At 53.9% G+C, this 110,590-nt stretch overlaps 3 protein-coding genes across 3 annotated transcripts; 1 reads left to right on the top strand and 2 right to left on the bottom strand.

Moving 5' to 3' along the window:
* Positions 1–991: 991 nt before the first annotated feature.
* Positions 992–53,519, top strand: KCNQ4 (potassium voltage-gated channel subfamily Q member 4). The gene is given in 15 exon segments (XM_046023439.1): positions 992–1,027; positions 1,029–1,306; positions 30,245–30,335; positions 31,033–31,159; positions 31,388–31,563; positions 32,102–32,227; positions 32,635–32,745; positions 32,917–33,012; positions 35,964–36,052; positions 37,746–37,907; positions 44,672–44,892; positions 45,883–45,982; positions 48,435–48,566; positions 50,681–50,810; positions 51,387–53,519. Coding segments are annotated over 15 exon segments (2,088 nt in total). The 3' UTR covers positions 51,600–53,519.
* Positions 53,520–71,404: 17,885 nt separating this feature from the next.
* Positions 71,405–72,791, bottom strand: CITED4 (Cbp/p300 interacting transactivator with Glu/Asp rich carboxy-terminal domain 4). Its single transcript, XM_045988183.1, has one exon. The coding sequence runs from the start codon at positions 72,511–72,513 to the stop codon at positions 71,950–71,952; it is 564 nt and encodes a 187-aa protein (XP_045844139.1). The 5' UTR covers positions 72,514–72,791; the 3' UTR covers positions 71,405–71,949.
* A 17,542-nt stretch (positions 72,792–90,333) lies between these two features.
* On the bottom strand, positions 90,334–91,088 carry LOC123953174 (translation initiation factor IF-2-like). Its single transcript, XM_046023190.1, has 2 exons — positions 91,015–91,088; positions 90,334–90,851 (listed from the first exon to the last, which is right to left on the bottom strand). Exons 1-2 carry the CDS (start codon positions 91,058–91,060, stop codon positions 90,376–90,378), a joined length of 522 nt encoding a protein of 173 aa, XP_045879146.1. The 5' UTR covers positions 91,061–91,088; the 3' UTR covers positions 90,334–90,375.
* Positions 91,089–110,590: the final 19,502 nt, after the last annotated feature.

Here is a 110,590-nt window from a genome sequence, read left to right as displayed (position 1 = left end):
TCGGCAGCGCCTGGACAGCAGGCCGTTCCCGTGGGCGCTGCTCACCGAGCCACACGCGGCCCCGGCACACTTGACACATGCCTCCCGGCGCACTAAGGGCACGCCCCGACGACGAGGAGCACACCTCCTCGCTTCCACCTCCACCACCTAGCGGGGCCTGCACCGTGCACACTCATCTTCACACCTATCCACACAACGCCCACGCCACGCACCTGCATGGACTCTATCCCGTCCCCGCGCGCACCCACAGCCACCCGCGCGGCACACACGGAGCACGCACTTCTGGAGCCACTCACACCTGAACTCCACGGGACGCCGAGTCCCATCCACGATCGCGACCACAGCTGTCCACCCCACGCCCCGACTTTCCGCAGCCCCCCCAACCCCCGCGAGGCGTCCCAGCCCAGCCGGGCCTCCGGGTCCCGGCAGCCCCGCGCAGCAGTGTACGCCACTAGCACGCGGCCAGCCCCCGGGGGCCGCCGCCACGCGGTCAGGTCCCGGCACCGACTCGTCGGCCCGCGTGGCCGGTGCGCCCAGCCCCGCCGGCTGCTCCGCGCGCCCCCCTCCGCCTTGCCGCGCCCGCCCGCTAGCTCCCTCCCGATTTGGGAAGGCGGCCGCGGGGCGGGCGGGGGCGGCGGGGGAGGGGCGGGGCGGGGGAGGATGACATGTGAGCGGCGCGCCTGAGGCAGGTGGAAAGGCGAGCGGCATGGAGCGCGTAATAAGAGAGTTGGAGTCGGAAAGAGCCGCCCCAGTCGCCGGGGAAGCGGGCGGTCAGTGCGGGCTCCGGCGGCCCCCAGGCTCCGCGCGCCCGCCCCCGGCCCTCGCGCCGCCCCGGCCCGGCCCCTAGCCCCCCGCCGCCCGCGCCCGCCCCGGGCCGCCCCCGCCGGGCCCGGGTCCGAGCCATGAGCCGCTGAGCGCCCCGCGCGCGCCCGCCCGCCCCGGACCGCAGCCGGGCCCCGGCGCCCCCCCACCCCCACGCCCGGCGCCGCCCATGGCCGAGGCCCCCCCGCGCCGCCTCGGCCTGGCCCCCCCCGCCCGGGGACGCCCCCCGCGCCGAGCTGGTGGCGCTCACGGCGGTGCAGAGCGAGCGGGGCGAGGCGGGCGGGGGCGGCTCCCCGCGCCGCCTCGGCCTTCTGGGCAGCCCCCTACCGCCGGGCGCGCCCCTCCCTGGGCCGGGCTCGGGCTCGGGCTCCGCCTGCGGCCAGCGCTCCTCCGCCGCGCACAAGCGCTACCGCCGCTTGCAGAACTGGGTCTACAACGTGCTGGAGCGACCCCGCGGCTGGGCCTTCGTCTACCACGTCTTCATGTGAGTTTGCGACCCCGCGCCCCTTGCCGCGTCCCCGCGCTCCCGCCCAGCCCGGCCCCTGCCGGAGCCTGGGCTCCCCGGGGCCGGCGCGGGCCGCCCTGGCTCCGCCCCCTGCCCCCCATTCCCACGGCCGACCCTCCTCTCGCTCACTCCCAGGCCTGAGCCCGATTTCTGATTCTCCCCCAGCCTGACCTTAACCATGATCCCCAGGTCCTGACCCCTGCTTGACCTCGCTTCTCACCTCCCCACCTCAACTATTTTCATTCTGATCTCCAACCCTGCTCCTCCGTCCCAGTCCCAGGTACTCCCACATCCTGTGTCTTGTCCCCCATCCTCTCTGCATTCCGGAGCCACTACGGTGGGGTCCCCTTTCCTCTTCCCTGCCTCTGCCTCCTTGTGCCCCAGACACAAAGGGGACCCAGTGGCCCCCACACAATTTCTGTTACTATCTCCCCAACTTTGTTGCCACAGTGGGCTCCCACCTGGGCTCCCCTTGGAGATGGCCCTCTACAGGGATGGCCTCCACCCCAGTCCCGGTTGGCCCCCCACTGTAGGGGTTTGGGGGTCCCTGTGAGCCACCTGAGCTCTGACACTCGTGTGTGCTGTGTGACGGTCTTCACCCAGCCTCCCCTCCACCTTCCACCAGCAACAGCAGCAGCAGCAGCAGCAGCAGGCTACGCTGGCTACCCCGATGCCTGGGCCCGATAGCCTGCCGGGCTCACTGGCTGCTGCACCAGGCCTGGCTCTGGGCACCCTGGGGAAAAAGAAAGAGGAGAGCAGTCAGTTTGGAAACACTGACGCTGCGGGCCCCCTCCTCCCCCTTGCCAGGCTCCTACAACTTTCAAAAACACTGACCCCTCTTGGATGTAAAGAGTGAATTTTGGCAGCCTAGAGCTTAGTCTTGGGGGATGGCCTGGCCCAGCCGGGAACATGAGAGGCCCCGCGGATATCAGTTGAAGGGCCGGGCCTGGCCCTGGGACGCCTGGAGGTGCCCGAGAAAGCCCTCCGGTCCCTGGAAAATGTACCGATATCAATCCCTTCTTGCTGCCTTCAGAGAGGGCCCTTTAGTCTATGGGGTCTCCTCGGTGGCCCCCTAGCCTGTCCACCTGACTGTCAGGCAGTTTTTCTGCCTTGTCTGGCTGTCTTTCTGCTGGAATTTCCACCTGTGTGCAAGTCAGCCTGTCTGTTCATCTCCCCCCCTCACTGTCCAGTGGTCCTTCTGCCTGTCTGTTTCCATCCCTCTGTGGGACAGGCATCCTTCTGTGTGCCCGTCTGTCCAGTTGTCCGTGTGCCTGTCCATCTGTCTTGGTCTCTGTCTTTTGGTCTGTCTTCCTGCCTGCCTCTGCCCCATCCTAACTGGGCGCGCAGAAATTCAGAGGTGAAGGGGAGCCCCCTGGCCGTAGGGAGGGCAGAGGAGAACTCTCTCAGCCAGTGTGCTCCTGGGGATGGCAGCCTTGACTCAGGCGGAGACTCCAGCTGGGCTAGGCCAGGGGCAGAGGTGAGTTTGTAAGGACACGAGGTGAGACTTAGGGTCAGGGTCAACTGTTAAGGGTAGCCCAACCCCCAGTGCCCATTGGAAACATCTGGGATGAATGTCTTTCACTGCAGAGAGGATTGTGGGAGTGATGACAGTACAAGGGAGTTTACAGTCAGGTGAGAGCAGCAGAGGACTGCTAAGGAAGGGTGGTCCAGTTGCCCACATTGGCCTGGGGCGCCCAAGGAGGCTGAGACACTCCACGGAGAGGGGCTGTGCCTTCGTGGGCTCCTCTTGGGAGATGACCCTTCCAAGGCAAGGCTGAGCCCGGGGAAACCAGTAGGCCTCTGAGGTGGGGGTCTTTCGTCCTGAGGCCTGGTCTCTTAGCCCCCCGGGGGTCACCAGAGGTGAAGGACCCTCCTGATGGCCTCCGGCCAGTCGCTGCCTTCGCCTCTTCTGGAAGGGCCTCTCCTTCCTCTCCAGGAGCTAAATCTGCTGGCACCTTTGCCCCACATCCTGCCCTTTCCGGATGCCAGGAATGCCCTGGCCAGGGGCGTGCTTGTTCTGACCACTTGTGCCCGGGAGCCCAGGGACGAGGCATCTCGGGAGCTCTGGGGGAGGAAATGCGGTGTGAAAACATTCACAGGGCTAGGGAATCTCAGGGAGCTAGTCTTCTGTCTTAGAGATCAAATGGAGCGAGGGGTTGGGAGCCCCACCTCTTGGGGGCTGTGTGATCTTGGATGGATCACTGGGCCTCTCTGAGCTTTTAGATGTCTCCGCCGTCAGAGTGGGTGGAAACCCCAACCTTGTGGGCCTCACCCTCCGATGAGGTAATAGGTGGGGAAAAGCCTGGTTTGCAGCAAGGGCCTGAGTGTGAAAGATGGGGGTTATTCCTGGGGCTGGTGGAGGGGGCCAGACCGGAGGCTTCTGTTGCTCCTGAGGTGCTCCAGATGTGGGGTTTCTCAGTCACTCACTCTGGGGTCTTGGCTGTTCTTGCCAGGAAGTGCTTCCTGCTGTTGGACTCCTAGCCCTCCCGCTGCACTCTTGGCCAGATCCTTTCCCACCTCCACAACGGGCGCCCAGAGGCGGCTCAAGTGCAGGGGTCTTAATGCACCCAGTTCGCTTGCCCCCCCTTCCCGGAGACTCAGGCCCTAGCAGGAGGGGCCTGGCAGAAAAGCCTGGAAAAGAAGGGCTCAGGAAGGAGGGCACTGGGGTGAGCTGGGTCCATTCACCCCAGGGGGATGCCACCCTCACACCTGCCAGGGAGGTCCCCACGAAGCCCGCATGTTTTCTGGTACTGAAGACTGTCCGGAGGACGAGCTCGGATTCCGGCCCTTCTGCCCGTGCAGCTGTGGTCTCTGGGATGTGGGAACCGTGGACTCCCGTCTTCTGCTTATTGAAGTCCAGAAAGAGGGGTTGCGGGCTCCCTCTCCCATCTCTCTCACCTCTCTGTAGGCCCCTGGTCCTGTCCCTAAACCCCAGCCCCTCCTCGGTGTCCCAGTCTTTGATTAAGGCCTCAACCCTCTGAATTTGGAGAAACGTCCAATCACTACACGTCCTGCTTTTTGAGCCTTTGGTGGGCGGTTGGTGTGGTGGCGGGGGGGGGGGGGGGGGGGGGGGGAGGCCCACCTCCTCTCTGCACCCTTTCAGAGCTCCCCCCGCCCCGCCCCTGAGCCTCACTCTTGAAGTTAGAGGGCTGGAGGGGGCTGATACAGGGCAAGGTCATTACCCCCCACTTTCCCCACGCCACTGTGAGACTCTGGCTGCTCCCAGCCCCCAGCTGCCCAGTGCTTTCTCTATGTGAAGGTTTACACTCTGTAAACATCCTCCTCAGCCTTGTCCCTGGGGTCAGAAGCTGTGGGAATGGGGAGAGGAGGAGGTGGCGGCAGCTCCTGGGGCCCTCAGACTCCTAGCCCCGGAGTCTTCCAAGCTCCCACTCTGGAGAACCCACTGAGAACGATAACTGCCTGGGCTGGAAATCAGCCCAGCAAAGGGGGCCCAGGGCCCTTAGGTGGGTCCACATTTTGATAGCCCATTTTGCTTATAAGAAAACTAAGGCTCTAAGGACCCACGTCACACAGTGAATCCAAAGCAGATGCGGAACCAGACCCCAAGACTCCTGACTCCCTATCCAGGCCGTGCCCCCTGCTCCCTGCAGTCTCCTGGTGGGGTTGGGGGGGGCGGTGGTGGCTCCAGCAGTTGGAACGGAAATTTCTCATCACTCGTTGAGCGGCGGTGATCACTGGGCCGTCTGTAAACCACCTCCACCAGGCAGGTGCTGCTATCCTCCTCATTTGACAGGTGGGGCGACGAGGCTCAGGAGAGGTCTCTGTGGAGGCTCCTGAGAGCGAGGTCTGACTCAGAGCTCCTTCTCCAGCATCTTGGCTTCAGCCATCGCCCCAGCCCCAGGCCCCGCAGGAGGGCCGCTCCTGTGCCATTTGTTTCTCTGCCCCAGCACGTAGCACCCAGCCCTCAACACCCAGCACCCAGCACCCAGCACCCAGGCAGCAGCGGGTGGGCAGGGAGAAAAGTTTGTGAGATTGGACAGCAACTGCCCAGGCTCGGGTCAAGGCATCATACTCGTGCTGTACTCAGCTTTGCACACACACACACACACACACACACACACATCCCCGCTGCACACTCGACTGTCTTGTGCACACACTCACTACAGCTTTGACACATGTGGCCATGGGCATCCCAAACGCATCTGCAGCACACATCCAAGGAAAGGAAATCTAGCACAGAGCTGCCCCTGCCTCTTCACTGACTTCACAGAGACGCTCCCGGGCCTGCTGCCCCAGCCCAGACCCCTAGCACAGAAGAGAGCCGACCCCCTTCCCTGAGTTTCTTGCCTCCACCTGTCCACACCAGCAGGGCTGCCCTTATAGGCCTTGGTTTACCTGTGCATCCACCTGGGAGGGCAGCCCCAGGGCCACGTGGGAGCAGGTTAGCTGGCCTCCTAAAGTTCGGCTGGCCTTTACTTTCCCTGAAGCACCCCCCCGCCCCAGGACCTTTCTGCCCAAGCCCGCAGTGTGCTGCTGAGTGCACTGAGGCACGGAAAAGAGTGTCACACCCGGCAGATCGGTAGTACAACTGTGTCGGGAACCCAGGCCTCTGCCTCCCAGATCAGGACTTTAGATCTGTTCCTCGCCCCAGCTGATGGTGAAGGCTAACGCCCTAAGAACTTGGCCTTATGATGTTTCCCCATCCAAGTCTTGGAGTGCGACCCAGATTTTTGGTGCTGCTTTTTCAGTTCTCATTCTTTTGTTTGGTCCTTATGAGGAGGGGGCAATTGGAGAGACCAGACTGCCAGCTTTCTATCCCTTCTTCTGTCCCTCTCCCTGCCCCTTAGGCCCCTTGATGCCCTCCTGCCCAAGTTAGACTTCTCATTGCTACCCCACCCCGACTCCATAGTCTGTTCATTCCTTCCATTGAAGAAGCCCTGCCGAAAGTCTGACTTTAGTCCCTACTGCTGCGGAAACCTCTGTTCTCCCAGTGTTGGAGCCAGGAGTGTTTCGAGAGGTGATTATTCTTGGGCTGATGGCAGCACTTTGAGTGGGTGATTAATTTAAGGTTCTCTGAGCCAGTCAAGGGAGCTGAAATCTCCCGGGGAGCAGGAGAAAGGAAAGCTCTGCAGAGCGGCCAAGGCCCTGCCCCTGCCACCCCCGCCCCCCAAGGGGGCCACGCAGGGAGCAGCTCATGGCCCTTCCTCCGCAGCACTGCACCCATGGGGGTTATTGCGCAAGGCTGACCCCCAGCAGGGAATTCAGGGGGCCCCTCTCTAGCACCCCAAGTGTGGGAGTTGTGGGGCTGGGGCGGGGAAAGAGTGGGGCCCTGTCCTCTCTCCAGAGGCTGCCCCCCGAGTGGGTCAAGAGTGTGAGCTCTGAGTCCGCCAGATTTGGGTTCACTTCTTGTTCCACCCAAAGCAGTGATGTGTCCTTGGGCAAGTTACCTGACCTCTCTGAGCTTCGGCTTTGTCATCTAAAAGCCAGGAGAGTCGGGGCCGAATGGGTTAAAGTGTGGGCGCCATGCCGGGCGCAGGTGGTGGCAGGCACCGGCCAGACACCCAGTTGTTCTGTCGCGGTTCCTTTCACTGTTCTCCTGCCTGGGGAGGGTCCAACGGTGTGCTGGCCTAGCACAGAGCCCAGGGTGACTGCACGGGGCTGGGGGTTGGTGCGTGCTCTCTGCGGGCTCCGGCCTTGCAGCCCCTCCTCTAACCTCCACAGGCATGACGGAAGGCAGGTCCTTTGCGATCCTCGGTTCACATGGGGGGGCGAGATGGGGCTGGAGAGGGGACGCCACCCGCTTGTGCGAGGCTGCAGAGCTAGTGAGTGGTGGTGCCAGGACTCTGACCTGGGTCCCTAGATGGCTCTGTACCAGGCCTGGGGGGCTCAGGGCGACAGACCAGTCCTGCACCCTGCCTGGGACTCCACTGTGTGGGCCTCATGGTCACACCTGCAGCCAGCCTGACCCCAGGGAGATGGAAGTAGAGCCATGGTGCTCAGGGGGACAGCAAGGGATCCCTGGGAGAGGGGGGCGATACCCCCCTCTCTCCTGAACATATCATTTTGGGGAATGGGGACAGGGAATCCCAAAGGAGATTTAGAGATCTCAATACTTGCTGGGAAAGTACACACCCCGCTCCACCCCAGTCCACAAGCCTGACTCCCCCCACCCCCAAGATGGGGCTAAACAGGAACGTGGACAGTTCACAGCTGCTGCGCACAGAGCGACTCAGGCTGACCAGGAGGAGCTGCTGTACAGACCTTAAGTTTTGCAGGAGTGGGGGGCCGCGAGGGTCTCCAGCACATTTTCCCTGGGCCCTTCCAAGGACTGGGAGCACTTAGAAGGGCACTTGGGAGGCTGCCTGCCCCCAGAGGGGGCTCTGACGGGCTAGGGAGAGGGTGCTAGTCAGACATGGGGGGGGCATAAAGTGCCCCCAGAACTCCAGGCTTTCTGGGCAACTCTGTCCCTAGGGCAGGATCTGTGTGCCCCGGGGGCTTGGCACCTGGGGGGGGAGGTGAGGAAGGAATGGGAGGGGCAGCCCCAGGCAGCAGACTAATTGGGCTGGGAATCTGTGGGCAGCGGGCCTGAGGGAGGGAGGCAGAGAGAGCAGGGAGCTCAGCAATTCCCTCCCTCTTCCTTTCTTCTTGGAGACTGGGGAACAGTGAGTGGAGTAGGGTCTCTGGCCTGGCGTCCCTTCTCAATCTCTTGAGGAGGGGGGCACTTTCTCCTGAGACTCCTCGGACATGTAGGCCAGGCAGGTGGGAGAGGGGGAAAGCTTGCTGGAGGTAAATGGAGCGTGATTCCCCATGAAGCATGAAGGATGGAGGTCAGACAGCAGGAAGGACTGCCCACTAACCAGGAGGTAGAATGAAATTCCCTTCTGTCCCCTTCCCAAAACTTGCGGACCCACGTCTAGCTGTGCAGGACAAGACTAACTCTGCTCATTATCCTGCCAAGCAAGGGGCACCCCTCCTTCACAGGGTGAGGATGCAGAGGAGACAGGAGCTGCTCCCTGGGAGCTGAGCTCTGGGGGGTGGCGGGGGGTCAGGTACCCTTTGGCTTTGGGGGGGTGGTCACAGGCTGCCTCTATGCCTCTCCTTCCCTGCCACTCCTCCCTGGGAGCCTCAGGCCTCCCCAGGTCACCGTCTTTGGGTTTATTTTTTGCTGGGCTTGGCTGTCCCCTGGGAGGGGAGGGGGCAGGGAGCAAAGAAGGGGAGAAGGAACAGCTTTGTCAGCACAATCCCGGCGTCTCTGCTCCTGCCCTCCTTGGCCCAGCTGCCACCCTCTTCCTGAGGGACCAGTCCCTGGGCGTAATGGGGACCCAGACCGCTGTGGGACTTCCTCTCCTGGGGTAGAAATAGGCCTTTCTGCCCTCACCCTTTCTCATTTCATCCTGCTGCCAAACATCAGAGCCAGAAAGGCCTCGGAGCTCAAGCAGAGCCGTGGCTTCTTTGCACACATGGGGAAACTGAGGCCAGGAGAAAGGACCAGATGGCCCAAGGACACAGTGCACACAGGTCCGACCCTCAGTAGATGGGGGTTGTGCTGGAGTTGCCCAGGACTGAGCAATGCCCCCCTCAGCATTGCACCCCTGGGTTCACTCACTTGTCTGACTTTCCAACTTCCACGGATTGCGGGCAGTCTGGTGGGGGAGACAGAGGAGGGGGAAAGTATGACCCAGGGCCCAGCGGGGGGTGGGAGATGCAGCCTGGGGGTGCGCTGAAGGCCGCCCCAGGGTCTTGGACCTCTCCCTGCTGCCCTTTATTGTCCTTGCTTTGAAAAATAAGCCAGCCCTGTTTTATAGAGGGGAATGCAGGCCCAAGTCAGCATAACCAGCAAGCTGTAGAGGTGGGATTCAAACCCGGGACAGGGTCCCTGGGATGCTGCCTCTGCAGGTCTAAGCCCGTCGGGTCCTCACTTGACTCTCCTCAGTCGGCCTCTCTGGCTCTTCTCTCTCTTTCTGCCCAACGAATGTTGGAGTTCCTTGGGGCTCTGTTGTGTGTCCTCCTCACTATACAGAGTTCTTGTGTGTGTGTGTGTGTGGCCTCAGGCACTCCTGTGACAGTGGGGGTCCCCTCTGGGATGACAGCCTGCCCCTTGCAGTTTCATCCCTGAGCATCCCGGGAACACCTTGCCCCCTTATCCCATGGGCACCTCAAACTCAGCCTCTCGCTTCCCCACTGCCCCTGACTGTGACTCCCCTACCACTCACTGCCCAAGTCAGGAACTCCCTCCCTCAGGCATCTTTTTTTTTTTTTTAAGGATTTTATATATTTATTTTAGAGAGAGAGAGGTAGCGAGCACAAGTGGGGAGGAGAGAAGTAGGCCCCCTGCTGAGCAGGGACCCCCCCCCCCCCACGATACTGGACTCAATCCCAGGACCCCGGGATCATGACCTGAACCGAAGGCAGACACTTAACCGACTGAGCCACCCGGCACCCTTCAAGCATTCTTTACTCACCTAAGAAGCAACTTGTAGTGTCCCTAAAGTGTGCTGTTTAACGATCTCTGTGCTTTTCCTTTGGCCCGAAACTCCCTCCCCCGCCCATCCATCAGCTAGTGAGCACCTATCCATCTTTCACTTCTCAGCTGGAGCACCCCCTCTTCTTGGAATCACTCCCCACCCACCTCCACCCCAGGCTCAACGGGGGCGGCGGGGGCGGGGGGCCTTCCCCAGAGCCCAGCTCACCCAGCCCTATGCGTTCTTCTGCACTGGGTGGTGAGGTCTGGGAGGTGGGGGTTGAGCACAGTGCTTGGCATGTGGTTGGTAACTTGTAAATGTTTTCTGAGCCAGGGAATGAAGGTGGCATTGGGGCCGGTTATAAGGAAGAGCACAGCTTTGCCAACTAGAGGGAAACTAGAGAAAGGACCCCAGGTTCTCTGTTGTGCAAGCACTGAGCTGCGAGCGCTTGTGATTTTTATCCTGAGTGCCCTCCACTTGGAGGCAAGAGCAATAACACAGACCCTGAGGTGGAACTCTCTTCCTCTGTCTCCACTGTTCTGGATTATCAAGCTATGGAGGTGGGGCTTTGCCCTCCGGGTAATGAGGAGCCATAGGCAGTGACGGGAGAGGGAGGCGCCCCTGGCTGGGAGCCACGGCTTGCCTGATTTCTTCCCAGGAGCTAGCATTTTGCAAACACTATTATGTTCCCATTTTGCAGATAGGAAAGTGAGGCTCAGAGAGAAGAAATTACGTGCACCCGATCACACCGTTTGTCCATGGTGGAGGCAGGATTCGAACCCATGTCTGTGTGACTCCCAAGCCCAAGTTCCAAGTGGCTCTCAGTTATGTCAGCAGACGCATGCGGTTCTCAGTGGCCTAAGGCAAAATCGAGGGAAATAAGGACAACGTGGTGACTTTTTCATAAAGCTAAATTTATTCCATTTAAAGGACTTTTAGTCTGAGATTATGTCCTTTCTTTTATGAAATGATGGGGCTGGGAATTTTTTTTTCCAAATGTCCTTACTTGGCAAAATAAAAAGTTGCCAACCAGTCCCCGAGTGTTTTTTGGAAATTTTACCGGTGTGTGAAATCCCTGAGTCTGGGCGCCTTCCGGCCTCCTCCCTCCTGAGCTGGAGGGCCAGAAGGACCGGGTGGGGATGGAAGGATTGGGGGGGGGGATGGAGGAGCGCTCAGTCTCATTATCTACGCCTCCTGGGCCTGGGGCGACTCCCTGCCCTGTCAGCTGAGGACCAGCCCAGGGCTCTAGCCAAGAATGGCCCCTGGGGGTGGGTGGGGACAGGATCAGTCCGAATCAGGGCTCACCCGTCAGTTAAAGGAGCACAGGAGCAGGAGTCAGCTGCTGGGGTTCAGCTCCCCCCTCTGCTTCCTAAAGGCTGGATGACCCCAGCCAGGTGGCTCAGTGTCTCTGAGGCACCAGCTTCCTTCCCCACAGAACAACACTTCTGCTCAAGGGCTTCACAAACCACAATCACCATGAGGAATGGAGGGCTTTTTGTGCTTTCCAGGGTCTTCTGTCCCTCTCTTCTGGGGTCCTGGGCCCCTCAGTGCACTCCTGTCTGTACTGGTTGGCGCCCTGAGGGGGGGACCCTGCAGAGCAGAGGGTTGGTGTCTAGGCCACGGAAGAGCACACGGACCAGAGGGAGGTTCCTCAGGAGCCGGGGGCCAAGTGCTGAGTTTGTCATACGCTAGTAACATCCATAGCGTGATCTCTATCTGGGATTGTGCCAGATGTTTTCCGTATACTACTTCATTTAATCCTCCTGAGAGCCCCGGGAGGGGCTACTGTTATTACCCTGCCGCCCAGAAGAGGACGCTGACGTGGGAATGTTAAGCGTGTGCCTTGTTGCACAGCCAGTAGATGCTGAGTGCCCAGGAGGGTGCTGGGTAAGGCTGAGTGTGCAAGGACTCTGGTGTGAGCAGGTCTTCGGGGCTATAGTCAGTGTGGGGGGTGCTGGAGGGGAACATTTGTGTGTGGGGAGCTAGGGGTGGGGACACTTTTATGTGGGGATGTGGGTTGGGTTGGGAAGGCCATCTTCCTGCTGTGTGGCCTCCAGCAGTCCCCACCGCTCCCCCACTGTGCCTCAGTCTCCCTCTCCTGCTGGAGCTCTCAATAATAAGAGGGATACTAATAGCAAGTGTCTAATGAGCGCAGACCTGAGGCCAGCCACTGCTCTGAGAACTCACTGTGGCTCCTTACACTTTTTCCTCTCAACACTTTCATGAGCTGGGGACTACTGTTATGTCCATTTCCCTGCTAAGGATGCTGAGGCACAGAGAGATTGAGAAAATTGCCTGGGTGTAGGTAGAAGGGTCAGGACTCAAAGCCCTGATGTCCAGTTCTGGGGGCTTTGTCCTTGCCTACCATATTATGCCTAACTGGCCCTCATGGGCCTGCGGCCCATTTTAAGGACGAGGGCCTTAAAATTCATGGTTCTGCCCTCCACCCCAGTTTAGCACTGGGAACTTGCTCTCTCATTTGGGAAGCCCTCACTGGCAGTCCCTTGGGGCTAGCCACTATCCCAGATGTTGGGGACAGAGCAGTGAATCAGACCTTCCCTCGGGCGCTAGGGAGATGGGCCAGGGGCTGCTGCTGTCTGGACAGATACAGAGTCTTGTAGGAGCCCAGCACAGAGGGGCTAAACCCAGCCCCAAAGTGGGTGTCATGAGGAAGTCTTCCCAGAGGAAGAGGTTTAAGTTGAGACCTGCAACAAGAGTAGGAGGAGGAGTCAACCAGGCGGGAAGGAACATGGAACAGCATTCAAGACAGAGGGACTAGCATGGGCAAAGTCCAGAGGTGAGGCTGAACATAGCATGTTGCAAAGACCTCCAAGAAGTCAGGAGCATGGGAGCTTGGAAGGGGCAGGAGGTATGCAGAGAAGAGGCTGGGCTGTGAGCCGAGGATGCCAGGCTGAGGAGCAGTGACTTCTTGGAGGAGACTGAGTCCAGGAAGGAACTGAAGACAGGAATGCCCTGGACAGACTGGCATTTTAGAAACAACTGTCTGGATCTTAAAGGAGGTTGGTAAGGGGGAAACTCTGGCAGGGAGCCATGAGGATGCCATTGGCTTGGCTTCCTTTCCCCCTCTGCTTTCCCCCTTGTGGTGCAGCCCCCGGAGTGGCTCCTTTGGAGCGGCCCACTAACCCTGCCCAGGCCTGGCTGGACCTGGCCTGAAGCCCTAGGACTTTGCCTATAGGGAAAGTTGAGCTGCTTATGCAAAGCCTGGCCTGGAGGAAGGTGTGTGTGGCTGAGCTGAGGGGGCCCTTGGAAGTGGAGGGGATGGGTGCAGTCCCCGAGGCTGTGGGCAAGGAGGTCTGGGGATGTGGGCTTAGGCTCTGTGGGGGTCCCCAGAACAATGGGCTTAGAATAGGCTCTGTGAGAGCACCAACGGTTTGGCCCAGCTAGTGGTGCAGTGTCCTAGAGAAAGGGGCTGAGCCCACGTGGGGCTGGGCCTGCCCTACCTCCTTGCCCCCTCCCTCAGCTCAATAGACTGGAAATCACTGGGCTCACCCTCTCCCCTCATGCTACTGATGGAGAAACTGAGGCCCAGAACAGGGCATGGACTAAATTTAGGTCAGTGGCAGAGCCCAGATTGGAGCCCAGCTTAGCTCAAGAGTTTCAGTTGTCCCCAAGACCAACATATAACTGAAAACCTTTCCTCAGAGCTGACCTGGGCTCACGTCCCCTCTGGGTGGTCTTGGGCAGGTCCCATCACATCCGTGAGTCTGAGCCTCTGGATCCAAAATGCTACCTTGTCCTGGGGAGGATGCCGGCTCTCCCACTGGATGGTCCACAAAGCCCTTAGAGCCGTGCCGGCCCACTGTGGGGCTTAATTAATGTTGGCTCACTGCGTCCCACTGAGTTCTCAACAACCCTGGAGGAAGATATCCTTATGCTATTTTACATTGAGGCTCAGAAGGGAGAAGTGACTTGCCCAAGGTCATTCAGCTGGGAAGTGGCTGACATGGGCCTAGAGCTCAGGTGTCCACGCACCTGTCTAAGACCGCTGATAGAGCCCTGATTTGGAGCCTCTGCTCTCAGTGAACATCAGCTTAGTGTCTCAAGCAAGACGCATGAGTCAGTTGGGCAGAGTGTGTGTGTGTGTGTGTGTGTGTGTGTGTGTGTGTGTGTGTGTGTCATGGGGAGGTAGGCTGGGCTGGCCCACAGGGGGAACTCAGCTCATATCAACCCTTTTGCCCCCATGCTTAAGCAGACTGCGACTGCTGCCCCCCACGGAGAAGGGGACCCCCTTGCCCTCCTGCACTGAGGGTTTTTTCCTGGGGAAGGGAGCTGGCTGTGGCGTGACCAACAGAGCACCTGCCCACCCCGCCCACGCTGGGGTCTGGCCATCTAACACCCTGCACATGACAGGCATGGGATGGGCGCTGGGCTGGGAAGAGGCATTTGCACTCCTAATCCGGGGGCTGCAGCCCCCCTCTGTCTTGGCCAGGGCCGTGGGAGAGGTTTGTCTCTGCACCCCCCTGCCCAGCAGCCCCAGCTCAAATCCCTGGCCCATACCCAGCTCTTCTGCTTGGGGCCTTCCTCTGCCATACTCAAGCTCCTCACCCTCCCACGATCTGAGCAGAGTTGAGACTTATGGGGGCAAATGCTGGGACCTTTGTGTCCGATGGAGTCACCACATTGTGTGGCATTTGGGACTGAAGGGTGGGGACAATGTCAGGGGGCGTTAGGGCCCATGTTGGCAAAATTAGGGGGAGGACCTCAAGGAGGTGCAGAGCCGGAGTGTTTGGGGCTAATCCTGGGCCACCCCTTCCTGGAGAAATTTGGCTACAAGTCAGGGAGGCAAATGTGTGGGCTCTGCCCCCCCCCCCTCGCTGGGCAGTAAACACAGCCGTAGCCCAGGAGACGGCCCAAACATCCCGGCCCCCCACAGTTATTTATACCAGGACTCCCTCTCCTTCTCAGGCCTGGTCCGGGCTCTCAGTCCATGCCTGAGCTGGGCAGCTTGAATAGAGGGTCCAGACGGTGGTCCAGGCAGAGGGCTTCAGCAGCCGGCCCGCTCCAGCCCCACCGAGGACTGGGTACTCTTCACCTTGCAATAGCCTGTCCTTTGCAGGCACTGGGTCTGGCAGATCGGAAAAGCGCTCATGGGGGCCAAGGCCTGGGCAGGAGGCAGGAGCCTTGGGTTTGCTCTAACCTGCTACATGACTGTGGTCACTGGCTCCCCATAGCCTTAGCTACCTCTGTGTTCAGTAGGAGGCAAGGGGCTGGATTAGTGTTTGGCAAACTATGTGATACAGTAGGTCTGGTTCCTTAGATGAGATGTGATGCAGGAGCATGATTTAGAAAGCATATCAAAGTGACGTCGCTCTGGGTAGATTCAAGGGAAGAGGAGGGGCCCAGAACTCTGCCTGCTCAGCCTCTACGGCTCTGCGTACTACCAGCTCAGAACCTTACACAGCCCTGCTCATTCTAGAACACATTCCGGGTAACCCTGCAGTTCCCGGCTCCCAGACCCCTGTGCCTGCCTGCAGGGTTTGTACAGGCCTCTTTCCTGGCTCATCATCCCAAGGGCCAAGGTATATGAGCTCTTCTAGAGCCAAGGGCAGCTGTTTGCAGCCAATGGAGATGGAGCCTGAAAGAGCAGGCGAGGGCAGCCACAGGCGTGTGCCCCACACCCCTCCTGGTGTGGGATGAGCCCAGTGCGGGAAGAGAAGAGGGCACACGGTGCGCTGGGGACTGGAGGCCTGCAACCCCTCCCTGCCAGATTCCTGCATGGAACTCCAAAGAGTCCAAGATCTTAAATCCAAACCTGGTCTTCCAGATTGTTATGAAGGTGCATGTATCAGGAAGGGTGGAATGTATTTTATCCAACAGATTGTTAGCTTGAGTTACGCTTTTCAATATTTAGACTAACAGTCTGTGGGTCCCCATTTGGACCTTTTCCCCAGCCCTGTCAGTGTTTGGGGTTGGCTTGCATTGGTCCTACTGCACCTACTCACCTCTGCAGCCACCCCAAGATGCCCTTATCCAGAGCCCTTGGCTTCACAGGACAGTGGGAAAGTCCTGACTCGATGATGCTTAAGGCCCCAGTGATCTGGGTCTTCTTACTCCCTCCCAGATACTGTCTGAGCCTTTAATTGGCCATCCTGGGGGATGTGGGGGAGTCACAGCTGCCCTTGCCCTTGGTGCATGGATCCAAATGAGGTGGGGGGGGGTGGGCAGGGAAAGAGGTAGGAACAGTCTCAGCACAAGGGAGTCCAGGGGTTCCCAGAAGGTCTAGGAATCCCAAGGGGCTGGGGGAGCATGTCTTCCCAAAGCAGAGCAGGGATTTTTGGGGAGGGAGGGTGTCCATCCCGAGGTGGGGAGAGAGCACAGAAATCACCAGGGTAGAAATGTACAGGGTATGGAGGGGTGGAGAGTGGCTGATGCTTGTGTGTTTATGACCTCAAGCTCTGGGTTGAAGAGCTTGGATTTTAGATGGTACACAGTAAGGAGCCATTGTAGGATTGTAAATGGGAAGGGAACTCGTAGACAGCCAGAGGTAAGTGGACTAGAGTTGGGGTGGGGATGGAGCTTGAATCGTGGCAGTCAGTGAAGAAGTGGCTGGAGGGGGGGGGAAGGGTTAGTCCTTGGACAGGAGTGGGAAGGGGAGGCTAGGAAGACACAGCTGATCTCCACTCTGCTTTCTGGAAAACTCTTCCTCTATCTTCTCCTCCTGCTTTCTGTCTCCTCCCCCCATGCTATTGCCCTGTGTCTCCACATTGGGGAGAAGGGCACCTCACCCCAAACCCACCTCCCTAAGGAAGACCACCTCACACTGGTGGCAAGTGGGAGGCCACAGCTGTGTAAGAGGGGACCTGCTCATTCATTCATTCATTCATTCATTCACTTATTCACTCAACAAATATTTATTGATGACCTACAATGCACCAAGCCCTGTTCTAGGCATGAGAGAGATAGTGGTGAACAGGATAGATAAAGTCACAGCATTCATGGCGCTGACATTACCCGGGGCCTGGGGGGACCAGGAACTGTAGTTTTCCCTGGTATCCACCCTCTGACCCACTGGTCCATGCTCCTGCATGCCTGGGACAGGGGATTTTCTCTACTACCCACTCATTTGTTCCAGCTGCCTTAGGATCAGCACCCGGGGTCCTTGGACACTGAGGAGGGGGTGTCCAATGCCCAGGGCCCTGACCCCAAGGAACATTCATCTCTGTAAGACCAATCCAGGCCTGAGGGTCGGGTCTGAGCTCAGGTCCTGGTTCTTTTCACTCACAAATGACTTGAAGCCCTGTATGAGGACCTTCCTGGCCTCAATTTCTTTATCTGTTAGGGGGGGCTTTGGGGGAGGCCCTGAGGAAATGAGTCAATTCCAGTATTCCCCATTGGTGGACAGGGAGGTGAAAGGATGCCAAGGACTCAGGATCATCATCATTATCTACTGTGTTCGCTGTGGGCCAGCCACATGCATCTTCTCATTTCATTTCATTTCAGCTCTGCATCATCCCTCCCCATTTTCTAGATGAGGAAACTGAGTCTCTGTAAGGTGAAGTGACTTGCTTGAGGCCACAGGCAGACCTAGCTGACTCTGGGAGCCCTTAAGGACGGTGCTGTGCTGCCTGGCACCTGCCCTCCTGGGCACTCAGCCTCAACAGCAGTAACCCAGCCCTGGTGCCCCCCACCCCCACCCCGCTCCGCCAGCGCCCTCAGAGGCTAGCACCACCCGTAGCCTGGGCACTGGGTCCTGAGACACTGGACCAGGACAGTAGGAGGGGCTGGATCGGGCCAGGACCCGACTTAGGGGCCTTTGCACCTCTGTGTCCCGGGGCGCTCAGTGCCCACACCCCGCTTCGGTGGGTGGGCGACCCCCGGGCAGTCGGGGTGTTGCGCCCCCCTCTCCGCCCCCGGTCCTCGGGGACGCAGCGGCACCTTCACACTTTCCGCTTGGCCCGCTGCTCGCCTTTCAGGCCGCCGCGTTTTCAATTGTTAATTTGGAAACGGAAAAAGAAGCCGGCGGGGCGGGGGAGGCCGCAGGGACGTAACCCAAGCCGCGGCGCCGCCCCCGCCCCTCGTGCGTAGGGTGCAGGGTGTCGACGAAGCTCCGCCCCTCCCGGGGACGACCAAGATCCCCGACCATCTCGGGGTCCGCCCCCAGCCTGCCCCGCCCCTTCCAGTAAGCCCCACCCCGCGCCCAGGGGGCGGGGCCCTCCCTGCGGACCCCGGAGCGCCGAACGGCTGTGCGTCGGCAGCAGAGGAAGGGGCCCCTGTAGGGGAAGCGGTTAGAGGGCCGTACGGAGGGAGGAGTCCCCCCTGGAGCCCTCCTCCCAAGAGCCCTCCTCCCAGGAGCCCCTCCCTCTCCCGAGGAGTCCCGCCTGGAGGCAACCTCCTCTGTGTCCCTAAGTGAACCCAAGGCTTTCCGCAACCCCTCAGCGCGGGGTTCATCTGGGCCAGACCCCTGCCTCCAGATTGCTGCAGCAGGGATCCCTGGCCCCATCAGACAGACGAAGAAACTGAGTTCCAGAGTGGGACAGCTCACTTGCTCAAGGTCCCACAAGACAAGGCCGAATTCTTGAGTCTGGCAGAGGTCAGGGTCAGAGCTGAATTCATGGCCTATTCCTTTGGCTCTGATACTTGCAGGATTCCGTCTTCCTAGGCTAGAAGAGGAGGGGGCGTCAGGAGAGCAGTATGTCCCCTTCCCTGATCTCCGGCGCCCTTTCTGTGGTTAATGAGCTATTGGAAGTTTTGCTTTGGTCTACCCCATTCCTCCTTGCTATTATTATTCAATTACAGTGGAGTTTTGGAGATTGACTTTCCATGCAAACGAGCACCATGCAAATGAGATGTAAAAGAGCCTCTCCTCAGACTCTAGAAGCTCCTCAGGACTGACAGTTTCAGGAGTGACTAGGACCTCACTTCCCACGGGGGAAGGTGGAATCACCAGTCCTAGATGGATGAGTGGAAAATAGGGTCCTCAGAGACCCTCCCTCACTCCCTTCCACAGGAGTAAAGCCGGATTCAGCGACAGCTTCCCACCTCCACAGCTGAGTGGTGGCAGAGTCGGATGGAGAGCCCATCGACCTCAGTTCCTAGCTCTGCCCAGGCCCCTGTGCCTCACTTTCTGCAGCCTCCAAAGGGCAGAGAGCCCCCAAGCAGGATCCTGGCTCTTAGAGCACTCTAAATCAGCCGGAACTAGGAGCTGGGCAGCCTGTTCTACAGGCAGAACTGAAGAAATGTCTGCATCCTCTCACTGGCTCCCAGCCTAAGTAAGACCCTCCTAATCACTCTTTCACATTGGCTGTGGAATAGGCTCAGAGAAGTTGTGCTCCTGGCCCAAGGTCACCCAGTAAACCTTTTCCAACTGTCAGGGCCCACTGGAGTCAGTCTTGCAGGATTCAGTCTGGCTGGACCTGGATTTGGGGTTCCCATGGGGAGCGAGGCTCTCAGGCAGCTGTGACCAACTGCCCCAGGTGTGGCCCATGAATTTGCATACTGCTTTGCTTACTGGTAGCAGAGGCATTGAAACACCTCACCCCACTATACCCCTTAAAGCTCCCACTGGGTGGGATTCTCAGTGGCTGAGTCTGCAGCACTCCTAGGCTGGGCTCAATCTTGGGGCCTGTGCTCCCCAGGGGGTCCGGCCTTCCTTGAATCTCCTGTTCCACCCTGTCAGCTCTTGGTGCCCTCTCTGTTCCTGGAGTGCTGACAACCAAGCAAGTCTTGGGGACTAAGCTCTTTCCCCTGGTTTGGATTCTTCCCTCCCTCCCTCCCCTCCCCCCTTTGGGAAGGTTCTGCTGATTCAGAGGACAGAAGGCTCCTCAGGGGTGACCCTGACCCCTACCAGGCTCAAGTAGCTGGAGGCCTGGGAAATCCTTGAACTCAGTGCCACCGTGTCACACACAGCAGGATGGACAGGGGCAAGGCCCCAGCCCAAGGCGTAGAGGAGGGAGTTTCTGAGGTGGGGGTGAGGGGCAGGTGCCTGAGTCCTCCCATTGGAAGAGGAGAAATCAAAAGAATATTACTTTAGGAATCAGGAAATCTCAGTGCTAGACCCAGCTCCGCCTCTGACCTAGGGTATGATCACAGGTGGTTCACGCCCTGCTCTGGGACTCAGTTTCCCCTGTAAAAATGAGAGGATTGATTCACTTTATGGGATCTTTCTACGTGAAAATAGAGTTAGTTTCTGTTCACCTGCCATGTCCGTCCCCTTAGCACAAGTCACCAGCATCTTTTTCTTGGACCATACAGCCATGTATGATGGCAAATGCCATCGACCCCCTCCCCATTCCCGCTCCGCACCACTGACTGTTCTCTACTCAACAGTCCTTGCTGTTGCAAATGCAAGTCAGATCGCATTACTCCCTGCTCAGAACTCCCCATCTCACTTGGAGCAAAAGCCAACATCCTCACAGGAGCCAGGAGATGATCTGTTTCCCACCTCAGCTACCTCTCCGCCCTTGCCGCCCACCACTCTCCCCCTTTCTGGGGACACTCTTTTCGTGATGCTCTGGAATGTACCAGGCACCCTCTGGCTCAGGTTTTTGCACTTGTTTTTCTCTCTGCTCAGAACCCTGTTTTCTCAGATACCCACATGGCTCACTCGCTCATTTCCTTGAGATCTCTGCCGAAAAGTCACCTTCTCAATGCTGCTCTCCCCAGCCCCCCTCTATAAAATTGTCCTGAACTCCCATACCCATGTTCCTTCCTTCCTTTCCCTCGCTTAATTTTTTTCCATCATCATCTCACATTTTTTTTTTAATTTAAGTAAGCTCTACACCCCAATGGGGCTCAAACTCACCACCCCAAGGTCAAGAGTCACACCCTCCACCGACTGAGCCAGCCAGACGCCCCAAGTAAACTTTGTGCCCAAGGTGGGGCACAAATTCACATTTTGAACCTCTCCTTGTGTATTCCCCATCTCCTCCTCGAGGGTGCCTACCCCGCTGATCAGCCAGTGTGTGAGTGAATGTTGTGGTACTGGCCTGGGGCTTGTCCTGATTCACTCGCACCCCACCTGCTGCAGGGAGGGCGGAGAGGCCCAGCTGGGGCTGTGGGCAGTGGGGGTGCGGGGGTGGGGTAGGGTAGGCTGGAGTGGGGGCGGGAAAGCCTGTGGTCCCTCTCAGGGAGCTTTAGCCCAGCACCCATTCTCAGCTGGACACAGGGCATTCAAGGTGAAAAGGACAAGACCTCACCCAGCTCTTGGTCTGTGGGAGGAGACCGGTCCTCCAACGGCTTTTCCCCAGTTGAAGGAAATGCCATGATTATGGAGGGGGCCTGGAGAGGAGGATGGGGAATGAAGGGAGCCTGGGGTGGGCTCACCCCCTGACTCAGCCACGCTGGAAGAGGGGCAGACAGGACATGGGCAAAGCGGCTGGCTTTGTGGGGGACTAGAGCTGTGACGACGGAGCATCCAGCGCCAGGTTGGGCTCTGCACGGTGGGGAGTGAGGTGTTGGTGTGGAAAGGGCCGTCCTTGCAACCGTGCTTAAGAGCTTGGGCCCGAGCCTGCAAGTCGGTGGATTTCACACTTTTTAAAAAAGCAGCAAGGCTCTTCGTTCAAATGGAATCCTATGCCAAGCCCAGAATGTAGAACTGAGTCACCCGAATCCACATGGAGCGGCGCAGGTGGAACTGGGGGAAGGTTCCCATTGGCTCTCTTGGTTAAGTGTTCAGAATCCAGGCTGCCTGTGTTCCACTCCTTACTTCGCTTTCATTGCGCCGGCCTCCTGCTTGGGGAGCCCACGCTCCCTGTTTATTTGAGGAGTCAGCGCTGGCCTGGCCAGCCACACGCAGATGGATGGCCCCTGCTCCTTCCTGGTTCCCACCCTTGACATGTTGCTCAGCCCACTTTCCTGGTGCACAGGTAGTCTGGCTGGCATGGCAGGGGGAAGCAGCGAGAAGGAGTAGGAGGGTCTGGAGCTGGTCCAGGTAGGAGAGGACTAGCCTGTGACTCATGAAACACCTGGTCCAGAAGACACTGCCTTCTATGTCCTAGCGAGACCGAGACCATTCACACTAGCTCAAGACCAGCGGGCCAGTGGAGGCATAGGACCCCCTCCTGCCAGGAGAGAGAAGAGTTTCATGGCCTTGTGGTGGGAGGCACATCTGGGCTTCATGGAACAGAGGAGGGGAGATGAGATTCTCCTCATCAAGTGGCCTCATGTCCATTTCTTTTTGCACCCTTGCCAACTTTCCTCCGTGGTCCTTCCTTCTGTGCCTGAGAAAGACAACCTGTGCCTGCCTGGCTGGGCCCGACCTAGAGGGGAACCTTTCTTGGGTCAGCATCCAGCTCCTGATGAGTCAGTGGTGGCCAGGAGAGCGGCACGGAGCCACGCCATGCAACATAGAGCTGGCCCTTCCGGGCTGCAGAGGCTGTCAGAGCTGTCCCTGGGGCTGCCCACGCCCTTGCACACCCTGTGTGCTGCCAAGGGGCCTGGCCGAAGAGACACTGGTGGCACTGAAATCCAGCCGGTGCTTAGGGCTCAGTCAGCCCAGAACAAGGGGTGCCTGCTTCTGGTGGGTCCGTCCACAGGGGTCAACTTATAATTTTTCAGGCTAAAGGGAACGCCTTTTTCTAATTGGTTCTCCAAGCGGGGGCATTTTTTTCATATTTTCTACTGTGTGCTGGCCACTGCTGTCCCTCCAGGGACATCCTCAAAGAATCTGGAACTGAGCTGAGGTCTCAGCCCTCTCCCCTTCACCCTACTCTGGGGAGCAGTAAGACTGGAGGGACTTTAGCCTTCCCTGAGTGTGCCCCACCTTCATGTTGTGGATGGGGAAACTGAGGCTCCACTGAGACCTCATCCCTCACCCTGAGCCCCCAGCACAGGCCTCTGGCCCAGAAGAGCAGCAGCCGCAGCAGCAGCCCTGGTGTGGGGCCCTGGGTCACGTGCTTTTGCTCCCTTTGCCATATTTAGAATCGCTGGATCAGGGGAAACTTCTTGTCCCAGCCCCTGAGGATTCTTGGAAAGAGCCTCACTCTGAGGCCTGGCCGACTTCCCCTCTCCTCTATCCCCCTGCAAGAGAAAGTAAGAGCTTGCTCTCCCCAGAGCAGCCTGGGGCTCTCCAGGCCACACGACACCCCCCAGTTGGGGGAGCCCCTCAGGTCTAGCTAGGTCTCTTTTTCAGTATCAGTTCTGGTTTGGGGCTTAAGAAACGCCTCTTCTGCTGGAAGGTGGTGGGGTTATGGGCTCTGTCCTGCAGGAACCTTGGCTGAATGGGGACAGACTGGCCCTTGCTGTCCCCAGGGGTTGAGACAGAAACTTGCTTTTGGGGTCCTGGTCTGGGTGGGTTCACCTACTCCCAGGGCCAGTTGTAGAAATGAGGGAGCCAGTTGGTGACCAAGCAGGGGACAGACACTGGCAGGGCTGTCTGGGAGGAGGGACGCTGGTGAGAAGGAAGGAGCACACTCCCCCGCCCCCCCCAGGAAGGCAGAGGCATGGCCTGGTTCTGGTTCTGGTTCTTGGTTGGGGGCGAGATTATCCCCTCCTCTTACATGGCTGCTTTCCTCCCTCAGGACCATCAAGCCTTAAAAACAAAACCAAAAAAAAGGACGGGTGGCACCTGGGGGTCTCAGTCCTTAAGCGTTTGCCTTCAGCTCTGGTCATGGTCCCAGGGTCCTGGGCTCAAGGCCCCCGTAGTGGGGCTGCCTTGCTCAGCAGGAAGCCCGCTTCTCCCTCTCCCACTCCCCCTGCTTGTGTTCCCTCTCTTGCTGTCTCTTTCTCTGTCAAATAAATGAATATAATCTTAACAAAATAAAAACAAAACCAAAAATGTCCCAAACCAAACCAAATAAAAAATGCAGGGGCAGAGTACCTGTGATGTTCTGGATCTTTCCTCCTATCCTTATGGTAGGGAATAAAGGTCCTTTGTTCCCCCAGGGACCCCTCCCCAGGGCCTGGTCCATTCCCTCCACACTGGCTATTCAAACCTCCCCACCTCTGCTCCCCGCCTCCTCCTCGGAGAAGGAGGCCTGACTTCTTCTGCCTGACTTCAGCTACAGAGGATGTCGCAGCCCCCAGGAGGTGCTCTGGCTTCCCGGTCCCCCAACCTCCTGCCCACCTAGCCCCTCCTCCTGGCCACCTGTCCCAAGCTGGCAGGGTCCTTTCTGCTTAGCACAGCCCGCCCTGCTCTGGATCCCCGCCTCCCCGCTGCCCTGGGGACATCATTCCATTGCTCACTCACGCCCTCTCTCTCCCCCATCTTCCACTGCTCCCTCTCTCCTGGCTTCTTTCACTCTGATTCTTGCCTCTTAAAATAAAAAAACCAAAGCCCAGTCCCTGTGCCCGCATCCTTCTCCAGCCACTGTCTGCCTCTCCCCCAACCCCCCGCAGACTTTAGCTCTCTGCATGCCCGCTGTTCCCTCTTTCTCATGCCCCTCCTCCTCTCCAACCCCCATGGGCCTGTGCCGCACCCTTCCTGCTCCCCGCCTCCCCCGCCACCCGCTGCCCTTGCCAAGGCGCCCAGTGACCAATTTGTCACCAAATCCAGTGGACATTTTTCAGGCCTTATCTTGTTTGACCTCTGGGCAGCACTTGACAGTGTCATTCTCGCCCTCCTTGAAACCCTCTTGCTTCACATCTCTGCCACCTCTTTGTCCTGGTTTCCCTCCCGCCTTGTTGGCAGCTCCTTCCTCCTCTAGGTGGATCATGTCTCCTCCCTCCACGCCTCTGGGGTCCCAATGGGTCCTCCTTGAAACGTGCCTCATGCTCTCTGAACCTTCTCAGCCACTACCGAGGTCTCTACAACCCATGTGCCCCAAGTCCGCATTTCTGGCTCTGGTCTCTCTCTTCACGCCCTTGAGTGTGTGTGCCCAGGCTCGAGGCCCGAATGGAGCTCCTCACCCTACATGCCCTGCCCCCCCAGCAGGGTCTCCCGTCTCTGCTCACTCACCACACCTTCATCTGCCTGGTGCCCACAGCAGAACTAGGAGGGTCATTCTCCTTCCTTGTCTCCATTCCCAGATCATCACCAAATCCTACATCCTGAAACTCCATCCGTCCACTTCTCCTTGGTGTTGTCAGCCTTGTCTCTCATCTGAGTTACTGTGGAACTTTCTATCTGCTTCCCCCTGATCAGTCTCACCCCCTCCAATCCCTGCTCCACACTACCCCAGTGGTAATTCTGAAACACTTGTCACACCATGTCATTCCTCTCATGACACTCTTCAATGGCTGAGTGTAGATGGCAAAGAGCGTTTCTTAAGGGAATGTAGCTGAGAGGTTGGGAGGTAACCCCTTTGCTGCTGTGCGACCCCCGACTCACAGCCTCACCTCTTCAGCCTCCAAGCATCTCTCTCTTTCTCTGGGGACATCCCCAGAGAATCTGGAACCGAGCTCCTGGCAGACCCTCTCCCTTCCACCCCTTCGTTGTGGCCATAAGTCCGAGGTCCCTCACCTCGTGTGCTAATGTCCCCCTCAGTTGCAAACTGAGGGCCAGAGAGTAGTATGACTTCGGGGGTCCAGGTGGACTTGGGTTTAGGTCCCCGCCTTATGACTTTGGACAATCTAGTATACTCTTCTTCTTTTTCCCCCCCCCCCATTTAAATAACAGCTTTATTGAGCTCTAGTCCACATACCATAAAGCCCCCCTTACCACTCAGTGTTTTTTAGTATATTCTCAGAGTGATGGGGTCATCACAGCCTGCCTTTCTGAGCCTGTGTTTTCTCAGTGATAAGCCCTTGGGTGATTATGGTACTGCTCTCACAGGGTGGTTGTGAGAACTAATTAAAAAAAAAAAAAAAGCATGGAGAGGGCTCAGCACAGTGTCTGGTCAATAGGAAGCCCTCAGCCAGCAGGAGCAGTTTGGGGGTCACACGGTGTATTGGGGGGGAAGCTGATGTTGGCGTGAGACCCACAGTCCCCAGCAGCGCCATCCTCGCTCCCCCCTGCACTGGGGCTATCCCTGGAGTGATTTCAGGAAGGTATGGGGGTGGGGTGAGGTCTGGAAGACAATGATGGCAGTTGTTGAAAAAGCCAGGAGCTGGCTAATCCCTGAATCAGCCCCAAGCACGCCTAGCTGAGCCAGTGATTCTCAAAGTGTGGTTCCCGGAGGAGCAGCGTCAGTATCACCAGGGAACTCTGTAGACGTCCAGATTCTCAGCTCCCTCCTCATACTTACATTCTAGGAACGAGGCCCAGAAGTCAGTATCTTGACAAGTGCTCTGGGGGATTCTCACACCAGCTGTAGTTTGAGAACCACCGATCTAAGCAAATTGTCTACCTGTTCAGTCCCTCATCCCCTTGCGGCCTTCCTGGGGGTGGTCACGGCGTGAGGGTGGAGGTGCAGAAGGGTCGTAAGGAGTCTCGAGCTAAGCCCAGCCGTGGAGAGTCAGGCAGGCAGCACCGGTGTGTTCAGCTCTGCCTCCTGGGTCGGGCAAGGGAGAGCCTGGGCCCCCAACGGCAGCCAGACGTGATGGGCAGAGATGCTCCAGAAAGCGCATGTCAGTCTGACCTCTCTGTTGGGGCAATGACAGAGAGCCCAGGCCAGCCAGCTCCCGTGTCCTACCTGTACTGGCAGAGACAGAGACATTGGGTCCCCAGAGGGGGCAGGAGACAATCCTTCGTCCTTGTTTGTTGCATGAATAATGCCGTATGCTGATTCTGACAGATCACACTGATTCACTGTGTGATTTGGAGCAAGTCTGTCTCTCCCTGGGCCCCCTTTCTTCATCTGGAAGATGGGGATAACGATTCAGGTACCTGGGACACGATATGTTCTTTATCATGTTCAGTGTGTCTGTTCCACTGCATCGAGTAAGCCTCTGGGGTGGAGAAACTCCCATTCAGTGTAGGAACGCGGGGACGTGAAGCTCAGGGAATTTTGAAACAGCATCTACCGCATGGAGCTGGTCAAGGTCAGAGACCTGCCTTCGCTTCCCTTCTCAGAGGGATGCCGGGGGGTCCAATAGGTCAGGAAGGGAGGAGCTCAGAGCTTTGGGAGCCTGCTCAGTGGACACAAACTGGGGGCTTTGGTGACATGGTGTTTTAATGTTTGTTTCATGTGAAATTTCTATTTGTTTACATAGTCTATAAAAAAATAAGTAAAGCAGAGCAAGGGAAGAGAGAGTGGTGATGGGGCCACTGTTTTGGAGAGGGGGTGGTTGGGGAAAGCTCTCCAAGGAAGTGATGTTTGAACAGAGACCTGGTGGAGTGAGGGAGCAGTAAACAGGCCGAGGAAGCAGCAAAGCCAGTGCAAAGCCTGGAGGTGGACATGAGTTTGGTGTCCCAGGAAGGCCATGGAGCTCAGGATGGTTGGAGCATAGTGATGGAGGGGAGGGTCGCAGGTCTGCGAAGGGGGGTGAGGACCAGAGCTCACAGGGCCTTCCTGCACATGCGGAGTGTAAGTTTTGCTCTCCAAATAGAATGGGAAGTCAAGGGAGAGTTTTGAGGAGAGTGATGATCCCCTCCTCAATCACCCCAGCTGCTATGAAGAGAGTGGGTCGTGGATGGGCCAGAGTGGAGGTGGGAGGCCAGGCAGAAGCGAGGTGGTGGCGGCTCAGTCAGGGTGGTGAGCTGTGGTCCGTCCAGGGATTTATCCCGAAGGTAGAGCCAACAGGAATTGCTAAAGGACAAGAGCAGAGAGTGAGCAAAAGGAAGAATCCAAGGCTTTCTTAGATATTCGGCCTGAGCCCCTGGCTGGCAGGTGGTGTCATTCGTGGAGATGGGGAGATGGGAGCGGGACGAGATTCGAGGGCAGGTCGAGTTTGGTTTTGAACGTGTTCGGTTTGAGAGGCCACCAGACAGCTGAGAAAGAGACGCTGAGTGGACAGTTGGACGTGTGAGCTGGACTCCCCAGGGAGAGGCTGCCACAACTCGGACACCTGCAAAGGCTATTGTGGTAAAGAGGCGGGGACAGGATTAAAGGTGGCTCTGCCTCTGTATGTTTAAGGAAATGCATTTTGAAATTCCTGTTAGTTTGCTATCACCCCTGTTTATTTATTTTTAAAGATTTTATTTCTGTATTTGAGAAAAGAGTGCGTGCGGGAGGGGAGGGGCAGAGGGAGAGAATCTCAAGCAGACTCCACGTCCAGCTCGGAGCTCCCGTGGGGCTCCATCCCAGGACCCTGAGTGCATGACCCGAGGAACTCAACCGACTGAGCCACTCAGGCGCCCCATCCCAGTTTATCCTAAGAAAAAATACGAGGAAGTGCAGATAAGCAAAAAAGCAAAAAGACCAAAAAAAAAAACAAAACCAAAACCAAATCACTCTTAATTTTGCCACCAGAGACAAGTCCTGCTGACCTTGGTATGAATATTAAAAAATATCTATATTTAGGGGGCGCCTGGGTTGCTCAGTTAGTTAAGTGTCTGCCTTCGGCTGAGATCATGATCCTAGGATCCTGGGATCGAGTTCCACATCGGGCTCGCTGCTCAGTGGGGAGTCTGAGTCTGCTTCTCTCTGCCTCTGTGCTCGCTCGCTCTTTCTCAAATAAATAAAATCTTTGTAAAAATCTGCATTTTAAAAATTAGGATCCCATTGTCCTTCAGATTTGAAAATCTGCTTTTTTCATTTAACCCATTATGATGTGTCCATTTTATAGATGTGTAACTGTTGAGAAAAATAAATTTCTGGAAGCCCCAGCAGGAAGCCCTTAGTGTAGCTCACTAACCTGAGGACGTGGTCAGCTGAGCAGTGGGACGGAAGGATTTCTGTTCAGGGCTGGGGTGAAGGCCCATCAAGATTTGGCAGTAGCCCTTCCCAGGGTAGGGGGCTGGATGAAGATGATCTCAGCGGGGGGGCCCTCAGTCTCTGAGCCCTGGGGTCAGTGGCAGTCCCCCTCCCTGGGGGATGTGGCTGCTGCATTTTTCTGTGGTTAATTATTGAACGTGAGGAGCTGGAGCTCTCCCCCTGCTCTCCCTGTACCTTCTGTCTTTGCTGACTCAGCTCTTGCCTGGAACTGGCCAAGGAGGCCTCCTCCTTGCTCATTCATTCAAAAACCTTTACCGGCATCGGCTACCTACCTCCTCTTCCCAAGGGCATGTGCTGGCTTGCAGCGCTAAGTCTACCCTCCGAGCAGGCTGGAAGCCCCTGTGCAAGGAGGGGTGGAAGTCCTTCCCATGTCTGTACTCCCATCAGCTCCCACTGGACAGATATGCAGGCGGGCTCAGAGGAGGTAGGTGACTGTACAGGCTGGACCAGGATTCGAACCCAAGCCTCTCTGACCCTGAGCCTGTGCCCCTGCCACCGTGAAACAGGAGCACAAAGAAAGCCACGCAGACAGTGACTTGGGCCACATACATGCAGGAAAGCCCTGGAAAGGGGCGTTCTGCAGAGGGAACAGGGGTGCGGAGGGCCTGCCCACAGGCTCCCCACAACAGAGGGTGAGCACAGTCTCCACAAGCCCCGAAGGGGATGTTTCAGGCAGGATGCCGTGTCAGCAGTCCCAGGTGGAGCGACTCTGGGAACATCTGGGGAAGGCTGTGGGTCAGTTCACAAGGGATGTGTTTCCAGAGCAACTCATTCCCTCCGGAGTCTCTTCCAAAGGGCACGTGCGGTCGGACACTTCCGTCTCTCACAGAGGAGCACTTCCGCGAGTACGACTCAGTTTCTTTCTCTGCTTCTGCAGCCGGTGCCCCTCAGCCTGGCCTGCCTTGCGTATTCGTACTCTGTCCGAGGCTGCCAGCCTCTCTCCTCATGCCCTTTCCCCCTCTTCCCAGCCCCCTGGATGTGGGGAACCCGTGCTCTAATCTCACCTCTGTCCTGGACATACTGAGAGACCTTGGGTGAGTCCCATTCCCTGTCTGGGCCTCAGTTTCCTTGTGTGTGCAGCTGGGCTTGAAGGAAGTGCTGGCTGAGCTGGGTTATGAAGTTCTCCCCATTTCTAAACATGTCCTTCTAGACTTCCCTCTGCCCTCAGGGGAGTCGCAGGCCATGAGGCCTGATTCCCCTCATCATACCCCGTCCCCCTCTGCTTCCTTCCCCTCTTCCCTGTCCTCCCTAGTCCCCTTTCCTTTCAGAGTCGTCTCCTTCTTTAATTCCTTAAGAGCCCACGAAGGCAGAAGCAGTTGTCCCCTTTCTGCCAATGAAGTGATGTTCCAGCCACCTTGGCATTCATGGGAAGCAGGAACCCCTCCCTCGCCCGCTGACCTTCCCTGGCCCCTCAGCTGACCTCTGGGCTACTTTTCTTCAGACGGTCTTCAAATTGAGCCAGGGCCTGGGGCAATCCCTTGTGAGTGGCTGAGCCCACGAGCCTCCTGACCATGGGACCCTGAGCCGGTCTTTTTCCACCATCAGCCCAGACAGACCGGCCACCCACTGCGGAGCGGCCCCTTCTCTGAGCGGCAGCCAGCAGTGAGGGCAACTGAGAGGGTGGTCGGTGTCTGTGAACTCCGTAGCCCAGAGCGTGGGGGCTTCTCCCGCTGGCGTCTGGCACAGACCCACAACTCCTGGGAGCTCTGATTCTGATTCTGCTTTCCAGCTAATTCTTCCCAAATCATACTTTTCACCTCCCGTGATGCCGCAGCCCCTTCTCCCACCCTTGGCTGTCCTGTCCGTGCAGCAGGCTAACCCTCTCCCTGCTGCTGTTGCAGATTTTTGCTGGTCTTCAGCTGCCTGGTGCTGTCCGTGCTGTCCACTATTCAGGAGCACCAGGAACTTGCCAACGAATGTCTCCTCATCTTGGTGAGTGCCAGAGGCCAGGTTGGAGTGAGGCTGTGTAAGGCAGCCCCTTGGGGCTCAGGGTGGGGGGAGAGAGAGGCTTCTCATACTGTGGCTCAGAGAGTGGCTTGTCTGTGGCGCTGTGCTGTCTTCCCTGAGCTGGTGGCTGCCCCTTTCTGGACTTCATGTCCTGCTTTCCAACCAATGTTGAGGGACCTACTGCCGCTAAGCCAGGGCTGCAGTTGGGCCCTGAGCAGAGGTGAATAAGCCTCACTCTTCCTCAGGACCCAAACTGCTAACTCAACCCTTGGTGTGATCCCCCCCCCCCCCCCCCCCCCCCCCCCCCCCCCCCCCCGGCAAACAGAAGCACCTTGGACGTGGACAGCTGACACAGGGTCACCCCTTATGTCACCCAGTCAGGGTTACTGAGTTACAGAGTCTGGGATAGCTGGGAGGGGGAGGGCGGAGCGAAGAGCAGAAAACCCCACACAGCTGGTGCACAGGAAGTGCAAGACAGGCTTGGGCTGAAAGCCTGAGGAAGAGGCCACGTGCTTTCTGGAATTCTCCTCAGGTCCAGCCTGGTGTAGGAACGTCCAGGAGGGGTGGTCTGAGGAAATCCTGGTCCTCCTCACCCAAGGGCTCTGGGTTGGGCCAGTACTGTGGGACCTGGGCCCTTGCTCCTAGGGAGAGGGGACCGGAACTCAGGTCCCTGGTCCCACAGGAATTCGTGATGATCGTGGTGTTTGGCCTGGAGTACATCATCCGCGTCTGGTCCGCGGGATGCTGCTGCCGCTACCGAGGATGGCAGGGCCGCTTCCGCTTTGCCAGAAAACCCTTCTGTGTCATCGGTGACAAGACCTGCTCCCCCATCCCCACGTGCCTGACCTCTGAACCCAAACCCTAGGGTTGACACCCTGACCCAGACCCTGGCTGCTGGCAGATTCCACGGACCCTCCTAACCACCGCCAACATCCCCCACCCCGGCCCCAGAACCCCCCACCCCCACTTGGGAGCCTGACCCCAGGGTGGCTTGGCTCCCCAGCAGGGCTGTGACCTCCCCTCTCCCGCCCCTGCAGACTTCATCGTGTTCGTGGCCTCGGTGGCCGTCATCGCTGCGGGCACGCAGGGCAACATCTTCGCCACGTCCGCGCTGCGGAGCATGCGCTTCCTGCAGATCCTGCGCATGGTCCGCATGGACCGCCGCGGCGGCACCTGGAAGCTGCTGGGCTCCGTGGTCTACGCGCACAGCAAGGTGTGCAGCGGAGGAGGGGCAGGGCAGGGGAGGCTGGGGACCTGGCAGGGATCCCCTGTCATAGGGTGCATCTCTGAGGCCGCGCCTGGGCTGGGTCCGGGATCAGGGCTTGAGGTACCCACTTGGAAGATTCTGGGTTCGTGGTCTAGGCGCAGAGCAGAGAGGGGAGCTAGGGCAGGGTGTGTGGGGGGGGGGGGTTGGAGCGCTAGGGGGCTGCTGGGTCTGGGGCTTAGGTCTGAATGTGGAATCTGGAAGGTCAAGGGGGTGTACCCTGAGTCTTGGAGAGGGCTTCGCCCCCTTCCGGAAGCCGGGAAGGCTGAGGAGGTTCTCCTAGAAGGGAGGAGCTGGGAAAGGAAAGCGGGCAGAGCCGCTGTCCGAGAGGTGGGTAACCTTTGTCCCCCATTCCAGAACACCTCTCTCAGGTCATTGTGGGAACCTCCCACCTGCCCACCTCTGCCCGGTGGCCACAGTGTGACTCACTTTCCCAGGCCCCTCCCCCTCAGCCCTCCTAACGTTCGCACCCTTGCTGCCCTCGCAGGAGCTGATCACCGCCTGGTACATCGGGTTCCTGGTGCTCATCTTCGCCTCCTTCCTGGTCTATCTGGCCGAGAAGGACGCCAACTCCGACTTCTCCTCCTATGCCGACTCGCTCTGGTGGGGGACGGTGCGTGTGGGTCTGTACAAGGGCTGCCCTTCTTCCTGAGACGCTCCCCTGTGTGACCACTGTCACTGACTCAGGGTTGAGCGAGCCTCTCAGCTAGGGCCGGGGCCCCCTGTGACCAGCCCCTGTGTTAGCCTCCAGCCTGCCCCAGCAGATCTGCCTGTGGTCCATCTAGTTCCCTATACCAAGCCCCTGCAACCTTAACCCTGACCAGCACAGGGCAGGGAAGGGAACTAGATGGACCACAAGCGGAGAAGGGAACAGTTCATCTAGGTCCCTAACCAGCCCCTGCGGATGACCATAAGGCATTGCCTCATGATCAGGCTCCTCCCTGCCTGTGCCCCAACAAGCTCTTGTGGGTGGCTCCCGAGACCAGCCCTGAGGAGTCTGTAAACTCTTCGTGTCCCCAGATCACACTGACGACCATTGGCTATGGTGACAAGACACCGCACACATGGCTGGGCAGGGTCCTGGCTGCTGGCTTCGCCTTACTAGGCATCTCCTTCTTTGCCTTGCCTGCTGTGAGTCCCCCTGCACTTAGGATCTCCCAGCCTGGGGGAGAGGGACCTGGGGGCAGAGCCTGCTGCATGGATGGGGAGGGGAGAGCATGGATGGAGAGGGGCTGGGATGGAGACCTTCTCCTTGTGTTGTCCCCCTCTGCCCCCTGCTCCCAACCACGCCTCTTCCCCTAGGGCATCCTGGGCTCTGGCTTTGCCCTGAAGGTGCAGGAGCAACACCGTCAGAAGCACTTTGAGAAGAGGAGGATGCCTGCAGCCAACCTCATCCAGGTACGAGACTCCCAGGAAGCCCCTGGAATGAACTGGTGTGTCATCTCCTCTCTGCTGACCCAGGTGTCCCAGTTTCGCAATTGTGACTCCACTTTGAAGCTCCTAGAGCAGATGTGACTTCTCCGGGGTCACACGCCAAGTCAGGGCTGGAGCTGGGATGCTAAATGGGACTGTCAGATGCTTCTCTTGTGCCACATGCCCAGTTCAGGCCTCATCAGAACTGCTCCCCCTGTCCTGCTCCAGCCCCAGCTCTACGTGGCCAGCAGTGGAGTGGGGCTCGGGGCCTCTTGTCCTGCCAGCCAAAGGCTGTGCAGTCATCAGTAAGCCTGCACTGCTCCCAACACTAGTGCATTCCCCAAACACTCACACAAATGAAGGTGGTAACTATAAACTGAGACAAACACCTTGAAAGAAAGAATGGTTCCCTGAAGAGCATTTAATGGGGTCCTGGTCTGATCTGACCTTGTGAGGGAACTCTGGGATGATGACCCTGGGAAACTGATGCTTCAGTTGAGAGCTGGAAGACTGGTAGGAGTCAACTAGGTGAAGAGGTAAAGGTGGGTAGGGGAGCATTCAAAGAAAGGGAATAGTATGTGCAAAGGCCCTGTGGTAGAAGGGAGCATGGTATGTTTGGTGAACTGGAAGGCAGCTAGTGAGACTGGAACAGAAAGCTCAAGGAGTATATAGTGGAAGGGGCTGGGTAAGTGGGCAAGGCCCAGACCCGAGAGCCGCACAGAGGAGTTTAACACTTTCCTAAGAGCAATGAGGAAACACTGATAGGTATGAAGTAGGTGGAATGGATGACATGATCAGATTTGTGTTTTGAAAAGAGCTGAATGGATTGGAGAGTGCTCCCAGTGTGTGTGGGAGATGTTATGAGGCTCTGGACACCGTCTGGGCAAGGTGGGGTGCTGGACTGGCATCGGCAACAGTTGAGATGGGAAGAAGTGGGCAGATTCTGTATTTTTAGGAGGTGAAATCCGTGGCATCAGGAGTGAGGGAGAGGGTGAGGGAGGTGCATGGCGGGTGACTTCCTAGGTTTCTGGCTTGCCCAACTGGATGATTGATGGCCCTCCCCACTGGAGGGAGACCAGATCTGGGGCAGGAGGAATGTGAGTTCAGCAGGAGCACAGAGAGCGTGCTTGGCCTCAGGCCCCCGAGCGCAGTGGTGAAGAGGCAGCTGCACATACGGGTCTGCAGCTAAGAGGAGGGGACTGTGTGGGAGCCATTGCACCTGGACAGCCATGAAGCCCAGGGCATGGATGAGCTCACCCAGTATGGAGAGCAAAGACGGAGGAGGGAAGATGGTCCAGGACTGAGCTTTTAGGAACCTCAGCATTCAGTGACCGGGCACGCAGAGCTGAGCCAGTCAAGGAGACAGAGGAGCGACCAGAAAGAAAACAGAAGAAAACCAGAACCAGAAGAAAGAAAGAAAGAAAGAAAGAAAGAAAACCAGAAAACCAGGCATGTGTGGTCTCAGTTTCCCCCACGGCACTGAGACCTTTTGATAGGGCATGGGGTGGGAGGGAGGCAAGGGCTCCAATTTTGGGGGCCTCTGTGACTCAGCCCTGGCTTCTCTCTAGTCACGGTGTGTGTGAGAGCAGCCCCTAGGGGAAGTAGTTCAGGGAACACTGGCATATCCCACCTTGGCCTGCTCCCAGCATGCCACCCTCGCACTCCCCGATCCACGTCTAACTCAGCCCCCCTCCCCTTATCTCTCCTCCCCAGGCTGGAATCCCCTCCCCATCCCTGCTATCTCCAGCCACTAGCCCAGCCTTTCCTTCTCAGTGCCCCTTGGGGCACAATGGCCGTCGTCCCCTGGGAGCTGGCCTTCCAAGGGGGCATTGTAGGGCCAGGCGGCTGGCACTGTCCATGCCAAGAGACAGCTGGTATTGTGGTGCCCATAATTAATGAGACAGCTCTGGCAGCTGCTCCCCAGCTCAAGCCAGGGGACTAGGCAAGCAGGAAGTAAAAATATTCCTGTGCTAGGAGGGTGCCTGGCCAGTGAGGTCAGCAGTGGGTCGTCCCTTAAGGACAAGAGGAACCCAAAGAAGGGGGGCCTCCAGGGCTCAGTTAGGCTTTGTCTGTGCCTCCCTGCCCTCCCTAATCACTGCACTCAGAGTCCCTCCTTGGTTCGTCTTCTTACCTGGAGGGAGAGGGACAGTCCTTCCTCTGGTCCACCCTTCATCCTCCTGCTGCAGAGGAGATGCTGCAAGATGCTGGATTTCCCTGAATGCTGAGGGGTTGGTGGCTGATGCTCTTCCCTGCCCTCTTCAACTCTGTGGGCAGTGACAGGCATCTGGGAGAGATGAGGTGGGTTTATTCATAGCGGGAAGAATTCACTCAGTGAAGTATTTATTCCCCATACCTTTGCAGAGCACCTACCACGCACCAAAGGGCACAGTGGTGACCAAGACACAGCTTGAGTCTAGGGGCAGAGAAGGACACTGCTCAAACACACAACGAGTAGCTACTTCCTAGCTGTGGCAACCGCAGGTGACAGGGGTGTTGAACAGGGGAGCCCGGTATACGGTGCTTTCTGTGGGCCAGGCACCGTGCTTGGCACTTAACAGACCTTTCCCCTTTGCACCATCACATCAGGCTGGTAGGTAAGTGGTACCGTACCCAGTTCACAGATGAGGCCAGAGGGGCTCTGCAGCTTTATTGCATGTGCCCCTGCTAATAAAGGACAAAGCTGGGACCGGAAGCCAATGCCTGCCCGATGACAGAGCCCGGCTCTTACCTTAGACCCCTGGCTCTGACGCTGACCCGCTTGCTACCTTGGGGAAGTCCTTTCTCTCGGGGCCTCCATTTCTGTCTGGCCCTGACCGTGGCGATGGAATTGGAGCTGGCCTCTGGCTCCGGGTCTCCTTCTGCTGACCCAAGGACTGGTTCCTCTGAGGGCAGAGAGCCTTTGCTGATGCCTTGTCCCCCCTTCCCTCATGCGACAGGCTGCGTGGCGTTTGTACTCCACCGACACGAGCCGGGCCTACCTGACGGCCACCTGGTACTACTATGACAGTATCCTTCCATCCTTCAGGTAGGCCCTGCTGCAGGGGGACATGGGTGGGGGGCAGTCCCCTGGAGGACAAGCAGCTGGGACTTGGCCCTGGAGGGTGGGAGAGGGGGGACGGCTCTGCAAATCTTGTGTGACGCACAGCTCAGAGCGTCTTCTCCCCCTGTCCACTCTGTCCCGGGAAGGTGGTGGATGCTGGACACAGGGTGTGGGGTGGAGCCCTGCCCGCCCCCACCCCCAGCTGCACCCCGGGCTCTGGAGCGCTGGCAGTCTGCATGCAAGCCCGCGGTGCCACCCTGTAGGGTGGCTGCCAGCTCGTCTCCCCTCTTTCTGAGCTGAGGGTCGAGTTAGACCCTGCTGGCCTGGCATTCCGTGGCTCAGGAGAGAACACACGGTACGGGAAAGAATGTACACGCCAGAGTTGGGGGCAAGGGCCCAGCCCAGCACCCTGGCGTGTGAATAGGCCCCGACTTTTCTGGGCCCTAGGGCCCAGAAGCGGGTTCATCCCTCCAGCCCAGGTCTGGGTGAGGGTGCTCCTGGGGGAGGCTGCATGTGGAAGTTAACTAATAACCATCACCAAGGTCTGTGTGGTCAGGTGCCTGGCCAGGCCGTTGGGCAGGGATGAAGACTGCAGAGCATGGCTTGGTCCCACGGGCAGGAAGGGAATCAAGTGGGCAGGAAGGGAATCAAGTCCGAGGCTGGGCTAGGCTGGGCCCTGCTGCTGTGCTCAGAGCTTCCGTGGGGGACTTTTCCCTCGTTACATCTCCAAGAGCAGTGATCCCGCTCTCCCCTCCACCTGGCTCCCCATCCCTGCTCCCTCCCAGTTCCAGGGGCTTCCTGGGGAGGAGCAGGAAAGAAGGGCCTGGGAGGGGGGGCTTCCCCCATCTCCACTTGGCAGAAGCAAGCTCCCACCTCAGAAATAGGTGTGGTGGTTGGTTTGGAAGGATCCTCCCTTTCGGGTGGGGTGGGGGTAGCTCTAAGGACTCAAGGCCAGGCGTTGGGGACTGGGACAGGGGCTGGTGCACGTGAGGGGGAGAGAAGATTGGGGGTCATATTGGGTCCTCTGATAAGAGGGACAGAGCTTGGTTTAGAGATTCTAGGCCCATGGGCCTTCAGCTCCTTGGACCTCAGCTTCCTTGTGCATACAATGGGAAGGCAGAGGGGAGATAGCTCCTTCGTTATGGAAACAGGAAGTGGCCTGGAAAGTAAGAAGCTGAGCCCCAAGTCTAGTCTCCCAAGAACCCAGTGGCAGGATGGATGCTAGAAGAGTGGGAAGCTGGCCTAGCTACCCTATCAAATCTCTCTCCTGCGCCTTGGTTTCCCCCTAAAATCCAGTCGGGTCTGGAGGAGGAGGATTTTAGGGTGGCTGCTGGCCTCCAGGGAGGGACAGCTCCATGTCTAGGCACTCCGCTTGATGAGCAGAGAGTAGGTTAGATTCAAGCTCCCACTTGCCGCCTTCTGAGGATGCCCTCAACTTGTGCCCAACCTGCACAACTGTACTCGGCAGCCCTGAGGATTTCCCAGGAACTGAGTGCAGAAAGAGAGGGAGGAAAGTTAGTCTCTTCCAACCCCCACCCTGCTGGTTCTGGCTTCAGGTGTCTGCTGAGCACCTCTAGAGGCAGAGCCTGGCAGGATCTGAGCACCAGAGCTCCGTGCCCACCAGGTGAGCAGGTGGTGCCAGGGCCCTGCCTGCCGCTGATGGCGCCCTCTCCTGCAGAGAGCTGGCCCTCTTGTTTGAGCACGTGCAACGGGCCCGCAATGGGGGCCTACGGCCCCTGGAGGTGCGGCGGGCGCCGGTACCTGATGGAGCGCCCTCCCGTTACCCGCCCGTTGCCACCTGCCACCGGCCAGGCAGCGCCTCCTTCTGCCCTGGGGAAAGGTAGGGGCCCCCTGGGGCCACCACCTCCTCTTGCTTCTCCTTCTCCTCTTCCATTCTTTGTCTCACCCTCTCTCAGACCTGTGTGCAGCCACCATGTGGGTGTCTGGGCCTGTTCTGGGGACTCCCAGGCCTTGTCATGGGGCCTGGGCAGTTGTCATCGGATGGCCTGACAGGTACAGACTGAGAGCCTTCCTGGAGAGGCCAGGCTGGACTCACCTGCTTGCCACCTGGGGCGCTAAGGGTCTGAGTGGGGGAGATATCCACACCGTCCCTTCCCGGCACCTCCTCCATTCATTCCATTTGTCCTCTTTCTTTCTCTGTTTCCACATCCCCTCACTCTTCCATCCCTGCACCCCCATCCCTCCCGGGCAGCTGGAGAGAGGAGGAGGCCGCTGGCCACAGGTGCTTACGGCTCAGGTAATCGTGGGCACCATTCTGGGGCGTGAGGGCCGGGAACCCCCTCCCCCAGCATGTTCCTCTAGAAGGGGCTCGCCACTGAACTTGCCTCCTGGGAATGAGACGCCAGCTGGAGAGAGAGCTCTGTGACTAAGAACCGCTGTAGGACCTACATAAACTCAGCCAATGACTAATGCTCTTGTCTTGTATAACCCTTGTCCACAGCTTGGCTAATCCCAGAGGGTCCTCTTGGGATTCTCCCACAATGCCTTTCTTCCTTACTGAGGGACATTTTGCTGCTCCTAACAGTCTTTTTCCCCTTGACCTGTCTTTCCTGGAGCTCTTGCATCTTGAAAGAAGAAGAAAGAACAATGCTTACCCCCACATAAATGTTCAAAGTAGTGGAATTTCAGGCATTTTTGGAGAAGGGATGCTCACTGACTCACAGTATGGGAAGAGGGCTGTTTCTATAAAGGTATAGCTTTGAGGTCAAGGATTCAGTTCCCCCTCATTCCTCCCTTGACTCCTCTCCATCTCTTTGTTTTGTCTCATCTTCACACATCATCCCTGAGCAGCCAGGTAGACATCTGGGCCTTAAGCCTCAGGTGCGATTCTGAGCCCTGGGCCCAGAACAGGGGAGGGGAGAAGAGGCCAGCCACGCTGCAATGGGAAGGAGGCAGTGTGGTGAAAGCTGGCCTCTGACACCTGAGGCTGGGTGTCCTTGAGAAAGTCACTGAGTCCCTCTGGGCCTCTGGGTCCTAGGCAGAACATCAGCAGTATTTAGGCTGGTCAGGGTCTCTGGGTTCTCCAGGCTGCAAAGGCCTGGGGAATGGGGTAGAGGGGGGTGCACTAGTGAGGGGTTGATGCAGAGGATGCTGGGAACAGCATTTCTTGTGCTTGGTGAGGGCATCTCCGGCCAGGAGCTAAATAGAAGCAGGGAGACAGGGCGTCCCTCCAGGTGAGGGGCTGGAGGAGGGGAAGCATGGATGGCCAGGCCAGGCTGGGAACTTCCTGGAAAAGAGTCCACGGTATGGCCCCGGGGTTGGATTCTCTGTCCTGCCTGCAGGCCCTTCAGTGTTACATCCCCCTCCCCGCCATCCTCCCACCCCAGCAACAGCTTTTATTTGAGCAACCTTGCCCAGGGCCTGGGCCCATGCTCTCTGGAGATTCTGGTCTGCTCTGGTCTCACCTGGCTTGGATAGGAAGGCACTGAAAAACGAGACGAACCTGGAGCCCAGCACGTTTCCCACCCATAACTGCTCCAGGGTGGTGGGTCCCCAAAGCCTAGGACCAGATGACTGCCAAGGGCTTGGCATTCACTAACCCCCACCCTTGTGTCCGTCTGCCCTGCAGTGTCTGTGTGGCTGGGGCTCATGGTGATGGTGGTGGAGTGTCCCTTCTTCTCAGGCACCCCAGGAGTTGGAGCTGTGACTTCTGGGACACTAGTTACCAGGCTCAGGCCAAATGGCCATATCCTTACTCTCGGCTATCTGGGTCCTATGGGGTGGGGGCTCCGAACAGGACTCCCCACACCAACCCACACCCACGTACACATACACACTTTCCCTGGTTGGCCACACCCTTAGTGGTACGCGTGGATGGACCCAGGCTGAGCGCGCTCCCGGGACTACCAGCAGCAGGACTTCCTGGGGGATGGCATTGTCAAGGCCAGCACTGCCCCTCTTTGGGGTTATTCCATGAGGCGCTAAGATGATGTTTCTCAAGGCTTGGTCCACTGACTTCGTGCATCAGCATCTGCGGGGTGTTCGTTCAAAAATGCAGATCCCTGGACCTCTCCCCAAGCCCACAGAATGAGACTCTCTGGAGGAGAGGCACAGAACTCTGCATCTTTAACGTGCTGCCCTGAAGATCCTAATGCAAATCTTGAGAAGTTCTGCCTTCTGGGGATGTGGGCTGGAGGATGATTTGGGCAGGGGTTCTTCTCTCCCAGCGGCCACAGGAAGCCAGCCCCATCCCGGCAGCTCCCCCATGCTCTGCCCGCCTGCCCCCTTCCCGCTAACCTCTGTTTGTGTCTTGTTCTCAACTTCCAGCCAGATGTTTAGTAATAAACGGAGTTTCTTTCGGATCCACGCCAGCTGGAGACCGAGGTACCCCCTCGCCTGCTCCTCCTGTCCCCGCTCCTCCTTGCCCCACCCAGTTCGGGGGCTGGAGAGGGGGACAGGATAGGCCAAGGACAAGGTGCATGTGCCTGCCGCCTGCCGTCTGCCTTGGGGCCCTGACGAGCCTCGTACCTTCCTGGGGATGCCCCTGCCAGGTCGGGGGGCGTGAGCTTGGTGCCCATTCTGCCAGGAGGGACATCTGTAGGAGACTTGGGATGAGTTCTGGCTCTGCCTCTGACCTCCTGTGTGATCTGGGTCATGATGCTTCCCTTCTCTGGACCTCATTTTCCCATCTGTGGAATGGGCAGATTGAACTAGAGGCTCTCTGAGGGTCCTTCCCACTCTGACTTTTGCCCAGAGTTGGACTTAGCTTCCTGGCTTCCCACTGCCCCCTCCTCCTCCTCCAACCAGGGACCTAGCCGATGCCTGAAGGAGCTGGGATTGGCCCTCTTTCGCTAACTCTAGAGCCCAGCTCGGATAGCTGCATGGCCACCACGTTCCAGGCCCAGTGCTAGGGACACTGGGATGAATAAAAAAGATGGCACCTGGAGACTTGCCAAGAGCAAGTGCTGTTCAGTGTGATGAATGCAGTGAAGGGAGCAGGCAGAGGGGCCACGGAGCCAGGGTCAGGCCCGTCACCTAGAAGAGGCCCGAAAAGGAGTGGACGTGAGGGAGGGCATCCCAGGCCAAGGAAGCATCGTGCATCGTGGTGAGGAAGCAAGAGAGGGCAGAACCACGGGAAAGGAGCAGGCAGCCCCCCCACGGCCGGATCAGAGAGTGCGGGGTCAGGAGCGAAGTTGGGGGCAGAGCTGGGTCCTGAAGAACCCCAAAGCCCCGTATGAGTGCCCTCCTCTAGGCCCTGCCTGGCAGTCTGGGCTCCTTGAGTCTTGGGTTGCCCAGAAATGCTTTTGGAGCCTTGTGGGTTGAGGGGCCTGTAAGTACATGGGTGACAGAGCTCTTGGAGGCTGTGCTCCTTAGGAGCTAGTGTTCTGGAACCAAACCTGGCCACTGTTTGCTAGCTAGGGGATCGTCACCCTAAGTGCCGGGGGCCTCAGTTTCCTCAGGTGTAACACATGGATAGTAATGGCGTCTGCTTAGCTCAGAATGTGCCTGGCTCATAGGTGCAAATGGTTGGCCTTGTTCGGTGTGGTATGCTGAACAGTCAAGGTCTTATTTTTAAAAATAGCTTGGAAACCTCGGCTGAAGGAAATGGGGACACACCTGAAGGGTTAAGCCAAGGAGTCTCTGGGTTAGACCCGCCCCTTTGAGTTGTGTGGGCTTGATGGGCAGGAAGGGCAGGCAGGGGCAGAGGGGCCAGTGATGCGGCTGCATCCACAGTCCTGAAGAGAGGGGCTGTACACAGCATCGGAAGGGTAGGCTGCCCCGTCTCCCCATGCACTTGGCCTTTGGTAGCAGATGGAATCCTTAAAGTCATTTCTTGTGGACTGGAGCACAGAGGTTGACCGAGTAGGGCAGTTAGAGGGCAGCTTGTGTCCAGAGCTTACCCTCTGCCACAGAGTAGCCTCAGTTAAGCCTAGCCTATCTGTGTCCCAGGCACGAACAGACCCCTTAGACCTGTTTCTCAAACTCAGCCCCATGGAAGTCCGGTTTTGGAGAACTCTTCATTGGTTGGGATCGGGGGGAGGATGTCACATGCATGATTTAGCATCGTTTAGCAGCTTCCCTGGCCTCGACCCACTAGATGCCAGGAGCGCCCTCCAATGTGACAACCAAAAATGTTTCCAGACATTGCCACAAGTTCCCTAATGAGCAAAATTGCCACCCATGGAGAACCACTGTCCTAGATGCTGATCGCTAGTTCCAGAGAAAGAACAGTGTCTAAAGTCAGAAAAAACTGGGTGCTGATCCTTGCTGGATCCAGAGTGGCTCTGGGACTTTGGGCAGGTCACTTTCCCTCCTTCCCAGGCTGCAAACTAGGAATGGTAAATGTGAAGCCCACCCCACAAAGCGGCTGAGAGAGAGCTGCAAAAGCCAAGGCTGATCAGACAGGACCGTGCGTGCGCTGCGGAGCCCGGGACGGGAAGGAGCTCTTCCGACGTCCACTGCGTGCCAGGTTTCTTTCCATTTTGTTTGAGCTTTTAGGCTCCAGAGAGGCTGACGTGAGCCATTTCCTGGGCCTTGCCCAAGGAGCTGGAATCCAGGGCCACCCCTGGGAAAACAGTGCCTTCTTACATTGAAGAGGAGCCCAGGGCCTCTGGCTGGCTGGAAAGTTACAGAACCCCACAAACCAGGCTGGAAGCTCCTTCAACCATCGCAGAATCAGAGCTGGAAAGGGACCTTTCAAGGCCTCTAGTGCAAGCCTCCAGACCCCTTCTTCCCTAAGTCCTGCTGAGAGCAAGCTCAGTCTTGCTTGTACACTTCTCATGACAGGAAGGTCACCCCCTCCCCCCAGAATGTCTTTGGAGTGATGTGCTGGGCGCAGAGATCCGGAGGTCCAGGCCCTTGTCTATGTGTCAGGGCCTTCTCCACCCCCTCTTTCTCTCCCTCTCGGAGGAGTGGAGGACAGAGAGAGAAGGGTTGCACGGGCCGGGCGGGTGGGGGTTGCTTGCCGGCATGAGGAGAGCCCGAAGGAATGGCTCTGCAGAGGAAAGTTTGGGAGAGCCAACCTCAAACTTTGGTTGGAATCTCTGGGATGTGTTGAGGGGAACCTGGGCCAGCAAACAGCATGCTGGATTGTGGGGCTGCCTAGTCCTTCCCTTCTGATATCCTCAGGGCCCCCATCCACGACCTATAACCTCTCCCTTCTAGAAGGGCAGAGGGCCCTACTTCTAAGGATGGCCCTACATCCTGGCTGCCTTCCCGAAGGTGCCCCTGGTTTCGAGATCTTCCTCAGCACCTTGGCTCTGTACCCTGTACCCCATGCCCAGGGCATGGGGAACCCTAGCTCCCACCCAGTCCTGAAACCAGAATCTGTCCTCCGGTCAACTCTTGACCTGAAAGTCCCTGACAGTAGGTGACACAGTCTCCTCCCCCAATCTGTGCCTCACCTCAGGCCTCCTCTAAGACTGGCTGGTACTCTCCTGAGCCAGGACCCTTGGACATTGGGGGTGGAATGGTCCCAGCCTGTCTGTAAGCCACAGCAGGGAGGCAGTGGTGACACCCCAGGGCACAGGATGGGGGACGTTTGCATAGGTCCTGCTCAGTGAGAAGATGGTCCTTGAAACCCTTGGACACAGAGTTACTCTACCAGGTATTGGCTAACTAGGGCCTGTCCTGGGGAACCCAGGGCCTCCCCAAGGTCTGGAGACATGGTGGGGAGTCGGGGTGTGGAAAAGGAAGTCTGAGCACACCCACAGACACACACATGTGTGTTCCTGCGCACACAGACATGTGTAGGTGATGCCGAAATGGGGGTTCGTTAGACAGTGGGGGTTGAGGAGCTGGGAGGGTCAGCATCTGTCCAGGTGGGTCGAACTCAGGCAGGGGAGACCACAGAACGGGTTAAGACCTTCACTGGGAGGGTGGGCACCAGACATGTCTGGGGCATATATGTGGGCCCAGCAGCTAGACCCACAAGGCCAAGGCCCTCCCTCTGCAGCCGGCACGTCGCACCCCCAGCGGCCCTGTTTATGCTGCAGAACTGGACCAGGTCCTAAAGACCGGGCCTGACTGACCAGTGTGGGATCAAAGAGCTCCAGCAGGAAAGGAGGAAAATATACACTGACACATACAGACACATTGGGACCTGGGTACTCACACTGTCACGTGTGTGTGTGTGTGCACGTGCACACACACACACCATCAACTCTGCACAGCCTGCCTCTGTGTACAGTGAGCCCCTGGAGGCCGTTCTCAGTGTGCGTGGCCAGGCGAGCCTCTCCATCCCTCGGCAGCCTGTCTGTGCCCAAAGGGGTGGCCACTTCCACCCACCCACCTGAGCCAGGCCCAGCTCTCCCATCCTCCTGTCTGTCTCTGACTCCCTTCTTGGGTCTCTCTCGCTCTTTCCGCTCTGACATCTGTCTCTTGTGCACCCCTTATCTGTCTGTGCGATGAGGGGTGGGAGATGGGGGTAGGGAGGGGATCTGCTCAGACTGACCCGGCATCAGCTTCCCGTAGGGGTCAGGGTCCCCCTCGCCACACCCTTGTTCCATTCCAGGAAGTCTCCACTTGGTGGAGAATCGAAACCCAGTAGCCACCCCCGAGTCCTAAGCCAGCTACATCCCCACGCACACCCGTCCCCAGCCCCAGCTGACTTGGCTCTCTCCCCCACCTGACGTGCCCTGCCAGCAGCCGGATGGGCATCAAGGACCGCATCCGCATGGGCAGCTCCCAGCGACGGACAGGCCCCTCCAAGCAGCACCTGGCCCCTCCGCCGATGCCCATCTCCCCAAGCAGCGAGCAGGTGGGCGAGGCCGCCAGCCCCACCAAGGTACAGAAGAGCTGGAGCTTCAATGATCGCACCCGCTTCCGGGCCTCCCTGAGACTCAAACCCCGCACCTCTGCTGAGGGTGAGCCCCTGGGGGCCTGGGGCCCAGGACCTACCTGCTGTGAAGTGGGGGGGTGCGGGGCAGGGACAGAGTCTGGGCTAGGGGTGGAAAGATGGGTCTAGCCCCAGCTCTATACCTGATGGACCACCTTTGGGACTCATCTCCTGGTCTGTGAATTGGGCATTACAACACCTGCTTTGCTGGGCTCCAGACTGTTCAAGAATCAAATGAGAACGCAGAGGGTGGCACTCGGTAGCGGGTAAGAGTGCAGGCTTTGGAGCCAGGCTGCTGGGGTTGAATCCTGGCTTTGCCATTTATTGGAAAGTTACAGAATCCCACAGACCAGTCTTTGCGAGGTGTTGGCCTATGGGAGTCTGGGCATGGCTGGTGCCCAGGGCCTCCTCTTCCCTACCCCAGAAGCTGCCTGGTCTTCCACCATCTCCTTCCTCAAGGACAGCATCCCCTCTCCGTGTAGTGTGCCAGCCTGGGAGAAGCATTTCTCTCCCCTGGAAACAGAAGGATGTGCTCCCGGGGCCTTTCCCAGCAGGAGAGCTGGGCATGGGAGCCAGCCCCTGGATCTTCCTTCCCTCTCGGCTGGAGGATAAGACTGTGTGTGTGATTATGTGCAGAGGCCTCAGGTCCCTTTTCTCTGAGGCTCACTGTCCTGGTGGGACCTGTGGGGCTTCCTCCAGGGCTGTGTAATTTGTGTTATTTGCCGCAGGCCAAATCAGATGTGCCCCCAAACCACTCCCACTTACCTGGCCACCAGGCAGATTCTTAGCCTGACTGGCCAGAGGGCAGATGGGTGTGCAGGAAACCAGGATTTTCCACCCTGGGTAAGGCAGCCAGGGAGGCAGGAGCCTGGTCTGCCTTGTGCCCAAAGGAAGGTTCTGGACCTTCTGAGCATCTGTCTCCAGATCGATATCTCTAAGTGTGGTTCGGCAGGTGGGGGGCGGGGTGGTTGGGAGTGGCTCGTTCTGCTGCCACCACCTGGGTCCCCTGACTTTCCAGAGGGCCCCTCGGAGGAAGTGGCAGAAGAGAAAAGCTACCAGTGTGAGCTCACAGTGGATGACGTCATGCCCGCTGTGAAGACGGTCATCCGCTCCGTCAGGTGAGTCTGAGGCCTGAGGTGCCCCCCCCAACAGTTCGTCTGTCACCCATTGCTGCTCCCCATCTGGGGCTGCCCTGCTGGCTAGGCCTGGCCTAGCTCCCAGGCAGGCCAGCTGCTGCCCGCCTGGCACCCTTGGCTGAGCTGGCTGGCGGGGACCCTGGAGTGTGGGTGGGGTGGGAGGTGGCATATGGCTCCCAGCAGGGTTTGCTCATCCTCTTCACGTCTGGAGGGCTGCCCACCACAGTCCCTCTCCTCTACCCGCAGTGTCCTCTCTGCATCTCCCCCCACCACCCCCCCTCTAAGCCGGGCACCTGCCTCTCCCTGTGTCTGTCCTGTGTGCTCTTTCCCTCCAACTCTGTGTCTCAGTTTCATCCTCCTTTTTCTTCTGTGTCTCCAAGTTTCTCTCTCTCCTTGGGTGTCTTGACCTCAGCTTGTCTGTCTCCCTCAGGACTTCCTCTAGAGCGGTACTTTTAAAACCACAGGTCACAACAGTTTGAAATCAACTTAGTGAAATCAATGTAGTGGGCCATGGTCAGCATTTAACAACAACAGAATAGAAAATAGCAGAGCACATTCCCTTATAGGAAGGGCAAATAATGTTGATGAAATCTATGTTTCAGTTGTGTGTGTGTGTGTGTGTGTGTACTGGTCTCTGATGTGAAATGTTTTTTTTTTTTTTAAGATTTGTTTATTTGAGAGAGAGAGAAAGAGAGAGAGCACAAGCAGGGGGAGGGGCAGAGGGAGAGAGAGAGAATCCTAAGCAGACACTGAGTGTGTGGAGTCCAAAGACTGCGGGGCTGGATCCCACGACCCTGAGATCATGACCTGAGCCAAAATCAAGAGTTGGATGCTGAACGGACTGAGGCACCCAGGTGCCCCGTAAAACGTATTTCTTATGGTGGGTCTTGGTCAAACGAGTTTGCAAGCCCCATCCTGCTGGCTCTACTGGCTGTCTCCCTGCCTTGACAAGAGAGGGCCAGAGTCTCCCGAGCCCTTTGGCCATGGCTCTGGCCCCCAAGCTTATTGGCGTGGATTCTTGGCCTAGACTCTGTCTCTGGCCTGCAGCTCTAGCTCCAGAAACCTCGGGGTAACCCGAGGCCTTCCAGGCTTGCCTCTTTCCTCTCTGTCTGATGCATCTAACCCACAAGCCTCTTTGTTTTGTGTTCCTTGTAAGATCAGAGTCAGCTGGGCCCCTCTCTGCTCTCCAGAGAGTCTGAGGCCTCTCCCCACCCCCTTTTCACACATGTTGTCTCTCTCCTCCAAGCGACCAGCTTCTGGAACACATCGCCTGAGCCGCCACATGGCCCAGGTCAGGTCTCCTTGGCCGCCCCATGGACCCTTCACCTCCAGCATGCCCCAGACCTGCTATTCCTCCCCTGTTCCCATTTCAGCCTGTGGCACCGCCACCCACCCCATTGCCTAAGCCACGGGAATTATTCTGGACCCAGACTCAGAACCCTGGAAGTTCCTTTAAGTCCTGAATTGCTCCCAGCTGCCCACTCCCAGATCAGGCCCCGCCCCTGGGTCTGGTCTTCCTGCCCAAGACTCTGGCCTCTGAGCATTGCCCACGCAGGCGGGTGGAGCCATCGTGCTAATGCAGAGGAAACCCTTCCCCACCCCCTGCGGCCCACTAACCAATCTCTGTCAGAGATTCGGGGCTCTTCTGAGTGCCTCCTCCGCCTGCCCAGCAGTGGCCTTTTCAAGTTCAATCTCTTTCTCTTCTTATATGCCGCCCCACCTCCCCTGGTGTCTCAATCCCTCGGCTGCACATTCTGGCCCGGCAACTTGGAACGCAATCTCACTCTCAGGTCTCCATGTCTGTCTGTGTCCAGAAAGCCTCTTTTCATCCCCACCCTCCTTGCCTTTGGGACTGGAATGTACCACTCTCCAGACTTGCCCTCTGACCTCGCCAGCTGAGAGCCCCTTTCTCATCATCCCAGACCACTCTCTCCATTCCTTGACATGGCCCTCGTCACCCCATAATTGTGTGTCCTGTCTCCCACTCCAGAACAGGGCTCCTGGGATCAGGGATTGGGTCTGATGCCTCTTTGGGTGCCCAGGTCTAGTACAGTGGCGCTAACAAGCATTTATGCAGTGAATGCAAAAATGCCTTCCCCCAAGCCGTCTTGATCACCAGGGTTCACAGAGGCCTTCCCTGTGTCCCAGCTAGCAGGGAGAAACCAGGCCCAGTCCCAGGCCTCCCAGGCTAATGCTACTGCAGATACAACCACATTTTAAAAACAACAACAACAACAACAAAAAACAAAAACAGACATCAAGGGGGTGGGAGTGGAACTTGGCAGGAACATGGTGGGAGGCTGGGAGACCCAGCAGAGGCTGTTTGCAGTGATCCAAGCAGAAGATGCCCTCATGCTGGGCAAAAGGTTAGCAAAGGGATGGAAAGTGGGGCTGGAAAAGAAACCTTTCCCGCTGAGACCCCCTCTCCCGACAGGATCCTGAAATTCCTGGTGGCCAAAAGGAAATTCAAGGAGACGCTGCGACCATACGACGTGAAGGACGTCATCGAGCAGTACTCGGCGGGGCACCTGGATATGCTGGGCCGGATCAAGAGCCTGCAGGCTCGGTGGGTGCGCTCGCAGTGAGACCCTGGCCCCAGGCGCAAAGCGAGGACTGCGAGCTGAGCCGCCCCCCACTCCCCTCCCGCCCGCGCCTTAACGGAGTCACGGGCGCCCCCTAGGGGCCTCAGCGGGAGTTGGAGGTTCTGGCCTGGGCAAGGCTTCTGGCTTGCTGCAAGCCACTGAGGACTGACCCCGCACCTGTCTTGAGCCAGAAGAAAGACCCAGGCTCACGTCCTCTGTGCGATCCCTACCGACCTGCACTCCTCGGGGGGATGTCTTTAGATGGCTGTTTCCTGGTCCTGAAATAATAGGAGAAGTAAAATAATTAGTGATCTCCCATCTCCCAAGGGGATAGGTAAATTGTCCTCAATGCTGCCCCCCTCTTGCCTATGGAACCCTCCCACACCTCTTCTCTCCACCCAGCATATAAGAAGAATTCTTGCACCAAGACCGTAATCACCCACACCTTGCCCTTCTCCTGTAGCCAGCATTCTCACTGCCCATTCATTCACTTGTTCTCTTAAGAAATAGTCTTTGGGCTTTTGTTACTTGCCAGACAGTGGAGCTCTGGTGGAAAGCAAGAGTCCTGGCCCTCATGGAGCTTTTATTCTAGTGGAAGAGAACAGATGATAAGTAAATGAAACTAGACCATGTCAGATGGTGATCAAGCCTAAGGAGAAACATAAGGGTTAGGGTGTTGGGGTTTGTGAGAAGGTGACATTTGAGGAAAAAAATGAAAGGTGGGGCAACCAGCCCTGTGACTGTTTAAGTAAAGAGTTTTCAGAGGCAACAGCAAGAGCAAAGGCTTGGGCAGGTGTCCTAGGGTATTGTTTAAGGAACACCAAGGAGCCCAGTGTGTCTGTTGTGGCCTAAAAGCAGTAGGCAAGGTCAGAAGATGAATGGCCCTTGGGCTGTATAAGGCCCCGTGAGCCACAACACACACGCTGGCATTCACCTAGGGGGAGCTGCAAGCCTTGGAGAGGTTGGAGCAATGGACGGACAAGATCAGAGTGTATTTTTAGAGGAGTGCCCAAGGTGCTGTGCTGAGGACGACCTATACAGAAGCGAGGGTGGAAGCAGGGTGACCAGGCAGGAGACTGCGTCAGACATGCAGGCAAGAGATGATGGGGACTAGGACCAATGGGGCAGCAGTAGAAGGGGTGGGAGAAATATGCAGACTCCACATAGATTTTAAAGGTAGAGCTGGTAGGGTTTTCTGATGGGGTATAAGAGAAGAAAAGAGAGTTAAGGCTGAAGCCAAGGGTTGTGGCTCGAGCAATAGGAAACAACAGGAAGAAGTTGCCATTTGTTGACACAAAGAAGCCAACAAGGGCAGCAGGTCTGGCTCGGGTGAGCTGGGAGGTGTTGGGTTATGAGGCCAATTGGACATCCACAGGAGTGTTGCTGGGGCAGTTAGACTGCGCAGTGTGGACCTCAGAGGAGAGCTGTCAGCCGGAAATACAGACTTGTGTCAACAGGGCACAGAGGAATTGCAAATCTGGAACTGAAGACATCACCTAGTGAGAGTGCAGCGAGAAAAGAGGTCCTAGGAGTGAGCCTTGGGTCCTGCAGTGTTTTGTGGAGGTAAAGGAGGAGAACCAGCAAAGGAGAGGGAGAAGGAGATGTCCGTGAGGTAGGAGGAGAACTGGGAGAAGGTGGTGTTGGCGACCCCACATGAAGGATATGCGGGAAGAAGGGTGACCAGATGAGCCAAGGGCTGGAGTGCTGCTATAAGGTCAAGTATAATGAGGCCCGAGAGTTGACCATGGAATTTGGCAACACGGAGGTCATTTGGGATCTTGACAAGAGTAGTTCTGGTGAGATGGTGGGAATGAAAGCTTGACTGGTGTAGGTTTGAGAGAGATTGGACAGCGGGCCGAGATAACGCTTTCAGGAATCACGCTGTAAGGGAGAGCAGAAAAATAAGATCGGACCAGCTCCAGCCTTGTCCACCTTATAACTTACATTCCCGTTTGGGTCTCTCTTTTCCCAGTCCACCGTTTCCCACCTGTCCTACCACTGCAGGCTGCATCTCCCCGTTTAGTAGGCAACGTAGAGTTCTTGAGGGAGGGACGATTGGCGTGTGTCTGAGCCCTTTGACGGTCACTTTCTTCCACAGGGTGGACCAGATTGTGGGGCGGGGGCCCGGGGACCGGAAGACCCGGGAGAAGGGAGACAAGGGGCCCTCTGACACGGAGGCGGCGGACGAGATCAGTATGATGGGACGCGTGGTCAAGGTGGAGAAGCAGGTGAGTATGGGATGGAGTTTCGCTCGTATGGCGGAGCTGGTCGTCGACCAAGAAGCTCCCGGAAGGCCGCGGGGACCAGCACAAGGGGAGGGTGCTCTTCTCGGAGCCGCAGCCCGGACCACCAGCGTGGGAGGCTTGAGCAGGGTTCACGCATCCCCGGCCCCACGGGTCCCCGCCCCACAGATAGCCCCGCCTCCCAGGAAGCCCGCCCATTCCTGCTAGACGACCCCGATAAACCCACCCTCTCCTGCCAAGCCCCGTCTCCAGGTGGCTGTGGTCTCAGATAAGGCCGTCCAAATTTCTTTTACTGCCATGTAACCCCGCCTCAGTTGTCTGTCTCTAGCTCCCGGACTATTCCAATCAATCACAACTAGATTTCCCTCCGGGAATGAACCCCCCGCTTCCCACCTTCGTCCTGCCCCCGGGCCAACTCCGCCTTTTCTGTCGCCCCTCCCGTGGGAGGAGCCGCGTCTCCCAGAAGCGTCCCTCCCCGGCCAAGCCCCGCCTCCTGACCGCGCCCCTCCCCAAGCTCCGCCCCAGCAGCAAGCCCCGCCCCCAGCCGCGCCCCGCCCCCAGGTGCAGTCCATCGAACACAAGCTGGACCTGCTGTTGGGCTTCTACTCGCGCTGCCTGCGCTCGGGCACCTCAGCCAGCCTGGGCACCGTGCAAGTGCCGCTCTTCGACCCCGACATCACCTCCGACTACCATAGTCCTGTGGACCACGAGGACATCTCCGTCTCCGCACAGACGCTCAGCATCTCCCGCTCGGTCAGCACCAACATGGACTGAGGGGCTTCTCAGGGGCGGGTCAGCACACGACCAGCCCCTGGGCCTGGCGGTCGGACCCGCCCTCTGAGGCCTCCGGACTCCTCTCTTACTTGAACTTGCTCCCTTGCGGGGAGAGAGGCCACACGCAGTATTGAGCTGCCTGGGTGGGTGAGATATTCGCTATGGGGGTGTCAGCGACCCGCCCCATCTCAGGAGCCTGAGATGCCAGGCCGCACGGAGGGCAGCAGCAGCAGCTGCCCCGCGGCCTCTCGGCCCCCCAGTGCCCTGCCCGTTCCATCAAGGCCCGATTTGGCCCGCCTGGCAGGGGCACTGATCCGGGAGTGGGAGTGGGGCGCTGGGGTCCTGGGCCCTGACCCAGCTTCCAGCTATGCAAGGTGAGGTCTCTGGCCCGCCCTTCGGACAGAGCAGGGAAACCCTCCCGCCAAGTCCCCGCCCCACTTGGGGGTGGGCCCAAGGTGCCTCTAGGTACCCACAAGCATAGGACCCTGCCACAAGGCAGCTCGACACCATATATGCAAACTATGTTAAATATGCAATTTGGGGGACCCCTATGGGGTCCCTCTGCCCCTCCCTCATTGGGAGATGGGCCCCCAGCAATAGCTGGTCTCAGGCTGCTTGGCCATGACCCCCATCCCTGTTCTTTGGCTTATCACCCAGCATGGGGCCTGTTTCTCCCTTGCCTCCCCTACCCATTGGCAGGTATCCCCTCCCAGGGGCTCCTTCTTCCTGCTGATGTCCATTCCCCTCCATGGCCCTCCAGACACCTTACAGCACAAGTTTCTGTATTTGCCTCCAAATCTCCCATGGACAGTGCTCCCATGGTCACACAAAGTTTCCCCCAACACGCAGAAAGTCTCTCATGCACACAGACACACACAGTCTCACACACACCTGGAGATGTGCACACACAGCCGGTCAGCCTTCCTCGGGGTTCTGCAGCTGATGTTAATGGACTGGCCCTGGCAGGTGACGTCCCCTTAAGAGGAAGCCTGCCACTTGATCTGAGTAGGACAGGGAGCTCTGAAGTGGCCCCAGGCCTCTCTAGCGCTTACCTCCTAGTTTTACCAGCTCCCCTTTCTCAAGAACCTTTACTTCTCACTGGTCCAGGAGCCAGAACTGCTGCTTCTGCTCCCCCACAAGGACCCTCCCTGGCATCCCTACAGCACAATTCAGGCCTAAACCCCTGGGGCTTGGACAGCACTGGAAAAACCCCAGGCCCTTCCCCAGGATGGTTACCAGGCCTGCTTCCACTAGACCTACCCCCTTCCTAGTACTCTAACTCCCGGAGAGAATAATAATGCATTTAGCTGCTCCGATTTGTCGGGATTTGCACCTGGCACCCACAGGCACTGTGTCCCCTCCTTCCACACCTCACTCTTCATTTCAGTCGGCAGCCCCCCATTCTGGCATAAGTCCCCACCCCAATGCCAGGCCCCCAGCACCTCTTTGGTATCCTGATCCTTCTATCCCTCTATTGCGAAGCCAATGCAGGGAGCAGGAGGGGTATGGGTAGCGGACTGATGGTGACCCTCCGTGGGGCGCCAGGGAACGAGGGGCTCAGGCCCAGCAGCCTGCATCTCATGACTGGGGACCCGCATGCACCAGCGCCAGGGCTGGGGCTGGATCTCGTGCAGCCCCATGGTGCCCAGCCTCTGCCCCAATGTCTCCTCTGCATGTGACCGTCATGCCCTGGATGGAGCCTGTCCTGGCTCTCCTCACCTGCACTGCACTGTCCCCAGAGAGCCACCCTCTAACCCCTCAGAGACAGAGCTGTGGAGAGGGTCAGGAGAATGGGATAACCCTATGAACAAAGGAGATTTGGGATGAAGCCCTCCCTCCTTCCACAATCAAGGTCCCCCCCACCAACCCTGTTCTCGGATATGCAAGTACCTCACTTTGTTAACTTATTAACTTATTGGTTTCATTAAAGTTTTCAGTAGGAGGTGGTTGCTTTTGGCTCTTCAGTGGCGGCGGGGTGGGGTACGTGGTCTGGGGTGGGGATGAAGAAATTCAGATTAGTCAGCACTCTTTGGTGGTGAACAACAAAACCCTAACTAATTATAGCTTAAGAAAGAAAAAGAAGGAAGGAAGGAAAAGAAAAAAGAAGAGAAAAAGGAGAGAAGAAGAGAAAAGAGGAGAAGGGAGGAGAAGGGAGGAGAAGAGAGGAGAAGAGAAGAGAAGAGAAGAGAAGAAAAGGAAGAAAAAAGAAAAGAAAAGAAAAGAGGAACTTATTAGCCTGGATCACTAAACTGTCGGGAGGGTAGAATGGTTTTCCGCACAGCTAGAGCTAGGTACATAACATGTCAGGGATCTGCCTTCTGTCTCAGCTTCCCTCTCACGCAGGCTGAACTCTCATGATGACCCCTGGCGCTTACACATTTACTTTCTCTTGGCTTAGGGCCCCAGTGAAAAGTGAGTACCGGTTTGCTAATAGTTAGTGTCAGTCAGGGTCCACTTAGGAAAACAGAAACTAGGCGAGGTTTTCAACAAAGAGAATTTACAAAAGGGCTGGATTGCACGGCTGTAGGGGGGTGCTCAAAGAGCAAAAGGGGGCGCCTGGGTGGCTCAGTAGGTTAAGCCTCTGCCTTCGGCTCAGGTCATGATCTCAGGGTCCTGGAATCAAGCCCCGAATCTGGCTCTCTGCTCAGCAGGGAGCCTGCTGCCCCCTCTCTCTCTGCCTGCCCCTCTGCCTCCTCATGATCGCTCCCTTTCTGTCAAATAAATAAATAAAATATATTTAAAAAAAGAGCAAAAGGAACACTAGGATAAATGAGAGGAGATCCTTGCAGGAAACAGCTGCCCCTAGGGCTGCAGGAATAAAGGGGAGAACCTGGAGTTAGCGGAACCCATAGGAGTCCTGTAGTGCTGGGGCTCAGGAATCTGAAGAGGGATTCTGTCTGGCTGGTGCTTGTACCTCTTACAGGATACAGTGAAGCTTGTTTGGGAGTGTAGGAAAGCAGCTGGAGGCTGGCATCAACTGTAGGCATTAGGCTGCACTGATAAGCTTACAAGCAAAGGAAGGAGGAAGTCTCCACTCCTCCTGCCTCCCAACCTTTCCCTAGTGCCCCTGATTGTCAAGGTCAGCCGACCAAGGTAATGTGGTTTGCAGAGTTCCAGCCCCAGGACCACAGAGCAGAGTATAGAGGCTGTGTTTGGAACACTAAGACAGTAGCTTTGTAACTGGCACAGTCCACCCCTCTGGGCCCTCAGTATCCATACACAACCTTCCACACACAGTTGAACCTTCATATGACAACAGTAACTTCCATCCAATCAGATGAAACTACCCTGCATACAAATGAAGACACGAACCCTCTCCCCCCAAACAGGAAAAGCACAGAGTCCCACTGTCCAACAGATGTATCCATCTCTAGGAGTTCGTCACTGAATCCATATGTGGATGATATTAATTACTCTCATTCAGTCACAAGCCCACCGACAACTAAACAGTAAACTGTAAAGTTTGCAATCACCTACAATCTTTATATAAAATAATAGGGGAGGAGGAGGGGGGAGGAGGAAACGAATTGCTTAATATACAACACACACACACACACACACACACACACACACACACACACACCCCAAGCAAGGAAGAAAATATGCGTAAGTACAGGACTCCTCCTTCTGGTAACTGGTCCCAGTGCCATCGTTGATAAATAGGTATTTGTTAGTTGAGTAAGTGTATATATACGAAAAATAAATATTTTGCTAATTGGGTAAATGTGTGTGTGTGTCTTCGTAATTCTTTTATCTATAACTGCCCTTAGCCAGGACATCAGCCAGTTGGGGTTCTTGACATGGTGGGGTGACCCAAATAATCTCTCCTGGAGGGTCTGAGTCTTTCATGATCCCTTGGAGTGCCAAAGCTTTTCGCTAACTTCTACTATTGTCTAGGAAGTACTAAGAGGGGCCCCGAAGGATCCCTGGGTTCTAGACAGAGTCCTCCCCATCCTTACTGTGCCGCAGCACCCCAAGTCCCCTTTGGTGGAGAGGACCAGTCAGACAGCCGGTAGAGTAACTCTTTCTACGCCTGCTGGTTTAGTGGCATGAGATGTCCAAAACGGTCATTTAGAAGTTTCCACTTCCAATTCAATGAAAACTGTTTCTTCCCTTCCTTTGCAAACAAAGACCTCCAAGCTAGAGGAGCCCAGCAGCAAAAGGTTTGTGAGGGAGCACAGGAGGCTGAAAAATGGCCACCCAAGGATATCAGAGCCTAATCTCTGGAACCTTTAAGTGTTCCCCTATAAGGAAAAAGGATCTTTGTAGATGTGATTAAGTTAATAATCTTGACATGGGGAGATAATCCCAGATTATCCAGCGAGCCCTAAATCCAATTGTCAATGTCCTTTTGAGAAAGGGAGACAGAGGCAAATCTCCTGCACAGAGACGAGGAGGAGGCCGTATGAAGACAGAAACAGACTGGAGGAGTGTGGCCGCAGCAGAGGCCCACAGCCACCGGATGCTGGAAAAGCCAAGGAACGATTTTCTGCTCTGCTAGCGTTCTGGAGGGAACACCGCCCTGTGGATGCCTTGATTTAGGTCCCGTGAAGCTGATGATGAATTTCTGGCCTCCAGGACTAGGAGACAATAAATTCTGTTGTTTTGAGTCACCCGGTTTATAGTAATTTGTCATGGCAAATACAAGAAACTAATCCTGTGGGTTATTTGGTGTAGTAGTGAGAGAAGCTATTGACTGCTGGAACTGTAGATTTTGGCTGTGTTAATGAGGCTAACTCACTGTGCCCTCTAGGATGGGAAGGACCCAGGGAAACCATCTGGCACCAGGCAGCCAGAAGAATCCCTACAGAAGAATCATATATTGAGTATTCAGTATTTGTCCCTGCCGGGATGGTAGATTGGACATACGGTGGTGGCATCAACCAGATTAGCGTTGGTGGGGCGAGTCCACACTGTTGAAGCTGTAAGCGCGCCCCATGCTTGCCACCATGACCACACTGTGCAGATGCGTGTTGGGCAAGCATAGGAAGAGTTGCAGAAGGAGGCCAACTGGCGTCCGTGGGCTGTGCCACCTTAGCCATCCGATTGTCAAGAGCCTCCCATGCAGTGGGACAGAAATACCTTTATGCTCTGTGGCCATTTCTGGAAGTTCACCTAAATCCTTCAATTCTGCGCCTTCTAAGTCACTGACCATGCAGCCAGACCATTAGCCATCGCCAAGAGAGCAGTGTGGATCCGGTACCAAATGTACTGAAGGGTGAGTAGGATTAAGCCAGGCTTGGGAACTGGGTGGTGGTGAATGTTCCAGCTAGAGAATACGGCATGGGTAAGGGTCCAGAGGCACCAGGTACCGCTGGTACAGTCCCACAGAAGTCCCTGTGGGGGTTCCAGAGAGCAAAGGAGAAACTGATGCAAGGCGGGGCTTTGGAATTACACAGAGGTCAAGGTCTGTAGGTTTATGATTCCATAAAGCATTCCAAAGAGATAGGACTTAACCGTGAGGGCATTTGGGAGCTAATGGAAGATGTTGAGCCCGGGTTAAACCAGGAAAGATTTCCATTTTAGAAAGTTTTCTTCCTCGGATAGAAGAGGGGTTCGAGGGAGCAGGCCTAGGTGCTCCCCGTTGGAGACTGCTGCGGTAATCCGAGCAGGAGATGTTGTTAAGCTAGACAAGTCCCACAGCATTTCACTAATTGAGTAAATGTCCATGGAGCACCTGCTGTATGTCAGGTCCTGGCTCAGCACAATACACAGGACGAACAGACGCAGGAGGCCCTGTTCTGGCCCCGAGGTCATCCGGCCCCTGGGGGAAACAGATGCGCGATTATCCAATGCACATGCTGCTCTTTATCTTCTAAGTTTGTCTGGTTCAGCAAGGAGGGTTTGCAGGTGGCCTTGGGAGTCCCCAAACAGTCATCAAATACGGCCTTGAGAGAAGATACGATTTTAGCTTGGTGTGTCATTTATCTACTGCTATGCAACAACTCCCCTTACATCTTAATAGCTCCAAATAACAAACCATTTTATTTGCTCTTGATTCGGTGCGTCAGCAATTTAAGCTGGACTCAGCCGAGCGCTTCTGTCTGGTCTCACCTGGGATCACTAACGTGGTTGCATCTTGACTGAGACTGGATGGTCTGAGATGACCTCGCTCCCAGGCAGTCAGCACCCTGGTTGATCCATGGACAGGATGGCTTCCGTTCGCTCCATGTGGCTTATCCGCCTCCAGTAGATTCGGCTGGGCTTCTTCACAGGACAAGAAGGCAGAAACAGAAGCAGAGGGCCTCTTAAAGGCTCTGGTTCAGAAGCTGTACCTAGCAGCCTGGGACTGCTCAGCTCACCTGGGCTGCTCTGAATCTGTTGCAATTTTTACACTCGTGCAGATCGAAAGACCCCATGCTACAGTTTTCCCAATTTGGATAGCTTATTTGATGTCCTTTGAACAGTTCCAGTCGCCGAAACTTTGTTTTCCCTCTGAGAACTTGAGGGGCCCATTAACCCTCTTCCACCCACCTTGTGCGTGCAACAGGATCGTGAAAGATGCTCTCCTGGTGTATGAGATTTCTGGGGCTGCAGTAACCAATGTTACAGACTGGGTGACTTTTTTTTTTTTTTTTTTTTTTTTAAGCCCCAGAAGCTTTGCTACAACTTAACCTATTTGGAACTCCAGTATAAGAGATAAAAATCAGTGCATACACACTGAGCATGTGCCCAACATTTGGCTGCAACCAAAATAAGTCAGATCTGTCTCCCTGATGCATTCTTTAACAACTGTAGTAGACTGTATCATTTGTCCTAAAGTCTTTCTTCCTTCATCGTTGCCATGACTACTTTGGGCGGAGTTTACTTCCCTACCTGCCTTACAGTGGGTTTCCTACAAACAGATGCTGAGACCGAGCAGTGCACAGCAGCCCACTGGGGAGTGCTCTGGGGAGATGCTTCTGTGGGAATGTCAGGAAGGCACGACGGGGCAGAGGGAAAAATTGATCTGTGATGCAATTTCAGCAGAGGTATCTACTGACCTTCAGGAGCTCTGGAGCTCATGTAGCCCTTCAGGGTTGTGCCAAATTCATGGAAGGAGGCAGGCCTTCGTTTCCATGCTTTGGGCGATCACTGGCCATGAGCCGCCCCTGGGAGGGCATGACTTTGAGTGAGGCGGTTCTTTATGGCCAAGGACCATTCTCAGTGAGTGATCCAGCAGCTGGAGAATGGGTACACAGGTCATGAAGGGATCTGAGAATCTCGGCATCCACTGTACCACCTCAGTGACTTTGCCCTTGGCCATGGGATTGACTTTGACCAGTGGAATGTCAGGGGGAAAGGACAGTGTGCATGTTCCAAGGTAAGGCCCAAAGAGGCATGGCAAGTTCCTCTTGGTGCTTCCTCCCTCCACCACGAGAAGACTCAGATAGCTATTGTTCCTTCATCTGGAGTCCAGAATGTAGGCAGGCAGGGCAGACCTGAACCAGGCTCAAAGTCAGGAGTCGAGCTTGACCCAGCCCATATCAGCTGAACTGCCATTGACCTACAGACTCAGGAGTGTGAGATGATACTTGATTTTGTATCAAAATCAAAGTCACTGAGATTTTGGACTTGCTTGTTTCATAGCATTATCATGCAAGACCTGACTAAAGCAGCTAGTAAGGTAGATTGTACAGGAAGCAGTGAGTTCCAAGGTTTGCAACGCATATCACAAAGCAGAACATTCTTCAAACTCCCCTTACAAACCTTTAGTTTTGCCCCAGTGGCTTCTGTGGAAAGACTCTTCTTCATCTTCCTCTTCCTTCTTCTTCTTCCTCTTCTCCCTCCTTCCCTTTGCCTTCTTCCTCCTCTTCCTCTTTTTCTTTTTCTCTCCCTCCTCTCTCCCCCTCCTCTTTGTTCTTCCTCTTCCTCTCCTTCTCCTCCTCCTCCCTCCTGTCTTTCTCCTCTTCCCTCCTCTCCCTCCCTCCTCCTCTTCCTCCTTCTTCTTTTTCTTCTTCTCCTTTTCCTCCCCCTCCTCCCCTTCCTCCTTCTTTCTTCCTCTTCCTCTCCTTCTCCTCCTCCCTCTCCCTCATCTCTTTCTCCTCTTCCCTCCTCCCCCTCCTCCCTCCTCTTCTTTTTCCTCTTCCTCTTCTCCACCTTCTCCTCTTCCTCCTCCCCAACCCCTCCTCCTCCTCTCCTCCTCCTCCTCTTCCTCCTCCTTGCCCACGCAGTGGGTGAGAGACATGGAGGACTTCCTGGAAGAAAGGAGGAAGATTGCTGGAAAACAGACACCCTGGGAGGAGGATCTTGAGGCCTAAGCCCAGGCTTCCCTGCTTGCTCAGAACCCAGGTGGGTTGTGCCCTTACCTCTTTTCCTTCCTCCCTCTAGACTCTTCCCTGGCTCCTCTCTTGGACCTTATGACCCATTCCCTATCACCCCTGCCCGAGGTGCCCCTTCAGCTCCTGTCGGGCAAGAAGCACATCTGCTTCTTGTCTGCAGTCATCGCCATCCACCCCCGCCCCCCACCCCCAGCCTAGGAGCACAGATGATGGATCAGTGCTGGTTTGCAGGCAGGGAGGGAGCAGGGTCACTTGGATTGACTGACCATCGCCCACCCAGGAATCCTCCCAGTCCCTGTTATATGTCTCCATGGCCACAAGGCGTCAGTAAAGACCTTGGCTTGGTGGCATAGCTCCAGCCTGGAGTCAGGAAGGAGGCTGGACTTTGGGGGTAGGACACCCCACCATCAAGACCCATTTGTTAGGATCAGCATGCCCAGAAGAGAGAGAGGTGTGGCAGGGCTGAGCAGTTCACGTTGGTTGTGAAATGGAGACTCCAGGACTCGCCTCAGAGAATAAGGGACTGCGTTCTCTGCCCTTCATTCATTTATTCCACAATTGTTTGTTCATCTCAGCTACGTGCCAAGCACTCTTTTAGGTGCCAAGGTCACTGTGGCTCTCCCAAACTCACCAAGTCCCTGCTCACATGGACTAGACTGCAGATAATGTCTAGACAGAAAATAAACTAAGCAAAAGCCAAACAAGATAATTTCAGAGAGCGGTAAGTGTTCTGAAGTCAAGAAAACGGAAATGGGGAAGTGGCAGCATTGAGGGGAGGCAATTTTAGGAGGAGTGGTCAGGGAAGCTCAAGGAGAAGCAAAAGCCTTCATAAAAAGTCAGAGCTGCCAAGGATCCCAGGGCTGGCTGGTCCAACAGTCATATTTTTCAGATTGGGAAACTGAGGCCCAATAATCTATAGAGGGCTGAGTCCAAGTTTCTCGACCCCTGGGTTTGTCCTTGGGTCGTCTTCCTCCTCTCAGGTCCTGAACGTGCCCTGTGTCATCCCTGGGAGGAAAGAGTAGACGCAGGGCCTCTCCCAGAACATGCGGGTTAAACAGGGACCAGAGGAGAGGGACACCTTCAGAAGTCGTAACTGTAGAAAACACAAACCCTGCAGTAGCAAACAAGTCCCACCGAGTTGTGATTTTCCCATGATACAATTTCAATGTCTTAAAAATATTTTAAAAATAAAATTCTTTTCCAAATGTTGGTTTTGATGCCTTTGCCCGTTTGAGGGGTGTGAGCGTGGAAAAGTCATTCCTCCTCTCTGCGAGCCTCAGTTCCCTCATCCACAGAGTCTGAGTCCAGCTTTCCTGACTCCCAACTACTGCTCCATCCAGTCCTTGTGTGACCACAGGTCACATCTGGTCGGGGTCCCCTCCCTCTGCTTCTGAGCCTGTGCCCACGGCCCACCCCTGCCTCGAATCTGTCTGCAAGGCCACCGGTTGCTACCAAACTCCCCTGGAGATGCCCAGTGACGGTGATGCGGGTGTGACTTGTTATCCTCCCCAGTTTGTGAACCAGGAAGCAGGATTTACTCAAGGTCACACAGCCAGTACGTGACATTCAGGATTGGAACCCAAAGTTCCATTCAGTTTTGTCTGCTCAAGGCTCTCCTCCAAGATGGTGAAAGCCCCCGAAGCTTTGCTCTTTCGGGAACCAAGCTTCATTTCCCTGAAAAAACATTTCTGTGCAGTGGCTGTCTTGGTGCTGTCACTCAGTGTGGTGCTGCCACCTTCCGAGCAAAGTGGGGTATAGCAGCTCACGTCCCGTTGGCACTATCTGGGTCAAGACCTGGGGATAAGCCAACCTAGAAGACCTAGGCGTGGGTCACTTGACCCATGAAAACACTGAGTTCCAAAAGATTCCCAGGAGGGTGGCTTACAGGACAAGGTGGCTTTTCCCCACAATGGGAGCAGGAGGGAGATGGAGCAATTGGAGCACCAAGCCACCTACCTTTGCTGGCCCTTCCTCTCTTCTCACCTCCCGCCGACCCGCTAACTAACGCCCCTCTACTCCCCTGAGACTGCTTGGGTAAAGTCAGTTTTCTCTTCTTGGTTGCCAAACTCAGTGGCCTCTTTTCAGCCCTGATTTTGCCTGGTTTTTCCGCAGCATCGGACACTATTGGCCACAACTCCTTCCGTGGCTTTTATGACACCTTCTCTGCCAGTTCTCCTCCTGCCTCCCCGACTGCTTCTCAGTCTGTCCCTCCCTTCTCTCGCGTTCCCCAAGCTTCTGTCTTTGGCCACTTTCTTTTATTACTCTGCATGGCCACTCTGATGGCGATTGCTGATATGCTAGCAACTCCAAAGCACAATTATTCTTGGTGCAGACCTCACTGCTGAGCACTTGGCCCATTTGTCCAGCCTGCCTCCGGCTGGCCATCAACGCCGGATGTCCCGATGTGCCCATGCTGGTCTCCTAGTCTCCCAACCTGCTTGTCCTCCTGCTCCCATCGTGGGGAAAAGCCACCTTGTCCTGTAAGCCACCCTCCTGGGAATCTTCTGGCTCCTCTCTCCTCTGTAGCCTCCACTTTCTTAGCCTGTTTTTGAGACTGCCTTTTGCCCCTCATATCCATCCCCACTTTCTCCGTAGTAGTAGTAGAACCCCCAAATTCTACTTAGACACATGGCCACTCAATAAAGACAACAGTTCTGAGCCTCTTTTGTGGTTAGGTGTGGGCAATTTCCAGGAAGTGCCTTCCTCCTTCTTTCCTTCTCTCTGGCTGGACTGTTGATATAATGGCTGGAGCGACCTTTTGGGACCATGAGGTCTAAGCCACGAGTGATGAAGCAATAAGGTAGAGAAGCCTAGATGTTGACACTGTGGTAGCCACACTAGCCCTGGACCACCTACCTGGGCTATTTTATGCAAGCCGTTGTTATTTTGTCACTTGAAGCCACTCACCTAATCCTAAATAATCCTAAATCTGTAATTCATTCAGCAAGAGTGTCTATTTATGCCAATGTTAAGCGTTGTGTGCCACGCTTTTTCAAACCAAATCTCTCTTCAGGCTCATTCCTTCTGTCTTCACCATCTCTCCCATGTACGCCACCCTTGCCACTGCTTGTCCTGGGGTCCTCCTGTCTCCCTGAATTGGTGTAACAGCCTTCTCAGTGGCCTCCATTTCTCCAGGGTGCCCCTCCTGAATTTGTTCTACTCACAGCAGAGTGATCATTCCAACATACAAACCTACCTCTTGTTTCTTGCTGCATTCCACACTCCTCCCCCATTACCCACAGGATCAAGTTCAAGTTCCTCATCCCTCTTTGGCCCTTGCCTCCTTCAAGTATATCACTTGCTTGGGTGACCACCCACATACACGCCAACACACCAGTGTACTGCCCTTCCTAATCAAGCCTTATTCGTTCACGCCACCTGGCCATTGGACACACTGTCATCTCCTCTGGGATTTTCTTCTTTCATGTGCTCATGTCCAATTCTACTCCATCCATCCCACCATGTGAGCACCTAGTGTGTGTCTTACACTTCCTGAAAGTGCCTTCACAGCCGCAACCCATGGTAAGTACCGTCATCAATCCCATTTAACAGATAAGGAAACTGAGACTCAAGGAAAGGAGGTGAATTACCTGCACATTCACAGTGGTGATTAACACTAACTCTTCCCAGTCCCAACCGTTCTCTTCATACACATCTTCTGACGTCTTTCCTGCCCCCACCAAGCATCCTGGGGCATGGGAGACCTGAGCTCTAATCTCAGTTGGGCCACTCATTCCTACCTCCTGCTGCTGGGTGTCCATCAACACCCATCCTCCCCGTCTTCCATGCTAATAGAAAAGCATATTCCTCAGTCTTCCATGCAGCTAGACATGTGAATAAACTGACAAAAGATTCTGGGTAGGTTTGGGGCGCCTGGGTGGCTCAGTTGGTTAAAGCCTCTGCCTTTCGCTCGGGTCGCCTGGGATTGAGCCCCGCATCGGGCTCTCTGCTTGGCAGGGAGCCTGCTTCCTCCTCTCTCTCTCTGCCTGCCTCGCTCCCTACTTGTGATCTCTATCTGCCAAATATATAAATAAAATCTTAAAAAAAAAAAAAAAGATTCTGGGTAGAAGTAACATGTGCTTCTGGGCAACATTGGTTGTACTTATGTCCTTGCTATATTCTTCCTGAGAGCTGGGCATGGAGACGTCTGTGACTCAGGTTCCATGCCACAAAGACAACCCTCCACCCCCGCAAAAAAAAAAAAAAAAAAAAAAATAAATCCACAAAACTACCCAACCCCCCAAAACCCAGCCCCAAGAAACAAAAGAGCCAGTCTGGACTTTGAGCAGTCATCCTGGCTCGTGAGATTGGGGTCATGAACAGCAGAGCATCAAGAAGGAAGCAATCCGGCTCTGAATGAGTAAAACTAGAAAGAAATATTTTCTGCTCTTTAAGCCACTTAAAAATGGTTCCGATTCCCTTCGTACAGCAGCTGGCTTAACACTTACATAGCTCTTATTATATGTGCTATCGTAAGTACATTAAATTCAATAAATTCCTAGCTGCGTGGCAGTAGGCAAGTCCTTTCACCTCCATGAGCCTCAGTCACCCTGCCTCTGTGTAGCCTAGAATAGTCATGTACTAATAGTCATGTACTAAGTCAGATCACTGGGAACATGAGGTGACACATTAGGAATCAATGCTCGGTGACCTCACAAGCAGACAGCTCACGTAGTTAGGGCATGTGTTTAGCTGGAAATCTGAAAGACTGATGCAAAGAAGAGGAAGAGGAGGAGATAAAACATAGCTATTTCAAAATAGTTGGAAATAGGAAAACTGAAGAACTTCTTGGGATTTCCACAACCATTTTACAGTAAAATCACCTATAGAGAAAGAGGCAAACTTACCCAAACTAAGGATTCTGGAAGGCATAAACAGCACATGTCCACTCCTGCCTCTGGGTCTCCCTCTGCTCGTGGAAGAGCCCCATCCTTCCAGCATTTTACATGGGACATGATTTGAAGTCACTGTCCCCACATGCCCTTCTGTTTTGGACACTGTTTCCAGCTCTTGCTTCCTCAGGACCCATTGTACTCACACTGACCCCAGCAATCACATACGCAGAACTTGCCTCGGGCTAGGCACTGTGCTGAGCACACGGAGATCAGCCTCTAGCTCGTGTACTCCCACCGGTCGGGTGTCTATTTATCCATGTTTTAGATTAGAAAGGAAAACAAACACAGAAGCTCACAGCGGTAACGTGGCTTGGCTTTGCCAGATGTCATGTATGTAGTCTGAAGCCAGAATTTTAATTCAGGTCTGAATGACCCTGTGACCTGGGTTCATCCCTCAGCCCCTGTGGCCAGATGGTTGACCTTACTCTCTGCCTGCAGGGCCCCCGGCAGAAACAAAACTCCACCTGTGTTCTCTGACTATCTCTGAAGAGGATCAGAGCACTCCTGCCCTTAATTTAAATCCAGAAACTCGAGTGTCTGGGTGGCTCAGTAGTTAGGCTTCTGCCTTTGGCTCAGGTCATGATCCCAGGATCCTGGGACTGAACCCCACATCAGGCTCCCTGCTTGGCAGGAAGCCTGCTTCTCCCTCCCCCACTCTTCTTGCTTGTGTTCCCTCTCTTGCTGTCTCTCTCTCTTGTCAAATAAATAAATAAAATCTTTTTTAAAAATCCAGAAGCTCTTGAGGGAGAAAAAAAATGGAGAGATGTAATGATCTAAAAATTAACAACTCCAGGGGTGCCTGGGTGGCTCAGTGGGTTAAAGCCTCTGCCTTCAGCTCAGGTCATGATCCCAGGGTCCTGGGATGGAGCCCCGCATCGGGCTCTCTGCTCAGTGGGGAGCCTGCTTCCTCCTCTCTCTCTGCCTGCCTCTCTGCCTAGTTGTGATTTCTCTCTGTCAAATAAATAAAATATATTAAAAATAAATAAATAAATAAAAAATAAAAATTAACAACTCCAAAAGGCAACAGATAACTTACACAAAGTTAAATGACCAGCAACCAATCAGGAGAGAATGACTGCAACATTTACAAAAGACAAAAGTTTGGGCACCTGTGTGGCTCAGTGGGTTAAAGCCTCTGCCTTCGGCTCAGGTCATGATCCCAGTTTCCCAGGATCGAGTCCCACATCGGGCTCTCTGCTCAGCAGGGAGCCTGCTTCCTCCTCACTCTCTGCCTGCCTCTCTGCCTACTTGTGATCTCTATCTGTCAAATAAATAAATCAAATATTTAAAAAAAAGGAATAAGGTAGGAGCCACATTTACTGACAAGGGAAGGTTTCTAAAATACATTAATTGAAAAAATCCAGTTCTATAAAATTGTATGATCCTATCTAGGTGGAAAAGGGATGTACGTGTATATAATACACATAAGTGTACGCATTGTGTGTATGTGCGTGCAAGAACCTGGAGGTCCTTTGAATTTTCACTTTATACCTCCTAAATGGTTTGAAATTTTTTTGCCTCTCGTGCATATTACTTTTGACTGAAACAGAGTTTTTGTTTCAAAAACAAGCAATACTTGACTTATATTCTCTGCCAGACCAGGGTAGGCTGGGTGCCAAGGGGGTCCTGCTGCCTGTATGTTCCAATCTGATGGCATGGCCCATACCTGGGGTTGTTCACTAGGAAGGGGCAGAGGAGCAAGTCCGTCTGGAGACCACCCTCTGACCAGCTATGTGGGACTCCCGGTCCTGTCCCTGCCTCACCCCAGCTCTGTGGGGCATAATTGGACTTCATGCTTATTGAGGTCCAACAGCCCTCATCCTACAAAGGAGAACAACTTATTCCCAAGAGTCCTGTGTATTGGTGAGTAGATGACTTGATCCCTTGGAGCCTCAGCTGTGGAGAAGGAAGCCAATGGACTAGAATGAAGCCAGTGACTGAAGCCGCCTTCCGGAGCTGCAGTGAGGCCCGAGGAAGACACGCACAGTGCTGGTCCACCACGTGCTGGGGAAGCATTGCATCTTCCTGCCCTCTTCCCTCAGTCCAGCCTCACTGCCTCCCTGCGTTGGCAAGGTGGGAGGGGTAGGGAATGTGGTCCTCCAGCTACCGCAGTTAGAGCACTCAAATAATGTGCCTCAGGTCACAAGTTCATGGTTGAGCCGGCGCTAGTCCTCCCAATTCCATCTTGTCTCTGGCCCAGACACTCTTTCCCAAGCCGGGGGCCAGGAAGCAGTCACTCTAGGGCGTCCTAATACCTGCTTGGAGCCCCACGTGGGGCGGAGATGGCCAGCCATGAATCGGGTTCTGTCTTCAGAACCTCGTAGTGGGGGAGAAACAGTCCTCCTTAACCCTGACACGTGCTGAAATAGGCCCTTTGCTGGCGGAAAAGGCCCTGGAGGGAGACGTTCAGGCCAAGGAAAGCGCACAGGTGAAGTACTGAGGCTTAAGGAGACTGCGGTGGCTGGAATGGAGGGTGGGAAGGTGCCTGGAAGCAGGCTTGGTCAAGGCTCTCTCCTTCTTGTCCCTGTCATCATGCTTCCTGACATCAGAGCGGCTCCCAGGGGCCGGGACTGGACGTCACGTTCATTCATCCTTGAAAGAAGCCTGTGATGTCTCCATTTGACTGATGAGAACACTGAGTTCCGAGTAGCTTTATTTCCTCTATGTGCCCCAGCACACTCTGGGCCTTGGCTTTTACCTGGATGCTGCCCTCCCCCCCAATTCCGCCCCAGGTGGACCCACCCCTACCTTCCATCAGCACCAGCTCTCAGCACTTCCCAGGCCCTGAGCTGCTTAGCAGCCCCTGCCTGGAAACCCTGGCTCGTGACTGTATGTCGTGCCCTCCCAGCTGGCCCACAGCTCAAGTCCCAGGGTGTGCAGGTGGGTCTCTCTCCAGAGCAGCTGCCTGGGGTGGAATGTGTGGCTCTAGCCCCCCAGCTCACCCCAAGCAAGCAGCACTGCCCTGTTTGCAATGTGCTCGCAGATACCCGCTCCCATTGGAATCCCTGCACGCACCCTGAGGGGATTATCCTCCCCGCGGTACAGAAACTGAGGCTCAAACAGGCTCAGGGACTTCTGCATCCCATGGCCACAAAGTGGCAGAAGCAGGTCTGGGGGAATACCAGAGTGGACGCGCTCACCCCAGCACTCACTGCGGTGTGACCCGGAGGAGCAATTCACTGCCTGAGCCCCAATTCCCTGACTTCTGAAATGGGGGTGAAAGTACCTGGGAGAGCTACTTATGGGGTTGGGTGGCGGTTAAAGGAGAGACTGGAAAAGAAAGAGCACCTACTGGGTGCAGTTAGGTCCCATCACGCCTGCACACATTTTAGTATATGTGCTGCCGAAGCGAGCACACGCCTGCACACAGTAGGCACTCAACAAGCTGGGACTCAGTGACCCGGCGCGGCCAACAGCAGGTCAGCAGAAAGAGTTGGGCAAGGAGGGATGAAGGAATTCAAGAGGATTATTTTGTAATCAGCTGAACGCCTAAGCTGCCTGGGAAAAACGAGGATCAGACAGTTCACTTAATTTATTCAACAGATGACTGTTGAACACTTAGATGAGCTGGCCTGGTGATGACGATGGTGACAGTGGCTCTCATTTATCTCTGCCATGTACCAGGTACTCGCACAGAGTCTCATCACACCAACCCTATAAGCTGGTGTGTAAGATATTCCCTACAGAGATTTTTTTTCGCCGTCTATAAGGGAAGGTACTAATCAGGCCTGGGACAAAGGAGAAACACATGGACTACAACTTTAAGGAGGCTCTCGCTGTTAGGACTCTTATGCTGCTGGCCTCCCCTTGTCCCCATCTGTGCCTGTGATGGGCGCCCAGACCCCCTTCCGTGACTTGTCCTAGCCGGTGCGGGTGATGCTGGCGGACAGCTGTCCCCTGGCAGCACCCTGAGATGGCAACCACTGCCGCAGCCCCCCATGAGGCTGGCCAAGGCTCTTCTGTCTGGTCTGCTCCAGCCCTTCCCGTCCACAGCGGCTGATCTTTAGGGCCATCCCTGATAAACTCCTTGCGTGCTGAACAGCAACAGACTCTGCTTCCTGGGGGGGTGGGGGGCACCTGCAACAGGGTGCCTGTTGGAGTAACCCCATGCTAGCGGGTTACCACTAGTCTTTCTGAACACTTGAATATAAAGGTATCCCTGAAAAGCCCGGGCTCAGGGAGGAAAAGCTAGAAACTACGCTGTTCTAAACCACTCATATGAGTTGACTTATTTCATCTCCACGGCAGCTCTGTGGGGAGGTGCTATTGGCATTTCCGTTTCGTACATGATTCAAGAGAAGTCTTGGGGGGGAAAAAACCACCTTGTGATGAAATCCAGTCACCATTGAAAAGAGCATTCAAAATGATGGACTTCGGCCTGGGGAAACTTTCATCGGAAAAGAAAGGAAAAAAAGATAGAAGAATATCTTCTCTGTGCCACAACTCAGCTCCTAACCTTGAGGGAGCCTGACTTTTAACCCCAAAGACCCAGGCTGCGTATGGGAGTGAAATCTGCAAGCCCAAGGGCAACGGGTGGCTTTAGGAAGTAGCCCTGGGGAAGAGGTGAAAGATACACGGATCCGCTGGAAGGTGGTGGGACCCCCATTCAAGAATCAAGACTCAGAAGGTAAGGTGACTTGCTTGAGGTCAGGTGGCTAGTAAGAGCTGCTTCTGGAACTGGATCTCGAGGCTGTCAGAATACAGACTTCCTCATGCTGCCAGGAAGGACATTTCATCCTCCAAAGAATCCTCCACAGGGTATCAGGGATTTGGGGATCCAGGTGATGGACTGCCCCAGCCTTACCTTCTACTCAGTCCACCTGTCTGCTGTCCAACTCGTCAGGAGCCCCGCTAGGAAGGATTGGGGGCTGGAAATAGCTCAGCAGCTGGATTCCTTCTATACACCCCCTTCCACACTGCCTTGACGTTACAAAGTAGCAGGTGTTGAGTTTTCATTGTAATCCTTTCCATATGGAGAGCACTTCATGTTAACCAGCTGCTTGTTAACCCATCCCTGAATTTGCTTTTCACTTACTGTGTGAGGCTTACTGCTTTAGCAGGGCAGGGATATTAACCTCATTTTACTAGTGGGGAAACTGAAGCTCATAGAGAAGGGAATCAGGACAGTGTCCAGACAAGGGCCAGACCCTCCTATCCCAGTCTAGCTCCCTGGTTTTTATCTCTGGGTTTTGGGCAAAGCTGGGGCAAACATTTGCCATCCTGAGCCTAGAGCTCAGGACAGTTCCTTTCCAGAAGCCTATCTGTCCTTCCTCCCCATCCTGTCCCAGAAAGCCTCATTTTCTTAAGGGAAACCTTTATTCATTTGCCAAACACCTCCTGTCATCCACTCCATGCCTATCCTGGGAGCTCCAGAGCCAACACCGACAGTGTACCCTGAATGATCTCACAGGCTGGACAGAAGAGTCCTGTTAACGAACAAGCTTAGCATTAGAGTGAAGCCTAGCCAGTGTTCCTCTCCAGAATCTCTGGAATTCATTCTCCTCTCCACGCCCGCTGCCCTGTCCCAGCTGGTCCTCAGCATCTCTGACCTGGTCTCCTCTCCGCCTTCAGAACTTCTCTCCTGGACTCCCATCCCCCCGAAATGATCCCTGAAACACCTACAGATCTTTCCAGAGAGTCAACAGCGGAGGGTGGGCTGGGAGCTCACACTGGTGAACGGGACGAGGACAAATCCTGCCAGGCCTCTCCTCTGCAGAATGGGGACTGTGCCTACTTCACAAAGTTGCTGCAAAGCCATTAGACCTTTCTAGAGAGGCCTTATGCACACTGTGTTGTCATATGTTTCCTGCCTTTGAATGGGTTCTTCACTTATATGCCATCTTCTCCAAATCCTAAACGTGGACTCATCCTTCAAGGCTCTGTTCACATCAAATGTCGCTGCCTCCGGGAAGCCTGAATGGACACACCTCCAAGCAGCTGAAACCACTCCTTCCTCTCGGTTTGTGTACCTGGCCATCCAGTTTTCTAGTCCTTGGTACTCTTTCTTGTACCAAAGTGAGCTGACTTCCAGGTCCTCCCCTTCCACCTGGAGTGTTACTCCAGCAGGGCGCTGACCAGGTCGGCACAAGGCCTAGAATAAAGCCAGCGCCAGTCTGTGGCTAAGCATCGTTACGATTCACTGAGGCTGCCTAGGTGTCTGGCCCTAGGTTGCTAAAAGCCTCACATGGCATTTGGTCCTCGTAATACCTGAGACAGGGACCACAGCTCTTGAGGAAATAGCCTCAGAAGCCTGAATGGACGGTGTCTTGGCCAAGAAGGAGAGCCACGATTCGAAGCCAGAAGTGTCTGAATCCTCAGGTACACCCAGCTGCCCGGAGCAAACTGGTGAGGGCAGCACCGCCAAGCTCTCCCACCCCTCCCAGGAGCTGAGAAGTCAACCTAGGTTGACTAGGTTGACTAGGTGCCATTGGGTTTCACTCCACCGCCAGGCAGCCTCTGCCTTCCAGATTATGATGTAACAGTTGCACAACTCATGATATCTTTTGAAAGAAACTGTCAGTTTCCTCTCCTGGGCACTGCCAGGCGCTGTGGCTTCCAGCCCACCCTGGGTCCCCCAACGGCCTGGGGATTCGGGAAGCCAAAGACAGCTCAGGGTTGTTGGAGTGGTAAAGAAATGAGAACGCAAGACTGTAAAGTGACCCAGTTTTATTTTGGTTTTTGGAGGCCAGATGGGGCCTTGCTCCACTGTACAGGGATTAGGGCTGTACAAGCTTCCCCTCCCCAAGGCGGGGGGCCCAGCGACCTGGGGGTCCAGGCGGCGGGGTGGAGGCCTCGTGGATGGGCGGCTCCAGGGGCCCAGTGACCGCAGCGGGTTGCACAAGGAGAGAAGGGGGATCAGGCAACAGCCTGCAATGGCTCAGATTGGGGGGCGGGGTAGGGGAGAATCCGAGAGGACAGAGAGTCCAAGAACCGGGAGTCCGAAAGGGGGTCCAGTACCCTTCACTTTACCGCTGAGGCTCCGAGTCAGAGAGGTGGAGCTGAACTGTCATCCTGTAGGAGGCCGAGCCTGGACTAAGGCCAGGCGTCCCAGGCCGGCGTCGGGCTCGGAGCGCCAACCCGCTGCCTTCACCCTCACGGAGGGTGAGCGCGGGGCCCGGGCGCTTGGGGCGGACTCCGGCGGGCTGTCAGACCCCCTTCTCCTCTCGGGCACGCCAGGCAGGCGCCCGGCCGCACTCAGCAGCTCACCGAGCCGGCGGGTGGCGCCGACCCCAAGTCCGAGAAGCAGTCGAACTCGCTCTGGCCCAGGAAGAGCTCGGGCAGCTCGCGCACGCGGTGCAGCCCGAGCTCGAGCTCCAGCGACGTCAGCGCCTCCTCGTCGATGAGTTCGGCGTCCATGCAGCCCAGGGCGTGCGCGGGCGGTGGTGGGGCAGGGGCGCCGGGCGCCGGCTGCAGGCACGGGGGCCCTCCCGGGACGCCGGGGGGCGCAGCCGCGCGGCCCGGGTACAGCGTCGCCACCGGCTGAAAGTGCGCGCCGCCGCCGGCCGGCGGTGGCACGGCCGGAAAGGGCTGGAAAGCGGGCGGCGGCCCGAAGGCCCCGTACGCCAGGGCCCCGGGTGGGGGCGGCGGCGGCGGAGGCTGCGGCCCCAGCGGAGTCCCTCGCGGCCGCAAGCCGCTGTCCAGGCCCGGGCCCGCGTACGGCTGCAGCGTCCGGAGCGCGTGGGGGCCGTGGGAGGGCGCGGCGGGCTGCGGCCTCTGCACCAGGCGGTAGCCCTCGGCGAGCATCAGGTGGTCGGCCATGACGACGGGCCGGATGCCTGCGGGGGCGGCGGCCGGATGGTCAGCGCGGGCGTCCCCGGGTCCGGGCCAGCTCCTTCCCGTGGCGAGGGATCCGCGTCCCGTGCCCTCCCCACAGCTCAGTCAGGCAAAGGAAAACGGAGCCCGACTCGTGGTACTGCTCAGCCCAGGGCGCCCCGAACTCAGAGCTCCCGCGCGCCCCGGGGTTGCAGCTCCCGGCAGCTAAGAGACCGCACACCACGGCTCGGTTCTCCGACCTCCGCGCCGCGCCCCCGGCTTCAGCACCTTCTTATAGCAGAGGCGGGGCTTTCCCGCCCCCAGGCGCTCATTGGCTGGATGGGACACTCCTGGGCGGGCCATGCCTCTCCTCCAGGTTTCGGCCCCGCCCCTCCCGGAGCTCCGCCCTTTGGACCGCAGGCGGTGCCGCGGTCTAAGAGAGCTGCTTGGGTATATTTGGCACTTTTCAAGGGGTTTGGGCTGTCTCAGACTCAGCCCTGGGACTGGCTGGGACCAAGTTCGAACAGACCGGAAGGTGGAAGGATCGCAAGGCCAACCTCTTAATTTTCCAGATGGAACCCGAAGCTTGGTGGTGGAAGGGGTTTCCTGGAAATACACACCAAAGCTTTAAGAGAAGCGAGACTGGAACATAGGCTTTGTGACTGTCACCTCTACACAGGGCACAGGCACCCATGTGTAGAGGCACAGGCACCCACCTCACAAGGTCCCACGGAAAGCCAGCTGCTTGTCCCCATAACCCCAGGGGAACCAGGTGCTCCTTCAGTGGCTTCCACTTACTTGTCGGTGGAAGCATGTACTGAGTTGTTATTAAAGTAATTTATGGGCATGTCTCCTGAAGGACTCGTTCATCTTCATGTCCTCAGCACTTGGCTCAGAGGCTAGCCCAGAATAGGCTTTTAGTAAAGGTTTGGTGAATGAAAAAATGATCAAACGAACTGGAACTCACCTGAGCTTCAGTTTCTTTATCTGTAAAATGGGGGCAAAAGCCGCACTGATTCTATTGGGTTCTTGTGAAGGTTAAATGAAGTAAGACAGGTCCAGCTGATGTGGGAAACAAAGGCAGAAGGAAATGTAGATAAAATGAAATCTCCTTCTAACCTGCTGCCCACTGACAAACACTTGAGATAAGGCAGATTATAATATTCCTCCAGGATCCTGTGCGTCTTCTTTAGCATAGGAAAGCCCTTTGGAACTTCCCTTATTTTTACTTCTCCCAACCCCAAGGTGTACAGTCACTGGCCCTCACAATCTGGGAACAGCGGAGAGCAGTAGCAGGAGCGGCAGCAGCCCTTTCTGCCCACAGGTCCTGTCCCCAGGCTTTAATAAAATGACCATTTTGCACCCTAAATATCTCAAGAATTCTTTCTTGGCTGTCAGCTCCGGACCACACCAACCTCACTAACACACCAACATTCAGCGAACCGAATCATGGTGCCTGGCACATAGTAGGTGCTCAAAAATATACCTCAAATGAATGAAAAGCTGGACTTAGTTCTGTCCTTCAAGATCTTCTGAGTTGGGATATTGCACCTTCCCTTGATAACAGTAACAACTTGGATGTTTAGAGTGCCTCGCATTCCACAAACGTTGTAAGGGGGGCAGGGCATGGATTAGCAGCCCCATTGTGCAGATAAGGAGACCGAGGCACACAGAGGAAAAGTGGCCTTCCGGGGGCCCTGCACAACCAGAACTAACGTGGGGATGTGTGTGTCCTTAAAGCAGTTGGAGTCTCTCCAGGTGGCTAGGAGATAGCCACCCGAACCTTGCTCTCCACGTGTTTGCCACTGCCCCTCCCTTCTCTGGCTTCTCTCCCCTGGTAGTGTCCTTGGGACTTCCTGGAACTTGGGTTTATCCAGTTGGTACAGAGGGAAGAACCTCAGAAGTCCGAGTTCTAATCGTGTCCCCACCACTGGCAGGGACTGTGACCCCTGGGTGTTGGGAGAGGGTGTTGTCCCTTGATTCTCCAGGGCCTCAGTTTCCTGCTCAATGAAAGGGAGATTGTAAGCCCCGCCTGGTCACCCTGAGAGCTTGTGGCAAGGTCACAAGTGACCATGGAGGGGATCATATTTTATGCAAAGTGTAAAAGCTGCATGGTAGAATTGATTCTCCTGAAACTCTCTGATTAAGGCTTCACATGGAAATTCCTAAGCCTGGCCACATCTGAGACTCATCTAGAGGTGTGTGTCCAAGGAGGGAAGGTGGGCGGGCCTTTGAAAAATACTAAATCCCTGGCCCCACACAAATCTCCTGACTCAGGTTCCGTGAGGGTATTTTTGAACCGTGAGAATTTGTGTTTTTAAAAAAACGATCCTGTCATTCTAACAGAGTTGGTCTAAGGACACTAAACTTTGGGAGCCATTGTGCCATGAAACAGTTTTCTTCAAAAAGAAAAAAAAAGTGTGTGTGAGTGAGAATAATGTTTAGAAAGTTCTTTCCTTTAGTCAACAAATATTTATTGGTGTCTACTCTATGCCAGACATTGATCTACTCGTGGTTTTGAAGCTTTGGGGATCAAGCAATTCCTCAAGAACCTAACAAAAGCTGCAGGCATTATGGTCACAAATTATAGCACATAAATGCAGCAGGCTAGCTGATCTCTGGGAGACACTTGGGATCCTCAGGGGTTCATGGGGTTTTTATGTTAAGAATCTCTGTTCATCCTTGGAGATATATAGTAAAGAAAAAGCTAAGTAAAATAATTATCTGCATGTTAGAAAGTGGGGGGGAAAAGAAAAGTAGGGTCAGGAAGAGATTGGGGGTATGGGTGGGGGGCAGCTTCTAGGATTGCACAGGATGGTCAGGGTTGGCAGTACAGGGACTAAGATCTGGGCAAAGACTTGAGGGAAGGGAGGGCTGTAGCTGTGTGTGATCTGGGGCAAGGGCCATCCCAACAGAGGGGACAAATGGAGTGTGCTTCTAAAATCCTGGCCCCGGGACCCGGGGCGGTACTGCCACCAAGGACCTGCCCCAGCCCGGGAATCAGTTTCTGAATCAGAAACTGCAGGTGGTTCTGGGCCCCTAAGTTAGGGTACAGTCTTGGGCTAGGAAGGTATGTGGCTGCAGCAGAGGGAGCTCTGGGGTGGAGGAGGTCAGAAAGGGAGGAGGGAGGAGGAAGGAAGATCACGTGGGGCTTGTAAGGGGCTTGTTGGGCCTCCTAAGGACTTTGGCTGATGAGTCGCCTAATGGAACTTAGGCTGCCGAAGCACAGCTCTGGGCGGACCTCATATGCTCCCAGCATGCCCATGAACTACTTTCTTGCTCTACCTTGGACTGCCCCGGCACATTCATTTCTTTCTTTTCTTTTTTTTTTTTAATTTTTTTTTTAAATTTTATTTATTTGTCAGAGAGAAGGAGAGAGAGAGAGAGAGCACACAGGCAGGCAGAGGTGGAGAGAGAAGCAGGCTCCCTGCCGAGCAAGGAGACCATGCGGGACTCGATCCCAGGATCCTGGGATCATGACCCGAGCCGAAGGCAGCGGCTTAACCCACTGAGCCACCCAGGCGTCCCGGCACATTCATTTCTTAGGGCTCTTGCTGTTCCTTCTCCCTGGCATGCTTTTCCCTGAGTCAGTCCTTCCCTGTCTTCAGATCTCCATCTCAAAGTCAGCCCCTCGCAGACACCTTCCCTGGTCACTCCCTGTCCCTCTCTATCTCCTCAGTTCTGCTTTGCTTCTTAGCAGTTACCACAACTTGGCTTCCTTGGAAAGAAGGTCTCTGCACTAGCAGGTCAGCTCCCTGAAACCAGAATCTTTAATTCTTTTGGTCTGCACAGTATTTTTGAGGCATCAGAACTGTACTTGGCGCATAGAGAGGACTGAAACAGTTGTCAAGGGAATAAATTAGAGTAGAAGTTATTGCCCTTTTTGACCAAGAAGGAAACTGAGGCCCAGAAATAACTCAGGAGGTCGGCTGAGGTCACAAAGTGTGTGCCATGGAGCCAGAGTTGGATGTAAGAAAGCTAGTTCATGGGGCGCCTGGGTGGCTCAGTGGGTTAAGCCGCTGCCTTCGGCTCAGGTCATGATCTCAGGGTCCTGCGATCGAGTCCCGCATCGGGCTCTCTGCTCAGCAGGGAGCCTGCTTCCCCCTCTCTCTCTCTCTGCCTGCCTCTCTATCTACTTGTGATCTCTCTCTGTCAAATAAATAAATAAAAAAAATATATATATATAAAAGAAAGCTAGTTCATGGTCGTGGTTTTCCCAAACGTCCCCAATTTTTTGATACACCTCCTTAAATTTCCCTCTCCTTGAATGTGGGCTGGACACAGTGACTCACTTCCGACAAAGAGAATATAGCAGAGTTGACGGTGTCATTTCCAAGATCCCATCCCCAAAAGATACTGCAGGTTTCTTCTTGCTCTCTCTCTTGAGTCACTTGCTCTGGGGAAGTTAGTTGACATGCCCCCAGGACATCAAGCAGCCCTAGGGAGAGACCCACATGGCTGGAAACTGAGGCTTCCTGGCAGCAAGCTGTGAGGAGCTAAGGCCTTATGCCAACAGCGGTATGTACGAGCCCCCTCCAAAGCCGACTCTCCAGTGACAGCTAAGGTTTTAGATGTCAGCAGCCCCAGCGGACATCTTATTTGCAACCTCACCCGACACCTGGAGCCAGAAGGACCTAGCTACGCCATTACTGGCTTCCTGAACCAGAGAAACTGAGATGGTAAGTGTTTGTTGTTTAAAGCTGCTCGGTTTGGGGGACAGTTTTGTTACACAGCAGTAGATAATATATGAATATAGCAACCTGTCCCCTGGTTCATCCCCAAACGGGCCTTACTTTGCTCTACTTTTTATTTTTTCTAAGCATTCATCATCTTTTTTTTTTTTTTAAGATTTTATTTATTTATCAGAGAGAGCGAGTGGCAGCAGAGGGAGAAGCAGGCTTCCCGCTGAGCAAGGAGCCTGATGCGGGATTCGATCCCATGACCTGAGCCGGAGTCAGACGCCTAACCTGTTGAGACACCCAGGCGTCCCGCATTCATCATCTTTTAACACATTAAATCATTCATTTACTTACCATGTTTAATTGTTTGCCTCCCTACCACTAGAGTGTCAGTCAGCGCTACACGGCAGGGAACATTGTTTTATTTATTGATTTATTCCTACCACCTAGAGCAGTGCCTGACACATATTATACTTCATTACAAATGAGATATTATCAATATAAGACAATTCTTATTTTGGAAAAAATTGAAATGGGAAAAGAATTCATGGGTGTGAGAATCAAGAAAATGTGTCGGCGGGTGCTCAGTAAGTATGGGAAAGTAGAATGACAGCAGGCTGGCTTTGGTGAAGGCAGCAATAAGCCCCGCCCCAAGTCAGACACATTCCTAGCCAATGAGATGTGAGCAGAGGGATTGGGTGGGGCTTCCTGGAAAGCTTTTTCAAACAGATGGAATTGTGCGGAAGAGGTCAATCCACAAACACAAGACCAAGGTTAGGGATTGCCTGGGCCTGGGAAGAAGGGAGAATAGGAGCAATGCTTAATGATTCCTTTTGGGGTGATAGAAATGTTTCACAATTAGATAGCGATTACACAACATGGTGACTGTGCTAAATGCCACTGAATTGTTCACGTTAAAATAGTTCATTTTAGGGACGCCTGGGTGGCTCGGTCGGTTAAGTATCTGTTTTTGGCTCAGGTCATGATCCCGGAGTCCTAGGATGGAGTTCTGTGTTGGGCTCCTTGCTAGGCGAGGAGTCTGTTCCTCCCTCTGCCCCTCCTCCCATCTCTCTCTCTCTAAAATAAATAAATAAAATCTTTAAAAAATTTTTAAAAATAATAAAAAATAAAATAGTTAATTTTAGCGCCACCCGGGTGGCTCAGTAGGTTGAGCGTCAGACTCTTGATTTTGGTTCAGGTCATGATCTCAGAGTCAGAAGATCAAGCCCTGCCTTGGGTTCTGTGTTCAGCGCAGAGTCCGCTTGTCCCTCTCCCTTTGCTCCTCCCCCTGTTGCACACACACTCTCTCTCTCTTTCTCAAAAATTAAAAAAAAAAAAAGTTAAAAATAAATAAAATGTTTAATTTTATGTTATATGAATTTCACCTCAATTAAAGAAAAATGGATTCAGCCATCACTCACTTTATGTTCTTTGCTTTCTTCCCTTCCTTCCAGGGATGAGGATGTGATGCTTAGAGAAGCAGTAGACATTTTTTTCAGCATGAGGACAGAGGAGGAGGACGAGGGAGTGGAGGAGGATGAGTTAATAGCTAACACAGAGTGCTTAATATGTGCTAGGTATTGGTCTAAGCTCTTTATATACACTAGTTCACTTAATAATTACAACAACCCTATAAGGAAGATACTATTCCCATTTTGTGGGTGAAAAAACTGGTACAGAGAAGAAAAATGATGGCACATGCTTAAGATGGTAGAGAGGAATCTCCAGGTACCATGGAACCTCTGTAGCCAGTTCTGGGAGACCTACTTTGGCCTTCTTACTATTTGGAAAAAAAAGAATCAGTTAAGCCACTGTAGTCAGGTTTCTGTCCCATGCAACCTGAGGTTCAAAGCCAGGTGTATCTGACTTTAGTGCAAGATTGTGCACGAAACAACTAAACAATGTTGTGCCCTCCTGGTCTGCAAATCAGTTATCAAGGGCTTTTTGGTACCTCAGATGCCACTGGATGGTGGTCATGTTTAGGGTAGAGAGGGGGTCTCTTTCCTCTCCAAAGCCCCATTGCCTGGCACAGGACCTAGTTTGTACCAGAGTGTGGTGTGAGGTTGGGATTAGCCATCTGGATCCAGGAAAGGAGCTTGGACTGCGGGGAGGGAGACATTCCTAGCACAACACAGAGGTCAAAGATGCAGTGAGTCCTGGGGATGTGTGGGTGGAGGGCGGGTGGCGGAGTCGTCATGAAGGAGTGAGCTTTCCTGGATGGGCAGGATCTGGATAGATGAAGATGGCAGGGAAATGAGGCTTCTGGAGAAAGAGCATAGATTTGGAATGAAAGCATGAAGGCATGCTTGTGCAGCATGAAGTTCAGGAGTACCAGGTAGCTGGGTGGGGCCAAAATCATGGTCATTTGTGTCTGGAGAGGGCAATCAGGCTTGGACACTGAAGGTCCTTGAGAGCCAGTGCTCCTAACAATGAAAATCATTCATGAAGAGTGTTCTACATCTTCTCTCAATAACCCAAGGAGGAGAAAAAGGCAGGAGATATTTCACCCATTTTGCAGAAAGTAATTGAGAAAGAGAGAGGTGAATCAATTTGGGTAATGTTGGATAGCTAGCAAGGGCAAGGGCAGGACCTGAACCTGGGTCTTTTAATTCATTCACTGCACTTGTTTACTCAAGCAAGGGATGGTCAGCAACTGTTTGGGTAGGGAGGGGCCATGGAAGCGTTCTGAGCAAGATGGTGCTGATCCTCCTACTAGAACTTTCTCTCCTGCCAGTGGGAAGGACAGAATGAATTTGAGGCAAACTGGGGGGCCTTAGCAACAGACTCATTCATTTGTTCGTTCATTCATTCATTCATTCAACAAATACTTACTGAGCCTCTACTGTGTGCCAGGACTTTCTGACATCATGGAGCTTACAATTTAGTGACAAGAGAGACAAGAACCGGGCGCCTGGGTGGCTCAGTGGGTTAAAGCCTCCACCTTCAGCTCAGGTCATGATTTCAGGGTCCTGGGGTCGAGCCCCACATCGGGCTCTCTGCTCAGCAGGGAGCCTGCTTCCTCCTCTCTCTCTGCCTGCCTCTCTGCCTACTTGTGATCTCTGTCTGTCAAATAAATAAATAAATAAATAAAATCTTAAAAAAGAGAGAGAGAGAGAGACAAGAACCAAGTGAAAAAATCAAACAATTACAAACTGTCAGGGGCTAGGAAGGAAAGAAGCAGGCAGAGTGATTTGAACTTACTTTAGAAAGAGGGCTCAGGGCTGGCGTCTTGGACAGGTGACATCAAATTGAACTTGATAGAGAAGAGGAGCCAACCCTGCAAAGAACAGAGGGAAGACATTCTGGGCAAAGAAGCCACACGTGCAAGGGCTCAAGGGGAAAAAAGGTGGTGGGTTTGAGGAACTGAACAAAAGCCCTCACGCGGGAGGGTGGTGAGCTGAGGGTCAGTGATGAGATGGGTAGGCGAGGGTGAGGTCGTGAAGGTGCTGTGGAGCTGAGTCAAGGGGTTGGATGTGTTTCAAGTGGGATAGGAAGCCGCTGGAGTCAGGAGGCTCCCCTTCGTGCCCCCATTAGGACCAGAACCCCATGATCCCGTGGGAGAGAGAGCCTAGGGACCGATGGAGTAGGTGTTTAACCACTTCTAGTGGAGTCAGATAAGTTTTAAAATCAGCATGTAAGGCAAAAGTCACACATAGTCCTTAAAAATCCCTCATAGAACTTATTACACTTACATTTTTGCATGTTCAGTCTATATAGTAATAGATATGTTTGTGTGCATCAGATACAGTAATATATAGTATAGGAAAAACCATATATTATATAAAAAGCACAAAAATAAGGATATTATTTCCTATTACTCTTAACACATAAAAGAGAGATAAAGGCAGGAGTCACCTAGTGCCTGTGTGTTTGTGAGAGGCTCCCCATAGTGGATGCTGTTGGGGCCCCGCCTGGAGCTCCTTTCTCGACTGGTGCCCCGCCTCCCAGCTGCCCAGATGTTGTTTCCATTCACAGCTGCCTCCTTCTCTTGCAGATTGCCCTCAACCAAATGGAAGCCTCCTCTTTGCCCATTCCAGCCCCTGCCAGTCCTGGGGACAGACTGGTGAGGGGCACAAAAGACTCATTCCTTTGCTCAATTTGAGACTGACTCTGTGGGGTGACTGGCGCTCCAGAGCTCCCTGAGGGCTAGGCAGGGACTGAATCCTTTCCCAGCTTTCTCTTGCTTGCCTCTCTCTCCCCAGACCTGTGCTTCTAGGGAACCTGACCCAAGACCCTCCCTTGAAGTACATGCCCGTTAGTTGCCAAGACTGACGTTCATTGTCTTATTTAATCCTCATAATAACTTAGGGGGGTCTGCCCAGCTCGTGGTGACACTCCTTCTCTGAGACATGCCTGCTCCTCACTTGTGGCAATCCCCACTAATGCTCCATGATGCACATTTCCTGGATGTTGCTCCATGTGTCACAGACCACAGCAGACCTTAGCCCAAGCTGGGCTGGATTCTTCCTCCCAGGAGTTTGGAATTAGGACTGAAAGATGGAAGCCGACTGAGCGATGCTCGGACTGTTGCGCATGAACCTGCGTGTGAGCTCTTTGAGCAGCAAGCTTTTGTCACAGGAACCAGGTCAGTGGAGAGAGCCCATCTGCAGAAGGAGAAGGATGAAGCCAACATGGAGGGAGAGGAGACAAGGGAAGATGGAGAGGGAGTCCTGACTGAATTCCAATTTTAGTATATGTGCTGCCGAAGCGAGCTCCAGATGGCTTTGTGGGCATAGCGCCAGGCTCCTGTGACCCTCTGTCCTGGAGTTCCAGGACTGCCCTGGTGTCCTCCTGACACAGACCTGATGTTGCGTCAGCTAGCTAGCAAGACAAGGAAGTGTTGGCAAAGATGCAGAATTTAATCCCCATTTTACAGGTGATGAGCAGAGTGTCAGGAAGGTTGCATCACCAGCTGATGGGACCAGAGCCAGAAACCGACAGGGCTACGATTCACAGCAGGGTCTGGCTCAGTCCCAGATCAGGCTCATTCCCCTGCTCGCCCTGCCTTCCCATGGCTCATGCCTGACCACTCTAGGCCTTTGTATGCTGTGTCTCTGAGGAGTCCAGCTCTGGACTGGCAGAAATCGTTTTCTTGAGCTCAGGAATTCCTGAGCTGCCCGACAACATGAGGAGGGTGTCATATCACCTGGGAAGTTGCTACTTTTGACTTGGCAGCTACAGGTATCCCGTGAACAAGAAGCCTGTGCCTAGCTCTAGAGTCAGGTGCAAAGGATGGCCTGAGAGCCCTTGACCCTCCCGCTTCCTCTTGAGGACGACCTTGACTTCTGATGGTTGTGTAACTGGGACTCCAGGACCCTGCACATCTATGGGAGGGGGAGGTTTGGCAGAACTGCATTTTCTTGCCAGCATCACCCATCCCTTAAAAGTCGGGCTGATGAGCCAGTAAATGCTGAGACCAAACCAGGCATGATTAATCATTTCCTCTGCCACGCCGCTGCTCCTGCATCCTGTGGGTGAGTCATTTCCGTATCCCCACACCTCACGTGATGCCCAGCACGAAATGGGTAGGGGGGCATATTTGCTGGATGAATGGTGTTGAATCTTGCACTATGGGATATTGTGTCCCTCAGTCCCCTTGGCAACACTTAAAGCAGGATGAGGGTAGTACCAAGTTTTTTTATTCTTGGGTAAGGGACCGGCCAGGAGAGTGCAGCGCAAAAGTGTGGGTTCCGCAGACACTCAGGCTCAGGAGTCCCTGCCTTGAATTCCTTCCAGCTCTGCCTCTCTGGATCTTGAAATCCTATGCAAAGTTATTCCTTCTCTCTGAGCCTCAGTTTCCCCATCTGTGAAATGAGAGTGATAATGCCTTTCTGACCATGTAATCCGGAGGATTAAATGAGATAATATACCTAAAGTTTACATCAGTGGCTTGACACAAAGTAGGAGTTCAGTAACATTAACTTTCTCCGCTCTGGTATTTCCCACAGTGCCAAGGATAGGGCAGACATTCCATCAGATGAAGTCCCCTTCAGGCCATCCTGGGACCATCCTGCCAATGTGGGGCAAATGCATGAATGGGCCCAAGAGTTACCAGTCACAGAAGCCGGTATCAGCTGACCCCAGCCAAAGTGTAGAAATGGAACCAGGAGCTGATAAACGATTGTCGCCTTAAGCCCTGTGTCTTGAGGTAGTTGTTACACAGCAAGAGCTGACTGAGACAAACATGAAGTTCCAGGAAGTGTAGGGACAGAACAGACCTTTAAGAGCCACTGGAACCAGAACCTCCTCTCTGTGTCTCTTGTCTTTGTTTTTTTCCGAGCATTATCTTTTTTCCTCTTTCACAGCACACTGATTTTCTCCATGGTATAAAAAACATGGCTGAGTTTTATACGTTGCCCTTTTAGCTAATAGAGAAAAAGTGACTCCCTTCTGGGCATCTTGGGTCTAAAAATTCCTGGGGAAAGACTCATCAGACCAGCTTGGGTCAAGCGCTCCCCTGGGACCAGTCATCTGGTGATGGGGCGTTGGGGAGAGGGCAGGATCGTAAAACACACCATTGCTGACCCATACTGGGAGCAAGACATGCCATGAGCTGTTCTGAGGCTTAACCCATGTTTGCTGACTTTATCCTCATCACCCAACAATCCCACTGGAGCTGTGATGTTTCTGCTCTGAAGGAAGGAGACCGGACAACTGAGGCACAGAGAGCTGAAGTAACTTGTCCAAGGTCACACAGCCAGAAAGAAGTGTGGCCAGCTGCACCGCTCTGTCTCTTGTATTGAGCTCCTCAGGGGTCCCGTGTGTAGAGGGGTGAGCAGGGCAGAGGCCCTCCGTGGAAGGAACTGGAGTGCTTAGCTCAGAGAAAGGAAGCAGCTAGGGTCCCTACATCACATGACCTTCACATCACTGAATGGCTGTCAAGAGGCAGCCAGAGTAGAAGGTTCTGAGGGCCTCTGAGAATGAATCAAGGACCAGTGAGTAGACATTACCAGCAAATAGGTTTCAGTTCAATGGAAGGAGTTTCTTCAGAGTCATGATGTCTGGGGATGTATCCCCTAGAAATATGAGAACCTTGTTGCCAAAAGTTGGGGGGCCTCCTTGCCAGGGTATGGTTTCGAGGCTCCCTATAGTCTGTCGCTGAAGGTACGGCTCAGGCTGGACACATGGAAGATGCTCAGAGTGTAGGCGGCTGGACCGGATCTGTGGAGCCCAGGTCTTTGGATCAGTAAACCATCCTCTTCCAAATTTTAGGAATTGGTATAAGGTGACCAATTTTTTTTTTTTCCCCACCAACTTAGGACATATAGGATAGCTTAATGAGCCAGCCAAACAGACCAAAAGCAATTCCCAGCAGTTTTATTCTGCATGAGAGGAAGGCCATTTCAACACCAAAATATCCAAGTGACAATTATCTTAGAATAAGCCATTGTTTCCCCTTAAGAAAGAGCAGCTGACAAAGGTATGTAAACATGGCAAAGAAAAGGATATATTAAAAACCAATTTGAAGACAGAAAAATTAGGGCACAACAATTTGTCTGACATGATGACCATTTTCTTGATACAAGTTTATCTATTGGAAGATCTGGAATTTCTGGGACTTTTAAAAAATGCCACTTATTGTTAAAAATCCAGTTCTCAGTAGGAATATTCAAAGAAATGGAAGCAATACTCTTCCAGTCCTTTTATTTTACAGACAAACAGTGGGGGATATGGAGGAAAAAAACAGCTTCTGGGTTCTCCAGTCACTTTTTCTGGAACTTCAAACGGGCCCTTCTGACCCTGCTGTCTGGTGTGTGGGGGAGGGGAGCACTAGAAGGGTCCTCCTCACCCCATGCTGCCTTCCACCTGTCTCCTTCTCCACCCTTCCATGCTCTTCAAGAACCTGACCAGCCAACCCCACCAGAGGTACCAGCGCAGACTGTCACGGAGAGTTAGACCAGACATCCTGCAAAACCCCTTTCCAGTCCCATTATAGTCCGAAGATTGGTTCTCAGAGTCCCAGAGCAGTCCCTGTGATGGCCTTGGCTTGGCTGATTTTATTCACAAAAAGAAGTATGTAGGGATGCCTGGGTGGCTCAGTCAGTTAAGCCTCTGCCTTTGGCTCAGGTCATGATCTCAGGGTCCTGGGATCGAGCCCTGAATCAGGCTCCCTGCTCTGCAGGGAGTCTGCTTCTCCCCCTCCCTCCGCCGGTCTCCCTGCTTGTGCTCTCTCTCTCCCCTCCCTTCTCCCTCTCTCAAATAAATAAATAAAATCTAAAAAAAAAAAAAAGAAGTATGCAAATGAAGATGGATTCTGTTGTTATTAATAGTAGTAGCAGCAGCGACCTTTGGTGAGCCCTCTCTCTGTCAGGCAATGTGCTTGAATCACCTCACTGAATTCTTATAATAACCCTCAGTCCCCTTGGCAACACTTAAAGCAGCATCAGGGTAGTACCAAGTGCCATCCTCCTGCAGAGGAGGGGACTGAGGATGCAGGGAGGCGAATGCTTGAGGTCACACAGCACGCAGCCGGCCAAACTGGGGTTTGAACTTCTGTCTGAAGGTGCGCTATGGTTTCACTATCGACTACGGTCCATAACGTCCTCGTCTTTATTTCCTTCTCAAAATGTGCGAAGAAGAGTGCTGGGGTTGGGTGTGGAGGAACCAGGCCCAAGTCTGCCCAAATCTCACTTAACCTCCGCTGTTTCCTAGCCCACGGGGACTGCTGGACAGTCATCTCCAGTTACTGTGGGTGTGACCTGTCTCCTGGACTCTGGTGCATAAATTCCCCTGAGGGGCAGGGGTGGGGGCAGCCCTGTGCTCCTTCTGTGCCCAAGCCTGGTGCTGTTCTGGCTGGAGGCTATGGGAGGGGGGTGCCCCAAGCCTGACTCAGACTTGGGGGCAGGGTTGGGTCAAGGAGTAGCTAGGGGTTTCCTCTGGGTGGGCCGGCCTGGCTCCTGCAGGGTTGGAAGGCAGCCTGGAAAGGAATTTCCCAGCCATGTCTTTATTGCAGAAGGAGCACCACATTGGGGGATGGGCTCTGCTCTCTAATTCCTCAGAAACCAGCTGCTCAAGGGGAAAGAGGAGACTTGGGGTGGGGTGCCTTCATTCTGGGGGAGGAAGCTATGCTTTCTCATAAGGTTATCATTCAGGGTCTGGTTTTTCCCTCCTGGAAAGAGACCTCGCCACACCCAGAGTTGACTGTTGCCAGGGAGAGAAGTCTTGGCTTAGCTGGGTGACCACCAGCTCTTCAGCCAGGGGTGTGTAATAGAACCAGAATGTGAGTCACATGAGATTGTAAATGGTCCCATAGACACTTAAAAAAAAAAAAAAAGTAAAAAGAAACAAGTGAAATTAATTTTTTAAAAAAGATTTTATTTATTTGGCAGAGAGAGACATGGCGAGAGAGGGAACACAAGCAGGGGAAGTGGGAGAGGGAGAAGCAGGCTTCCCACCAAGCAGGGAGCCCAACGCGGAGCTTGAACCCAGGACTCCCGGACCATGATCAGAACCGAAGTCAGACGCCCAATGACTGAGCCACCCAGACGCCTCAAGTGAAATTAATTTTGATAACAAATTTTATTTAACCCAATAGATCTGAAATTATATCATTGCATCATATAATCAATATAAAAATTAATGAGCTATATCCCATTTTCATATTAAATCTGAAATCTGATGTGTATTTTATATTTACAGCATAATTTGGAGTAGCCACAGATTAAATGCTCCCAGCTACCATATTGGACAGCAGCTTTATACCATGGATTCTGGAAGCTTTACACCATGGATTCTAGGAAGATCAGAAAGTCTCAGAATTTCTGCATTCTAAGACTGCCTTTGGAAGGACTTCAAGGTCGTCTGGTCCAGTCTGTCACACAGAAGGAAGAGACTTTCCTCAAGGAGACCCACTGCCCGGCTACGCTTAGCAAAGCTGAGGGTGAGTCTGTGTCCCAGTCCCCGATAACCCCTCTGTCCCAGCAGGCCCCTGCCAGTGGAGCTGGGTTGCTGATGGCCACCATTAAGGTGTCACCCAAGACAGAGGGTGCGGCAGGGAGACACTGGAAGGAGAAAGGATGTGCCCTCCCCCAGTAGGCATCCTCTTCTCAGCCACCTTCTCCCTTTCTGGAGGGAACATCACAGTCTGGGCATAGAGTGGGCAGGGTTTCCTTTGATGAATCCTTAAACCTCAGGCCCAACCCCCTCCCTTCTGATCCTCCTCTCTTCTTTCGGTATTTATTGCCCTCCAGGATGAGCTAGACCCTGTGCTTGGTTGCAGATAAAAGACCGGCCAGACTTCCTGGGGGAAGGAGCAATTAACTCTGCCTGGGGCAACCAGGGCGGGCTTCCCTGCTGGACTGAAAGGAGTGAAACTGGGGGGGGGGTGTTGGGTGGGGGTGAGGGGGCAGTGGAACTGGGTGTGTGTTGGGCGTTGTGGAGGATGCTTGGGGGGGTAGAGAATGAAGGAAGAGGACCACCGAGCAGAAAGGGACAGAGAGAGGGGAGGTGTAAAGGAGTAGAGCTCCTATTTTCCCATGGGTGATGGCTTTCTTCTCCTCAACCCCGAGGTTTCAGTAGCCTGCATGGCTTCCCATAAAGGAAGAAAGATGCCATTTTTTTTCTACGTCTGCCCCACGTGAGGTCCCAAGGAGACCAGCACGTGATAGGTAATCAGTGAATGGAGGGGAAAGAAGGAAGCAGATGAAGAGGACATTCGGGTGAGTTTAAGCCAGCTGGGCAGGAGGATATGTGGACCGGTAGAGGGGCAGGAAGGTGTGTCCAAGCACACACCTTGTCCCCTCATCTCAGAAGCTCACTCACAACCCCAGTAGTTGGAGGTGGTATTGTCCCCATTCTACAGGTGAGGAAAATGAGGCACAGAGAGGTCCAATAAGGAGTTAAGGTCTATTCTGTTTGATTTCAAGGGCCAATCTTTCTAGGTTCTTCCTGGCATGGCCTCAACTGGCTACTGCCAAGAACCCAGCAGTGACCAAGTTCTTGGCAGGCACCCCCACCTTTGGAAAGAACTGCTTCACTGGGAATTCCTGGTGAAATGGGGGGTTCCTGGAAAGGCCTTTCGGAACAGTCACTACCCTCACTGGATTTGGGGATCATCTACTACCCCCCCGTCCACCACCCCCAGGTAAGGATGGAAGGTAAGGTGGCTTGCTCAAGGTCATATAGTGAGGGGGTGGGACAGGTGGGATTGACCACCCCTGCCCCTGGGCACTGACTCATGGCAGTTGCTGTGGGAAAGCCACTGTGAGACTTTCTGCCTTGGTTTTCCCACTCAGGCAATGGGTAGGATTGCTCTGGTGTATCTGCCTGGGCCTGGAGCCAGGGGACTGGGAAAGAGCTGAGCACAGCGCATCGCAGCGACGCCTCGCCCTGTTCCAGTGCCAGCAGTTCACATGGGGCATCCCTGCCCCTGGGCAGCGGCCTCTCCAGTTCTCAGAGGGACCGGCCAGGCTCCGAGGTGGCTCAAATCCCCCAGCACACACACAGGCAGCGTGATAAACGGCTCCATTTGCCCAAGACTGTCTACATCTTAGCAGTCCACATCCTGCTTCCTGGGAACCCCTTGGTCCTGGGCAAACGGGGACAGTCGGTCACCCTAGCCCTGACACCAAGTTCAAGTTCATAGCACTCAAAAATGTTCTGAGTGAGGGGTGCCTGGGTGGTTCAGTGGGTTAAAGCCTCTGCCTTTGGCTCAGGTCATGATCCCAGGGTCCTGGGATGGAGCTCTCTGCTCTCTGCTCAGCAGGGTGTCTGCTTCCTCCTCCTCTCTCTCTCTGCCTGCCTCTCTGCCTACTTGGGATCTCTGTCTGTCAAATAAATAAAATCTTAAAAAAAATGTTCTGAGTGAATACAATGAATGAAGTAAAGAGCTTGTGAGCAACAGTGCTGGGAAGGGGGGTGTGGTTTGGAGACAGAATGGTGTCTGCTGTCTTCATTTTATAGATGAGAAACTGAGGCCCAGAGAGTTTGAGCTTTTGGGTTTGCTCATCTTTCATATATTTTCACCGGCACCAAATTTCCCTTAAACTGTCCCCTGAGTATTTTGAGGGGGTCACGGGCATGGGAGGCAACTGGACAAAGAAAAGGCATTTTCATTTGGCCCCTCCTCAGCTTGAGGCTGGAAAGGACGCTGAGAGAGGGGGACCCAGGGAGAAAGGGAGGCTGAGCTGTGTCAGCCGCACAGAGCCTCCGTGTCCCTGCGGGGCCTGGCAGCTTCAAACCTCACTGCTGCCACCTCAGCACCAAGGTCTTGGACTTCAGTTTCCTCATCTGCAAAGTGGGAATGCAACACAAAAGCTCTGCTCCTGAGGTGGTTGTTGCAAGGATAAAACGAGATAATGCAGAGAAAGCGGGAGGTCTGGGGGGCTCAGTCGGTTATGCAGTTACGTCTGCCTTTGGCTCAGGTCGGGATCCCAGGGTCCTGGGATCTAGTCCCACATCCGGCTCTTTGTTCAGCGGGGAGCCTGCTTCTCCCTCTGCCCGCTGTTCCCCCTGCTTGTGCTCATGCTTTCTGACAAAAACAAACAAAACCCCCCAAAACCCAATAATAATAATAATAATAATAATAATAATAATAATAATAACAATAATAAAAAGAAAGCAAGAAAGCACTTCGTACAGTGCCTGATGGAGAGTAAGCGCTCCAGACACGTCAGCTGTCAACTGTTCTTCTCATCCCGCGTCACAGGCACCAACGGCGTGGTCCCTGCATGGTGGGGCGGCCACAGCGGCTGTGGAGGACAAAAGTCTGACGGAAGCTCCTGTTCCTGTGTGGCCTCCACAAATCCCTTCGCTTCTCTGTGCCCCAGTCTCCGCGTCCGTACAATAGGGTTTTAGTGAGTATCTGGGATGGGGCTAGCACAGGTCGGGCACTTGGTGACGTGCCATCCCTCTCCTCCCCCACGACCACCTTAACCCGGAGAAGGGCCCTGTGGGGCACAGACTGTCATTACTGCCATTTTATGGAGGAGGCAGTGGTAGAAGGTGCTCAGCAAACGTTGGTTTCGTGCACGAACCAACGGATGCTTGCGGACAGAGGGTGTGTCGACGACCCAACCCAGGGTGGGCGCTTGGGTCCCGCCCCGGGAACTTGCCTCCCTCGCCCTGGCTTCCTGCGGCCCAGGCGGCTGCGCCCCCCGCGCTCTCCCCGCCCGCGCGCGGGGTGTGGGGCCGAGGGGCGCCGGGCGCGGGCAGGTGGTAGATGAAAGGGGCCGCGAGCGCCGCCCAGAAATCAGCCGGCGGGCGAGAGCGGCTGGGCGGGCTTATCGGCCACTGGGGCCTGCCGGGCGGGCGGGCTCCTGACGCCGCCGCCGCCGACCCCGCCCCGGGCGGAGGGCCCGGCCGTTCCCACGCTCGGCCTGGGCCGGGGGCGTTCTCTGGCCGGCGTGGCCGCGCGGGCCTCCGCCGCGGAGGCCGGGCTGTAATTAGGGTAATTGCGCGGCTCCCCGCGGGCGGCAGCTCGGGACCCCGCCGTGCAGCTCGGGACCCCTCCTAATCCGCGGCGGGGCCGCTGGGGCGCGCCCAGACGAGAAGGGGCCCCGGTGAGGGGCTTGGAGACGCGGGACAGGGAGACAGCTGGCCTCCATGGAGCACTTCTGCGTGCCGGCTGGTCCCCCGTTCCTGCTGCACCGAGCGCATGGGATCTTCTGGTGCTGGCCCAGACAAGGGGCCCGAAACACCGCACCTTGCCATGGTCTGCCCCCCAGTCTGCCCCCCAGTTTAGCAGGTGAGCATTCGGAGGCGACTGCGCCCAAGATGACACGCCAGTGCGTCCATGCTTCAGAGAGGAGGAAAATGAAGACTCCGTGCGCCGCAAAGGCTGGTTTTGCTTCCTCAAGTATTTCTGTTTTACTGCACCTTGCCTTCCAACCCGACAGCCCATCCCTGATGCTTCGGTTCTTGGCAGCCCTGCTCATAACCACAGATCCTTGCCACTGACAGACGGAATCTTCTGGGAAAGGCAGGTTAAAAAGAAATAATCGGATTTCGAGCTCTAATCTCTAATCCTAAACCCAACCCAAACCTTAATTTAGCTCCACACCTAACTCCCAAATTAATCTTGACCTTGGCCCCCTGCCCAAGTCACCAACCTTCTCTCCTCATGATCCCCTGCCACAGTTTCCAGCCCCCCTCCCCACCTCCAGGTACCCTCCTTCTGGAAGGTCTGCTGAGGTCTCTTGAGACTTGTTTCAAGACCCCTGGACCTTCCTACATGCTGTGGCCTCCCGCTGGGACATCCTTTTCCTGGGGCCGGTTGGTCATCTCTCACCTTTCCCAAAGTCAATGGTAAGCCCTTTGGGTTCTACTCCCCACTTGTGCCACTTTGTCCCCTGGCCAGGCTCTCCATAGACTCTGAACTCTTGGAGGATAGCATTCAAATCTACTGGAAGTGAAAACTGGGAGTAAAAACAACTGTGATGGAGGAAGAGAATGAATGAGAATGAGGAAGTAAATGAATGAGTGAATGAATTATTGAATAAACAAGTAAAGAGCTATTCTGAGCCTAAATCCTTAACTCTCTCCCTAGCCCTGGATCCCTTTCTGAGTAGGGAACGACTGGAAGACCAAGGGAGTCCCTCTCATCCCCCAAGTGCCATAAGATTGTTAATTCTGTGTATGTGGGCACATGTGTACATACACACTTGAGCCCGGGACTTTGAATCAGATAAGCCTGGGGTCCACTTCGGGCCATGGTATCTACCAGCTGAGTGACTTGGGCAAGTGGCTTCACCTCTCCGAGCCTCCATGCGCTGATCTAAAATAAAGTAACAATAATAAAACCCTTCATGGAGAGTTGTCCCTACCTCCTCCCCTCCCCCCAGCCCTTACTTAGCCTGTGACAGGGTCAGTGTTTGGTGCTACAAAAACATAGTCCTTCTTGAGGGCAAGGAACACCAGCTAGGGCAGAAGGCAGGGCTACAAGGAAGGGAGACATCCCCCTGGGTGTCTTCCCAGGGGGTGTGATAGGAAGGAGGCTTCACAGGGGATGTGAGAATCAGTTTGCTGGGCAAGTCCTGGCAGAGGCAGCAGCTTGTTCAAAGACACCAAGCTGGGAACAAAGGTTGCTCTATTATTGCTGGAGGACAAAGTGGGAGGTGGGGGGTGGTGGCAGAAATTGGGGCTAGTGAGGGTGGTGGTGTCTGGATCAGGAAAAGCCTTGAGGAGCCTTTGGCTGTTGAACTATACCCTGTAGGCAATAAGGAGCCATTGCAGATGTGAGCAGGGAGGGATGGTCAGATCTGGGTTTTAGCAAGATCACCCTGACCAGCAACAGGGAGGACAGCATGGAGGTGACCATGGTGGGAAGCAGGGAGGTACTACTACATGCCAGGTACTCCTAAATGCTCATCTGTATTAACTCATTTGATCCCCCCAATACCCATACATAGTAGGTGCTCTCAGAATCTTCTGGAAATACCACCTGGAGACAAAAGTCTCCCACGTTTCCATCTCCACCCTACACCTCCCCACTGTTGGACCTACATGCCTAACAGCTCACCGGTTTCTCTGCGGGACCTCTAACTGGAATTTTCACCTTCCCAGTTCTGAAAACAGTCTTCCCAAAGCTGTTCCTCTCTGCCTTCCCCATCTCAGTAAATGGCAATTTCATCCCTGAAGTTGCTGAGGCTAAAACTTGGGAGTCATCCTTGTCTATCCTCTTCCCACCTTTCCCTCAGTCCTTATATCCAATCCATCTGCAGATCTTGTCCATTCTGACTTCAGCCCCATGTCCTCAGTCTGACCAATTCCCTGCTATGGCCAGCTGGGCTGATCCCTGTTTCTTGCCTGGATAATTGTAGTGGCCCCATTTCTGACTGGTCTCCCTGCCTCAGCCCTTGCCCTGGCCCCTCCTGTTGATTCTTCACATAGCAGCTCCTGCGACCTTCAAATATAAAGTCCGATCAGGTTCCTGCTCTGTTCAGATCTGCCCTCATCTCCCTAGTGTCAAAGTCAAGGTCATGACAATAACATGTAGATCCCTCCATGATCTAGTCCCTCTCTCCCCAGCTGATCAGACTTCTTCCATACTCTATTCCCTGTCACTCTATTCCAGCCACACTGACTTCTTTGCCAATCCTCCAACACTCCAAGTTCCTGTTGGCCTCCGAATTCTACACTTTCCTGTTCCCTTGACATGGAATGCCATTTCCCCCATCATCCATGCAGTTTGTGTCTTCAGATTTCTGCTCGAATGTGACCTTCTAAGTGGGATCTGTTAGTGGGATATTAGCCACCCTATTTAAAGTAACAACCCTCTTGCCTCTCACTCCCAGGCACTCTCTATCCCCTTCCCTATGTGTTCCTAGCACATATCGCCATCTGAAACATTTTATATTTTATTTTTTTGTTTATTACCTTCCTCTCCCTCTGCTCCCCACCACACTAGAATATAAGCTCCTCGAGGACAGGGAATTGTGTTTATTTACTTCACTGCCATATCCCAGTGCCTAGAATACTATAGGTGCCCAAAGAAATTGTTTTGAACATCAAATTTGGAATCTCCACTTGACAGATGAGGAAACCGAGCCACAACGGGGTTAAGTAGTCTGCCCGAGATTGCACACTAGTAAGTAGTTGGGCTGGGAGGATGAGCCCAGAATCCGGGCAGTGACAGCAGCAAGAGGGGACAGGAGGGGTGGATGACAACGGGGACTCTCCAGCTGGGCTCAGGTGACTGTGTCCCGAGCCTGTGAACTGACCTGCTGCACCAGCAGGGAACCTGATATTGTGGGACCTCTCAGGGTAGACATGAAGGTTAAGTTAGTCTGCAATTGAAAACACATTGTATATGTAGCAAAAAAAGATTTTTTTGCAAAGCTATCCCATGAATTTTTAATTCCCGGCAATTTTCCTGTCCTTCTTCACCCTTGACACTGAGGCATCTACTACTTCTAGGGGAGGCAGATTCAGCAGCCGACAAGAACCTCATCCTCGCCCTTGACTTTCTAAGTGGATATTTTGAAAGAGCAGAACAGACATACAGATTCGGGATCCAGAATTTCAGAATTTAAGGACCTACTGCACCCTGGGGAGGGATATAAAGAATTTTTCTGAATGCCCCGCCCCACCCCCATTCCTTTTACATGTTAAGACCTGGAGTCTGGCCACACGGAGCACAGACTTTTCACTTCGAGCCTTGGAAAAAGGGAAGGTATGAGGTATGGCCGTGATTCTCAAATTTGAATTCTCAGATTCATCAAAGTCACCTGATGGGCTTAGTCCAACATGGACAGATGGTTCCAACCCCAGAGTTTCTGATTCAGTAACTCTCACATTGGTCAGGCCTGAGAATCTGCATTTTGAACAAGTTCCCAGGTGATGTCGACCACACTTTTATTTTTAAGATTTTATTTATTTGTTTATTTGAGACAGAGAAAGAGAACAAGCAGCGGGGAAGGCCAGGGGAAGAGGGAGAAGTAGATTCCCCACTGAGCAGGGATCTCAGTGTGGGACTCCAACCCAGAACCCCGGGATCATGACCCAAGCCAAAGGTAGACGCTTAACCGACTGAGCCACCCTGGTGCCCCGACCACACTTGGAACAGCCCTGATGTCAGGACTGCTCTTCGTCACCACACACAGCAGCCTTGTGGAGCCCACCCCTTCCAGGGTGGAGGTATGGAGAAGGGAAGGCAACCTAAGGTCTCCAGGACCCCGGGGAACAGGGGGTGTAGAAATGCTCAGGAGGACTGTGGGCCAGAGAGAGCTGGGGTCAGAGGGGAGGGTGTAGGAGCTGTGGCCAGGAGCAGTCAGGGGCCAGCGGGTGGGCGGGGACCTCCCCAGAGGACAGGTTAGGTGTCTGTAGAGGAGGGTCACCCAAGGGAAGAGATGAACCTGGAGGCAACACTGGGACCACAGATTCCCTTCCCTACCCTGATGTTACCCAGGCCCTCCCCTCCATCTCCCCTTTCTGATGTTACTCAAGGGAAGAAGAAAGGGGAGTGAAAAATCCTGAAAGTTGGAGCATTTTACCCTAAAGAACCCAAGTGAACCCCAGAATAGCACAGTTTAGAATTTCTTGCCAAAACTCTAATTGATTAATCCTTCTGCTCCTATGAGAGCACAGGGCTGTGACCCCACAGGGGCAACGGGGTGGTTAAGAACACAGGCTGTGGACTCGTTCACCGGCGATGCAACCCTGGGCAGGAGATCCTCTCCAAATGCAGACTGAAAAGGAAACTATCCCCCCTTCATGGGATTGAAAGGTTTCAGAGAAATCGTGCATGCAGTTAGAACTACAGAGCCAGGGCCAGGCACCAGGGAAACGTGCCATAAATAGTACTTATTATGGGTTCAATTTCCCTCCAATTTCTTCTTCTCTCTTCCTCCTTCCTCAAACACTTACTGGCTCCTAGTCTGCTCTGGGCTAGATATTGCCCTACAAGGAGGAATCGGACAGCTTGGGCAGTCACAGACCATGGGCTGGGGCTGTGTGGGGTACGCCCAGGGGACATGGGGGGCCGGGGATCAGAGAAGGCATTCTGGAAGGACAGATGGGATGAACTGCTTATTTAGCTGGCTTTGTAGAAGCTGGTGACAAATCAAAAGAAGGTGTTTGAAAGAGTAATAATACTTGGGAAGGAAGAATGATACAAATGACAAAATTCCTCCCTTCATCAGGGTTCAGAACTATCATTCTAATGTACCAGACTTTAGAATGGGAGGCAGGAGAACACAGTCACCTTTGGAATCAGACAGAAATGTCTTGGAATCCAGAATTGGAGGTTTAACAAAATGTGTGACCTTGGGCTGGTTCCTTAACCTCTCTGATCCTCAGTTTTCCTTATCTGTAAAATGAGACTAAAGATACGTACCTGATGTATGGGTCTGCCCATACAGGGAAGCGGCCTAGGCAAGGCACCTGCGATGATGTGTGTATTTGCTCATTAACTCCAAGTTCCGGCCAGGAAGGGGAAGGTAATCAGGTCTGCCTCCTCTTCGCCCTGTGCCCAAAGCAAGGCTGTCGCGTGGCATTCTGGATCTCGAAGAATGGATGATCGCCAGTCTTCCCTATCAGCCTGACTGCTGCTGGGGGACAGGGTCTGATTCCAGCTGTTGGTGCACCCACTTTGGAAACCAGTTTGGCATTCTAAGTAGAGCTGAAGACCACCTGCCTTATGAGACAGGTGTTCCCTTTTTCGATATTTAGAGAAACCCTCGTAGTGGGAGGTATGTACGGAAATGCTCATAGCAGCGTGTTCGTCATAGCAAAAAGCTGGGCCTTCTCGAATATCCACCGAGAGCAGAATGTATAAGCAAGCGTGGTTTGTTCTCCAGTGGAATGGTACACAGCCATGAACGCGCATGCCTGGCAGCTCCTCACGTCCAGGAACCGCAGGGTGATAACAGGGTGTTGAACACACAAAGCCAGTCACAGCAGAATACATTCCCTGTGATTTCCTGCACACGGTTCACAAATAGGCAAAACAAAGTGGTATTTTTTTTTTTTTTTAGTGATAGAAACACATATAGGAAAATAATTTTTGGAATAAGGAGGGTCGGCACACAATTCAGAAGAAGGGTTTCCTCTGTCCTGAAGGAGGGGAGGCCCCAGGGCAGGAAGGACGCGTGGGTGGCACAAAGGTGGCTGGGCGTGTGGAGGGGCGTAGGAGTTCCCTCCGCACCCTCACCTTTACAACCTACCTGTGTATTACAGAAAATGTTTCTGGTCTTACCCAGTGTTTAATATAACAGGGCAAAATCTCAACTAAGAAGCTATACACCAGATTTCAGATTTAATAGGAAAATGGGAAATAGTTTGCTATTTTTTATATCGATTATATGATGCCGTTGGGGCAGGGGGGATACAGGTGGCTCAGAAGAGAGGAGCCCCTGGGGTTGCAGGGCTGTGGGTCTATAGCACCTGCCTCATGAGGAAGGAGGGGGCGTATCTCCTTCGCGATGAACCTTCCCATCGCTGTGATCCCGTGATCCATTACCATCCCAGGACTCTCAGATTTCCCTTCCCCGGTCTCCGTCCCTCAGTCCAGGAAACAAAGAACTCCAGGTTAGGGAGAGAGGAAAACAGGTGTTCACTCCGAGGAAGTGCCTTTTGAGTTTTACAGAAGGGTTCAGTGGATTTCCCTGCTTTCTGGGCATCGCAGGACCACTGGGAAGAGTTAACGAGAGGAGGCGTGGCGAGCCCCAGACGGAGCTCTGGTGCACAGTGAACGCTCAGTAAATTTCAGTTCAGAAGAAGGAAATGTGCCTTGGCATTATTCCCTGCTCCCAGCAGCAGGACCTCGGGGGTGGGGTCAGGAGAAGCCCTGTGGCTTCTGCCTCCTCTCTTGGAATGCTGGCTCCTCTGGATGAGACACCCAGGTTCAAGTCACCGGATTTTATTTACAAAGCTTTTGAGAGCTCCGTAGCTTGACAAACTTAATATAGGGGCGAATTCTGTAGGGGAGTCCCTTGTGGTTGGGGAACTTCACTGGTAGGAGGTTTCCCAGTGGCACCCAGCCTTGGGATTCCCACGACAGCTCTCCTCGGGGGACCGGCAGCCGGATCCTGGTTCGGGATTCTGGAGGGGGTGTGGTGGGAGGGCGGAATCAGGGAGCAGCTGTCACAGAGGAAAGTCCGACTCTCCCCAGCCTTGGGACCCAGGCAGGTCTCTCTATTCCACAAACTTCAGATTCCTCAGTGGTATAATGGGAGAGCCGTCCCTGCCCCTCAGAGGCAGCTGTGAGACATGAGAACGCCCACAAAATGCTGAGGACAGTGGCCCCCGATCCCTGGGCCAGAAGGGAGGGAGCCTGGAGGTTCCTTGATCAGAGCAAACACTGGCCCTTGGACCTCCCTCTCTTCCCCTCCTCCATTATCTGTCCTCCCCACCCCCACCCTGCCCCCTTTTCCCAGTCCTCAGCTTCTGTCTCTCCTTCCCTCGTTCTACTCCCTATCTCTTTCTGCCTTTCACCTTTTCCAGTTTGGTGGCCTTCTGGGACATACTTTGTCCTCCTAGGGGCCCCACCCTGCCAACAGGAGGTTTTGGGACTGAATGTTCCCAGGGCTGGGTGCAGTGAGATGAGCTTCTCTGCCACTGGCTTGATGCCCACGCCCTGCCCATGCCACTCCTGGTCAAGGTTACCTTCACGCCACCTAACAGTGGCCCGGCCAAGGCCTGTACCTGGGCTGACTTTGAAGCATATTGACTAGAGCTATTTCTAGAGGGTACCAGCCAACTCTCCTCTGCAAATTGCTTCTGCTGCAGTCCAGCCCATGCCTCTCTGTGCCAGTACATTCCATTTCCTCGTCGCTAAGAAAATATCAGGATATAGGCACTCCTACATCGAGTTATGTGAGGCCCAAATGAAGGGCTTAGAACCCAGCAGGTGCCTGGTACATGATGGCTGTTAAGCAGATTCCGCCATATTCTATTTACTAATATGCATGTAATTCTGAGTCAGCTTAATAGGAATCAAAACTCCTCATTCAATTTTGGGAATTAAATCCATCATAGATGGAGAATTTCCTGGATTCAAGGGAGGCCAGAGGCCGAGATTGGACCCTGCAAGCACATCACAAACACCTACTGCGTGTCTTTTCCCTGCAAGGAAACTGTGACAATTTACCAGGGTGATTGTACTTGGGGGTGAGGGGGAAATCCAGATCTTTGGGATATCTGAACCTAGAGTTTATTTATTTGACAGAGAGAGAGACAGCGAGAGAAGGAACACAAGCAGGGGAGTGAGAGAGGGAGAAGCAGCTTCCCTGCTCCTGATGTGGGGCTCGATCCCAGGACCCTGGGATCATGACCTGAGCCAAAGGCGGATATTTAACAACTGAGCCACCCAGATGCCCCTGAACCCTGAGTATAATATTGTCGCTGGAGACACAGTGCCACCAAGGCCCACAAGTCAATGTGAGGGAGTCTGGTCTCCTCACCGCCCCACTGCTATGCTGGCCCACTACCTTGATGGCATCATGCTGATGAGACTTGGGGAGTAGGAAGTAGCAGACACCCTAAGTCCCCTGGCAAGATACCTACCTGCCTAGGTAGGAGATCCAGACCACAAACATTCAAGGACTGGTATCTTGTGATGTCTCAGGAGCTCTAGAGGTCTGGATGTGACACGTTTGCTCCTCCAAAGTAAAGGGCAAGTTGCTGCATTGCCTTTGGTGGGCTACAGAATGTGCGGGCGTGGTGTTCCATATTTGGGTGAATGATTCCTACTCATTTGCCAAGTTAGCCACAAGGCCTCCCTTTGGAATGGAGCCCAGAGGAAGAGAAGTTTCCAGGTGGTGTAGGCTGCGGTGCAGACCGCTGAGGCAGATGGACCAACTGACTGAGCACACACAGTGTTGCTCAATGAGGATGGGTGTATTGGGATGCTGTGTGGACTGTGGCAAGCCCTGGATAGAAGAACCCCAGGGAAGGCCCTTGTTTGTTGTGTTGTTGTTTCGAACAGCATTATTGAGGTACTATACCCATACTGACTAAAGTATGTGTATTTAATGTGCAGAATTATGTAAGTTTTGATCCATGTACATACTGTGAAACCATCACCATAATCAAGGTAATGAACAAATTCATTTCCCCCCAAAGATCCCTCGTGCCCTTCTGTAACCCCTCGCTCCAGCCTCTTCCCCTGTCCCCAGGCAGCCACCAATCTGTTTTCCAACTCTGAAATTTTCATAAGCGTGGGATCACGCAGTAAGTACTCTGTCTTTATGTAAGGCTTTATTCACTCAGCATAATTATGTGTAGATTTCTCCATCTTGTTGCACCTGTCACTAGTTCATTTTTTTTTTAACGGCTGCATAGTATCATTTGTATGGATATACCACAGTTTGTTTATCCAGTCATCTGTGGATGGACAGCTGGGTTTCCAGCTTTTGGCTATTGCATATAAGGCTGCTTGTGAACATCATGTACCAGTCTCTTATACAGACATGTTTCTTAGAACTGTAATGACCAGGTCATAAGGTAGGGATATATTGACATCTTTAAGAAACTGCCGAACTGTTTTGCAAAGTGGTTATACCATTTCATAGCCCCACCAGCAGCGTAGGAAAGTTCCAATCCCTCTTCATTCTTACCAACACTGGCTATAGGTCAGTCTCTTTAGCTTTACCTACTCTGATTACGTGTCCTGGCATCTCATTATGGCTTTAATTTACATTTCCCTCATGACTAATAATGTTGGGTATCTTTTATGTGCTTGTTTGTGATCCATATGTCTAATTTGTGAAGTGTCCGCTCAAATAATTTGTCCCCCCTTTTTTAAAAGTAGTCGCTTTGCCCAGTGTGAAGCCCAATGCATGGCTTGAACTCTCGACCCTGAAATCAACACCTGACTGAGATCAGGATTCGGACACTTAACCGACTGAGCCACCCAGGCTTCCCCAGCTTGCCCATTTTTAAGTAGAGTTACGTGCTTTCTAGTTATTAAATTTTGAATCCCTTATATATTTTGAATGCAAGTTTCGTATAGACTGTATCATTTGCAAATATTTTTTCCCAGGCTGTAGACTGTCTTTTTCATTCCCCTAACAGTGTATTTCAAAGAACAGATATTTTTATTATTTATGAAGTCCAATTTGTGCTCGCTTCGGCAGCACATATACTATGAAGTCCAATTTATTGATTTTTTTCTTTTATAGATTATGGTTTTGGTGTCATATCTGTGAAATCTTTGTCCAAGCCAGGACCATAAAAATTTCCTCCTATGTTTCTTCTCTATGTTTTATGTACATTTATACATTTATATACTCATATACATTTGCATACATTTAGGTGTATGATCTACTCAGAGTTACTTTTTTTTTTAAAAGATTTTATTTATTTATTTGACAGACGGAGATCACAAGTAGGCAGAGAGACAGGCAGAGAGAGAGGAGGGGGGAAGCAGGCTCCCCGCTGGGCAGAGAGCCTGATGTGGGGTTCGGTCCCAGGACCCTGGGATCATGACCTGAGCCGAAGGCAGAGGCTTTAACCCACTGAGCCACCCAGGCGCCCCCTACTCTGAGTTACTTTTTATGTAGAATGCAAATAATAGATTGGAGGGTGTGTGTGTGTGTGCGTGTGTGTGTGTGTGTGTGCATGTGGGTGTGTGTGTTTTAACATATGGACAAGCGCTTGTTCTAACACTGTTTGTGGAAATGACTGTCTTTTCTCCATGGATGTGCTTGTGTACCTTTCTCAAAAATCAGTTGTATTTATATGTGCATTTTTGGACTCTAAGTTCTGCTCTAATAGTGTATTTGTCTGGCTTCATACCAATACCACACTATCTTGATTACTGTGGCCTACTCCAAAACAAAGACGTAACACATGAAGGGAAAAAGGGGAGATTTGTGTGTGTGCATGTGTGTGTATACATGTGTGTACATACTCATATGTGTGTGTATAAATGTGTGCATAATTCATTTTTTTCAATGGTCCACTACCTTGATGGCATCAGGCTGATGATACTATTTGAAAAAATAGGCACACTTGTCCAGAAAGAACTTTTATTTTCCTTACATGATGCTTTCCCAGGCCCCAACCCTTTCCCATCTCTACGTGCTGTCTGATCAGCGCAAGGGAGATAGAACTAACACTTCCCATCTTCTAGAGACAGTTTTTAAAAGAGGACTCAAGATCACATTAAGCTTTGTAGTGAGATTACTGTTGATTCACTTAAAGCTTGCTATCAACTAAGACTTCTTGTTCTGTTAAAAGTGATCCTGCCAAGCTAGGTCAAGTCAAACCCTTTGTACTCAGCAATGTGCACTTTATAATACAAGATTTTTGATTAATAATTATGTGTCAAGCCTCAAGCTAGGTATTTTACATAATAAATTATTATTATGGCTACCACATACTGAACATTTTTAGCCAGATATCATGCCAAACATTTGTTTTTAATGTTATGGGAAGTTATTGGCTAATGTAACGCAAAGGTCTAGCAATCGAAAGTCTTCAGGCACAGTTTGATCAGGCTTCATGTGCTAAATATTTTCATATTTCATTCAAACTTTACAGCAACCACTTTATTAGTTCCACTTTTTTGTTGAAGACACTGAGGCTTTTAGAAATGACATCACTGGGGTGCCTGGGTGGCTCCGTCAGTTGAGTGTTCGACTCTTGATTTCACTCATGATCCTAGGGTCGTGAGGTTGAGCCCCATGTTAGGCTCTGCACTCAGTGTGGAGTCTGCTTATCCCTCTGCCTCTGCTCCTCCCCACCACTCTCTGTTTCTCTCTGTCTTCTCTCTCTCTCTCCCAAATAAATAAATAAAATCTTAAAAAAAAAAAAAAAAAGAAATGACATCGTTTTCCCAAGGTCATCAGCCAATAGATAGCAGAACCAGGAAGAGGTGACTCCAGGGTCCACACTGTTTTACTTTCCAGTTTGTAGAAATGAGGAAGTGAGACTCAGAGAGGTTCAATAGTTCATATAGGTAGGAAGTGGACAGATTAAGTGAGGACTGGGACCTAGGTCTGTCTGGCTCCAAAGCTGGGCTATTCTGAACCCTGTGCTCTTGGAACAAAAGTCTTGCGCACAAGTGGTCTGGGGCCAGTCCTCCCAGACTGGAAGGGATGAACCCTGTTAAGGACTTTTAAAGTTACAATGCACCAATCACGTGGTAGGGCGAGGGTCATCATGACCATCATGATCGCTAGTGCCTGGCTTGCCAAGTCTAATTTGGGAGGCTGAAAGACTGGCTTCACTGTATCCGTGATTGATTTGGTTACATGAGACAGAAGCCCTCCAGCTCCCCGAAGCACACAGTGTAATTCAATACGAGGAGTCAAGGCTATGTCAAGGATCTCCAGGGCAGGCGGGTCACACAAGGACCTCACTCCTGGACAGGCAAGCCATCAGGACAGAAGGCTCTCTGGGAGTGCCCAGCTTCCCACCCCACCCACCCACCCGGACCCCGTGCTACTCTCAGAACACTGGTTTCCTTCTTTTCTCTCAGATGCCTGTTCTAAGCAGATCTCCTCTGCGAGTATACGCTACCTTACCCGACCTGTACCAGCCCCTGACTGTCTGGGCTCTCTTTGTCCTCATTCTAAAATTTGGGAATCTGATTGGCCCAGGCTGGTCTCTGCAGTGGTTCCCTCTGAGGCAGGTGCCCATCTCTGGCCAGTCAGCTGGACGAGGAGGGCCTGGATGCATAGAACAAACATGGGCCTCGTTCTCCTTCCCTGCCCACATTGGAGTTAAACAGACACTTAGGGACTAAGCAGGTACCCAAGAAGACATCTGTTTCCCTTTGGCCTATTCTAGGGAGTAGGAGGAAGCCAGCTGGGTCATTTTTCTGCCTAGTCATTTCTCAGTGCCAAGCATCTTCAAGGGTAAGATTTCTCTATCAGGGATCCCAGCGCCTCCAGAAACTCCAGAAGATTCTGGGAGAGTCTAGCGAAGAGTGTGTAGCTTGTATTTTGGGGCTCTTTAAGGCTCCTGGGGACTTGCCTACTTGTTTTTCTTAGTCCCTGAAGGGTGGTTCACAGACCAGTCCTGAGGGATTTCCTGCCTTGCCTCCTGAGTCACTGTTCAGAAACATGACAGATAAACCTGTGACTTTTGACTAGTTATTTCTCCCACTGATTCCATCCAGTCTCCGTGTTTTTCTTTACTGGGTGTGACTCTTTGAACCATAGACTTTTAAAAGGTCAGAACTGGAAGATCATTGCTTCCAAATGCAACCCCCCCCTCAAATGGGGAAACTGAGACCAGAGAGGAGGATGGGTGGACGCAGAGGCATCCAGGATGGCGTGGGAGGGATTTCGGATAGCATGTGGACAAACAGGACACTGTACTCACAGTGATGCTTAAATAAACTATACCATTGTCCAGACTACAGCTAAATTCACTCAAGTAAAATAATCAAAGGCAAACATGAAATAAATAAGCTCATAATTTATATTGGAGAAGGCAGAGTGATGACAGTAATATGGCATGGGTGAAGTTTAGGAGACATGACATTGACAAATAATTGAGTGAATGAACAGAGGAATGAATGAATGAATGAATGACTAGATAATGGGCAACAGTGGGATCTTTGGGTTTCATTTCCTTCCAGACTCAGAATTACTTCCTGGTTCTTCCCTTTCAAGTCAGAAAATCACCATGACCCCCAAGAACCAGTAGAGCCTCACAGGCACTGAGTCTCTTACATACAAAAACTCTTCTCTTTTTTCAGGTCAGCAAATTCCAGCTTCAGGGGCAATGGAGTCTACCTTCCAAGGTGGGTGTCTTAGGGTCTGGTTGCCCAGCTCCCTTTGGGGACTTGTCTCTAATCTTACAGCAGGGAGGGTCTTGAGGAACCAGATGGGGTCTTTGGTTTCCCCTGGGGATCCCTAAATGCCAGCTTTCTTTCTTGGCAAAACCCTGGGCCTGAGCAAGGACTGAGTAATAAAGGGGAAACCACCCTGGATAGAAGCGGGACAGGCCTAAGTGACCTTGGGCAGGTCCCTGCCCTCCTGCACTGGCCTCAGATGCTTCCTCTGATAAACAGAGAGTTAAACTCCACCTCTGTTCACCCAGTAAACATCTACTGAACTCCTACTTCATTACTGGCATTTGCTTGGCACATGGGCAGATAAATAGGGGCGTTAGACTCAGCACTTGGAATAACCCAGCCAGGTGGGTGGGAGAGAAGGCACGGCTGACGTGTGATTCCAGATACTTTCGGCGGGAGCTAGCTGACGTGGACAGGGCCCACCAGATCTGGGATCCCCGGAGTGTGTCAGCCCAGGGAAAGGAATACGTGGTTGACTTGGCAAGATTACAGGGCTGCGCCCAGAAAGGTGTCTTAGCCCTGGAAGGTTATGGGCAGCCCTGGCCCAGCTCCAGATAGCAATCCTGGAGAACTTGGGCTTTGGAATCAAGCAGATCCAGGTTTCAATCCCGAGCAGAGTCAGTGGTTTCATTCTCTAGGCCTCAAGTCTCTCCTGTTATTTTTTTTTTAAAGATTTTATTTATTTATTTGACAGACAGAGATCACAAGTAGGCAGGGAGGCAGGCAGAGAGAGAAGGGGGAAGTAGGCTCCCTGCTGAGCAGAGAGCCCGATGCAGGGCTCGATCCCAGGCCCTGAGATCATGACCCCAGCTGAAGGCAGAGGCTTTAATCCACTGAGTCACCCAGGCACCCCTCAAGTCTCTCCTGTTATTAAAGGAGGAAGATGCCCCCGAGCTCCTTAGGGCTCAGGAAGTTCCATAACATGATAGAAGTGTCATGTCAAGAGAGTGGCTCAAAGGCTGGTGCGTTGTGTGTCATTCTACCATCTAGGCAGTTGGTGGAGGAGCTGAACCCCTGCTCCTTCTCTGGGACAGGACTCATCCACACTTTGCCTCCCTTGGCTGGCCTCCCCAGGGGCAGACTTTCTTGGTAAAGGCCTCCTGCCCCAAGAGGACTTGAGCCAGCTCTCTCTGGATCCCCTATACGCTAAGGTGGGCTTTCTTCTTCCCAGGCTAGAGTTCTTTCTAGCCATGCCTCTCTGCTTTCCTGATCTGACGGTGAACTTGGTCTGTGCCTGAGCCAGGGAGGAGACCGGCAGGGCTGGAACCAATGGGCGGGACTCCTCTGGGGAAAGCCTGGCAGGCTGCAGATTCCTTCCTCTCTCCCCAGCAGCATGGGGCAGCGTTGGAAATGCCTCCTCTTGCCCAACAACTTGCCGAGGACAGGGTGACATCCTTCCTCCCTTCTTGGAGGCAGGACTGGCTGGCTTCCTAGAAGCCAGCTCCAGGACAGGCCCCGCGTCAGACGCACCCAGGGGAGGCAGGAGGAGCCTGCTGGTTGTCCTGGAGCTCTAGGGCAGGAGTGGAAGGACAGGTTTGTCCACATTCTTGGCAGGCCCCAGGATTGCAAAGCACTTTCTGTTTTTGTCGCCATGTGCCAGTCACTTACTTGGCCAAGGCCACAGCGCACCAGGCTTCTCAGAGCACTAAGCCCTCCCAACTGCAATTTTTGTTTTTCACAGTATGAGAGATGGGTGTCATGGCTCTGTTTTACAGATGGGGAAATCGAGGTTCCCCAGAGGAAGAATCACATGTCCAAACTCAGAGGGGCTGATGGAAAGGAATTAACGTTTCATCCAGAACTCGCTATAAGCCAGGCCCGTTCCATACAAGAACCAGGCCCCGTTTCCACAGCCCAGCAAGAAGCCTTGTTCACGTTTCCCCCACTTTACAGAGGAGCAGACCAAAATCCAAACCGGAAAAGGCACATGCCTGGGGTCCCAGAACTAGTAAGCCCCGAGCCAAGATGTAAGCATGGATCTGCCAGGCTCCAGGTCATGCTGTGCTCCTCTCCCCTCCGTGGTAAAGCCAAGGAAGTGGAGACTCTGAAAGGTTCAAGCTGGGCCAGGGTCATGCCTCTAACAAGTGGCGAAGCTTGCTTTCCACCTGGGTCTAACTCCAGAACTCTTGCCTTTCCCATAAAACGACATTGTCTCGAGAACTTTCTTCGTGAGTAACTTGCTGATAACAAATAACCACAAATATGACTCAAAGACATACAGACCCAAGACAGAAAGGGACATGAACTTGATGACTGTCATCATTGACGTTCTTCTTCATCATGAACATGGCACGGTCAGCGTTGACATTGTATGGCTCAGACATGCAGAAATAAGACTTGATTCCTTCTACAACTGAGCCTGACTCGATCACAGCTCCCTTCCCTCCAACTTTATTTCTGGGTTAAAGTTTATTCTCTGCAAAACAATACCATGTATGATCCTGCATTTTCTTTTGTTATAAAGGACATTTGGGGGCAACCAGTAAAATCCGAAGGAAGTCTATGGCTTAGATAAAAGTACCCTATAACTGTGATTCCCGGTTTTAATAATTGTTCCGTGGGTGTGTAGGAGGCTGTCCTTGTTTTTAAGAAATACATGTTGAAGTAAATAAAGTCTTAAAAAAAAAAAAGGGGTGCCTGGGTGGCTCAGTGTGTTAAGCCTCTGTCTTCGGCTTAGGTCATGGTCTCAGGGTTCTGGCTTAGGGCTTTCTGCTCAGCGGGGAGCCTGCTTCCTCCTCTCTCTCTTTGCCTACTTCTCTGTCTCCTTGTGATCGATCTCTCTCTCTCTCTGTCAAATAAATAAATAAAATCCTTAAAAAAAAAGAAATACATGTTGAAATAGTTAAGGGTAAAGAGGTTTCGTGTCTGCAACTTTTAAATATTTCAGAAAAAACTATACATGCACTGCAAATAAACACACGAGTGGGGTAAAGCAAAGGCGGTAAAATGTTAACATTTGGGGAACTGGGGTGAAAAAGGGTATCTTGAAATTCTTGCACTATTCTTGTAACCTTTCTATAAATCTGAAATGATGTCAAAAGCAAAAAATTTAAATTAAAAAGTGTATGCTTGTTCGGTGGGGAAAAAAAGTTGAATTAGGATCCAAACTCTATTAGAATTACTCCATTTCTTGGTGGTGCCCCCTCCCCCCACCTCAGGATGACATCTGGTAGCAGAGCCTCCTGTGATATTGGGGGCCCTGGGCCTAGGCTTCTGGGCTTGCTGCCTTGCCCCATTGGGTCTCTGGTGTCGGTTTCACTCTCCATCACTTCTCTGCTGGCCTAGCTGGTCCAGCCTGGCTCTGGGCCCGGAACGTGACTGCCGGTCATGGCCTCTGGTGTCAAGGCTGTGCCCTCTGAGCCCTTCTCATCCTGACCCCAAGCCCCTCACAATCAATGTCTTATCAGTGCTTGGATACGCCCCACTGGAAACTTCTGATGCTTACCATGAACCACAAAGGCCTTGGGGGAGTCAAGCCCTCTGTGAGTCAGTCCCATCAGGAAAACGGAAATCACATGGCTGTTTTCAGAGAGAAATCTTAATATAAGGAATTGGCTAAACAGTATTGGACAAGTGGAAAAGCAAACAGTGAGATATCAGAGGTATAACTGCAGGAAACAGACACAGCCTCTCGGGATGAGAGGCCAGAGGGAGAAGCTGAGATCATTAGAACCTGGGAACGGTAGTCCGGACCCTTGATGAGGGCATGCCCGCGGCCGGTGCTTGTGCCTCCAATGGTTCCCAGTGAGGCTGGTTCTTGGCATGTGTAAACCAGGTGTTACTGGAACCAGTTGCCACTGCCAGGGTGAAGGGCTGCTGGGAGGTGATGCCGCACCAAGGAAGAGCCAGCAGAAAGCCTCAAGTCCTCTGTCCCGCGGCCAGTCTTGCGCTCTCTAGTGCCCCCTGTGGACACAGCCTGCCGTGGAAACAAATGTTTCAAGGCAAGAGAGGCGGGTTTGGGGTTAAAAGCTCACAGCTTAATAGTGGGCACTGACTGGGAAGGGGCAGGTCGTGGGGGCGGAGCTGGGCAGAGTGAACGTGAGGTCCTCTCCCTCAGTAAGCCTCACTGCCATCGCACGAGCCTGGCTTCCCTGTGGGCCTGGGGCCCCTCTGAGAGGCCTTGTCCTCTCCAGCACCAGGGGAAGCCTCTTGGCTCTGGGCTCTTCTGTCTGCTTCCGCTGGGTGTCCCCTCACCCCCCAACCCGGGGGGCAGAAGATTCGAGAGGCAGGCTCCAGGCTCAAATCCCATGCTCTTGCTCTCCTTCCTCTCAGTTTCTTAACCCAGACAGGAAGAGCTCTCTGTCAGACTCGGGAAACGGCCGACGTCAGCAAAACTTCTATTCTCTGAGTCGTCTGAGTTTTATTGAAAGTTTTCTGTGAACATTTATTTAAAGAGAAGATTCTAGAATTCTGGAAATTTTTCCCCCCCTCTGCTGTATATGTTGACTCTTGCAGCTGAATGTCTGGCTCTTCAAAGCAATTTTGCTTCGGACTCTTTCAAGAGTCCAATCTGAGGTTCAGTGGGGAACAATGACTTCTTTCTCCAAGGCTGCTCTCTACCGCCCCCTCAGACAACAAGTGAAGGGCCGTTAAACAGCAAGAAACATTTGGACGAAGAAAAAAAAATCACCTCAATTTAAAAATTCCCAATATTATCCTGCTTCAATAACACAGACTGAGTACTAACTATGGGCTTGGCTCCATGGCCTGCTTGTCGTCTCAACAGCCCTGGGAGCAAAGGGCAAAGGTCTCTGTGACTTCAGCACCTGGGTTTTTCCCCCCTCACTGTGCCACACCGCCCTTTGGGTCTGGTTCTATCCTCTTACCTCATGGAAAACAGAGACTCGGAGTGGGGCTGAGCAGACCAGGAATGAGCACAAGTTCTGGAGCAGTCTTCCCTCGAGCAGGTCATGGAACCTCTTTTATATAAAGTGGGGATAATGCATGGGAAGTTTTGGGCACAGGGCTTACAAAACAACAGGTATTTGATGAATGGTATTACCATTAGGGCTGCTGCTAATAAAAACAATAATAAACAGTGTTTACTGACACAGGGTTGAGTTCTTTACATGTGTTAATTATTTCAATGCTCACGATCTCTGACCATTCATTCTGGGAGACTCTCCCTCCTCCCACCCATCCCCATTGGGAAACCTCACGGTTTCCGCGCGCTGTTCCTGCTGGACTCCACCCTGAGGTCACAGCTCGGAGCCGGGAATGGGGACAGGCGCAGGAGGACAACAGCCATGGCATGGACAGTGCATCCATTGGGACGGTTGGAAACATCGAAGCAGCCCACGGTGTTTCATTAGTGGTTTTTTCTTTCATTCAGCTCTCTGTAAACCACAGTTCCCAATTTTCATGAGGATGAACACTTCTGTTGTGTAATTGAGACATTGGAAGGCTTTGTGATTTTTCTTATTCTTTATACTATTATTTTAGATCTACCCAAGAGTTATAAAAATGGTACAGAGAGTTCACCAGCTTCCCTTAATGTGACATCACGTTTCATAACCATGGCACATTCATCAAAACTAAGAAATTGACATTGGACAACACTATTAGCTACAGCTTTTAATTGGATTTCACCAATTTTTCCACTAATGTCCCTTCTTGGTTCCAGGATCCCACTGAAGTTTCCACACTGCTTTCGGTCATCATGTCTCCTTAGGCTTTTTTCAGTCTCTGACTGTTTCTCTGTCTTTCCTTGTTTGTTTCTTATGACGTTGGCTTTTGAAGAACACTGGTCAGGTGTGCTGTGGGATGGCCCTGAGGCTTTGTTCCAGGTTTCTCATGCTTAGACCAGGGTTGTGGAGGGGGGTTGGCGGAGGGAGGGGAAGAATATCATGGAGGTGAGGTGGGCTTCTCCTTGCGTGCTTTCTGGGGCTGTATGATAGCAACGTGTCTTGTTACTGGTGACATTAACCTTAATCCCTTGGCCAGTGTAACGTGTCCCAGGTTTCTCCCCAGTAAAGTTGTTCTTTTTTTCTTTGCCATACTTCAGAAGTGAGTCACTAAATCCGGTCCGGGGAGGGGGGCAGAATTCAGGTCTGCTTCCCAGAGGGAGAAGTATCAAAGCATCTGTGGACATCTTTTAAAGCCACCATGGTAATTAATATTGTGAAGGAGATACTTTGAGGCCTAACAGATATTTTATTTCTCCTTAAAATTTCCCCTACTGTTTCACAGGCATCAGTGCCCACAGCAGTTAGTAACG

Source organism: Meles meles, chromosome 1, assembly GCF_922984935.1.
Source record: "Meles meles chromosome 1, mMelMel3.1 paternal haplotype, whole genome shotgun sequence".
Lineage (NCBI taxonomy): Eukaryota > Metazoa > Chordata > Mammalia > Carnivora > Mustelidae > Meles > Meles meles.
Note: the sequence above shows the minus strand (reverse complement) of the source record. Positions and strands in the feature narration are given on the sequence as shown.

Coding starts and splice junctions, on each gene's coding strand:
- CITED4 (XM_045988183.1), bottom strand. CDS start 72,513: ATGGCCGACCACCTGATGCTCGCCGAGGGCTACCGCCTGGTGCAGAGG.
- LOC123953174 (XM_046023190.1), bottom strand. CDS start 91,060: ATGAGCAGGGCTGCCAAGAACCGAAGCATCAGGGATGGGCTGTCGG. Junction 90,852..91,014: donor CATCAGGGATGGGCTGTCGG/GTTGGAAGGCAA, acceptor ACTGGGGGGCAG/ACTGGGGGGCAGACCATGGC.